We start from the raw sequence: 143,277 nt of genomic DNA, 5'->3' as shown, positions 1-143,277 counted from the left end.
ACTCTCTGCCAGGCACTGTGCTAAGTAGTTTACATAGGTGACCTCATTTGACCCTCACAACCCAAGGAAGGGAATATTTTGTCACCATTTTATAGGTCATTAAGAGATTAAGAAACTTGCCCAATATTACACAGATAGTTAAGTTTCAAAGCCAGATCTGAAACATCCTGGTCTGACTCTAGAGACCATTTAACCACTAAAACGTCTGCCTCTGCTGTGTTAGTGATCTCTCTGTGCCCCATGGTGTCTGACACATTATAGATGCTCCGTGTTTCTGAAATATGTCTATTTATTAAAGGCTGAGCATAGTGCCTGGCCCAGGAGCCTAAGAAACTTGACCAAGTCATGCAACTATTAAGTTTTTTTTGTTTTTATTTTTGTTTTTTCGAGACAGAGTCTTGCTCTGTCGCCCAGGCTGGAGTGCAGTAGCGCGATCTCAGCTCACTGCAAGCTCCGCCTCTCGGGCTCACGCCATTCTCCTGCCTCAGCCTCCCGAGTAGCTGGGACTACAGGCGCCCGCCACCAGGCCCGGCTAATTTTTTGTATTTTTTTTTAGCAGAGATGGGGTTTCACCGTGTTAGCCAGGATGGTCTCGATCTCCTGACCTCGTGATCTGCCCACCTCGGCCTCCCAAAGTGCTGGGATTACAGGCGTGAGACACCGCGCCCGGCGCCACTATTAAGTTTTAGGACCAGGATTTGAACACAAACACTCTGGCTCTAGAGTCTACGCTTTTTAACCATAATTCTGGGCTGAATGAATAATTGCAATCCTTCTTTATCTTCCTCTTTGAATAAAATGATTTGTCATTTTATTCATTTATCCTCTTTGTCACTTAATATTCCATGTTTCAAGAGTCACCAGGACATTCTGGTGTAGCATGAAGGTATGATAACACAGGAGAAGGAACAAGGAGAGGTCAAGGCTAGGAAAGGACATTGGGGCCATACCATGAGCTGCTGCTGGGATGTTTTATTAGGATTGTGACAAATGTATAGATAAGTACAGAAGAAATTAACAATCGTCTCTACTTAGATTTTCTTTTATGTTCCTCAATAGTACTGTATAGTTTGTATCCCATAGGTCCTATTCGGAATGTTGTTACATTTTTCTGGACATTTGATGGGTTGTTTGCTATAATGAATGAAACTTTTCCTTCTACCATATTTTCTTACTAATAATTATATCCAGGAAAATTTTTAATCTTATGTAATAATAAGTACCTTATTAAATTGTATGTATATACACTAATTTAGTTTATTATTTTATACAAACTATAATTACATAACATTCTATTCTGTGGATCTGCAATAATTTATTCAACCATTCTCACCAGTGGGTCTTCACCTGTTTCCTTTTATTATGGGGGCAGGAAGGCGACAAAGTTTTGCTCTGTTGCCCAGGCTGGAGTGCAGTGGCGTGATCTTGGCTCACTGCAATCTCTGCCTCCCAGGTTCAAGCAATTATCCTGCCTCAGCCTCCTGAGTAGGTGGGATCACAGGCACCTGCTACAACACCCAGCTAATTTTTGCATTTTTAGTACAGCCAGGGTTTCACCATGTGGGCCAGGCTGGTCTCGAACTCCTGACCTCAGGTGATCCGCACGCCTCCCAAAGTGCTGGGATTACAGGTGTGAGCCACCACACCTGGCCTTCACCTGTTTCTATTTTTTTGGTATTATAAAAAATGCTGCAGTGAATATCCTTGTACATATATACTAGCACACTCATGCTTTTATTTCTGTAAGCTATAGCCAAAGGGACAGGGTATGTGCATTTGAAATGTTAATATATAATGAGTATTCCCCCAAAGCTCCGTAACAATGTATAGTTCTACCTAGAGTGAATGATTGCACATATTTCTTCTTACCCTTACCAAAATTTGATTTATCTTTTAAATTCTTGTTCACTTAACAGGTGGTAATTCTGAAATTCTGAACTCTGAATTTTTAATTTGTACTTCCCTGAATACTTGTAAAACTGAAAAACTTTTTATTGCATTTCGTCTTTTGTGAACTGCCTATTCAGATACTCTATCTTTTATTGTTTCTAATAATTCTTAATTAAGTTTCTTGGGTTTTCTAGATGTAAGTTATATCGCATATAAATAGTAATAAATTTGCCTTAAGATTTCCAATATTTATACCCTTTGCTTTATTTTCTTGTCTAAATATAATGGCAAACACTTTCAGAACAATGTGAAATAACAGAAATAATAGGAAGCATCTCTGCCTTGCTCCTAATATTAATAGAAATTATCCCATATTTTACCATTAAATATGATGCTGCAATTTTATCTGAGATATACATTTCTCCATTATATTGAATAGTATTCATCCATTACCATTTTACTTAGGATTTTAGTGGGAATTAATGTAAGATGTTATCAGAAGGTAATAGTGACTTTCTTTTTTATCCAGTAGTATGTTAATTAATAGATTTCCTAATATTAAATCATCCAAGAATTTCTAAAAATGAAACCTTATTCCATTTGTCATGGTGTATTATATTTTTAATATCTTGTACGATTGGTTAATTTGTGTGTGTGTGTAATTTTTGATTTTGGTTTTCTTGAGACAGGGTCTCACTGTCAACCAGGCCAGAGTGCAGTGAAGATCATACCTCACTACATCCGTGAACTCCCGGGCTCCTCCCACCTAAGTCTCTTGAGTAGCTGGGACTTCAGGTACGCACCACCACACGTGGCTAATTTTTGTATTTTTTGTAAAGACATGGTCTCACTTTGCTGCCCAGGCTGGTCTCAAACTCCTGGGCTCAAGTGATCCTCCCACCTCGGCCTCCCAAAGGCTTGGGATTACAGGCGTGAGCCACCGCAACTGGGCCTTTCAATTTTTAAAAATTTAAATAAAATATTATAAAACAGAATACAGCAGCACATTAAAAGAATAACATACTAGGCCGGGCGTGGTGGTTCACGCCTGTAATCCCAGCACTTTGGGAGGCCAAGGTGGGTGGATCACAAGGTTAGGAGTTCAAGATCACCCTGGCCAAGATGGTGAAACCCGGTCTCTACTAAAAATACAAAAATTAGCCGAGCACAGTGGCAGGCACCTGTAATCCCAGATACTCGGCAGGCTGAGGCAGGAGAATCGCTTGAACCCAGGAGGTGGAAGTTGCAGTAAGCCAAGATCGTGCCACTGCACTCTAGCCTGGGCGACAGAGTGAGACTCTGTCGCAAAAGAAAATAACAACATACTATGACCAAATGGCTTCAGTTTTTGTTTGTTTGTCTGGGACTGCAAAGATGTATCAATTTTAGGAAATCTATTAATGTAGATCGCCATCTTAATATATCTTAAAGAAAAATAATATCATTTTAGTTGATATTTAAAGGCAATTAATAAAACATTCACATCCATCCTTGACATTTTAAAACTCTTAATAAAATAGAAATAAATGTATATTCCTTAACATAATAAAATACATCTCATTCTCAAAGCTACTATAATACTTAATAAGGAAACATTTAAGCATCCCCCATTAAAATTAGAAAAAAGACAGAGATTCATTATTACCATTATTATTTAATATTTTTCTGGAGATATTAACCAACACAATTAGAAGAAAGAAATCAGAGATATAAAATAGAAAAGGAAGTAATTATCATTATGTACACATAATATGATTGCATAACTGGAAAATCCAAGAGAATCAACTGAAAAATGATAGAATTAAGGGAGGGGAGCTGGGTATGAAATTAATATCTAGTAAAACAAATAGCCTTTCATATATGAACAATAATGAAAAATTAAAAGATATAATGAATGATATAAAGAGACTGAAAAAATAAGTTAAAAGATACAACGAATGGAAACAACAGATGCTGGAGAAGATGTGGAGAAATAGGAATGCTTTTACACTGTTGATGGGAGTGTAAATTAGTTCAACCACTGTGGAAGACAGTGTGGGGATTCCTCAAGGATCTAGAACTAGAAATACCATTTGACCCAGCAATCTCATTACTGGGCATATACCCAAAGGATTATAAATCATTCTACGATAAAGATGCACAAGTATGTTTATTGTGGTACTATTCACAATAGCAAAGACTGGGAACCAACCCAAATGTCCATCAATGATAGACTGGATTAAGAAAATGTGGCACATATACACCATGGAATACTATGCAGTCATAAAAAAGGATGAGTTCATGTCCTTTGCAGGGACATAGATGAAGCTGGAAACCATCATTCTAAGCAAACTGTCACAAGGACAGGAAACCAAACACTGCATGTTCTCGCTCATAAGTAGGAGTTGAACAATGAGAACACATGAACCCAAGGTGGGGAACATCACACACCGATGACGTTCCGCGGGTGGGGGCCCGGGGGAGGGATAGCATTAGGAGAAATACCTAATGTAAATGACAAGTTGATGGGTGCAGCAAACCAACATGAAACATGTACAACTATGTAACAAACCTGCACATTGTGCACATGTACCCTAGAACTTAAAGTATATTAAAAAAAAGATATAATGGGTAAAAGACGACATTTTCAATAGTGAAAAAATATGAATTACTCAAGAAACAAACTTAGCTAAGAAATGGACGAGGACTTTATGAAGAAAACTTCTATACATACCTGAGACACACATATTTGAAAAATGAATATCACATTCTCGGATCAAAAGAATCAATGTCACAACAAATTCAGTTCTCCCTAAGTTAAAATATAAATTGAACATATCCCAATTTTAAAATACCAATAGGACTTTTTCTTGATGGTACACACAGTAGGAAGGGCAAGACTAGACAAGCTGATTATAAAAATCAGAAAAATAAATTTATAGAAAAATTCTTGTTTTCCCCTTTTGAATTTTAAATGCTGTGAATGTAATTACCTCTTCAAAAGTTATAAACTACAAAACCTTAAATATATTTTTAAAACATATACACACATAGGATTTTTTAAAATAAAAATGTATTTATTTTATATACGTAATTGCAATTGGCCCTTTTTGACCTAATGCTATATCATGAACATCCCTCCAGGCCCATATTTATAGAAGTATCTCATTCTTTTAATAATACATAATATTTTGTCACATAGATTAATTGAAACTTATTAAACCATTTCCCTATTGATGAAATTCAAGTGTTTGTTTTTCTTCGGTTTGTTTATTTTGAAACAGGAGTAATTTTTCTTAGCCAGGATTAGAAGATGTAACTATAAAAAGTAAAACAATAAAAATATTGAAAGAAAATTATAGCCTCAATTGGAGGGAAACTTTCCTAAACAATGCAGGAAACCCAGACAACTTAAAGGAAAAGATAGATATGTTGTATTTAATTACATACAATGTAAACTTTCCTTGAGAAAAAAAAGCCTCATAAAAAAAGTGAAGAGACAAACAACAAATTGAGAGAAAGTATTGGCCTAAAAAAATGGCAGATGGGTTAATATCTCTAATACGGAGAAAGTGCCTAAAAGTTAAGAAATGTGAAGAATATGAACACACAATTCACAGACAAGGGAATACTAATGACCAATAAGCATATGAAAAGATCCTCAACCTCACTAATCATGGAAATGCAACATAAAGCAGATCTAATTTTTCATCCATCAGATTGGCAAAAATGTTAAAGTACAGATAATACCCAGAGCTAGCAAGGGCACGAGGAAAAATGTACACTATCAAGCATTCTTGGTGAACATCTGATTATCAACAGCCTTTTTGGAGAGCAATCTGATTATAGTAGAAAAAAAGTTTTAATCATCATATTCTTTGACCCAGCAATCCAATTTAACTTAAAAAATATATATATGAGAAAATAGCCTTTAGTGTCTCCCTATGCCCCTCCCTCCCCGGCTCCCAGTGTATCTCACTTGGTTTACCGCCTCACTTCCCAGCCAGCTGGACTCTCATGCCCAAGCCCTCCTCTACCTCCATCATACTCTAGCCAATCAAAGCTAGAGCCTGGGATGGGGAAATGGTCTTGGAACCCTGGAAGGCTTGTCTAGTGGGTCCCCCTGTGCTTTTAGGAGACTGAAGCCAAGGATACCAGTAGAGCCAATATTTGCTTCAAGTTCCTGGGCCTGCTGACAGCGTGCAGGATGCTGTTGGAACCCGGCAGAGGCTGCTGTGCCCTGGCCATCCTGCTGGCAATTGTGGACATCCAGTCTGGTGGTGAGGATAGACCCTAGAGCAGAGACGGCCATGGGGAGGATCCTGGGCTTGTGGGAAGGGCTGGATCCCGTGATTTTCTCTAGTGGGGAAACAAAGGACTCTTTTGTTTTGTTTTGTTTTGAGAGAGTCTCGCTCTGTCACCCAGGTTGGAGTGCAGTGGCGTGATCTCGGCTCACTGCAACCTCCGCCTCCCATGTTCAAGCAATTCTGCTGGCTCAGCTTCCCGAGTAGCTGGGACTACAGGCTTATGCCGCCACCGCCGGCTAATTTTTGTATTTTTAGTAGAGACGGGGTTTCACCATATTGGTCAGGCTGGTCTCGAACTCTGCCTGACCTCAGGTGATCCTCAGGCGCCCGGCTGACTCACTCTCCTTGACATTAAGGAAAGGGTAAAGAATATATTGTCTTTTTCTTTTTCATTAGAACTGATACTATTGCCTCTCTATCAGACACTCTGTCTCTGCTATATGTTTCAAAGAGCCTGGCAATCTGCGCCTCAACCTAAGATTCCTTTAGGCTCTTATATACTATAAATTTATGAAATCCAGGTTTGAGATCCAGATACTGCAATCTTCATTAACTTCAGCAGCTAGTTTAACCACTCTGTGCCTCAATTTGTGTATTTATAAAATGGGAAGAGTAATACCTGCCCTCTATGGCTATACTGAGGATTTGATATACAGAAAAGCACTCTAACAGAGACCCTATAGAAGTTCCAGCTGGAAAGTAGAAATAAAATATAAACCATTTTGGAGTTAATCAATGGCTGGGATTGCAGGTCTCCCTCAGATATGGGTCTTGGAAGACCCATATCTCTTACTCTTGTAGGAGAATGGCATTCAATATGTAGGGGGCAGCCTCCATCTCTGCCTCTTCACCGTTTTCATGAGAGTGAATTTAGTTTACTATGTATACCAAGGGGAGTCTTAAAAGGAAAAGCAAGTCATAGCGGATCAAGCTGCCAAGGGAGTGGGGGAGGGGGCTGGCAGCCTCAGCATCTGCCGGATGAGTTTTCAGCAGAGAGCTGGATTTAACCGAGGTTGGGGTTTTGCGAGGATCCATCACAGTAGGAGTAAAGCTAAGGGAGCTGAGGGTGGATATAAGGGAGAGATTATAATAATGGACTACAAAATATAAACTACAGAAGGAAGTGAAGTTTGAGGAGAGTGAGGGGCAGTACAAAGTTGGCAGGGCCAATGCATTGCAAAATTAGGTCAGAGACACCCATCGAGCCAAAACATCCTGGGTTAACCCAACTATTTTCTCCACTTCTGTATCCAGGTTACAGATTACTTACAGGGAAAACCAAGTGGGCAGATTGGCACCATCAGAGTCATGGTCTTTGGACATCAATGGTCCCTCAATAATTAGTCTGTTTCTCCAGTCCATTCTCACTCCATTTCCACACAGTGGCTGTTTTTAATCATCTCTGGTATTTCTGTGGTCTCTCTCATCCTATATTTCTTAGAAAAACTTTTACTCATCCTTCAAGTCAGCTCCAGCACTAACTTCACTGTGAAGTTTCCCTGATGCTTCAGACTCAGGAATCTCTAAGATTCCTCAATTATAATAACTGTGGAATTCAATTGTAATTTTTTGCTAATTTGTTTTTACATTAGGCTTTAAACTCTGAGAGTGGCCAGGCACAGTGGTTCATGCCTGTAATCCCAGCAGTTTGGGAGGCAGAGGCAGGAGGGTTGCTTGATGCCTAGAGTTCAAGACTAGCCTGGACAACATAGTGAGAATCTGTCTCTACAAAATAAAAAATTAGCCAGGCATAGTGGTGCATACCTGTAGTGTTAGCTATTCGGAAGGCGGAAGCAGGAGGATTGCTTGAGCCCAGGAGTTCAAAGGTACAGTGAGTTACGATTGTGCCACTGCCCTCCAGCCTGGGTGACACAGCAAGACCTTGTTTTAAAAAAATTTTTTTTAAATTAAAAATCCCTGGTCATCTAATGGTTAGGGGAAAAAAAAGGTCTGACAGTGGGGCTCACGTCCTAGTCCTCATAGCCCCAGCAGGGCTTGGCAGAGTGAATACCTAAACGTATTTGTTAAGTGGAGGAACAAATAAACCTATGAATTAATGGATGCTTTGAGCATATTATTTAGTCCCTTAATTTTCATTTTCCAGATGAATAAACTACTGCCCAAGGAGTTAGGTAACTTGCTTACAGTCACACAGCCATCGATAGAGCTGGAATTTGTATTTCCTGTCTGCCAGCACTACTGCCAGGTTCTGCTTCAGTCCTTCCTTGAAGACTTCTAGTGATAAGGAGCAGTTACGGTGAAATTCACAGAATGCTACCTGACCTCTGGGTAATTCTTCCCTTTCCATTCCAGGATGCATTAACATCACCAGCTCAGCTTCCCAGGAAGGAACGCGACTAAACTTAATCTGTACTGTGTGGCATAAGAAAGAAGAGGCTGAGGGGTTTGTAGTGTTTTTGTGCAAGGACAGGTCTGGAGACTGTTCTCCTGAGACCAGTTTAAAACAGCTCAGACTTAAAAGGGATCCTGGGATAGATGGTGTTGGTGAAATATCATCTCAGTTGATGTTCACCATAAGCCAAGTCACACCGTTGCACAGTGGGACCTACCAGTGTTGTGCCAGAAGCCAGAAGTCAGGTATCCGCCTTCAGGGCCATTTTTTCTCCATTCTATTCACAGGTGAGTCTCAAATACTCCTAATGCTACCAGGTGGGACAGTGAGCAGGGTTGACAGTGGAGATGTAACCAGATGGTTCAGGTCCTGGAAAGGCAGTTTCCTTCTTCCTCAATCCTTTTCCAACATCCCCATTGGCAGATGCTGCCTTTCTTCAAAGCGCACACACAAACATAATCTCATTTTGTCTTTAATTTTAAAACTCTTACTTGGGGTGGCCATTGCGTTTTTACTGACAGGGAGATGGTGACACAGGGGTTGAAGAGACTTGTCCAGTGCTACTCACTGACTGGTGAAAGTAAAAACAGATAGAAATTAGGCTTCCTGGCCAGGCATGGTGGCTCATGCCTGTAATCCCAGCATTTTGGGAGGCTGAGGTAGGCAGATCACCCGAGGTCAGGAGTTAAAGACCAGCCTAGCCAACATGGAGAAACCCTGTCTCTACTAAAAATACAAAATTAGCCGGGTGTGGTGGTGCATGCCTGTAATCCCAGCTACTCAGGAGGCTAAGGCAAGAGAATCGCTTGAACCTGGGAGGCGGAGGTTGCAGTGAGCCGAGATTGCACCATTGCACTCTATCTTGGGCAACTAGAGCGAAACTGTGTCTCAAAAAAATAAAAAACAAGAAAAGAAAAGAAAGAAATTAGGCCTCCTGATTCCCAATTCAGAACTCTCCCAGAAATGTGGCTATATTTCTAAATTCAGGCAGACAATGAGATTAGGTTTGAGATAATATGGGTGTCTGTCTTAAGGAGCATTTAGTTGGAAGAAACAGAAACCAATTCAAAGTACCATAGATTAAAGGAGGAAAAAATAAAAAAGTACAGCTGGCCCTCATGAGTTCTAGCTCCTGGAATCAGAAACTAGAAAGGGGACAGGACGCAAAACAGTTACCATTTCAAACTGTGAGGCAGCAAGGCCTCTGGCTTCTGCATCTGTCTTTCACTCTATGCATGCTCCCCCTGCTCCATTACTACTTTGGCATATCCTAAATATGGCCACTCCAGCCCCAGCTTTAAGTGGCTTCCTTAAGTCAAATTGTGCCCAACAGAAAGTGTCTCTCTGTGTAACTATATTCCTAGACAATAGAGCAAGCCTTCAAAATTCTGTGGGAAAAAAAAAATTTACCTAGAATTATATATTCAGCCAAACTATAAACCAAATGTAAGGAAAGAAAAAAGACACTATCATGAGATGCAATGACTTAAAAAAATTTGCCTTCCATGTGATCTTTTCAAAGAAGCTACCAGAGGATGTGCTTCAGTAAAACAAGAAAGTGAATCCATAAAGGGGATAAAATGAGATCCAGGAAACAAGGAGTCTAACAAGGAAGTTCAAGGCTGGACACAGTGGCTCACGCCAGCACTTTTGGAGGCCAAGGTGGGAGGATCACTTGAGCCCAGGAGTTAGAGATAAGCCTGGGCAACACAGGGAGACACCATCTCTAGTGGAAAAGAAAAAAAAAAAAGGAAAATCTAGAATTAAAAAAGGGCAGTTAGTCCAGAAGAGAGCAAGAGAAAGAAGACTCTGGAAGGGAGATCTCTAGGAGGTAAAAATGGAATCGACAGATCATCTTTCTAAAGGCCCATTAAAGACCCGATAAAAAGATTAAAGAAATGGATATGGAAAACTCTGCCAGTAAAAAAATAAAATCAGGCTCTAGAAAAAACTAAATTTTACAAAAGAAACATAGCACACAACTTGATTTTGCAAAAAATAACACAGAATCCAAATTATGTAAACATGACTAATTTAAATAAAATTTGTGGTACAATTATTTTTAGAAGAATGCAGAGAAGGAAAATGGGTGAAAGTATAATCCTCATCTACTATATTCTAGCACATCTTCATCTACTGTAGCAGAAAGCCAATAGAAAATGTCTAAATTTTATCACTAGGAAGCAGCAATATGAGCATATTATTTAGGAATATAATAAGACATCTCGAAGAGTTGACAGTGGTTGTCTCAGACAATAAGCCTAGGAGGACAAAAGGGCACTGCTATTATTCTCTATGAACTTTTACAACTATCTTACTTCTCCATGAACTTACAACTATCTTACTTTTTTTTTTTCTTTTTCTTTGATTTTTTGAGACAGACTCTCACTCTGTGGTCCGGGCTGGAGAGCAGTGGCGTGATCTCTGCTCACTGCAACCTCCACCTCCAAGGTTCAAGTGATTCTCCTGCCTCAGCTGCCCAAATAGCTGGGACTACAGGCACACGCCACCACCCATCCAACTAATTTTTTTGTATTTTTAGTTGAGACGGGGTTTTGCCATGACGGCCAGACTGGTCTCAAACTCCTGACCTCAGGTGATCTATCCGCCTCAGCCTCCCAAAGTGCTGGGATTACAGGTGTGAGCCACCGTGCCTGGCCTATCTTACTTTTTAAGAAAAATAAGTATAAATTACCCACTCACCACCCTCCCCCCATGAAAAACTGGCCCAGAGCCTTGGAACAAATGTTTCTAATCACCTCCTATGGTTCCTAGTTAATTCAAATTTTCAACTTGTTTAGTTTGACTTTGTTCCTTGCTTCCTGGTGTCTTCCTGTCTGACCTAGCTATAGCATTCAGCACTTCTGACTATTCCCTCCTTCATCAAACTGTCATCTCCAGTGGCTTCTGTGACTGTACTCCCCTGGCTGTTCTACCCGCCTGGCTGTTCGTCTTCTCTATTTCCTCCTCCCACCTCTCAAACATGAGTATTCCCCAAGACTCACTTCTCACCCCTTCAACCTTTTCTCTTTACTCCCTCTCCCTAGTTCTCATCTACCCACGATTTAAACCAGCATCTCCCTGCAACTGACCAGCAAATCAACTTCTCCAGCTTGAACACCTTTCCTAAGTTTTAATTAAACGTTTAAACTAAAAACTGTACTCCTAGCTCCTGGATGTCCCACCATTTCCTCAAACTCAGTATCAAAGCTATCCTCCTGAGACCCTATTTCTGTTCATGACTGAGTCAACTTTGGTTCCTCCTTTTTTCTTAACCCCCAATTCAGAGAGTTACTAAGTACTGCTGTTCTTCCGCACAGCAGTACTTAGTGGGGAAGAATAGCAGTACTTTGTTATTCCTTTCCTTCCAAAGGTGTTTTTCAGGTCTTCATCACCTCACACTTAACATATTCCTATAGTCTCCTAACTAGTGAGTCCCTTGAGTTCAGCAACTGTGCCCTAGTCACCTTTGTATCTCCCACACCTACCACAGGGCCTAGCACTGAGCTGTTGCCTAATAAATGGTCCAGCAACTCTAAATACTGTTTCTGCCTCCAATCCATTCTACATACTACCACCAGCTTGTCTTTCCAAAATGCTAATTTGTACATGCCACATCACTCAAAGTTTTAATGGCTTCTCACTGTCTATGGAATAAAGTCTAAATTACATTAGCCTGGCACTAGAGACTCTATAGCATTTCATTCTATTTATGTGAATACATTGCTTCAGTTAAACTGCACTAGTGCATACTCCTCTTTCATTCATCTAACAAATATGTATTGTGCATCCCAGGCCCAGCGCTATGCCTTGGAGAACAGAATGAGGTATAACACAGTCCTTGCTCCTTATAACCTAAATCCTGTTCTCCTAATATATTGTTTTAGTTGTGAAGATTCTCCCTAAGGAAGAATGCTTTTCTCATCTTCTCGGCATATTTAAGTATTAGAGTCAGCACATCTAGATGGTTCCCCAAGTGTGGAAATTAGGTGCATTTTGGAAGGTAAAACTAGTTAAGAAGAGACAGGTAACAGATAATAAACAATGTCAGGGTGGGTGGTGGCTCACGCCTGTAATCCCAGCACTTCAGGAGGCTGAGGCTGGCAGATCATTTGAGATCAGGAGTTCGAGACAAGCCTGGCCAACATGGTGAAACCCTGTCTCTACTAAAAATATAAAAAATAGCCGAGTGTGGTAGCACGCACCTGTAATCCCAGCTACTTGGGAGGCTGAGGCAGGAGAATCACTTGAACCCGGGAAGCAGAGGTTGCAGTGAGCCGAGATTGCGCCACTGCACTCGAGCCTGGGCGACAGAGCCAGACTCTGTCTCAAAAAAAGAAATAATAAAATAAAATAAAAAGCAATGTCTGCCATTTACTGAGTGCTTAGTGTGGGCCAGGCATTGTGCTAAGTGATATTATATTATTTAATCTCCATGGTCTTTTGAGCTATTGTCCTGTGATAACTCAAGCTTGAAGATAATTTATGTTCATCCAACAGTAAATGATGGATAAAAATCCAGATCTAGTCCAGGTGCAGTGTCTCATGCCTGTAACCCCAGCACTTAGGGAGGCCAAGGCAGGTGCATCACTTGAACCCAGGAGTTCGAGACCAGCCTGGGCAACATAGTGAAAACCTGTCTCTACAAAAAATACAAAAATTGGCTGGGCGTGGTGGCACATGCCTGTAGTCCCAGCTACTAGGGAAGCTGAGGTGGGAGGATCGATTGGGCTCGGGGCATGAGGCTGCAGTGACCCATGATCACGCCACTGCACTCTAGCCTGGATGACAGAGCAAGACCCTGTCTCAAAAAAACAAAAACAAAACAAACAAACAAACAAACAAAACCCAGATCTATTCCAAAAGGGCAAGATTTTAACTTATGCTAGATTGCTTCAACCACTCTAGAAAATGGGGCTATTTGGGGATACCCAAGTCCAAGGCGACTAAGCTGTTTCAGCTATCTCTGTGGCAAAACTTTAGAATTACTTTAAGATCTATCTGCATCCCTAGTGTCTGACACACAGGAGATTCTATACTTATTTATGGCTGCCTAAGTACATCATCATTACCCACAATGTTAAAAATACTTATTTGGGCAACGAATTACAGAGGGAGGAATCCTTGGAGATCATAAAAGAGATGTTATGAGATGATGCAAAAGGAGATACTGATGATTTCTGAAACCCTCCCCTGATCCATGATTCTCTTTTGAACCAGAGACAGGGAACTACACAGTGACGGGATTGAAACAAAGACAACACCTTGAGTTCAGCCATAATGAAGGCACTCTCAGTTCAGGCTTCCTACAAGAAAAGGTCTGGGTAATGCTGGTCACCAGCCTTGTGGCCCTTCAAGGTATGTCCAAAAGAGCCGTAAGCACCCCAAGCAATGAGGGTGCTATTATATTTCTGCCACCTTGGTTATTCTCCAGGAGGAGAAGGTTGGAAAGGATGTCCAGGGGGAGAGAAAAATGTTACTCAAGCCCTGGCTATCCACAGGAAAGTTCAAACCAGTTTCACTGATCCAAAGGCACTAAGGAGGAAGACAGATAAATCAGACTTTTCAATGGGTAGGAGGTAAGACTCATTAGGAAAGAAGGCCTGTGAGAGAGGCAAGTTAGTACAACTACCTCTACTCACTTCATGAACAGAGGGCTACAAGTTGAAGCAACAGATTTTCGGCTATTAGAGGAAGAAAAGGCAAGAGACAGACTTGGTTTGGAGATGGGTTTTGAACAATGCGGCTCCTCAGCAAAGGCTGATGGCCAGATTGAGTATATTAAACACATATAGCTGAGTCCTCTGAAAACCATTTACCAATATAGATTAGCGTTTTCCCTATTAGATAACAAAAAGTGAAACTTCCAATAATTTGTCATAACGTTTTTGCATAACAAGCAACTGATTCAGGTTTTTGCCTGGCCTTGGCATTCTTAACTCCATTTTATTTAGGCATTCCTCAAATCAATAACTACCACTGTTTTGAATGGCATCAGAATGTAAGCTCTATATATGTAAGGACTTTGTCTTCTTTACCCCAACGAAAAGTCCCACACGTATGGCAGGCTCTTAATAAATTTGTTAAAGAACCTGTATGATGAATCAGATGCTTTACACATGATGATTCTAACCTTATACAACACTTGCAAGCAAACATCCCCTGGTTACTCATCAGAAAACAGACACAAGGAAGTTAAATAGGGCCTGGTGCGGTGGCTCACGCCTGTAATCCCAGCACTTTGGGAGGCCAAGGCAGGCAGATCCCTTGAGCCTAGGAGTTTGAGGCCAGTCTGGGCAACATGGCAAAACCCCAACTATACAAAAAAATACAAAAATTAGTCAGGCATGGTGGCACACAACTGTAGTCCCAAGCTAAGGCATGAGGATCACCTGAGCCCAGGCTGGTTGAGGTTGCAGTGAGCCATGATCATGGCACTGTACTCCAGCCTGGGTGACAGGCTGAGACACTTTCTCAAAGGAAAAAAAAAAAAAAAAAAGTGTTAATTGTTGCCCGTCACAGCAATTAATACAGATCCTTCTCACTCTAAAACCTTACACTCAGTAATGATGTACTATATGCAAAGCACCTCTTACATCCTTCACCACCCCATTCATTCTGAGATTGACTCCTCCCCTTTCCAGAAACAGGACCACCTAGATATTCCCTATTCCAGTCCCTTATTTGCAAGTCATCAAAAGAAAACAGAGATTTCAAAAAGAAAACAGAGACCTTATCTGTAATCCTTGGTAAGGATCTTCCAAATTTAAGCCTATGCCAGTTTTCAGGAGGAAACATGAATATGAAACAGTCTAACCTTTAGACATAATTTTTTGTTGACTTTAAATTCCCTTGGTTAGGCCACTGTAACCAGTAAAATTTTATTTTAGAATAAAAATTCTAAAGGGGAAATTGAGTCTAGCCATACAACCTACTACCAGTTACTATCTTTGATTCCCAAGTCATCCTAGAGCAAAAAAAAAAAAGAAAAAAAAAAATCATCTCTGGGCTTTTTTTCCTTTTCCACTCAGGTGAAGAGAATGAGCTTTTGAATCCAATTTTTTGTTTTCTCCTATATTCAATTCAAGTAGCTTTAAAGTTAACCAAAGGAAAAAACCAAAGCTCAATATTTGATTAAACGAGAAAATATACACTACTTAGAAGCTTTCTTTTCTTTATCCTTCTTCCCCAACTCAAGGCTTAGTAGAATTATTGAAAGAGGTAGTATTCAGTAGAACAGTACACATGCTTTTTCAGGTCCAGAAACACCACATAGATCAAGTTATCATGCTTACATGTGGGGAAAAGGAGGAGGGAGTTTCCTGGACCTCTGTGCCTCTCTCAGCTCATGAACTAGTTTCAGTGAATATCCTTGTCTTACCACTGTGCCAACAATTCAGAGCTATACGTGGAAAACCTACCTTCAACTTTTTGAGTGGCATCTATTGCTTCTTTGATTGTTCCTTCCAGCAAGGAGCGACCAAAGGCTAGCCCCCTTCCCACTCCCACCAGAATCAGATTTGCTCAAGATTACAACCCTAATTTAGTAATAAGATGCAATACAGAAAATAGTTCCCACTTTCCTTTTCCAATCCCTTTACAGTCATGAGGGCCTATCACGCACGCATCTCAGGACAGGTCAGACTTCATTATATCAGGTATTTTGTTGCTATTCTAAGTTATAAGGCAGTAATACAAACTTTTTCTTTCCACAGCTTTGTAAGCCTTGTGCCAAAAGAAACTTTTAAAACAGCTACAGCAAGATGAGTCTGACTCTGGCTTAGTATCTTTCTCATTACAATAAGCACAGAGAAGAATGCAACAGGGCACAGGGGAAGAGATGCTAAATATACCAAGAATCTGTGGAAATATAAGCTGGGGCAAATCAGTGTAATCCTTGACTTTGCTCCTCACCATCAGGGCAAACTTGCCTTCTTCCCTCCTAAGCTCCAGTAAATAAACAGAACAGCTTTCACCAAAGTGGGTAGTATAGTCCTCAAATATTGGATAAATATATGCGTTTTTGTACCCGAGAAAAACTTTTCCTCCCTCTTCATCAACATAGTAAAATAAGTCAAGTCAAACAAAATGAGAACACCAAATTTTGGGGGAATAAATTTTTATTTAACACTGTAAAGGAAAGAGAGAGAAAACAAGCAAAGATAGGTAGGACAGAAAGGAAGACAGCCAGATCCAGTGATTGACTTGGCATGAAAATGAGGAAATGCAGACAGACCTCAACATTCAACAACATCCATACAGCACTGCTGGAGGAAGAGGAAGATTTGTGCAGACCAAGAGCACCACAGACTACAACTGCCCAGCTTCATCTAAATACTTGTTAACCTCTTTGGTCATTTCTCTTTTTAAATAAATGCCCATAGCAGTATTTGGAGTCTTTTCTTTTCTCCTAAATCCACAAACTCTCTTCTTTCTCTTTGGACAGATGACCTCTTGTCATAGTTAAGCAGAGAGTGGGCAGGATATTCCTGATAGGAGGAACTACATGAATAAAGGGGTAAGAGCACAGAAATTTAGCTACAGCTCCATGGTGAGCCATTAAAAGGAAAGAGACACTTTACCTGTGCTCCTTGGCAAGGACCTGCCAAATGTGGGAGCTAAGGTTTGTGGGAACGGAAAGAGATATGGCTGAAGTAGATGAGTAAGACTCTTATTAGTGATAGTCTTGAACCTCAAACTAAGGATTTTAGACTGTATCCTATGGAGATAAAAGGACTAGCCATGGAGTCAAAAAGACCTGGATTCAAATTCTGGCTCTGCAACATACCAGCTATTTGTCATTGGGCAAATGAATTTTTTTTTTTTTTTTTTTGAGACGGAGTCTCACTCTGTTGCCCAGGCTGGAGTGCAGTGGCATGATCTCAGCTCACTGCAACCTCCACCTCCTGGGTTCAAGCAATTCTCCTGCCTCAGTCTCCCAAGTAGCTGGGATTACAGGCATGCACCACCATGCCTGGCTAATTTTTGTGTTTTTGGTAGAGACGGGGTTTCACCATGTTGGCCAGGCTGGTCTCAAACTCCTGACCTCAAGTGATCCACCCGCCTCAGCCTCCCAAAGTGCTGGGATTACAGGCGTGAGCCACCTCACCCAGTGCAAATGAGGTTTTGAGATGCTATTTCTGTTAACCTATCTGTAAAAAGGGATATTGCCTATTGTATCTTCTCTTTCCACAGAATTGTTCTGAGAATCAAAATGAGAGTCTGGATTTGGGACCTAGAGCCATTTGAATTCTGACTCCAAAGTCTCCAAAGCTTTCTCCACTACATCACATTCATCTTAATCTTTCTCTGTTTTAAATAGTTAGTTCTGTGTTTCTAACTAAATAATAAACTCACATAGGTAGAGATGTCTTTTGTTTTTACTATTCAAATAATCTTCTGGAGCTACTCAACATTATACAATCACTGGAAGTCTCAGAAGATATATCCAACTATAGGAAAGGTTTCAGCCATTGTACTAATTATAGTCCACATATAAAAATCTGTGACACATAATCACAGAAAGGAAACATCACTGCCCAAGTTTATGAAGACATTTAAGAGCATCAGATTACTAACTCTGACTCAAACTAAGAGGAATATATACAAAGCAATCCCACTTTGTACATACCAACTGAGTCTTGCTTCTAAAGAGTTTATTTACTCTGCTTATCTCGAGACTTGGTTAAACAGAAACTTAAAATACTTGTGTCTTGGCTTTCAAAATGTGTTGATACAATTGCCTTCAAATAAGCCTACAAATTTTCATGCATAATAGGTAGTTTTCTGGACATGCATCTTAGCCCCAATCTGTATGAGTGATTCACAAACATGGGTTTTGAACCTGTGAGGCCATGAGGTTATCAGAAGGAATCTATATACCATAATCTTCAGCCTGAATAAATATCTTTCAAATATTTGTATATACTATATTTCAATTGGATGTAGATTCTGGTGTGACTAATAAATTAACTTAAAAGCATTACTGAAATCATAGCGGCTTTTTGTTATGTATTCTTTAATCAGAAATACTAATAATATGGCTATCAAGTTGTTGGAAGGGAATCTAATAATTTGGGGGTTTTTGTTTTGAGACAGGGTCTCTCTCTGTTGCCCTGGAGTACAGTGGCACAATCTTGGCTCACTACAACCTCTGCCTCCTTGGTTCAAACGATTCTCCCTCCTCAGCCTCCCAAGTAGCTGGGACTACAGGTGCATGCCACCACACCTGGCTAATTTTTGTATTTTTAGTAGACATGGCGTTTTATTGTACTGCCCAGGCTGGTCTCAAACTCCTGACCTCAAGTGATCTGCCTGCCTCAGCCTTCCAAAATGCTGAGATTACAGGCATGAGCCACAATGCCCAGCCAAGAATCTAATAATTTTTGGATCTTGAAAATTGTATTTCTTATTAGAAAAAGTAAAGAATCACAGGCTTACATCCTATGATCACAGATCTAAGTGTTCTGGTTGAAAGAGGAAGAAGAGGCAACATACAAACTACACTTCTGTGGACACCAAGTGTAGTGTGGCAGGAAAACATAAAGTTTGCATGTATAAAACCTTAAAAGTTGAATGCCTACAATGTACTTGTCTGTGGCAGGTATGAGAGATCGAAACCTTACAATGTCAATGGGATCAGACAAGGGCTCTATTTTGATCCTGGAAAGCATCACCAGCTGTACACATTGTATTCTATGCATTCTATTTTAAACCCCTGGAGCAGCTCAGTGGCTCGCCGGCTGAATACTGAGACACTGACATTACTGCAGGCTAGGATTTCCCCCTATAGGACAGCCACTTGTGATACTTACCCCATCAAAGTTTTCCTCCATCTTACTGTGACAGAACCTACATGAGATTCATTCGGGAAATTCTCAACAAGAGCACTCTATCCTATAAGTCGTCCCCAATCCCCAGATCTCCAATGGATTATTCTTGTAAACAGCACTTTTACCTTCCGATCGCTCTACCACAGAGGCCAAAAAGGGTTTTCCCCTAACATCCAAATACCTATTCAGATACCAGCCCTGCTCCTTCTCTTAAAATCTGTCTTCTCACCTGGGCGTGGTGGCTAATGCCTGTAATCCCAGCACTTTGGGATGCCGAGGTCGGTGATCACTTGACGTCAGGAGTTCGAGACCAGCCTGGGCAACATGGCAAAACCCCATCTCTACTAAAAATACAAAAATTAGCTGGGCATGGTGGCACATGCCTGTAATCCCAGCTACTTGGGAGGCTGAGGCAAGAGAATCGCTTGAACCCAGGAGGGGGAGGTTGCAGTGACCTGAGATCACGCCACTGCACTCCAGCCTGGGCGAAAGAGTGAGATTGTGTCTCAAAAAAATAAAAATGTGTCTTCCACTTCTTAAACCCCAAAGCTGTTTTGTTGTTGTTGTCATTTAAAACAGACACAGACTATGCTTCCCTCCTGATTTATTAAGACCGACATATTTAATTTGCATTTCTTGAGGGAATAGCACCTGGAAACCAGGGAGAAAGAAGCTGAAGCATGCAGGTCATGAATTATTCAATTTAGTGTCAATAATTTGTCAGAAAAATTTAAAAAAATCAATAGATAACCGTATTGTAGTTCAACTGATTATAATATAGAAGCAACGGATAATGAACACCCTTTCCTCAAAGTCATTTATTCTCAACCTTTGGAAATGATTAGGTTTTTACCTCCAGTGAATCCCTTCATCACAGAGAATAACAGGGTACCAGCCCAAGCCAACAGTGCCCCATACCAGAGAACTCAGGGAAACAAAGACCCTAAAGGTTATGTACAATGAGAGAATCAGACTGTGAGGCTCCAGCTCTCTTCTGTATCCCTGCTCACTTTACCTCAGTGCACACCATATCCCTTCTTCCTCCATTGTGAAATGTGCATACACGTGTTTGTCTGTGAATATATAAATATCTCTATTTACACATATATACATATATAAAAATGTGCAATACAAAGACATAAGCAAGGAGTTTTTCCTAATAACTATTTAATCAGAGACTGATTGGAGAAAAAACAAGTTCTTCCCCTCAAATTTTCCTTCTAACTTGAGAACCAATTCCTGCTCAAAGAAAACATTTAAGAAGCACCTGTCGGCTGGGAGTGCTAGCTCACATCTGTAATCCCAGCACTTTGGGAGGCCGAGGCGGGTGGTCACCTGAGGTCAGGAGTTTGAAACCAGCCTGACCAACATGGTGAACCACTTCTCATAGAGACACATTATTAACTTGGTGAAACTTAATTGGGATGAGGAGCACTCTGTATACATGTATCATTTCTGTTTTTCCTCGTTGTGATGGTTAATCTTATGTGTCAACTTGACTAGGCCACATGATGCCCAGATATTTGGTCATACAGTATTCTGGGTGTGTCTGTGAGGGTGTTTTTGGAAGAGACTAACATTTCAGTCAGTAGACTGAATACAGCACATGGCCCTCCCTAATGTAAGTGGCCCTCATCCAATCAGTTGAAGGTCTGAATAGAACAAGTAAGGGAGAAGTCCTGCCTGACTGCTTGAACTAAGACCTCAGTCTTTTCCTGCCTCTGAACTGGAACAGAAACATCAGCTCTTCTAGGGTATCCAAGCTGGCCTTCAGACTGGAACTACACCATCAGCTCTCCTGGATCTCTAGCTGGCCCACTGCAGATCTTGGGATTTCTCAAACTCCATTATTGTGTGAACCAATTCCTTATAATAAATCTCAGGCTGGGCATGGTGGCTCCCGTCTGTAATCCCAGCACTTTGGGAGGCCACGACTGGCAGATCACCTGAGGTCTAGAGTTCAAGACCAGCCTGGCCAACAAGGTAAAACCTTGTCTCTACTAAACATATAAAAAATTAGCTGGGCATGGTGGCAGGTGCCTGTAATCCCAGCTGCTTGGGAGGCTAAGGCAGAAGAATCGCTGGAACCCAGGAGGTGGAGGTTGCAGTGAGCTGAGATTGCGCCACTGCACTCCAGCCTAGGCGACAGAGCAAGCCTCCATCTCAAAAAAAAAATAAATAAAATAAATAAATAAATAATAATAATAAATCCCTGAAGAATCCTAACTCCTCAACATAAATTAACCTGAACATCTGAGGTGCCTGCCATTTTAAGAAGAAACACAACAGATCCATTAAGTGGGACAGGTCTGGGAAACAGTAAAATGAGTCTCACATCCTCTATCCATCAGAGCAAAAAAAGTGAAGAAAACTTCATGTAACTTTGTCTGATGCTGTTTGCTATACTGTGTATAAAAAGGCAGACCCCTATCCAGTACTTTGTTTCCACCCTTTTTAAAGCTACTCAGATCCTTTCTAGTTCTCTAGGGCATTGGTTCTCTATCTGTACGTAAAACTACAACTGCCTGTCCTGGCATCTCCAGACACTGACAAGCAAATATGTCCAGGCTGTCATGATTTTTCTGAGACAACTGATATTGTGTACTTGAAAACTGCAATGTGTCCCAAGTTCAACATAGCCTTCCTCCATCTAAGTAGTGGCCAAATATTCATAATACACCTCTAATTTCCTTCCATCCTCCTCCCCAATTCAAAACCAGTGTGTATTCTCAAGCTACATTTCAGGGGCAACGCACAGTAAGTAGATCTCATTCCCCAAATAAACAATCACTACAGAGGTGTAATATGGGAGGTATATGAAAAAACATATTTTATTCCCTCTGGGCCCAAATGAATCATACTTTCTGGTCACAACTTTTAGAGGCAGGCTATTATTTCAGCAGGCCACTCTCTCACTTTTTCTGTTCCCTCTCTGACTCCTTCATCCTCTACCAAAGTACAGAGAAACATTATCTCTAGCCCCCTTCTGTCACCCACAAATCAGCGTATGATAGTCAACAAAAACTGAGGAAAGACTTCTAGCCAAGAAAAAGACCCATTAAAGAGTGGTGTTTTTGTTCTGATCATTCTAAACTGATCATTCTGATCATTGTTGTGTGACAATACAAACGGTGCCCCTCTGTACCTTTTTTTGGTACACCAACAGTTGTTCTATGTCCCCATCATTTCCTTTTGAGACCTTGAAGTTTCAACAACATTCTTGACCTTCTTAATTTATCCAATGTTAAACACTTGAATGCTACAAAGAGCATGTGCATGGGACACTACTAGGCTGAAAAAATAAGGCCTACCTCTTCCAGGCCAAGCTGTTTTGGACATGATCACACTGATCAGTTTGAGTCCAAGTATAGCCAGAACCAAGCAGAAAAGGAAAGTTTCAGAGATGAAAAATAGGCTTAAAAATTAAAATGTGACAATGTAAAATCTTAACTCCTGAAGACCAATGAATTACCAAAAACAGTGAACTGGCTGCAGACACTTACTGTCTCTATTTCTGTGAGGCAAATTATTTTAAGATTACTAGGAAAAAAGACAGTAAACAATGAGTTGAGCACTTTGAGAGGTTGAGGCAGGCAGATCACTTGAGCCCAGGAGTTTGAGACCAGCCTGGGCAACACAGCAAAACCCTATCTCTACAAAAATACAAAAATTACCCAGGCATGGTGGCACACGCCTGTAGTCCCAGCCACTTGGTAGGCTGAGGTGGGAGGATCACTTGAGCCTGGGAGGTCGAGGCTGTGGTGAGCTGAGATCGTGCCACTGCACTCCAGCCTAGGCGACAGAAACAAACAAAAAAAGCAGTGAGTTGGGGATTTTTTTTTTTTTTTGAGATGGAGTTTCGCTCTTGTTGCCCAGACTGGAGTGCATTGGTATGATCCGGCTCACCGCAACCTCCACCTCCTGGGTTCAAGCGATTCTCCCACCTCAGCCTCATGAGTAGCTGGGATTACAGGGATGCACCACCACGCCCAGCTAATTTTATATTTTTAGTAGAGACAAGGTTTCTCCATGTTGGTCAGGCTGGTCTTGATCTCTTGACCTTGTGATCCGCCTGCCTCGGCCTCCCAAAGTGCTGGGATTACAGGCGTGAGCCACCGCGCCCAGCGGTAATCATTTTTTAAAATCTCAGAAGCAAAGGTCTCAAACATCTGTCTTTCTGTGCCTGTATGCTGCCCAACTCATTCCCAAAAAGGAATGGGAATCAGATTCCTATCAACATAAGGCTCCCAATATATGTTATGTAGGTTTCTGGGGAAACTGCATCAACTGAAGTAGTCTTTAAAAATTAAAATAAGAGGCCAGGCGCAATGGCTCACGCCTGTAATCCCAGCACTTTGGGAGGCTGAGGCAGGCGGAGCACAAGGTCAGGAGATTGAGACCATCCTGGCTAACACGGTGAAACCCCATCTCTACTAAATATACAAAAAATTAGCTGGGCATGGTAACAAATGCCTGTGGTCCCAGCTACTCCGGAGGCTGAGGCAGGAGAATCGCTTGAACTCGGGAGGCAGAGTTTGCAATGAGCCAAGATCATGCCACTGCACTCCAGCCTAGGCGACAGAGCGAGACTCCATCTCAAAAAAAAAAAACAAAAAAAATTAAAATAAGAAAACCAAAGCACACAATGATAAACCACTTTTCTCTTCTTGCTGTAATTTTTCTTTGATTTGCTCTCTGGGGATCAAGACAAAACAAAATCATTAGTCTTAGATACCTGAATTTGACCTCGCCTCATAGCTAATGTGATCAAGAGTAGTTTTTTTTTTTTTTTAAATACAATTAAGACAAAAGGACTTTATATCAGCAGGACTTTAGGGCTGTGGTTCCACTGTTTTTATAGTAAAATACACTAATGGTGGGGTAGAGGTTGGAGAAGGAGGTGGAAACATCCGTTACAAGGCAACATGACAGACAGCAGGACCCTAACTAGACTTTAAGGAATTAATTCTATTCAGATGGGGGGAGCCCTACATAATTAAGTTTCACACTTATAAAATTATCACTCTGAATTCAGGGATAAGAGGCATTTGGTTGTAGATACAACTCCATCTGTAGATACTAACTTTAAATTTAAAGAAGAAAAACATTCATTGCATTTATATTATGTGTTGAGTTTCTTACATGATTCCTAAATCCATCTACTAATTTTTTGTTTTCATACAATTTACAGCTATGGTAAGATGATTACCACAGCCCTGATTCAGGTGTGGTCTTTAGCTTCAGAAAGTCCATCGGTCATGTAGCTGACTGTCATTGCTAAATCTGTTGCTTGCAGAGGCCTCATTGCTCTGGCTTTGCCGAGTAGAGTCCTCACCATTTAAGCTCTTCCTACATACAGGACATGTGTCATGCTGAAACAGAAAAATATTAGTCTATGTGAAGATCCTGGCCTGAGAAGCTGGGAGTATTGTACACTTAAATAACCCTGAGAATTGTCACATCAAAAATTATGACATGGAACAGAAAAACAATAGGGAATGCATCCTCATAGAGCATGCACTGGCTCTAAGGTGTGATACCAGGATATCTCCCAAACAGAACTTTAAGCAGAACTGACAGGAATAATTCTAGGCCAGCAAGTTAATAGCAGCTAATACATACCACCAAACAGAACGAACCAGAAACAGTGAGTGATCTATGACAAGAGGGTAACTGCCCATTACTTCCCATATGATCTAGAGCAGAGGTCAGCAAACTTTTTGTTTAAAGGGACAGGAAAATTGGCCGAGTGCACTGGCTCACACCTGTGATCCCAATACTTTGAGAGGCCGAGGCAGGTGGATCACTTGAGGTCAGGAGTTTGAGATCAGCATGGCGAAACCCTGTCTCTACTAAAAACACAAAAATTGGCTGGGCATGGTGGTGCACGCCTGTAATCCTAGCTACTCTGGAGACTGAGACACAAGAATCACTTGAAACCAGGAGGTAGAGGTTTCAGTGAGCTGAGATCATGCCACTGCACTCCAGTCTGGGTGACAGAGTGAGACTCTGTCTCAAAACAAATACATAAGGGACAGAAAATAAATATTTTAGGCTTTGCAGGCCACACCACAGCTGTTACAACTAATCAACTCTGCTGACGTAGCACAAAAGTAGCCACAATCTATAAACAAATGAACATAGCTGTGTTCCAATAAAATTTTATTTACAATAACAGGTGGCAGGACACAATGACCTGTAGAACATAGTTTGCAACGCTTGGTCAGAAAAGTTCCAAACAAATAACAGTATCAGAGTAAGCCAGGGATTTATGGGATAAAATCTGATCTACTTGGATCTCGAGGAACTGTTAACTATACCTTTACTCTAAATCATCCCCCAAAGAAGCCATGACTTGCTGTACTCACCAGTTCTAGCCACGGCACAATACAACTGCTGTGAAAGAAGTGATTGCAAGGTAACTGCCGGACTTCCTCTTCAACTGTGTAATCTTCTTTGCATACTGGACACTCTAAACCCATATCTGTTGAAGAAGGAAATGCCTTTTAAAGTAAACAGGCAAAAGGAAAGAAGAAAAAACTAACCCAATGTCTCTACCAACCCTACGAATGCATAAAGAAAAGACACAAGAGACAAAAGAAAATGTACACCCAAGTAGCAGGCAGCTAAGAGGCATGACTTGTATTTCAAAATGAGGGTAAAGGTGGTAGTAGACAGAGACATGAAAAGAAGGAATGATGAATGGGGCCTACTCCAAAAAGGCCTATATAGGAACTATATAAGGCCTATTTTTTGATGTAAAGAGTTGGAAGAAATAAACTGGGGCTTAGATGATCTGCTCAGTAAAACAGGAAAAACATCTTCCCAATGTGTGACAGCCCTCTGGCAGTCAGTTGCCACTATGAATCTGTCCACCATAGCCAAGGGATTCATCTCAGCAATCTTATCAGTGCAGCGTCTCAAGCCACTTGCCACTTTCACCATGCTCTTTTCAGCATGGGATGAAGCATCCTATTTCAGTGTGGCTGTCCTAAAGTCCTCTGTAAAAACTGTTAATGAGGGTGAAGGCGGGTGGATCACGAGGTCAGGAGTTCAAGACCAGCCTGGCCAAGATGGTAAAAACCCTGTCTCTACTAAAAATACAAAGATTAGCTGGGTGTGATGGTGAGCACCTGTAAACCCACCTACTCAGGAGGCTGAGGCAGAGAATTGCTTGAACCCGGGAGGCGGAGGTTGCAGCGAGCCAAGATTGCGCCACTGCACTCCAGCCTGGATGACAGAGCAAGACTCTGTCTCAAAAAAAAAAAAATTGTTAATAAAAGCTATACCAGAAAAGAAAATACCAGAAGCTATACCAGAAAAGCTATACCAGAAGTGGTGCTGCAGAACTGCAAAGTCGAAGTCTAGCTCAGGTCACCAAATCAAGAGACAGAAAGCCCTCTTCTCTGAGAAGAAACAGTCATGAACTATACTGGGAGCTCCAAGCAGCAAGTTCTGAGTTTCCCAAATTTGGCTAATACTGTCAGCTAGTCTATACGCCTAGTGGCTGGGATATGCTCCATGAACCAACAGCAGATAAGGCATTTGGAGCAGTACTACTACTTAATAGATTTACTCCTTACTCTCCATTCCTATCACCTTAGCCCTAATTCTTTTACTTCTCATGCCTAGTCTGCTGCAACAGCCTCCCAGCTAGTATCCCAAATTCCACGGTCTTAACCCTCCAAATACATCCTATACTTTGCTACAACTTAGTTTTCCCTCAAACCAGCTCCACAGCAATCCCCAGCTCCTCTTCACTTGGATTCTCAGGTGGCACCTCAAAAATCAACAAATTAAAAAATGTAAAACATCACCTCATCTCCTTACCCAAACCAGGGTCCATTCACTATTTCTCTGTCCCTTAAGATGGCAGCACCATGTTTATAGTTACAAAGCTGTGAAATCTCAGAATTCTCTTTGACTCTTTCCCCTCCTTCATCCCATTATGCAATGAGTGAGGAAAGCCTTTCTCCAAAATGATCTTCTGAATCCTTTCCTTTCTGTTAGTATTGTCACCATCAACTGAACCTCATCTGGACTGCTGCAACAGACTCTAAAATCCCTGTTTCTGCTCTCTCTCACTTCCAATGTTTCACACACTGCCCCTAGACTAATCTTCCCTAAAGACCACTTTACCTGACTCACACACCACGTATATTAGTTCATACTTTTCCTTAAATAGAATGACCTAAGATGGCCCACCTTGTCTTTAAAATCTCTAACTCTAAACCCGAACTGATGGGAACAGAAACTCCCAGACCAAAATGCTGTCCCTTGTCACTAAATTCCTCCAGTGCTTACAAATAAAATAGTATCTATGACTAAGATACCTAACTGTACCTGACACAAAGTAGATTTGAAACAAACTCCCAGCCTATTTTTTTCTTCTCCTTTCCCCAATGTCAGTATCACGTGTCCAACACAGTTTTTAATCATTTGATCAGTTTTTCTTCAACTTGTTACAATCAAGTCTTATCTATCTTTGTACCTCTTTATTCCCAATGGCACCTAAAAGAGACATAATTGCTCAGGAAATACCAACTGACTAACCTAATAAAGGGGTAGGAACTTTCCAGATTTGGCACCCAGATAGGAATTTTAGAGGGCTATAGCTTCACTTAAAGGTCCTTAATATAGTAAGGTATTGGGATTTTTTTTCTTATTTTTTTGTCTTTTTATTTTGTTCACTTTTTAAACTTTTCACCTGTCACAAGATACCAGGATTTTGAACCGAGATCAGAAGATGACAGAATAAGTATAAAAATGAACCTACCAACTTGTTCCTGAGTTACTGTCACTGTTGGAAGAGATGTGATCTTTTCCTTGTCAGCTGGGGGAGGGCCTGTGTTTTCCAGTTGTCCTAAAAGCTACAAAAAAAGAGAAAGAAAAAGACGAAGTGGCAGACATCTCAATATCCCTGGAGAGGGAACTGCTCCAGCTGAGAACAAACAGTGCAGACATTAGGTATGTTAGTTACTCTTACTTCTGCAAGGCTCTGAGAGGCTTGGGTTTCCCCTTTCCTGCTGCCAGAACACTCATAATTGCTTTACAATTTCAGAGTGAAATTCGTATAAGCCTACAGACAAACCCATGATTGCAAGGCCCACCTCTAGGCATAAAGCAACTTCAGAGGCAGCAAAAGGGTTGTGATGTCACGAGTAAAACTATAGCTTAATAAAAAGTAAAATGTAACTGGTCCAAAAGCTTCATCTCCTGGAAGAAGAAAAAAGCGAGAGTATGAAAAGTAGCATAACATGAGCCAAGAAATAGGTAAATTACTGCCTATAAGACGACTGAATATAAAGGACATGCTTTCTAGTCTCAGAAATCCACAACGGAAATGAAAAACCAATCAAATTAAAATGAACATAAACAAGTGGAAGCAATTATACATGGCATGGGAATACCTTTTTCTCTGCTTCCTTCCCCTACTTTGCTCCATCTAGCAGAAATCCCTGCTTCAACATGTGAGGAAACCCTCCTTTTTTGTGGAATATTTGTTAATAGAATCCTTATAGAACTGAGCAAGAGAGACAAAAATACAAAATACTATTTGTTATAGAAGTCTTTTCTTCCTATGGAGGTGAAACCATCTTCTAGAAATTCCCTCAGACCTAGGAAGTGCATGGATGCTGAGCTAACCCCATAAATCATTCATCCCTTTAGTAAAATGGAAACCCCAAAGCTCAAAATATTAAGAGAAAGCAGAGTAACTGCCATTTCAGAAAGTAGCAGAAGGAAAGCAGGAAGCCTGTGGAACCATGAGACACACTGAACAGACACCCTCAAAAGGCAGCTCCTCACCTGGGTTACAATGGCATCAAGCCCTGTCTGACCCCAGGCATAGTCCCCAGGGTTGGAGTGCAGCATCCCGCTCCTATACGTGAGATGAGATAGACAGCATTAGATGGAGTGACCAGGCTCTGCCTTACACCACAGAAAAAAATTGGCAGAGGGATCCTGTTCTCTCTCAGAGCTGGAAAGTCACTAGTCCTCCAGGATCAAGAGGCAAAGAATTCTGTACATTTTCAAGATCAAACAGACTATCCAGAGATAGTACCTCATTCTCTAGGAATTTTACTTAACTAGAACATAAAATGTGAAGCTACCTGAAGTACCACATGACACGCCAGAACAAAAAGAGTGACTCATTGCCTGTTGGTTTCAAAACTTTGTGTTTTCTGTGCCCACTGATATTAAACACAGATGGAGCTGCTTTTTAAGGAGAGTTTTCCCTTCATGACTGGTCAAAATCTACAGCAAACATCCCTCATTATAAGAGGCCGCCCACAGTTCTGGACAATGAGGAGCTTTCAAGTAGAGAAGCAGCCATAGCAGTCTCTCTGAATCACAACTTAGAGCAATTATAAAAGGGACTTGGCAACACCGTTTTTTTTTATTTTCCCTCAGAGCTGCTGGTACACTACCAGCAGAGGTCCAGACTACTGGATGACAGAGGTCCTAAAAGGACTGAGGTTCCTTTGAGCAAAGAAACCTTCTAGGCCACAGTTAGAAGCAGCAAATAATTTCTCAGACAAGAAGAAATTCCATCTTTAATCCCATCATACATAAGTGTCACTCTGATACTGAATTACAGCCTATTGTTTCTTCTGACAAATCCTCTTACTTTGAAAAAAATAAAGTTCAGCATAATGTTTTCAATTTCAGAAATTCTTAAGGAGTAAAATATTCCTGTGTAGTCTACTGGGGAAACCCACAAATCAGATACCAAGCCTGGCAGGGACCATCTCATTCTCTACCTCAATACAATTCTCAGACCTGAATATAAAAGGAATCAAGACATTTCTAGTACCCAAACATCCTGGGGGACCAGGACGGCCTTCCTGAGCCTGAATAATAATAAAAAAAAAAGTTCTGATTAAGTTTGGGCTTAGCAGATAATGGCAGTGTAGCAGCTTCCAGTTACATCTACATACTCACCTATGCAGCTCTTTTTTTTTTTTTTTTTTTTTTTTGAGACAGGGTCTCTTTCTGTCGCCCAAGCTGGAGTACAGTGGCGCGATCTCGGCTCACTGCAACCTCCACCTCCCGGGTTCAAGTGATTCTCCTGCCTCAGCCTCCAAGTAGCTGGGACTACAGAAGCATGCCACCACGCCTGGCTAATTTTTTATATTTTTAGTAGAGACGGGGTTTCACCATGTTAGCCAGGATGGCCTCGATCTCCTGACCTCGTGATCCGCCAGCCTCGGCCTCCCAAAGTGCTGGGATTAGAGGCATGAGCCACCGCACCCGGCCTATGCAGCTCTTTTTCTCTACTGCACAGAAATGACAGCACCTAAAATGATGTCACTCCAATAGAGTAAGATAGAAAACAATTAGTTACTTACCAGGAAAAAGGGTGTGGAGATCCAGGAATGGCAGAATTTGCAAAGAATCCTGCAAAGATGTGTTGTAGTATTCTGTTAGAGAAGAAAAAATTAGATAAGACAACAGACTAATGAAAAGTACTCTACAGATATCCATGGCTGCCTAATCACCAACTAATTCCCTAAACCAAAATGGCTTTTCATTGGCTAGTACACAAGAGACAGCATCAGAAATCAGCCTGCCACACAGCGGTGTGCTATTTTGCTATTATGGCTATCTTCCTGAGCTCTGCTATCTTACAGATTAATAGATTTTTGTGAATTAAGCTGGAAAGGGATCTGATGGTATGGTATAGTTTTTCAAACTATGTTCCTTGAATATCTGACATCAACATAAGGAAGGGTTAAAAGGGATGCCGAGCCAGTGGAACTCTGGACCCACCTCCCTTTAACAAGGGTAGTTCCATTTTTGTATGTTGTACACATTGGGTTTCTGAATAAGATATCATTTAAAGAGTCCTTTAAAAAAAAGTTTAAGCAATAATTCTATGTTAAGGTTGTTTCAGATGATTATAACACAAACACATATAAACACACACATGCTTAGCATTTGTCACTCTGAATACTTAAGATGGCACAGGTACACAGTTCTTTACACGAATGAGTCTTTGTTACCCAAAGAGATACTGGAGTGATGCCTCAGCAAAAGAAAAACCTGAAGAAATTGTTTCACTGGATCTTCTGTGTTCTGGATGATATGCAATTTTTTTTCTTTTTTGAGACAGAGTCTCGCTCTGCCGCCCAGGCTGGAGTGCAGTGGAGCGATCTCCGCTCACTGCAACCTCTGCCTCTCAGGTTCAGGCAATTCTCCTGCCTTAGGCTCCCGAGTAGCTGGGATTATAGGCACCTGCCACCACACCCGGCTAATTTTTTGTATACTTAGTAGATTTAGTAGAGATGGGGTTTCACCATGTTGACAAAGCTGATCTTGACCTCCTGACCTCAGCCTCCCAAAGTGCTGGGATTACAGGTGTGAGCCACCACGCCCAGCAATGATATGCAATTTTAAGTCCCTGGTTCCCACTTTACTTATTAGGCCAATTAATATAACAATGGCAATAGCCAACATTAGACTTTCCCTGCTACTAAAGTTCAACAGCAGCTAACTACACTATTCCGTTTGTTTGCTTGCTTTTTTGTATTATTTTTCATTATTTATTTTTAACTGACAAAAATTGCATATATTATGGTATATAACATATTTTGAAATATGTATGCATTGTGGAATGACTACATCAAACTATCAACATATGCATTACCTCACAAACTTATTTGCAACAATAACCCTTAAAATCTACTCTCTCAGCAATTTTCAGATGTACAAAACACTGGTTGTTGTTTTTTTTTTCTTTTTTTGAGATGAAGTCTTGCTCTGTCACCTAGGCTGGAGTGCAGAGGCACCATCTCAGCTCACTGCAACCTCCATACCCCAGGTTCAAGCAATTCTTGTGCTTCAGCCTCCCAAGCAGCTGGGATTACAGATGCACACCACCACGCCTGGCTAATTTTTGTATTTTTAGTAGAGATGGGGTTTCACCATGTTGGCCGGGCTGTCAAGTAATCCGCCCGCCTTGGCCTCCCAAAGTGCTGGGATTATAGGCATGAGCCACCCCACCTGGCTGAAAACATTGTTATTAACTACTGTCACCCACGTTGTACAACAGATCTCTTGAACTTTTAACTGAAATTTTGTATCCTTCAACATCTCTCTAATCCACCCCCTCTGCCCCACAGCTCCTGGTAACTACCATTCTATTCTCTGCTTCTATGAATTGTGTTTTCTTTTTTTAGAATGCTTCGTGTTGTTTTAAAAATATGTCCAAAAATTATTTGATAATCTTCCCTTCAGTGTGGGCTGGACTTAGTGACTCACTTAACAATAGAATATGGCAGAATTGATAATCAGTGACTTCCAAGACAAGGTAAAAAAAAGTGGGGGAAATGGCCGGGTGTGGTGGCTCTTGCCTATAATCCCAGAACTTTGGGAGGCTGAGGTGGGTGATCACTTGAGGTCAGGAGTTCGAGACCAGTCTGGCCAACATGACCCCATCTCTACTAAAAATACAAAAATTAACCAGGCATTAGTGGCACGTGCCTATAGTCTCAGCTACTCAGGAGGATAAGGCAGGAGAATCACTTGAACCCGGGAGGAGGAGGTTGCAGTGAGCCAAGATTGTGCCATTACACTCCAGCCTGGGTGACAGAGACTTTGCCTCAAAAAAAAAAAGGTGGGGGGCGGGGGGCAGTGCTTTCTCCTTGTACTTCTGTCGGATCAATCACTTGCTCTGGGAGAGTGCCATATCAAGCAGTCCTATAGAAAGGTCCATGTGATGAGGAACTGAGTACTGCCAACAGCCAGAACAAACCTGCCAGAATATGTGTAAAGCCTAGTCAATCCTATACTGCAGCAATGGCCAACATCTCGACTATAAGCTCATGAAATCCCGGGCCAGAACCACTCAGCCATGCTACTCCCAACTGAACCTGTTCCTGACCCAGTGAATCTGTGAGATAATAAATATTTGTTGTTTTAAGCCACTAAGCTCTGAGATAATTTGTTATATGGCGATAGATAATATACAGATTTCGATATCTGGATACTGGTGCCGCCATAATAAAGACCCAAAACTTGAGAGTATCTTTGGAACCCAGCAGTGGGGCAGAAGTTAAAAGGACTTTGAGGAGAGCATCAGTGAAGTTTGAAGAGACTTAAAAAAAAAACAGAAGCGCTATGGCCTTTGAGGAGGTTAAAGGTGAGAGATTAAGAAAAGGCAGAAAAAATCTGATTAGAAACTGGAGGGAAAAGGATCCTTGTTATATAATGGCAAAGCTGTGGCCTTACCATAACATGGAAAGTAGATGTTGTGGTCCAAAAACTGGTTGATAATCTAGCTAAAGTGATTTCACTTTTGAAAGTACCTCCGGCTTCTTGCTGCTTACTTTAAAATGCAAAAGAGGGATGAATTAAAGGAAGAACAGTTAAACAAAAAGGACAGAATTATATAATTCTGAGAATTCCCAGCATCTCCAGTTTAGTAAATGACACTAAAATTAAGAGATTTCAAGCAAAGATCGAATCCAAGGCACTGCCAAAAGACTGATTTCAGATGAAGCCAAGGATCAGACTATAACAATTCTTTGTTAAGACCTCAGAAAGGGCCAGGCACGGTGGCTCACGCCTATAATCCCAGCACTTTGGGAGGTCAAGGCAGGAGGATCACTTGAGGCCAGGAATTTGAGACCAGCCTGGCCAACATGGAGAAACCTGTCTCTACTAAAAATACAAAAATTAGCCGGGCATGGTGGCACACACCTGTAATGCCAGCTGCTCGGGAGGCTGAAACATGAGAATCACTTGAACCCAGGACACGGAGGTTGCACTGAGCCGAGATTGCACCACTGCACTCCAGCCTGGGTGACAGAGTGAGACTGTCTCAAAAAAAAAAAACAAAAACACAACCTCACAAAGATCTAAAATGGTACCTAAAGAATCATTCAATTAGAAAATCGGACTAAGAAGCTTAAGGGTGTTATGTTAGTTTCCTAGGGCTGCTATAACAAACTACCACAAACTGGGTAGCTTAAAACAAAAGGAATTTATTCGTTCACTGATGTGGGTGTCAGTAGGGTTAGTTCCTTCAGGAAGTTCTGAGGGAGATCAGTTCCATGATTCTCTCTGGCTTCTGGTGATGTTTGACAGCAATCTTTGCCATTCCTTGATTTGTAGATGTATGCCCCCCCCAACCTCTGCCTCTGTCATCACATGGCTTCCTTCTCTCTGTCTTCTGTGTTCATGTCCAAATTTCTAGCTTTTTTTTTTTTTTTTTTTTTTTTTTGAGGCAGAGTCTCACTCTTGCCCAGGCCAGAGTGCAGTGGTGCGATCTCAGCTCACTGCAACCTCTGCCTCCAGGTTTAAGCAATTCTCACGCCTCGGCCTCCTGAGTAGCTGGGATTACAGGCATGGGCCACCACGCCTGGCTAATTTTTGTATTTTTAGTAGACATGGGGTTTTACCACATTGGCCAGGCTGGTCTCGAACTCCTGACCTCAGGTGATCCTCCCACCTCGGCCTCCCAAAGTGCTGAGATTACAGGAGTAAGCCACCGCACCCAGCCAAATTTCTCTCCTTATAAGACTATCAACCGTTGGATTAGGGCCCTTCCTGATCCAGTGTGATCTTACTATAACTTGACTACATCTGTAATGACCCTATTTCCAAATAAGGTCATATTCACGGTGACCTTATCAGGGTTAGGACTTGAACACAGCTTTTTGGGGGACACAATTCTACCCACTACAAGTGGTATCTCTCAGCAATCCCAGCAGAAACCCAAGGTGGAAAAAGCCTATTTAGAAGAGATTGGTGGATGTGGCTTTTGCCTAATGGCATGAATCCCAGTGAGATTCACAGGATACTCGAAGTTTTAAAAAGAAACACTGCCAGCTTAAACTGAAAGGTGGAAAAATAGTACAAAATGAAAACAGGTCTCTGGGCCCTGAAATTTCTACTGGCAAGAAGCAAGCTAAGAAAGCTATGCAGCTACAAATATGAACTACTTTTAATGGAAAAGAAAGGATGACTAACAGGGTGGATTCCAGAGTCACAGAGAAGAACTCCTGGGCAGAAGTAGAAGTCCTAGTCAAGGAACTTCTGACATTTGTCTAGACAACTATCAGAATTGCTGTGAACCAGCAACTTCTTTGTGCCATCATTTTCCCTTTTGGAACAGGAAATCTCTATACCTGTTCAGAATCACTGCCTGTCCATATCACTGTATGTTGGGTGTGTGATAGGTAGTTAACCTGTCTCTTTAGTTTACAGGTCTTCACATCAAAAGGAACTATACCTGAGGAACTATACCCAAGGAGCCACACCCACACTTGGACCTAGTTAAAAGGACAGCTACCTATATTTCAAGCTGATGCTATAGAAGAAGGAGACTTTTTTGATAGATTTTGGGAGGAAGTGAGTGCATTTTGCACATAGAAGAAGTGTAAATAATTTGTGGCTAGAGGGCAAACTGTGGTGATTTTAAAATACATCCATAAATTCTCTAGAGGTGGAGCTAATTCTCTTCTCCTTGAATGTAGGCTAGATTTAGTGATTCACCTCTTACAGACAAAATGTAGCAGGAATGACAGTGTGTGACTTCCAAAATTAGGATATAAAAAGATATTATGGGTTTTTTTCCTTCTTCCTCTATCATTCTCTTGGATCACTAACTCCAAGAGAAGCTAGCTGCCAAGTAATATGGACATTCAAGGAGCCCTATGGAGAGGCCCAGATGGCGAGGAACTAAGGCCTCCTGCCAAGTCATGTGAGTGAGCCATCTTGGAAGTGGATGTTCCAGGTCCAGTTAAGTGTTCGGTTGACTGTAGCCACAGCTGACATGTTGATTATACCCTCATGAAGCCCTTCACCAGAACCATCTAGCTAAATTGCTCCCAAATTCCTGACCCTCAAAAATATTGAGATAATAAATATTGTCATAAGCTGTTAAATTCTGGGGTAAAGTGTTACACAGCAATAGGTAACTAATATATACCCACCTATTTGTCAGTGACAAGAAGGGCAAATTATCATATGCTTACACTGACCAATAAGTAAATGGTAATAATCAAGTTTGAGAGATAGCCTAGTTCTTGAAGCTGTAAAAGTCAATCCTATATGAATGCTTGGAATTACGAGGGACAACTCACCAGCAGCTGATCAGCTGATGATTTCTCTTTCTTGGCTACTTACTCTCTGGAAGTCAGATGTTAGTCCCATGTTTTTGTAGCAGTAACAGAGACTGCTGAGGGTGGCCCCAATGCATAAGAGCTGTTGCTCGGAGAACAATAGTTGACAGAGTATTTACAATGAATTTTGTTTATTAAAAAAAAAAATCTTTTCTTGTTAAAGCTAAATGTCTGGGGAAGATGTGGAGGGAAGGAAGATAGTGTATACATTTAATTTTAGAAACTCACAGAAGAGAAAAATCAACCCACTGGGTCTGGAAGGGAAGTCACATGCTAAAACCAGGTAAGAGTCTTCACATAGTTTCCAGAGCTGTAGCCTCTCTAGGTTTTCCTTGTACTTCCCTGGCTGTTTCTTCTCAGTCTCCTTTGCTTATTCTTCCTTATCTTCCAAACTTCTAACCATCGAGGGCCCAGGCCTCAATTCTCTGAGCTCTGCTATTTCCTATCTTGACTTCTTTGACCACTTTATCCAGCTTTATAATTTTAAATATCATATATAGGCCACAACTTCCAAATTTCATCTCCAGCCAAGACCTCTGCCTATTCAACATTTCCACTTGTATAATAAGCACCTCAAACTTATTATGTCCCAAACTGAATGAACTCTTAAATATTTTCCTCCAAACTTACTCCTCCTAATGTTCCCCATGTCAGTGGATGGTGGCTCCATTCTTCTTGTTTTCAGGCCAAAAACCTTGGTGTCATAACTCTTCTTTCTGTTACACCCCACATCCAATCTGTCAGTAACTCCTATCATGAATATTGCCAAACTGCATCTGAAACCAAACCATTTTTCACTGCTCTCACCCAAACCACTGGCATCTCTAGCTTATATTAATGGAATAGCCTCTTAAATGGTTTCTCTGCTGCGTCTTTGCCTCGCACACCTTGCAGCCCCCCATTCTATTTTCAGCACAGCAGTTAGAGCAATCATTTCAAGATATAAATGACACCTAACTCTCCATTGGAACAGAAGCTCTTATAATTGCCAACTAGGCTTCATATAATCTAATACCCACCTCCCCATTCCCACTCCCATCAACTTCTCCTACCATTCCCCTCACCTCCTCTGCCCTACATTGGTCTCTCCTTGTTTGTCCATCCCTACACTTCCTTGGTGTCTATTCAGATACTTTCTCAATAAGACATCTGCTGACTATGCTCTTTTTGAAACTTCACTTCAACCATATTCCCTATCTCCCATCCCTGCTTTTCTTCCACCATAGCACTTACTACTGCTTAAAATTCTATTTATTTTGATCATCTATCTTTCTCCATTAGTACTTAAGCTCCACGAGGGCAGTCATTCTTGACTATTTATTGACTACTGTATGCCCAACATCTGGCACACAGTAATACACAATGTCTGCTGAATAAATTAAGAGACCTCTTATGGGGCCAGGCAGAGTGGCTCACACTTGTAATCCCAGCACATTGGGAGGCCAAGACGGGAATACAAGACTAGCCTGGACAACATAAGGAGACCCCATCTCTACAAAAAAAATTTAAAAATTAGCTGGGCCTAGTGCTGCACACCTGTGGTCCTAGATGCTTAGGAAGCTGAGATGGGAAGATCACTTGAGCCCAGGAAAAAATTAATTAAGAAACCTCCCCTAGATGGGCTCTGATATGGTTTGGCTGTGTCTCCACCCAAATCTCAACTTGAATTGTATCTCCCAGAATTCCCACATGCTGTGAGAGGGACCCCGGGGGAGGTAATTGAATCGTGGAGGCCGATCTTTCCCATGCTATTCTCATGACAGTAAGTCTCATGAGATCTGATGGGTTTATCAGGGGTTTCTGCTTTTGCTTCTTCCTCATTTCTCTTGCCACCACCATGTAAGAAGTGCCTTTCACCTCCCACCATGATTAAGAGGCCTCCCCAGCCATGTGGAACTGTAAGTCCAATTAAAGCTCTTTTTCTTCCCAGTCTTGGGTATGTCTTTATCAGCAGTGTGAAAATGGACTAATATAGTAAATTGGTGCCGGGAGTGGGGCATTGCTGAAGAGATACCAAAAATGTGGAATTGACTTTGGAACTAAGGAACAGGCAGAAGTTGGAACAGTTTGAAGGGCTCAGAAGAAGACAAGAAAATGTGGGAAAATTTGGAACTTCCTAGAGACTTGTTCAATGGCTTTGCCCAAAATGCTAATAGTGATATGGACAATAAGGTCCAGGCTGAGGTGGTCTCAGATAGAGATAAGAAACTTGTTGGGAACTGGAGCAAAGAAGACTCTTGTTATGTTTTAGCAAAGAGACTGGCAGCATTTTGCCCCTGCCCTACAGATTTGTGGAACTTTGAACTTGAGAGAGATGATTCAGAATATCGGGTGGAAGAAATTTCTAAGCAGCAAAGCATTCAAGAGGTAACTTGGGTGCTGTTAACCAGTTTTATAAGGGAAGCAGAGCATAAAAATTTGCAGCCTATGTGACAGAAAAGAAAAACCCATTTTTTGAGGGGAAATTCAAGCCAGCTGCAGAAATTTGCATAAGTAGCAAGGAGCCTAATGTTAATCCCCAAGACCACAGGCAAAATGTCTCCAGGCCCTGTTAGAGACCTTCACAGCAGCCCCTCCCATCACAGGCCCAGAGACCCAGGAGGAAAAAGTCGTTTCGTGGGCTGGGCCCAGGGTCCCCGTGCTGTGTGCAGCCTAGGGACTTGGTGCCCTGTGTCCCAGTTGCTCCAGCCATGGCTGAAAGGGGCCAACATAGAGCTTGGGTTGTGGCTTCAGAGAGTGCAAGCCCAAAGCCTTGGCAGCGTCCATGTGGTGCTGAGCCTGCGAGTGCACTGAAGACAAGAACTGAGGTTTGGGAACCTCCGCCTAGATTTCAGAAGATGTATGGAAACACCCGGATGCCCAGGCAAAAGTTTGCTGCAGGGGCGGAGCCCTCATGGAGAACCTCTGCTAGGGTGGTGCGGAAGGAAAATGTGGGGTGGGAGCCCCCACACAGAGTCCCTACTGGGGAACTGCCTAGCGGATCTGTGAGAAGTGGGCTACCATCTTCCAGATCCCAGAACGGTAGATCCACTGACAGCTTGCACCAATGCACCTGGAAAAGCCACAGACACTCAACACCAGCCAGTGAAAGCAGCCGGGAGGGAGGCTGGACCCCGCAAAGCTACAGGGGTGGAGCTGCCCAAGACCACGGGAACCCACCTTTTGCATCAGCATGACCTGGATGTGAGACTTGGACTCAAAGGAGATGATTTTGGAGCTTCAAAATTTGACTGTCCCGCTGGATTTCGGACATGCATGGGACCTGTAACCCCTTTGTTCTGGCCAATTTCTCCCATTTGGAATGGCCGTATTTATGAAATACCTGTACCTCCATTGTATCTAGGAAGTAACTAGCTTGCTTTTGATTTTACAGGCTCACAGGCAGAAGGGACTTGCCTTATCTCAGATGAGACTTTGGACTTTGGACTTTTGGGTTAATGCCTAAATGAATTAAGACTTTGGGGGACTGCTGGGAATGCATGACTGGTTTTGAAATGTGAAGACATGAGATTTGGAGGGGCCAGGGGCAGAATGACATGGTTTGGCTGCTGCCATGTTAGAAGTGCCTTAGCCTCCCACCATGATTCTGAGGCCTTCTCAGCCATGTGGAACTATTAAATCCAATTAAACCTCTTTTTCTTCCCAGTCTCAGGTATGTCTTTATCAGTAGTGTGAAAACAGACTAATACAGGCCCCAATAAAATGTATCTTGAAAGATATATACAATCTATTAAGATAAAAAAGATTATAAAATATGTGTAGTATAATCAATTCAATTTCAATTATATAGATGTAATTATCATATATATGTATTTAAAAAGGTCTACAAGATTATACATCAAGGTGTAACTATGGCTATTTCTGGATAAGGCTGTCTTTTTATTCCATACCAAAACAAATTTTTTTTAATAAGAAAAAAAAAAGTTAACCAAAAAAAGTCAGTTCTCAAAATCTGAGATGTGATCAGTGGTCAGAAATCTATGGTCCAAGAACCTAGGGTTAATTTCAGAAGAACACATTCTCTAGGTGGGAAATCTTAAAACATATTCTTTACATAGCCATAAAAAAGAACAAAATCATGTCCTTTGCAGCAACATGAATATAGCTGGAGGTCATTAGCCTAAGCAACTTAATGCAGAAAACAGAAATACCACATGTTCTCACTTATACATGGGAACTAAACATTGGGTACACAAGGACACAAAGTAAGGAATAATAAACACTGGAGATCACAACAGGGAGAGGGAGGGAGAAGGGCAAAGGTTGAGAAACTACCTATAGCTACTATGTTCACTGCTTAGGCCATGGGATCATTAGAAGCCCAAACCCCAGCATCACACAATATACCCGTGTAATAAACCTGCTGTTCTGTGAGTTACCAGGAAAGCAAATTTTTAAAAATTAAAAAATAAAAACCAAACCTGTACATGTACCCCCGAATCTAAAATAAAAATAATAAATTTTTAAAAGAACGTATTATTTAGGTGGGACACCTTCTTAGAAGTCATGTACCCTACAAAGCGAATCAGAAACAGCTTACTGCTAAAATCAAAGAGGCTTCCTTTATACAACCAGGAAGGAGACTAAACTACCAAGCTAAAGTGTAACAAAAAAACAAAAGAGTAAAGCACAATAAAATTAAAATGGGGCTGGGCGCAGTGGCTCACGCCTGTAATCCCAACACCTTGGGAGGCCAAAGCAGGCAGATCACTTGAGATCAGGAGTTCGAGACCAGCCTGGCCAACATGGCAAAACCCCATCTCTACTAAAAATACAAAAAATTTTCCAGGCATGGTGGCTCATGCCTGTAGTCCCAGCTACTTGGGAGGCTGAGGCAGGAGAATTGCTTGAACCTGGGAAGCAGAGGTTGCAGTGAGCCGAGATCACACCACTGCACTGCAGCCTGGGTGACAGAGTGAGACTCCCTCTCAAAAAAACAAAACAAAAACAACAAAATAAAATAAAGATGGGTTTTAATGTAGTAAGTGCAGACTAATGGGTGGTAATCTCTATTACTTGTCTGGAAAACATGAATGTGCTGGTGTTGACCTAACACAAAGGAAAAAACCTAACAAGCATTAATATTTTACCGTCTTAAAAAATTATTTGGCCCTCTCCCTCCCCCTCCCCCTCTCCCTCTCCCTCTCCCCATGGTCTCCCTCTCCCTCTCTTTCCATGGTCTCCCTCTGATGCCGAGCCGAAGCTGGACTGTACTGCTGCCATCTCGGCTCACTGCAACCTCCCTGCCTGATTCTCCTGCCTCAGCCTGCCAAGTGCCTGCTATTGCAGGCGCGCGCCACCACGCCTGACTGGTTTTCGTATTTTTTTGGTGGAGACGGGGTTTTGCTGCGTTGGCCGGGCTGGTCTCCAGCTCCTAACCACGAGTGATCCGCCAGCCTCGGCCTCCCGAGGTGCCGGGATTGCAGACAGAGTCTTGTTCACTCAGTGCTCAATGTTGCCCAGGCTGGAGTGCAGTGGCTTGATCTCGGCTCGCTACAACCTCCACCTCCCAGCCGCCTGCCTTGGCCTCCCAGTGTGGAGATTGCAGCCTCTGCCCGGCCGACACCCCGTCTGGGAAGTGAGGAGCGTCTCTGCCTGGCCGCCCATCGTCTGGGATGTGAGGAGCCCCTCTGCCCGGCTGCCCAGTCTGGGAAGTGAGGAGCGCCTCTGCCCGGCGGCCATCCCATCTAGGAAGTGAGGAGCGTCTCTGCCCGGCTGCCCATCGTCTGAGATGTGGGGAGCGCCTCGGCCCCACCGCCCTGTCTGGGATGTGAGGAGCGCCTCTGCCCGGCTGCGACCCCGTCTGGGAGGTGAGGAGCCCCTCCGCCCGGCAGCCGCCCCGTCTGAGAAGTGAGGAGCCCCTCCGCCCGGCAGCCGCCCCGTCTGAGAAGTGAGGAGCCCCTCCGCCCGGCAGCCGCCCCGTCTGAGAAGTGAGGAGCCCCTCCGCCCGGCAGCCGCCCCGTCTGGGAAGCGAGGAGCCCCTCCCCCCGGCAGCCGCCCCGTCTGGGAAGCGAGGAGCCCCTCCGCCTGGCAGCCGCCCCGTCTGGGAAGCGAGGAGCCCCTCCGCCCGGCAGCCGCCCCGTCTGGGAAGTGAGGAGCGTCTCCGCCCGGCAGCCACTCAGTCCGGGAGGGAGGTGGGGGGCAGCCCCCGCCCGGCCAGCCGCCCCATCCGGGAGGGAGATAGATGGGGGGCGAGTCCGCCCGGCCAGCCGCCCTGTCCGGGAGGTGGGGGGTGCCTCTGCCCGGCCGCCCCTTCTGGGAAGTGATGAGCCCCTCTGCCCGGCCACCACCCCGTCTGGGAGGTGTACCCAACAGCTCATTGAGAACGGGCCATGATGACGATGGCGGTTTTGTGGAACAGAGAAGGGGGAAAGGTGGGGAAGGGATAGAGAAATCGGATTGTTGCTGTGTCTGTGTAGAAAGAAGTAGACATGGGAGACTTCATTTTGTTCTGTACTAAGAAAAATTCTTCTGCCTTGGGATGCTGTTGATCTATGACCTTACCCCCATGGGCCCTGGGCTCTCTGAAACATGTGCTGTGTCCACTCAGGGTTAAATGGATTAAGGGCGGTGCAAGATGTGCTTTGTTAAACAGATGCTTGAAGGCAGCATGCTTGTTAAGAGTCATCACCACTCCCTAATCTCAATTACCCAGGGGCACAAACACTGTGGAAGGCCGCAGGGTCCTCTGCCTAGGAAAACCAGAGACCTTTGTTCACTTGCTTATCTGCTGACCTTCCCTCCACTATTGTCCTATGACCCTGCCAAATCCCCCTCTGCGAGAAACACCCAAGAATGATCAATAAAAAAAAAAAAAATTAAAAAAAATTATTTGAAGTGAAATATGAGTAATTCCTTAGCATTTATCACAATCTGGATGGAATTTCTCTTAAAGATCATGCAATTTCCTTGCTGATTCTATATGTACCAAACAACCATCTGATTGCTTTTGATTTCTTGATACCTGAGAAATTCAAAGACAAGAGTATGCTAACAAACGAGTTTTGTAGTCACTGAAACAGAATACCCTCAGTTATAAATTTATAAATTAATCTGCTGGCACAGGTCAGATGCACTTAAAGTCAGATAAGATGAGCTAGTCTATTCAAGACCTAATTAACTATCATTCAAAAGCTGCAGATTAGAGGATAAAGCACATACTTTAGGGACACTGAATAAATATTTGCAGAATGAATGAACAATGTGAGAGTTCCTTGTCTCTGTGTTAGTAAAAAAGTTTTACTCATGCCAATGAAAAAGTCAAAGAAAATGGACCTCATTTCAGGGAAACTTATTAAGTTGGTGTGAGGAGCACACTAATAATCCCACAAAGGCTAATCTCTGACATCTGATTTCTTAAATACAAAGTACTCTTTTTCTTGAAATGAAGTCTTGCTCTGTCGCCCAGGCTGGAGTACAGTGGCGCAATCTCGGCTCACTGCAACCTCCACCTCCCAGGTTCAAGTGATTCTCCTGCCTCAGCTTCCTGAGTAGCTGCGATAACAGGCAACCGCCACCATGCCTGGTTAATTTTTGGATTTTTAGTAGAGATGGGATTTCATCATGTTGGCCAGGCTGATCTGGAACTCCTGACCTCAAGTGATCCACCTGCCTCGGCCTCCCAAAGTGCTGATTACAGGTGTGAGCCACCGCACCCGGCCATTAAATACAAAGTACTCTGTCTACAGTGAAACCCGTAGAATGAACAGGAATCTGAGATGCAGCCCATGGAAACCATAAGTGGAATGCCCATATGCTCCTTCTCAAAGCAAGAGGACAAAACTGTTATCAGGAAGAAGCCATGCTAAAGTTCAATCAATTTTTTAAAATGTATAAAACATGAAATTGTACTTTCAAAACATACAGTGACATCATAATGACAATTACTGTAAAGTAACAACCATATGGAACAATCTAGGCAGGCCTGCTAGGTGGGTATAGTAATAGGCCCCAAAGATATACTGTGTTTATTTATACTTCTATGAAAGAAAAGAGAAAAGAAACTGAATTAAAAACTTTCAAGTTCTATTTACTGATATACTGGTGCCTTGGAAGGAAAGTTTCTGAGAAAATTAGGGAAATGCTTAAATCTTTGGTTAAAAAATAAGTGAGAAGGCTACTTAATTTTAAATTTTTGACTTAATACTAAATAGTTATACTAAAATTTTTTAGTATAAGTAAACAGTTAAAAATCTCACCAAATACAAATACTTTGATTTTTGCACTATCCTGGCTCCAATATTTAACTGCCTTTATACTCTTAGACAATTTACCTAAACTCTCTGTGCCTCAGTTTCTCCAGTAAAATGGAGATATTCACAATACCTTCTTCACATGGTTATAGTGAGGATTAAACAAATGAATACCTGTAAAGCATTTAGACTAGTTTCTGGCACATACTCTTAGCTATTATTACTATTAATTCATATGTTTTTTATACTTTTTAGAGACATTATTACAATTATCCACTTATTCAAAACAAACATGTTTAGTAGCCACTATAAAACCGATACTGCACTAGAAGATGAGAATACAGAGATAAATAAAACACTACCCTATACTATCAACCCCAGAGGTAACTGAAAAGACTGTAATAGATCTAGTTCCCAAAAAGATACCAGGTCCAGATGGAATTACAGGTAACTTGCATTAAACCTTTAAATAATAGGTAATTCCTGTGTTATGTAAACTATTTCCAAGCATAAGAATACAGCAAGTTTTCCCAGTTCCTTTTATGAAACTAATATAATCCTGACACCAAAACTTGATAAAGAGACTCATCCTCTTTTGAATAAATGTAAAAATCCTTAAAAAAAAAAAAAAAAAAAAGATAAGGAACAAATCAACTCCAATAATGTGTTAAGAGACTCCAGCTTGGGCAACCTAGTCTCTACCAAAAATTGAAAAATTAGCCAGGCGTGGTGGCACATGCTTGTAGTCCTACCTAGTTCATAGGCTGAAGTGGGAGGATTGCTTGAGCCCACCGAGTTTGAGGTTGTAGTGAAACATGATCTTGCTACTGCATTCTAGCCTGGGAAACAAAGTGAGACCCTGTTTCCCCAACCCCCGACCCCTAAAAAAGAGGTTTTAGTGCTCCTTGACAAAGCAGCTTGAATAAAAACACTAGAAAACATTAGAAAACCTACTTGTTAATAAAATGCATTAACTGTTTAAGGGAGAAAAACTCTAAGGTCATTTTGATAGGACTGCAAAGGGCATGTGACAAAATCATTAGTCATTCTTAATTAAAAGCCCCTAATAAATTATGAATAAAATTAAACTTTCTTAGTATGATAGTGCATATATTAGGAACCAAAAGCAAACAAGTTTAACAAAGAAACACTAATTCATTCTCACTGAAGTCAGGAAAAAGACAAGGATGCCTATATTAAACAACGTTGTTTTGGTAGTATAGTCAATATAACAGATAAGAAAAATAAGAGGCATAAACATTGGAAAGAGAAACACAATATTTGAGGATGATATGAGTGCTAACTAGAAAACTAAAGAGAATAAAATGAAAAACTATTACAGTTAATAAGAGAATTCAATTAAGTAACAAGATGAAGGGTAACAAAAAGCTTGCCAGCAATAATCAGTTAAAAAGTTAAATCAAACTATGAAACTTGACTGAATGATGAAAAAGTGTCCTGTATCTTCTACTCAATTGGCTGTGAACCTAAAACTGCTCTAAAAAATAAAGTGTATTTTAAAAAAGAAGAAGAAAGGGAGGAGACAAAGGAAGAAGGAAAAAGAAGGAAGAGGAAGAAAAGAGGAGGAGGAAGATGATGGAAGAGAGAAGGAGAAATAAAGAAAAGGGAGAAAGAAGAAGGAGGAAAAAGAAAGGAAGGAGGAGGAAGAATGAGGAAGAAAGATTGAAAGAGGAAGGAGGAAGAAGAATGCAGGAGGAAGAAGGAGGAAGAAGGAAGAGGAAGACAGAGGAAGAAGAAAAAAGAACCAAATAAACTGAGACCATGAGCCATGGGCCTGGGAAGTTTCAATATTACTAGAAAGTACCGGCTGGGCGCAGTGGCTCACACCTGTAATCCCAGCACTTTGGAAGGCCGAGGCAGGCAGATCACCTGAGGTCAAGAGTTCGAGACCAGCCTGGCCAACATAGCAAAACACTGTCTCTATTAAAAATACAAAAATTATCCAGGTGTGGTGGCGGATGCCTGTAATCCCAGCTACTCGGGAGGATAAGGCAGGAAGAATTGCTTGAATCGGGAGGCAGAGGTTGCTCTGAGCCGAGACTGCACCACTGCACTCCAGCCTGGGCGACAGAACGAGACTTTGTCTAAAACAAAACAAAACAAAACAAAACAAAGTACCACCTGTCCCCAAATTAATATATAAATTCAATGCACTTCCAATCAAAATCCTAATGGGATGGGAAAAGGGGCAGAGATTGAAAAACTGCATCTAAAATCCATTTGGAAAACACAAGCGAAGCATTAATAAACTTTTGGTTCCTCAGCAAGCAAACTAAGAATTTTTTTTTTTAAAGAAAAGAACAATAATGAGGGGCACCTTCCCTAACAGTTTTCAAATCATAGTATAAAATCATAGTGAGTACACCAGAATGGTACATGAATAGAAAACAAAAATAAAGACCTACAGCACATAATAGAGAATCCAGAAAGAGAAAGGTTAAGTATGAAAATGTATACAAAATAAAGGTGACATTTCAAATCAGATATGCTATATATTACGCTGTAAATAATTGGATATGCATATGGGGGGGATTAGATCTTTAACTCAAAAATACACAAAAATACTCCCCACCCACCAGAGATTTGGGCATAATGCCCAATCAGGGCCAGAAACCTTCCACAAAAGTCGATGGATGGGCAAGCCTGTAATCTCAGCACTTTGGGAGGCCACAGGTGGATTACTTGAGGTCAGGAGTTCAAGACTGGCCTAGCCAACATGGTGAAACCCCATCTCTATTAAAAATACAAACAAAATTAGCTAGGCATGGTGGCATGTGCCTGTAATTCCAGCTACTCAGGAGGCTGAGGCACAAGAATTGCTTGGACCTGGGAGGCAGAGGTTGCAGTGAGCTGAGACCACACCACTGTACTCCAGCCTGGGCAACAGAGCAAGGCTCTGTCTCAAAAAAAAAAAAAAAGGTTGACAGATGGACATATCCTCTGGGATGAATCCTCCATAATTCTTGTAAACTTGGAGCCACCACTGGCTATCTTTCATTTTACAAAGGGAGAGCCATCATGATAACAGAGGAAAGCAGATTTAAGAGAGAAAGAATGACAGACAGATGATTGACTGACCATCTAGATCCACCTATAGACTTCTAATTTACATCAGTGCTTCTCAGTATCACTCCTAGGGAGTGATTTAGAAATCCGAGGGGGCAGTTTTGCTAGTCACAATAAATGGTAGGTACCATTCACATTTACTAAGCAGAAAAAATGAGTGCTAGCTACCCTGCAATAAACAGGAGGACAGCCAGGCCCAACGAAGAACTGTCCTCCAACATGCATATTCTGAACATTCTGCCTGGACATTCATTTGGTGAAAAACTACCTATAATTAACTGAGACTAAATCCAGCTCCATTCCACACATAAACACGAATTATTTTCCATTTGGTTTTAATATATACTGAATTTTCCAGGAATATAACTATTGTGAAAACTGAGGGAAGTTTATGCTTCCCCACAAACCCCAGAAATTTCCTAAGAGTTCTTCACCATTTTGAAAAATCATAACATTGTACCAACAAAGCTTGTGGCAGATGAACTGTAAATATAATCCTCTTGTACTGTCTGCATTTGTAGCTGTCATCTTAATGATTCTATATACAGAAGCAAGCACCTAATTTTTCATTTTGTCTCCCAGAATAGTTATGGCTAGGCATTTACACATTAAAATACATATATTCATATATTATTTTTGTTTCTCCTTTATATTAATTGAAGAACAGTATATATATGCATATGTGTTTTTATTATGTTTTATAGCTTATATTATCAATGAATTTCTAATCAGGATAGTAGAGGGCATTACAAGATAATTGTTACAAAAGGGAAATGTTGGGTCTGATATAGCTAACAACCATTTGAGTTATGTGAACCAACACATTCTAGTTTTTTGGGTTTTTTTGAGACAGAGTTGTGCTCTGTCACCCAGGTTGGAGTGCAGTGGTGCAATCTTGGCTCACTACAACCTCCGCCTCCCAAGTTCAAGCAATTCTCCTGCCTTAGCCTCCCAAGTAGCTGGGATTGCAGGCACGTGCCACCATGCCCAGCTAATTTTTTTTATTTTTTGTAGCGATGGAGTTTTGCCATGTTGGCCAGGCTGGTCTCGAACTGGCCTCAAGTGATCCACCCACCTCGGCCTCCCAAAGTGCTGGGATTACAGGCATGAGCCACCACGCCTGGCTGGTTAGTTTTTTCTTAAGTTATATTAAATTGAATTTCTATCACCTGTAACCAAAAAGAGTTCTAACATAACCATAAAAAGCATTAAAGAAAATATAGAAATTAATTTTTTAATCTTGGAGTAAGAAGAGCCTTTTTTTTTTTTGAGACAAGACAAGGACTCACTTTCTGTTGCCCAGGCTGGAGTGCAGTGGCACAATCACTGCTCAGTGCAGCCACAACCTCCCAGGCTTAAGCGATCCTCCCACTCATCCTCCAGAGTAGTTGGGACAACAGGCACATTGCCACCATGCTCAGCTGATTTTTCATTTTTTGTAAAGATGTGGTCTTGCCATGTTGCCCAGGGTGATCTTAAATTTCTGGGCTCAAGCGATCCTCCCAGAAGTTTGAGACCAGCCTGGGCAACATAGTGAGACCCCATCTCTACAAAAAAAATTTAAAAATTGGCCAAGCATTACAGGCATGGTGGTACATGCCTGTAATCCCAGCTACTTGGGAGGCTAAGGCAGGAGGATTGTGTGAGCCCAGAAGTTCGAGGCTCAGTGAACTATGTTCATGCCACTCTACTCCAGCCTGGGCAACAGAGCAAGACTCTATTGCAAAATAAATAAATAAAGAAGAAGAAGAAAAAAAGGTAAATTTAAGGTGGAAGAAAAAAAATTAAAAGGGTTGAATTCAGTGAACTAGATCTATTCAATAAGGATTTTAAAGTATCCACTGGGTCTGCAATTATTAATAGAAGGTCACCAGGGATTTTAGTGAAAGGAGGGCCAGACTACAGTAGGTAGAAGACTAATGAAAGATAACAAAGTAAACACAAACAACTCTTAAGAAATTTTTTTGAAAAGAAAAGAAAAAAGATTACTAGGCAGTAACTGGAACAGTAATTCTCAATTCTGGCTACAGTAAGAATAACTTTAGGAGCTTTTAAAAATGACCAATGCCTGGTTTTACCCAGACTAATAAAATCACAGTCCCTGGGGATGGAGTCCAGGTACCAGTTTAAAAGATATCCTCAGTGACAATAATGTACAGCCAGGATTGAAAAACACAGAGCTAAAGAGTAAAATGGTGGCCAAGGGGCATTAACTGGGAAAGAAAGCAGGAAAAGGAAGACGGATGATACAAAATCCCAGATGAAACAGCTAGAGAATGGGTCAGAACATGGGCTGATAGGCTTGCCTTGAAAAAAACAAAGGACACCTCATCTCAGGAGGCTGGAGGGAGAAATGAATGTTGATATAGAGAAGCTGGGCACAGGGATTTGGGGAGTTCATGCCCAAGGCCCCAATTTTCATAAAGGAGAATATAAATCAGCTTCTGAGGATCAGCTATTGGATAGAAAATTTGAAGAATGAAATTTAGTGAAAATTCAAAATATCTGTTGAGGGAATGCAAACAAAAGCCTAATCAAAAGCATGAAATCTAGTGGAGATTAAATGCACCTTACTATCTGCAGGGGCATGACTGGACACATTTATGTGACTTTTCTAAAGCAGTACTGAACCATCCCCTAGTAAAGGAGCAAGGAAAAGTGAATCACAGCACTGCTCCAAAATTGGCCATTTAGTGGGTGTAATGGAGGAAAAAAAAAAAAAAAAAGATGCATAGGAGGTAAAAGTTTAGATGAACTGTAATTGAGAAACTCAATAATGGGATCTCAAATCTCAAACAGGTACAGAAGGGAAAGTAATCTACACACAGTTTAACTGGCACAGATTATAGCAGCTTTAACTCTGGGTGCCATAAGCTGTTAAAACAATGTAAGATTTTACTGATTTTTGTCCTAGACAATCTCATTAAATCAGATTTCCCATATCCTGTATTTGTTCTATGAAGCGATGTCTGCAACTAACTTTGAAATGCACAAAACATAAGATTAACTAATGGAGAGACAGATGGATAGATATGTAATAACGCAAGTATAGTAAAATGTTAATAAAGCCTAGAAGGTGTGTGTTGGGGGAGAGGGGGAGTGTAGGCTCTAGAACAGCACTGTTCAATAGAACTAAGATAATGGAAATTTTCTATAATATGTTCTGTCAAATATGATAAGTATTAGCTACATGTGGCCAATGAGCATTCAAAATATAGCTATTTGGGATTGAGGTACTTTGAATTTTGAGTTTTATTAACTTTTGGTTAACTTAAATGTAAACATATAGCTACATGTGGCTAGCAGCTACCATATAAGACAATGTCGCACTAGATTCATATAGCCCTAGATTCAAGTCTTAGATCCACCAATAGCTGTTACTTTATTTCTCTGAGACTCAGTTAATTATTTTATAAAATGAAAACAGCAATAGCACCTATTACTTCACACAAATTAAACAACATAAAGCAGATAAAGCATGAAGCACAGTCCTCTGCATATGGTAAACACTTAAAATTAACGTTTATTATTCCAACTAAATGAGATCCATGAGCAAAACCATCTATTTGACTCATCATTGTGTTCCTAGTGTCTAGTACAGTGCCCCATACAAAAGACACTCAACAAACATTTATTACATGAATGTTTTTACAGTCACAAGACTTCATATTTATCCTATTAAATTTTTTTCCTTTCTTCACAAAAAGCAGATACTTGATTAAATTTCATGTTAAGTCCACTGTTCCAATCTGTTGAAATATTTAATCCTAATGCCTAATATATTTGATACCCCTTTGAAATTTTGATAAATATACTGCTATAGTTTGAATGTGCCCTCCTCAAAAATTCATGTGTTGGAAACTTAATCCCCAGTGAAGCAGTGTTGAAAGGTGGAGACTTTAAGAGATGAATCTTCTGTGAGTGGATTAAATGCCTTTATCCTGGAAGTGGATTAGTTATTGTTGAGTGAGTTCCTAATAAAAGGATGAGTTTGGCACCTTTCTTTCTTGCTCATGCATGCTCTCTTGCCCTTCTACCTTCCAACATGGAATGACACAGCAAGAAGGCCCTCGCCAGATGTGGATCCCTCAACCTTGGACTTCCCAGCCTCCAGAAATATAAGAAATGAATCTCTGTTCTTTATAAATCACCCAGTCTCAGGTATTCTGCTATAGCTGCACAAAATGGACTGAGACACATATCATCTATAAATTAATCTGAGACATTAATAAAAATGTTAATCAGAGACATAACATTTCTCACTCTCTGGTTTATCATCGGGTGAGTACTAACATTCAATTTAGCTTCACTTTCATCCTTTCTACATATGTCCACCTTGTCCACAAAGGTAATAAGTATGAGACCCTTATAAAGATTAGATTATACCAATTTGTCCTTCATTGAAACTACCTTAAAAAGAACTTAAAATACAACAACTCACCCTTCAATAGCTGGAGATCTGTCAGGACGAGAACTTCCTCGAGATCTGTATCTCCGACCCAATGGCAACCGTGGAGGTCTTGCTCCCCAGAAGTCAGTGTGAGTCTGGTGACCCCTTTCATTGGCTCTATTATCTTGGTCCAGTGGACTGCTACTTAGAAATGGTCTAAAATCTTGAAAAAACATCGTGTGATCCAAATGGCCCCAAAGCTAGTAAAGACCAGAAATAAGTCACATGTTAGAAAAATCAATCAATAAACACCTGGATTGTTTACAGTTTTTTATATTACAAATGGCCACTGTGAATATTACTGTATGTCTTCTTCTGCAGAGGTACCAGAGTTTCTATATTTTTGGTCTGTAAAACTATTACATGATCTATACATCTTCAACTTTACTGGGTAATGACAAATTGTTTTCCAAACTGGTTGTAGCAATTTAAACACCCACCAAGTGTTTAAGAGTTTCTACTGTGCCACATCCTGGCAAGCACTTGATGTCACAGGACTTTTTTTTTTTAAAGTTTTTAACAATCAGTGAACAGAAAATGATTTTCCATTGTGGGGCTTTTGGTTTTGCTGTGTAAGAAAAATTACGAATGTTTAATTAAAATGCATGTTTCGGTCCTATGCCAAAAAGAAAATTTAATAGATCTGTGGTGAGCCTGAAGACTCCTTTTAGCATTTCTTACAGGGCAGGTCTATTAACAATGAAGCCCCCTCAGCTATTGTTTATCTGGGTATGTCATGATTTCTTCTTAATTCCTGAAGGATAGTTTTGCCAGATTTAGAATTCTTGGTTGGCAGGTCTGTCTTTCATCACTTTAAATATGTTATCCCACTGCCTTCTAGCCTCCATGGTTTCCGCTAAGAAATCAACAGAAATTCATCTTATTTAAGATCCCTTATATTTTACAAGTTGCTTCTCTCTTGCTGCTTCCAAGATTCTCTCTTTATCTCTGGCTTCGGAAATTTTAATTATAATGTGTCTTGTATGGATGTCTTTGAGTTTATCCTTCTTGGGTGTTAGCTAAGCTTCTTGGATGTGTATATTCATGTCTTGTCAAATTTGAAATGGTTTTGGCAATTACTTCTTAAACATGTTTTCTGCACCTTTCTCCCTCTCCTTACCATGATATATATGTTGGTATCCCACACATCTCCTGGACTCTGTTCATTTTTCTTCAGTCTTTTAAATGTGTGCTCTTCAAACTATATAATTTCAGTGGACCTATCTCCAAGTTTGCTGATTCTTCTGTCTGCTCATATCTTTTGTTGAGCTCCCCTAGTGAATTTTCATTTCAATTATTGTAACCTTCAGCTCCAAAATTTCTCTTTGCCTACTTTTAAAAATTTCTCTTTATTGATATTCTCTATTTGTTGAGACATTATTATCTTGAATTCCTTTAGTTCTTTGTCCATGGTGTCCTTTAGCTCTTTGAGTATACTTAAGACAGCTGATTTAAAGTTTTTGTCTAGTAATTCTAGTATTAGTGCTTCCTCGGGGTAGTTTCTGTTCATTTCTTTTTTCTTGTGAATGAAGCATATTTTCTAGATTCTTCACATGCTTCATAATTTTTTTTTAAAAAACTGAACATTTATAATGTGTAAAAAATAAAAACAAAAAGAGATGGGTGCAGTGGTGTGTACCTGTAATTCCAGCTACTCAGGAAGCTGAAGTGGAAGGATCACTTGAACCAACGAGTTCAAGATTAGCCTGAGCAAGGCAAGACCACATTTCAAAACAAATAAACCAAAAAGAAAAAAAAAAAGAAAGAAAAAGAAAAGTAAAATGCTCGCCAGGTCTCTACTGATTAGCTGTTGAGGCACTCCTTCAAAACTTACCCAGGGCCTTTATAAATCTACCTTAATATTCACTTCCTGTTTGTGTTGAACCTAAAGACAAGCCAGAGGTGAAAGCTAATGGCCTTCTCAGGTCTTTTCTGAGCACACATACTGCCCTGAGCTATGCACTTGGCTTTCTAGTTTCTCATCCACAATAGCTTTTCAAAGCTCCTATTCCTCTACAAAAACTCACTCTACAGCTTTTCCTCTCAGGCTTTCAATATCTTATTGTTTGCCCTGGTTTTTTTTTTTTTTTCTTTTTTTGGTTTTTTTGTTTGTTTTTTGCCCCTGGTGGCAGTCCTTTGGAGAAAGGACAAAACAGAACACAGAATTCCTTAGGAGGAAGAGTGTCCACTCTCTGGAATCAGGCACCAGCATGGGGAACACAGGCTGTCATCTTCAAGACTGCAGCCATACCAGGAAGGGAGGTGAGGCTAGGGTAAGCTAAAATGCCACAAAGATCTCTTACCTTGTTTCAGTGCCCTTTCTTCTGGCGAAGTATTTGCTTGGCTGCTGTAAACCTTTGATTACCTTTCCAGAGTTTTGATAAGCTAAATTCTGACTTTTCTGTCAAGGTGTTTGGTGTTTCTGCAGAGGGATGACCCCCAGAAGTCCTACTCTACCATTTTCGCTGACATCACCCTGTCATTGTGGTTTTAGTTTGCTTTCCCTGATACGAATATACCAATAAGGCTAAACATCTTGTCATGTAATATTTACCAGCCATTCATATGTCTTCTCTTTCCCCCAACATTTTTTTTTTTTTTTGGTGTTTTAGAAATCCAGACATTTCTTTCTTTTTTTTTTCCTTTTTTCCTTTTTGAGATGGAGTCTTGCTCTGTTGCCCAGGCTGGGGTGCAGTGGCACGATCTCGGCTCACTGCAACCTCCACCTCCTGGGTTCAAGCCATTCTCCTGCCTCAGCCTCCCGAGAAGCTGGGATTACAGGCATGTGACACCACGCCCCACTAATTTTTTATATTTTCAGTAGAGATGGGGTTTCACCATGTTGGCCAGGCTGGTCTCAAACTCCTGACCTCAAGTTATCCGCCCACCTCGGCCTCCCAAAGTGCTGGGATTACAGGCGTGAGCCATGGCGCCCAGCCACATTTATTTCTTAAATTTAAACTCAGTGTTAAATCACACTGAGTTTACTTTTTCAGTACTCATCAGTTGTTTCAATTAAATCAGTTTTAAATCTCTATTCTTTCTCTTTTATGTCTTATCTTGTTTCATGTCTTTTGTCCATTTTCCTATTGAACTGACTTTCTAATTGCCTTAGTATCTTTTTTTAAAATTCTATATTTTAATAGTTAATTCCTGCTAACAGAAACTTAACTGATTTTTGTATATTGACCTTAGTATACAGAAAATTTGCTGAACTCTTAATAATTTGTGTACCTAGAAAACCCCAAAACAGGCTGGGCACAGTGGCTTATGCCTGTAATCCCAGCACTTTGGGAGGCCAAGGCAGGAGGATCGCTTGAGCCCAGGAGTTCAAGACCAGTCTGGGCAACAGAGTGAGATCCTGTCTCTACAAAAAATTTAAACATTAGCTAAGTGTGGTAGCAAGCACCTGATGTTCCAGCTACTCAGGAGGCTGAGTGGGGAGGATCACTTGAACCCAGGATCTTGAGCTCAAGCTCATGACGTCAAGGTTACAGTGAGCTATACAGAACCCTAATTATATGCTATGTTTTTTCCTATACACACATACCTACAGTAAAGTTTAATTTATAACTTATAACTTAATTTATAACTTAGACATAGTAAGAAATTAACAATAACTAATAATAAAATAGAACAGTTATAACAATATATAATAATAAAAGTTTTGTGAATGTGGCCTTTTTTTTTTTTTTGAGACAAGGTCTCAACTCGGTCGCTCAGGCTAGAGTGCAACGCCGTGATCATGGTTCACTGCAGCCTCAATCTCCTAGGCTCAAGTGATCCTCCCACCTCAATCTCCCAAGTAGCTAGGACTACAGGGATGTACCATCACACTCAGCTAATTAAAAAAAAAAATTCTTTTTAGAGATAAGGTCTAATTTTGTGGCTGGTCTCAAACATCTGGCTTAAAGTAATCTTCCTGCCTCGGCCTCCCAAAGTACTGGGATTGAACCATGAGCCTCTGTGCCCCACTTTAAAATATCTTATTGTAGCCGGGCGCAGTAGCTCAAGCCTATAATCCCAGCCCTTTGAGAGGCTAAGGCGGTGGGGGGATCACTGAGGCCAGAAGTTCGAGATCAGCCTGGCCAACATGGTGAAACCTTGTCTCTACTAAAAAAATTAAAAAATTAGCCGGGCATGGTGGCATACGCCTGTAGTCCCAGCTACTCAGGAGGCTGAGGCATGAGAATCACTCAAACCCAGGAGGCAGAGGTTGCAGTGAGCCGAGATCACTCCATGGCACTTCAGCCTGGGCAACAGAGCAAGACCCTGTCTCAAAAAAATAAAAATAAAAATAAAAATAAATAAAATAAAATATCTTATTGTACTATACTCACCTGTTTTCAGGCCATGGTTGACCACAGGGTAAGGGGGGGGCTACTGTACCAATTTAGACTCCTACCAGAGTATAAATGCTTACATTTACCCCTACTCTGACCAACTTTTTTTTTTTTTTTTTGAGAAGGAGTCTCGCTCTGTCACCCAGGCTGGAGTGCAGTGGCACCATCCTGGCTCACTGCATACTCCGCCTCCCAGGTTCAAGCCATTCTGCTGCCTCAGCCTCCAGAGTAGCTGGGATTACAGGTGTCTGCCACCATGCCCGACTAATTTTTGTATTTTCAGTAGAGATGGGGTTTCACCATGTTGGCCAGACTGGTCTTGAACTCCTGACCTCAGGAGATCCACCTGCCTCGGCCTCCCAGAATGCTGCAATTACAGGCATGAGCCACTGCACCCAGCCTGACCAACATTTTTTAAAAGTTTTAAAAATTCTAATATATAAGCTGAAGAACAAAAAGTAATATGCAGAGTAAAAACATCAATTAGATTTCTCAGCCAGGCACAGTGGCTCACATCTGTAATCCCAGCACTTTGGGAGGCTGAGGCGGGTGGATCACCTGAGGTGAGGAGTTCAAGACCAGCCTAGCATGGTGAAACCCCGTCTCTACTAAAAATACAAAAAGTTAGCTGGGCGTGGTGGAGCATGCCTGTAATCCCAGCTACTCAGGAAGCTGAGGCAGGAGAATTGCTTGAACCCGGGAGGCAGAGGTTGCAGTGATCTAAGATCGCGCCATTGCACTCCAGCCTAGGCAACAAGAGTGAAACTCTGTCTCCAAACAAAAAGATTTCTCTAAATACTGGTGACATAAAACACCTTTTCATTTTAACTGCCATTTGCGCTTCTTATCAAATCTGCCTTATTTCCCTTTACTTTCTAGTTATAGTCTTCATCTATTAGAGATCACTGGTTTCTAGTCTGAAAAATGGTCTAGAACACAAGAATTCTCTTGACCCAAAATTCCAAAGTAAACGTGACATTTAAAAACCTAAAACTATACTTGTCTTCAATAAGTGAAAAAGTACAAGCAGACTCCTCCATGTTCTCAATCATCTATCTCACTAAGGTGAATTATAAGAAATCTATGATTCCCTTACTATATACAATTCCACAACATTTGCTCACAGAAGACAACTCTCAAAGTAACCATTAGTTTCATTATAATATAAAAATGAAATATTTAAAATCTTGACTGGCAGAAAAGTCAAGCACCAAGTTCATAATAATCTGCTTTGATACTAACATACTTTAGATGACTATAAATTGTTACCACACCTAATAATATACAAAATTTCTAAAGGATCCATGCTTAAAAACAGCTTCAACATCAGCATGAGGCATTTTCCTACTAGTATACAAAGTGCAAATTAGTGCAAATTAATAGTAACAGTCAATGTATTTGTGGCCTATTTTAATCTCAAAATAATAGTGTACCCTGACCAAAGAACACAGGATGGAAAAGCACACCTCACAAATTTATACCAAATCAGCACTAAGGATAAAAATAGCTTCAGGTCATTTGTCTCTGAGTAGACTTAGATAAGCATAAAAGAAAAAAAAAATAGCTCATACAACAAAACTGGGTATTCAGGACACAGCTTACATAAGTAAAAACTAATAGGGAACACTATCATAGAGTTTTGCTAAAACAGTCTAAAGAATCACAGAGACAGTTTGACAAGTTTTGCCTTGAAAAACTGAAAACATTACTCTGGATGTAAGTATAATGACAATATTTCTGAAAATATTTGGGGTGAACTATTTACACATTCAAAATAAAAAACAGGATGGACAATATCTTCCATTTAGCAGAACTTGCTCTACACTAACCATGATCACATCAGCACTTCTTAAAATATTATGGTCTGTTCCTCAATGAGTTGAACAGTTACCATATGACCCAGCAATTTCACTCCTAGTTATATAACCAAGAAAATTAAAAACATATGATCACACAAAAACTTGTACAATAATATTTACAGCAGCATTATTATTCATAACAGGCAAAAAGTGTAAACAACCTAAATGTCCATCAACTGATGAATAAATAAAATGTGGAATATCCATACCATGTAGTATTATCCAGCCATAAAAATGAAGTACTGATACATGCTACAGCATGGATGAACCTTGAAAACAGTATTCTAAGTAGAAAAGAGTCAGTCACAAAGGTTCACATATTCCATGATTTCATTTATAACAAATATCCTATATAGGCAAATCCATAGAGACAGAAAATAGATTGGTGGTTGCCTAGGGCTGAGAGAACTGTGGAGAAATATGTAGTGACTACTAATGTGTACGGGGATTCTTTTGGGGATGATGAAAAAGTTCTAAATCAGTGGTAATAGTTGTACAACTCTGTGAATATACTAAAACCACTTAGCTGTACACTTTAACAGGGTGAATTACGTAGTATATGAATTATATCTCAAAAAATAATATTAGAGTGTATAAAGAGTCAATTAAGGGTAAATAATTTTATAATTATTAACCTTAGAAATGTAATCTTGAAAAAGTTCACAGGCGATTTTGTGAAAACATTAAAGCAACGTAAGGAAGATACTCATCACCCCGAAATGTTTCCTCGTGTGCCTTTGTAATCCTTCCCTCCTGCCCCTTCCCATCCCCAAGCAACCCCTGATCTTTCTGTGGTTTGCATTTTCTAGAATTTTATGTAAAGGGCATCATATTGTATGTACTTTTCAACAGAGGAATGATGTAGCTGATTAGTGAATAGCAAAGTCTAATCTCTAGTGATTTCGCATTTCTCCAGCAAGTGGAGTTCGTGTATTAGGAAGTTGCACAAATGCAAAGTAAATTGTTCTGATTATGTGTGCCTGCTTTGCAGCCGCTAATTCTCAGGTAGGTCATCCTGTATAAACTTAGGATGTCCATTTGGCCACAGTTCAACTTTGTGTTCCAATTCAGCTGAATAAAAATTAAATTTTTATATCCATCTGTCTGGTGTTCTATGTTTTCTCAGTATGTTCTAGACTCAGGTAAAGGAAGTATGATCAATGATCAACCATCATATATAACTAGATATGCCTAACACAGGATAATAGTTTAATAAATATAATGTAGCCATTAAAGAATATGAAGTCCTAGTTTTTTTTTTTTTTTTTTTTTTTGGAGACAGAGTCTCACTCTGACACCCAGGCTGGGGTGCAGTGGCACGAGCTCAGCTCACTGCAACCTCTGCCTCCCACGCTCAAGAGATTCTCCCACCTCCGCTTCTCGAGTAGCTGGGACTACACGCATATGCCACTACACCTGGCTAACTTTTTATTTTTATTTTTGTAGACACACGGTTTTACCATGTTGCCCAGGCTGGTCTTGAACTCCTGGGCTCAAACAATCCGCCTGCCTCCGCCCTCCCAAAGTGCTAGGATTACAGGCGTGAGCCACCACGTCCAGCTATAATTCTAATAACTACAGAGAGACAAGTAAAAGGTTTATGACATAATACCAAGTAAATTTTTAGAGGCAGAAATACAATATACTCTTATGACAGCAACTCTAAACAGTTATGAGGTATGCACATGAGAAATGAGAAGTATTTTGCTAAAAAATGCATAAAGCTATAATCAAGTAATGACAATATGGGATATTTCTTTATTTTTTGAAACGGAGTCTCGCTCTGTTGCTCAGGCTAGAGTGCAGTGGCACGATCTCAGCCCACTGCAACCTCCGCCTCCTGGGTTCAAGCGATTCTCCTGCCTCAGCCTCCCGAATAGCTGGGATTACAGGCGCCCGCCACCACACCCGGCTAATTTTTGTATTTTTAGTAAAGACAGGGTTTCATCACATTGGACAGGCTGGTCTGGAACTCCTGACCTCAAGTGATCTGCATGCCCGGCCAATATTTCTCATTTTTAAAAAAGCTTAGGCCCAGGCACGGTGGCTCAAGCCCATAATCCCAGCACTCTGGGAGGCCAAGACGAGAGGATGACCTGAGGTCAGGAGTTCCAGACCAGCCTGGCCAACGTGGTAAAACCCCATCTCTACCAAAAATACAAAAATTAGCCAGGTTTGGTGGCGGGGGCCTGTAATCCAAGCTACTCGGGAGGCTGAGGTGAGAGAATCACTAGAACCCAGGAGGCAGAGGTTGCGGTAAGCCGAGATCGTGCCACTGCACTCCAGCCTGGGCAACAGAGCGAGACCCCGTCTCAAAAAAACAAACAAAAAAGAGTTTAAGGTTGTTATTTTTCAGTAACTATGCCTTAGGACAAAATCTGAAAGGAAATGTATGGAAAAGGGAGCTCTTAGAATAGTGAAACTCAGCCGGGCGCAGTGGCTCACACCTGTAATCCCAGCACTTTGGGAGACCAAGGCGGGCAGATCACGAGGTCAGGAGATCGAGACCATCCTGGCTAACACGGTGAAACCCCATCTCTACTAAAAATATAAAAAATTAGCCAGGTGTGGTGGCACGCGCCTGTGGTCCCAGCTACTCAGGAGGCTGAGGCAGGATAATCGCTTGAACCCAGAAGGAGTAGGTTGCAGTGAGCCGAGATTGCGCCACTGCACCCCAGCCTGGGCAACAGAGTGAGACTCCGTCTAAAAAAAAAAAAAAAAAAAAGTGAAACTCAAGATACATATTTTTAAATTTTTTACTGCCACTATAATGCTGCTTATGTAACAAAAACAAATAACAAATTTTATTTAAATACATATAAATCAGCTCAGAGCACCCTGCCCTCTTGTGCATACCTGAGAGCTCTTTTTTCCAGAAAGCCATGTATCTTATTTTCTCCCAATCTGAGGCAGCAGCCAGAGCCACTCTTGCACTGAAGCAATCCATTCAGGTAAGCTGAGACTCTAAGATCAGATGACCCACTGACACCAGGTCGTGGTCAGAAGTTTGCAAGTAATCAATGAAACCTTCAGGTAGCTATGGGGCTCACTTTCTAGATTACCACCAGGAAGCTTAGTATAGCAATGTCTTCTCTCTACAAACTACTAGCAATATTTTCAGATTCACTCTCCACCGGCCCTCACACATTATTCAAACACTGCTCCCATGTAACTGGCAACCCTCCCCTACCTTCTCTCTATCCCATTAGTCTCTTATCTCCTACCCCAGTCTCATTTTTTAAAAAAAAAGTCAATACTGATTTTGTCAGAAATTTTCTTGGAATAAGCCTCTTCTAATATAGACAGTATTTTAAGAATTCAGCTATCAGTAAATGTTACTTATAGAAAATAACCACTTCATTGTACAAGCAGCTCCAGCTAAAGAAAAATAGAGCAAAACTGAGCATAAGTCTTTGCCGAAATTACCAACTAAAGCAGGGAAAAGAAAAACAACTTTAGTTTCTATATATAATTTTATTTCTAAGTTTTTTCTTCAGGGACATGAGCATAAAACCTTATAGCTTATGAATACTATTTTGAGATAATTTTCACATCTTTGCTTATCTAAATTCCACCTACTCTTCAAGGCTCCAGTGCAAGTTCTACCTTCACTATGAAGTCTTAATAATGGCTAAAATGTATCAAGCACTCACTAGATGGTAGGCACATTGCGGTCTACACACCTAGCATGTATTAACTCATTTAATCCTCGTAACATCCCTATGAGGGAAGGATGATTATTTCCCAATTTACAGACAAGGACAAGAGAGGCACTGAGAGATTCTAAGTAACTTTGCCCAGATTACACAGCCAATAAGTGGCAGACACAGGATTTGAGCTCAGGCAATCTGGTTCCAGAGGCTGTGTTCTTAATCACTGTTATATGACCTCTCCTCAAGACCCTGGCCCACCTTATCTCTTCCTTCTACTATACTTGTTACATATACCCCAGAATAAATTTATTATACTCTGTACACTTTTCCTTTTTTTTTTTTTTTTTTTTTTGGAGATAAGAGTTTCGCTCTTATTGCCCAGGCTGGAGTCCAGTGGTGCAATCTCCGCTCACTGCAACCTCCGCCTTCTAGGTTCAAGCAATTCTCCTGCCTCAGCCTCCCAAGTAGCTGGAATTACAGGCGCCCACCACCATGCCTGGCTAATTTTTTGTATTTTTTAGTAGAGATGGGGTTTCACCATGTTGGCCAGGCTGGTCTTGAACTCCCAACCTCCCGTGATCCACCTGCCTCGGCCTCCCAAAGTGCTGGGATTACAAGCGTAAGCCACCACGCCCAGCCTTCCTTGTTTTCTTAAGTGTTTGCACTTGCTCCACAACAAAATTAAGTTCCTTTCAGGCAAGGCAACCATGACATTTACTTCCTGCCCCTATTTCTAGGAGAGTGCTATGTATGAAACATTCAGTATATACTTTCAGCCAGGCACAGTGACACCTGCCTGTAATCCCAGCTACTAGGGAACCTGAGGTGGGAGGATCACTTAAGCTCAGAAGTTCGAGTCCAGCCTGGGCAATAAGGCCCCATCTCTTAAAAACACACACACACACACACACACACTTCTTAGCTAATTTATTAAAAATCCCTGGCAACATCTAAAGAACACGAAGTTACAAGCTATGAATCAGCAAAAATACTTTAACACCTGAAGGATAACTCATGCCATCAGTGTCGGATTTAGCATTACTAAAGTTAGGAAACTGACTACATATATTTGTTTTTCTTCTTACTCAATGCATCTTTTTCTGGTGAGTCATACCTACAAAATTGGCAGACCGATCTATTTCCATTACCTAAAAGAGAACACTAAAGAAAAATCAAATGAAATTTCTTCTTCTGCATATGCATAATCAGTAAGTGACAATCTGTGTTATCACAAATAGCACACACAAGAGGAAAGAATACTGAAATCATAAAGGCTTCCAGGACTGGCAAACAGAATACATTTTATTTTATTTTACTTTTTTGAGATGGAGTCTCACTCTGTCACCCAGGCTGGAGTGCAGTGGTGCGATCTCAACTCACTTCAACCTCTGCCTCCCGGGTTCAAGCGATTCTCGTGTCTCAGCCTACCATGTAGCTAGGATTACAGGCTCATGCCACCACGCCCAGCTAATTTATTGTATTTTTAGTAGAGATGGGGTTTCACCATGTTGGCTAGGCTGGTCTCGAACTCCAGACCTCAGGTGATCTGCTCACCTCGGCCTCCCAAAGTGTTGGGATTACAGGCGGAGCCACTGTGCCTGGCCCAGAATACATATTAAATAATGTTTTTCAATCCATTAAAATGGGAAAATAAAAATGCAAGTTCAAAACACGATCTGTCTGGAATCACTCTAATCAACCCGGGCAGTTCAGAGTTAACCAAAACCCTTAATACTGTATATTAAGAAGTAGCACAGACCATAAGCAGAAAAACCACCCTAAATAGAACAGGACCATTACCCAGACAATGTTGATAAATCTAACAACATCAAAATGTGGGGGCTACAGGTCTTAAAATAATTTTCAAATAATAAGGGAGAGAAGCTTAGGGTTTTACAGGCTTATTAAATATCACTTTTCAAATATACTACTAGTACAATTTCAATTTACATACAAAGTGAAATATTTTGCTATCTCTCTAGGCACTTCGGCTATCTCTGGAAAAGGCTAATGTGATCCTAAAACATAAAGAAATCCTGATTATGGGATTTAACATATTTCTTCCTTTTAGCATCTGTCAGCTTTCTAGAGCTGAACAAGTTGTATGGCAATATAGGGTACACATACAAACAAGCAAAAGAAAAACGTCAGTGTTTTTTATAGGCTGACTGGTACCTTCTGGGTTGTAGTCTCTAAATGATTAAAAACAAAGAGTATTAATGCCACTGAATTATACACTTAAGAACAGTTACAATGGTTTCTTTTTTTTTAAAAAAAAAACACAACTAAAGAGACTTTAGGTCAATGGACGAAGTAAAAAAAGAAAATTACTCTGGATTCAATATAAAATGGTATTCAAGAATGAAGACTAATGCCCTGTTTTCAAATCACAGTTAAGATTTGTTTTTCCCAAAAAATATGGACGCCACATTATAAGAAGATATAGAAATTATTTACAGACCCATCTTGGGATCTGAAAGGCAAGTAAACATCCTTAATCTACACCAAACTACTGTGTTGACTAGAGGTAAGCCCTGGAAATCAGTACCTCTGTACAAGGTTGAAGACTATTTCATTGTGACTTCGACAACTTATCCTGGCCTGCACTTTACCTGGTTGTCACACCACTAAAGCAGAGTCTGCAACACTGTTATTTCAAAAACAGCAAAAGCTTCTTATTCTCACACTGTATATACAATAACAAAGTAGAAAACAAGAATTAAAAACACTACCAGTTTAAAAGAATACAGTTTGAGGCTATTACTTTCTCCTAATCAAGGGTTTATCAAAGGTAACACGCCCAAGCCCCAGCTACTGAAAACACAAATCTTCCCAAGGGTTACTACGGCCCACATTTTTTCTTATACATTCAGTTAAACTCTGATGTTGTGCCACACTGGAAAGTTAGTATCTGCCATGATTTTAACACCTAACCACTTCTTAAAGAATTCCTACAGCTAAAGGAAAACTTACCTCTGCAAAATGTGTTGTTGTGCTATTGTCTATCCGACTGCCGCCACCACCTAAAAAACTAAAGAGAAAAGGAATGAGTGGTGATTCTATTCCCAGGAACAAGCTCCCCTCCCAGAAGCTAAATATAGAATGGCATAATGAGAACAAAGCCCAATAAGGAAAAATAACTCATCCCAACACAACACCTATTAAAGGAAATTATGAATAACTGGCATGTGAATTAATCTATGAAAAGTATCATAAACCACAAAATCAAGTGGTTTTCAAGGCTAAATCCAGTGAAAAATTGGAGAAGCCACCATAGAGAAGGAAGGAGGACCCACAGGCAGCAATGCAATTCAGATTTGACCTATCAAAAGACAAATATTTATCCTCAAGAACGCTAACAAAACAAAATGTTTCACTAAAAAACCATTCAACCACCAGATGAACACAACATTTGAGGCTACAATAGTTAATATTTCTTAGGAATGATTAAATGTAGTAACGTAAGGGGCCTGGTACTGTATTTAAAACATTATAAAAGGATTCAATAAATATTTCTCCCCCTACCCACCTTTCAGGACCCATCTCAAATGCTACCTCCTCCATCAAGCCCTTCTGAACTCACCAACCAAATAAGACTCTTCCACACCCTTCTGCACTCTCACTTTGATTCTAAAACCTACCTTGTATTATAAATATCTAGGATTTGCCACATCCATTTCAACCCATTTCCCTCCTTCATTAATATAAATTCAGAAGGCAAAGACTGCAATTTATTAATGCCTCAAATACATGTAGAGTGTTTAAGTGTCAGACATTACACAGTACTATCACCTTTTAAAATCCTGCAATGTCAATATCCTATATTGATACTCAAAAGTTGTTGAATTAATCACATGTGAAAATGATAAAATAACTATCTATTCCCAAAAACCCTGAAGAGTGGAGAGAAATATTAAATCCCATTGTCCCCATGAAATTTGCAAAGAACAAAGAAAACAAGCTAACACATCCGGGAAGAGGGGATGGAAAGAATCACAGGAACTACTGGATACCACTTTTACTTCAAGAGACACACTTAAGCACACAAACATACAAACACTCACCCCAATGATAAGTTCACAAACTACTACAAATAGTTTTCATTTGTAGGATTACAATACCAATCCAGGCATTGTGCTGAGCTCACTGAGGAAACAAACACACCCTAGTTAGTCTGAAACCAAAAGTGAAAAAGCAAAGCTAATGCCACTCTTTATGCAACCATTCTCAAGCCTTATTCCCTGATAAGAAACCATTTAATACCTGTATTAATTTCAGAAAAACGCTTTTGTAAAAATCACTCCAAATGTATAAAAGCCCAAAAGTACTTGTACATCTATGCTAAATAAACAGCTAATTGAACTACCACATACCATAAAAAACTACATTGAGTGGCTATGTATCCATTTGATTGCTCAAGCCCAGACAGGCTTCCAAGACTCTTCCTTCCTGCCTTTACTACACAGTTTCAGGGATTCAAACATCCTTGGTAATTGAAACCGCAACTCTTATTTTCTGGGGTTCTGCTCTCCCTGAAGCTACCTCACCGTTCCCTTTCCTTAAAATTCCTTTAAAGAATAATAGAGCTAATCATAGAGAAGGAATAATAAAAACCACCACATTGTTCTGAGAAATGTTACAAAGCTTAAGAAAACTTACAAGGTGCTCCTCTACATGGAAGTTTAAGAGCAGATGGAGCCCATTATCTAATATTTACATGCAAGGCCCTCCTCTTACTGGTTTTTACCCTTCCACTACTTACCACTGCAATTGCTAAGTATTTAAATCAGCAAATGTTTATGAACTTTATAGAAGGAAATATCATACTGCCTCTAAGACAAGGATTCTAAGAAAAAGATTTCTTCTTTCATTTAAAACACTAATCTCTTTCAAACCACAGTCTTTGTATTTGAGTAAATTGCTACCAATAGCACCTATATAAGACAACCTTTGATCTACAAAGACACATAAAAGAATTAAGAACAAAAACCACAGAATCCACAGTTCCCTGCTAGACAAAGATTCGTCCTACAGTTAATCATTCTCATTTATAACTGTATTTGCATAAAAGTACTATCTGCCTAAAGAAATCAGGGTTACTACTTGAAAAGTTGGCAAAAGATAAGCCCATTAATTGTTCCCCCACAACCAATATATCTTTTATTTAGCACATGCAGAGCATAAGTGCCTGAAATAAGTTACTTGATGCAATTATAATGGCACAAACAAAAAGCTATCCCAAGTTAGCATGCCATCCACACAAAATTGCTAATTTTGCAGTCATGCTAATCTTACACGTTTAGTGTTGGTATTGTACTATTTAAAACCAAGATGACATTTAACTGTATCAAAATAGATCCCATGCCACATATTGCCCCAGAAGCTCCAGCTTATTTACACATATAATCACCAATCATTAGTAAAGTAAAACTAATGGTACATACTGTAAAATGTGTAGTTTTTCCTGGTTGTGGAAGGGACCTTCAACTTTAGATTCTGCCAACAGTAACAGTAAAGGAATTACCTACTGCCATTAAAATCTCCAAAGTCACTCCAAGATTAAGAGGCTTCAGATTACAGATTCTTTTTGACCAGTCGGTACTTCTTCAATTTTCAGACGAATGTTTAACCAAATAGCCCCAAAAGAACAAATGTGCCATTTTGTTTAGCCAAAAGAGGCCATCCTATCAATGCTATTCTAAAATTTATTAAAATTTTAAGTTAGGCCAGGTGCAGTGGCTCACACCTGTAATCCCAACACTTTGGGAGGCCAAGATGGGCAGATCACGAGGTCAGGACTTCAAGACCAACCTGGCAAACACGGTGAAACCCCATCTCTACTAAGAATACAAAAATTAGCCAAGCGTGGTGGTGCATGCCTGTAATCTCAGCTACTTGGGAGGCTGAGGCAGGAGAATCACTTGAACCTGGGAGGCAGAGATTGCAGTGAGCCAAGATCGTGCCCTTGCACTCCAGCCTGGGCAAAAGAGTGAGACTCCGTCACAAAAAAAAAAAAAAAAAAAAAAAAAAAGATTTTAGGTTGGGCACGGTGGCTCATGTCTGTAATCCCAGCACTTTGGGAGGCCAAGGCAGGCGGATCACTTGAGGTCAGGAGTTCAAGACCAGCCTGGCCAACACGGCAAAACCCCGTCTCTACTAAAAATACACAAAAATTAGCAGGGCATAGTGTCAGACACCTGTAGTCCCAGCTACTGGGCAAGCTGAGGCCCAAGAATCATTTGAACCTGGGAGGCAGAGGTTGCAGTGAGCCGAGATCGAACCACTGCACTCCAATCTGGCAACAGAGCAAGACTCTGTCTCAAAAAAAAAGAAAAAAGAAAAAAGATTTTATAGTTTTGTTCACATAAACAAAAAAGGAATATGTAATAGTCACTTTCAGAAATATTTCCCCTTTTTATCAGCTGTATACCTTTATGAAGGCCAATAAGAACAAATTCCAAGCATTACAAACCCATATATTAATATCACCCTTGAAAGATGGCCTAAGTTTGACAGCAATAATCTTTTCTTTTTTCTTTTTTTTGAGACACAGTTTCACTCTTGTTGCCCAGGCTGGAGTCTTGGCTCACTGCAACCTCCGCCTCCCAGTTTCAAGTGATTCTCCTGCCTCAGCCTCCCAAGTAACTGGGATTACAGGCGCCCGCCACTATACCCAGCTAATTTCTGTGTTTTTAATGGAGACGGGGTTTCACCATGTTGACCACGCTGGTCTTGAGCTCCTGACCTCAGGTGATCCACCCACCTCAGCCTCCCAAAGTGTTGGGATTACAGGCATGAGCCACCACACTGGCCAAATAATCTTAATAAGAACAAGAGACTCAAGGCCTCCTCAAAGCAGAGTAACAATCGGTTTTCCTGGCTAGAACAGCCTGTTTACCTGATTAGGTATCTTTGTCAGAAGTCACTCCCTAACCCGCCAAAGAGGTATAACAGCAGTTTACCTTCAGACAGCAGAGTGGTCACTAAAAACCAACTAATAATCTAAGAGAAGCCCCAAGTCTCAGATAATAAATGAAAACTTACCAGATTTACTCTGACATGCGTACAGATGTACATGGAATGCCACATACAATCAGGAGCAGTGCGTATCACCACATCTGCTATGATATCACTTTCCAAATTTTCCCATTTTTCTTTCTTTTTCCTCTCCCATTCTTCTGCCCTCTCTTGTGCAAGCTCATGCACTCACTGACTCTCTCTCTCTCACTCTCGCTCTCTCTGTAGAGTGTAAGTTGTAAAACAAATTCAACTTACTCAGTCCATGCTGAGAGAAAATAGTTTTGATAATAGAATGTCTGATTTATTCATGAGCTTGTACAATACCTGGAATCATCTGTCACTTCTTCAATAAAGCCTGATTCACATCTGGGACATATATATTCCTATAAAAGAAAGGAAGAAACAAATAAAACTTTTTCATTAGAAAGCTACGTGGTATCTGTAGTTTCAGAATAACATGCAGTATACAAGCTGAGGCTCTGAAATGTTCTATGTACTTGCTGACTCAAGTAGTTTTTGTTTTTTTTTTCTTTTGTGAGACAGGGTCTCACTCTGTCACCCAGGCTGGAGTGCAGTGGTATGATCATGGCTCACTGCAGCCTCCATCTCCCAGGCTCAAGAGATCCTCCTGCCTCAGCCTTCAGAGTAGCTAGGACCACAGGCACATGCCAACATACCTAATTTTTTTTTTTGTAGAGGATGAGGTCTTGCTATGTTGCCCAAGCTGATCTCAAACTCCTGAACTGAAGTGATCTTCCTGCCTCAGCCTCCCAAAGTGCTGGAATTACAGGCATAAGCCACTGAGCCCAGCCTAGTTTTTTCTTTTTCTTTTTTTTTTTGTTTTTCTTTTTGTTGCCCAGGCTGGAGTGCAATGGCATGATCTCGGCTCACGGCAACCTCCACCTCCTGGGTTCAAATGATTCTCCTGCCTCAGCCTCCCGAGTAGCTAGGATTACAGGCATGCGACAACACGCCTGGCTAATTTTGTATTTTTAGGATAGACGAGGTTTTTCCATGTTGGTCAGGCTAGTCTCGAACTCCCGACCTCAGCTGATCTACCTGCCTCAGCCTCCCAAGTAGCTGGGATTACAAGCCCCTGGCTAATTTTTGTATTTTTAGTAGAGACGGGGTTTCACCATGTTGGTCAGGCTGGTCTCAAACTCCTGACCTCAGGCGATCCACCCGCCTCGGCCTCCGAAAGTGCTGGGATTACAGGCACAAGCCACCACGCCCAGTCCCGGCCTAGTTTTTTCTATTATACTCTGGCAAATATAGAATTCCATAAAATATTTGCAGAATTGCTTCATAGCTACCTAAGTGGTTTCCACTGACAGCTGAAAGGTAGAGTGTCAAAGATTTTTTTATTTTAAAATTTAGGTTATTTATTTGTTTATTTAGAGATGGAGTTTCACTCTTGTTGCCCAGGCTGGAGTGCAATGGTGCGATCTTGGCTCACCACAACCTCTGCCTCCCAGGTTCAAGAGATTCTCCTGCCTCAGTCTCCCGAGTAGCTGGGATTACAGGCATGCAACACCACGCCTGGCTAATTTTGTATTTTTATTAGAGACAGGGTTTCTCCATGTTGGTCAGGCTGGTCTCGAACTCCCGACCTCAGGTGATCCCCCTGCCTCAGCCTCCCAAAGTACTGGGATTATAGGCATGAGCCACTGCGCCCGGCCTTTTTTTTTTTTAGACAGAGTTTCGCTCTTGCTGCCCAAGCTGGAGTGCAATGGCACAGTCTTGGCTCACTGCAATCTCTGCTTCCCACACTCAAGCCATTTTCCTGCCTCAGCCCCCCAAGTAGCTGGGATTATAGGCACCTGCCACCATGCCCAGCTAATTTTGTATTTTTAGTAGAGACGGGGTTTTACCATGTTGGTCAGGCTGGTCTCGAACTCCTGACCTCAGGTGATCTGCCTGCCTTGGCCTCCTAAAGTGGTGGGATTACAGGCGTGAGCCACCGCGCCTGGCCTATTTTTTAAATTAGAATGAATTCATCGTCCAATTTTTTCTTCAAATCTAACAAAAAAGCTCCACTATATACATATCAACGCAGTAAAACATTATAATAATGATGGGTATAGAAACTGCTACTTTTTAGTCTGGGCGCGGTGGCTCACGCCTGCAATCCTAACACTTTGGGAGGCCAAGGTGGGCAGATCACTTGAGGTCAGGAGTTCAAGACCACCCTTGCCAACATGGTGAAACTCCATCTCTACTAAAAATGTAAAATTAGCTGGGGTGTGGTGGCGTGTGCCTGTAGTCCCAGTTACTTGGGAGGCTGAGGCAGGAGAACTGCTTGAACCCAGGAGGCAGAGGTCGCAGTGAGCCCAGATAGTGCCATTGCACTTCAGCCTGGGCGACAGATCGAGACTCTGTCTCAAAAAAAAAAAGTAAGAAACTGCTACTTTTTACTACGTAAAGAAAGAGACTACTACTTTTTACTGTGTACATACAGAAGACATAAACTGGGCCAGGTGTGGTGGCTCATGCCTGTAATCCCAGCACTTTCGGAGGCCAGGCGGGCAGATGACCTGAGGTCGGGAATTTGAGATCAGCCTGACCAACATGGAGAAACCCCATCTCTACTTAAAAAAAAAAAAAAATTAGCCATGGTGGTACACGCCTGTAATCCCAGCTACTCGGGAGGCTAAGGCAGGAGAATCGCTTGAACCCAGGAGGTCGAGGTTGGAGTGAGCCAAGATCGCGCCATTGCACTCCATCCTGGGCAACAAGAGCGAAACTCCATCTCAAAAAAAAAAAAAAGAGAGAGACATAAACTGAATAACAGCATAAATCAATTTGTAGACTAGGAACAATGAGGCAGTACAATAGTTCTATTCTATCTTCTGTTTATCAATGGTTCCAAACAAGACCTAACAATTCTCAAATACCCTACAGAAATGACAATTCAAATAACCAAAACAATTCCATTAATTCAATTTCTATTTCCTTCAGTAATACATCTTTCTTTTAAGTAATATCAAGCTTTGGGGATAAGAATACACTTTAGAGACTGCCTTATAATAATTTTTTAAAGTATATTTTAACTACCTATTAAAATAGACCTGAGAAACACATTTTTTTTAAACCTCATCCTAGACTCCAAAGGCATGGGAAAGACATTTTCAACCATTTTGTGTCTTTTTTATTTTTTATTTTATTTTATTTTTTTTTTTTTTGAGACAGGATCTCACTCTGTTGCCCAGGCTGGAGTGCAGTGGCACAGTTTTGGCTCACCGTAGCCTTGACCTCCAGGGCTCAGGCAATCCTGCCGGCCTCAGCTGGGACCACAGGCACATACCATGACCAGCTATTTGTATTTTTGGTAGAGATAAGGTCTTGCCACGTTGCCCTGGCTGGTCTGAAAGAACTCCTGAGCTCAAGCAATCTGCCCACCTTGGCCTCCCAAAGTGCTGGAATTACAGGGATGAAACACTGTGCCCAGTTCAACTATTTTCTTATGCCATATAGTTTCTGAACCCTAAATTTTGTTTTACCTGAAGATGATGTAAGCTGTATTTGGCTCTTCAAAGAAAGACAGGATGGTAACTCAAACACTGAAACACTTTTTTTCTAAAGAGATGGGGTCTCATTCTGTCACCTAGACTGGAGTGCAGTGGCACAATCACAGCTCAAGGCAGCCTCGAACTCCTGTGCTCCAGTGATCCTCCCAAAGTGCTGGGATTACAGGCATAACCCACCATGCCTGGCCCTCAAGTGCTTTTTTAAAAGAAAAAAAAAAATCCCTCATGTCAAAAAGATTAGTTTCTTGAGGAGACAGTCAAACCAAGAAACAGCAAATTTAATACAATAATTGCTATAACCAATGAACACTAGAAACAGAAACAAATACAGAGTTTGCCTGGGGGAACTAGGGAAAGCTCTGACTGAAACAGAGACCTAAAATATTTGTCCAATGAAAAAGGAAATTCTAGGTCTAGGACCATGATGATAGAAAACAGCATGCATGGAGGTTTGGAAGGGAGTGGTATGAATGTGGATATGCAGACAGGCAGATAGGGGCCAGAATGTAGAAAACTTTAGACAACTATTAATATTGACTTTACCTTGAGGATCAGAAACTCAACCTTTTTTCTCCACTACACACATAAAGGATGAGACACATTCATAATGGGCATACTGTAAACTACTCCAGAAATGAAGTAATCTGGAGACCACATAAATCCCTGAGTCCTCCTCTACTCCTTCATCCCCTACCCTCCCAGAAAGCTGCAACTCCATCCCTTTCTCTCCCATTCTGAAAATTTATCTGGTCAGGCGTGGTGGCTCACGCCTATAATTTTAACACTTTGGGAAGCTGAGGCAGGAAGATTGCTAGAGCTCAGTAGTTTGAGATCAGCCTGGGCAACATAGTGAGACCTTGTCTCTACAAAAATTTAAAAATTAGCCAGGCATCGTGGCGCATGCCTGTAGTCCCAGCTACTTGGAGGCTGAGGCCAAAGGATTGCTTGAGCCCAGGAAGTTGAGGCTGCAGTAAGCTGTGATGGTGCAACTGCACTGCAGTCTGGGTAACAAAGCAAGACCCTGTATCAAAAAATAATAACAATAATATATGCAAATATATGAGTTTATCTGAATGCCGAATACAAATGAGACTGATTTTGGAAAGCTAACCTTATCTATTCTAATGTCTAAAATTAAATTCAAAAAACAGAGTCAATAGAAAAATGAAATCACAGTGCTAGGCCCTCTTTCTTCTCTCTCCCTCTCTCACTCATTCCTATTGCTTTAAATCTCTCTACATGCCAACTCCCCCCAAATGTGTATCTCTATCCCAGGCCAGTCTTCTGAATTCCAGACTCACTTACTCTTATATGTATGCTCTCTCACATGCTTTTTCTCACACACACACACACACCCTCGAGAGGTGGCATACCAGTTTGCTCATACTAGAAACCCAGGGGTCATTCATAACGCCTCTCTTTCACCTCCCACCACTAAGTCCTGGTACTCCAAACACAAACACATTTCCCACATCTACATACTCCTTGTGCCGCTGCTGCTACCTTAACCCAAGCCAGCACTGGTTCTGAGCACTAAATATCTTACCCTCTTTCTTTTTTTTTTCTTTTTTTTTTTTTTTTGAGACGAAGTCTCGCTCTGTCACTCAGGCTGGAGTGCAATGGCACAATCTTGGCTCACTGCAACCTCTGCCTCCTGGGTTCAAGCAATTCTCCCACCTCAGCCTCCAGAGTGGCTGGGATTACAGGCATGTGCCACCACACCCGGCTAATTTTTGTATTTCTAGTAGAGACGGTGTTTCGCCACGATGGCCAGGCTGGTCTCGAACTCCTGACCTCGAGTGATCCGCCTGCCTCAGCCTCCCAAAGTGCTGGAATTACAGGCGTGAGCCACCACGCCCAGCCCGAATATCTTCCCTCTTAAGTCGTGTCCTGCTTCTCTTTTAGTCCTTTCCAATCTGAAATCAAAAAAGAACCATCTTTTTTAAAGCATAAAACAGACCATGTCATTACCCAGCTTAAAATATTTCAATTATTTACAAAAACACTTAAAATTAAATTCTTTAACATGATTTACAAGGCTGGTCTGTGCTCAACTTGACAATCTCATTGTCACCCCTCCCCTCCTTCAGTGTGTTCCAGCCACACACTGGACTTCTTTTGATTCTTTGAACTCATCAAGCTCAGCACTGCCTAAAAGCTTCCTGCAACTAGAACACTATTTCCCTAACTTTCTGCATGGCAAGGGGCATCTAATCTCTTTCTTTTTTTTTTTTTTTGAGACAGAGTCTCACTCTGACGCACAGGCTGGAGTGCAGTGGTGCGATCTCCTATTGGTATCATGTGAAGTCCCCACTTCACATGGTCCCAGTCACGGTTCTGTGTCCGGAATTTATTCCTTCCCGTGGGTTCTTGGTCTCACTGACTTCAAAAATGAAGCGCGGACCCTCCCGGTGAGTGTTACACTTCTTAAAGATGGTGTGTCCTGACCAGGCGCAGTGGCTCACGCCTGTAATTCTAGCACTTTGGGAGGCCGAGGAGGGTGGATCACAAAGTCAGGAGATTGAGACTATCCTGGCTAACACGGTGAAACCCTGTCTCTACTAAAAATACAAAAAATTAGCCGTGCGTGGTGGCGGGCGCCTGTAGTCCCAGCTACTGGGAAGGCTGAGGCAGGAGAATGGTGTGAACCCGGGAGGCGGAGCTTGCAGTGAGCCGAGATCGCGCCACTGCACTCCAGCCTGGGTGACAGAGCGAGACTCCATTTCAAAAAAAAAAAAAAAAAGATAGTGTGTCTGGAGTTTGTTCCTTCAGATGTTCAGATGTGTCTGGGGTTTCTTCATTCTGGTTGGTTCGTGGTCTCGCTGACTTCAGGAGTGAAGCCGCAGACCTTCGCAGGGAGTGTTACAGCTCTTAAAGTTGGCACGTCCGGAATTGTTTGATCCTCCCCGTGGGTTCACGGTCTCGCTGACTTCAGGAATGAAGCCACAGACCCTCCAGGTGAGTGTTACAGCTCATAAAAGTAGTGCAGACCCAAAGAGTGAGCAGCAGCAAGATTTATTGAGAAGAGCCAAGAACAAAGCTTCCACAGCGCGGAAGGGGCCCAAGCTGCTTGCTGCTGCTGGCTGGTGCGGCCAGCTTTTATTCCCTTATTTGTCCCCGCCCACGTCCTGCTTGATTGGTCCATTTTACAGAGCGCTGATTGGTCCATTTTACAGAGTGCTGATTGGTACATTTTTACAGAGTGCTGATTAGTGTGTTTACAATCCTTTAGCTAGACACAGAGCACTGATTGGCGCATTTACAATGCTTTAGCTAGACACAAAAGTTCTCCAAGTCCCCACCCAATCCAGAAGCTCAGCCAGCTTCACCTCTCAGTTCTAGGAACCAGGCTGTCAACCACTACAGCTCCCGCACAGGAACATGACACTTAAGAGATATAAATCAAACTGTAGAAGTGCTCTATGGTTCTTCCTGTCATTTGGAAGTGACAAGTACTCCTTCCATTTATAAGCGACAATAAAAGCTTTCTAAATAGTTATATTTTGATTTCAGGGAAGAAAAGCCAAAACTCTTCCCAAATGCTCTGCTAATTATTCTTGATAAAAGTAGCTACTTATAAAACAAACCACACAGCCCTGGACTATCCTCCTGCAATCAACATTACAGGAAAAACAGAGAATTTTTTAGAATACACAAGATCTTCATTCTCTAATTATCAAAGTAAAAAATGCACATTTGTATCTTAAGTCTGATTTCAGAACAAAGTCTGGTCTCAAAAAACTATCTCACTTCCATTTCTTTAATCTGCCTCTTAGATACTTGGAAACCCCAAAATGATACTCTAAAGTTATTATATTTCCTGTTTCTATATTTTCCTTATAAAGACTTCGTATCACTCCACTTACTAGTACCACTTTTCTTCTGGATTCACACAAGTCACTAGCTTTCCCATGATTTCCAGCTATGTTAAGGGTCCACCCCTTCACTCTAAGAGCTCAAAAACTCTATCAATTGCTTCCAACTAATCAAGAGACAAGGTGTTAGATGAGGACAGAAATAAAATAAGATTGGTTATAAGTTGATAATTGTTGAAGCTGTATACATGTAGATTTGTTGTATTATTCTGTCTACACATTTTGTGGTAGAAAATACATAAAAATTTCCCATCTTAACTTTTTCTTTTTTTTTTTTTTTCTGAGACAGGGTCTCCCTCTGTCACCCAAGCTGGAGCGCAGTGGCATGATCTCAACTCATTGTAACTTCCGCCTCCTGAGACTACAGGTGCATGCCACTGCACCCAGCTAATTTTTGTATTTTTTGTAGACATGAGGCTTCACCACGTTGCCCAGGCTGGTCTTGAACTCCTAAGCTCAAGCAATCTGCCTGCCTCAGCCTCCCAAAATACTAGGATTACAAGCATGAGCCACCACACTCGGCCCATATTAACCATTTTTAAGTGTACAGTTCAGAAGTGTTAGGTATATTCACACTGCTGTGAAACATCTCCAGAACCTTCTCATCTTGCAAAACTGAAACTCTATACCCATTAAACAACAACAACCCATTTCTCCCCTTCATTCCCTGGTAACCACCATTCTACCTCTGTTTCTATGAATTTATAATTTTTGATACTGATACCAACAACCCAACTGTCCCATAGAACTGACCATTACAGTTTCTTTTGAATAAAGATAGAAATTGACCCTCCCAGTCTTAAAACTTGAAAAAGTTACATTTGTCTTATCTGAGTTCCTTTCTCAGGAAACCAACCATCAGGTCTCCCAGATGATATCAAGGAACTGAAACGTACCAGATCACTGCATCTAAACAATGAAACCTCAAACCCCTCAACCCATCGTGATTGCCTAAGTGACCTCCTGCTTCCTGTTGACCAACTTCTCTTCCTTATCTCTCCCTAATTCCTATTTTCCTGCATGTAGTTACAGTTCTTCCCTGCTATATAAGCCCTTAATTGTAGTCAGCCAGGGAGATGGATTTGAGACTGAGTTACCCTCTCCTCAGCTACAGCACCCAATTAAAACCTCCTTCTCTGGCAAAACTCATCGTCTCAGCAACTGGCTTTCTGTGCAGCAAGCAGCATAACCTAGAACACATCCCTGGTGTTTCAGTAATAATATCTAATATAAGTGAAAGCATACAGTATTCGTCTTTGACTGGCTTATTTCACTTAACACAATATCCTCAAGGTTCACCCACACTGTCGCATATGACAGGATTTATTTCCTTTTTAAAGCTAAATAATATTCCATTGTGTGTATATACCATATTTTATTTATTCATCAAGGACATCTGGGTTGTTTTCACCTCTTAGCTATCCTGAATGTGCTATGAGCATAGGTGTGCAAATATCTCTCTGAGGTCCTGCATTGAATACTTCTGGATACATATCCAGAAGTGAGTTTGATGGATTACATAGTAATTCTATTTTTAATTTTTTGAGGAACTGCCATGCTGTTTTCCATCACAGTTGCACCATTTTACAGTCCCACTAACAGTGCACAAGAATAGTTCCAATTTCTCATAATCTTCACTAACACTCGTAATTCCCTGTTTGTTTTTTAATAGTAGCCATCCTAATGGATGTGAGGTGATATCTCATTGTGGTTTTGATTTGGATCTCTCTGATGATTAGTGATGTTGAACATCTTTTCAAATGTGTCTTGACCATTGGTTTATCATCTTTGGAGAAATGACTATTCAAGTCATTTGCCTATTTTTTTATCTGTTTATTTGATCTTTTGTTGTTGAGTTGTTGTTCTTTCTACATTCTGGATATTAATACTTTAACAGATACACAATTTACAAACATTTTCTCCCATTCCACAGGTTGCCTTTTCAAGTTGATTGTGTTCATTGATGCACCAAAGTTTTTAAGTTTGATGCAGTCCCATTTGCCTATTTTTGCTTTTGTTGCCTGTGCTTATGGTGTCATATGCCAGAAATCACTGCCAAATCCAAAGTTATAAAGCCTTTCCTCTAAGTTTTAAGTTATAAGCCTTTCCTCTAAGTTTTCTTTTAGGAGTTTTACAGTTTTAGGTCTTATATTTAGGTCTTTAATCCACTTTGAGTTTATTTTTATATATAGTCTAAAATATGAGTCCAAATTTTTGTTTTGTATGTGAAAGTCCAGTTTTCCCAACACTGTTTGCTGAAGAGACTGTCCTTGCTCCACAGAGGGGTCCTGGCACCTCTGTCCAAGATCATCTGACCACATATGCAAGGGTTTATTTCTGGAGTCTCTATTCCATTGTCTATATGTCTGTTGTTATGCCAGTACCACACTAGTTTTATTACCATAGCTTAGTAATATATTTTGAAATCAGAAAGTTTGAGTCCTCCAGCTTTGTTTTTCTTTTTGAAAACTGTTCTGGCTATTAGGGGTAACGTGAGATTCCAAATTAATTTTGGGATGAAACTTCTATTTGCAAAAAAAATGCTGTTGGGATTTTGATAGGTATTCTGTTGAATCTGTAGATCGCTTTGGGCAGAATTCATATCTTAACAATATTAAGTCTTCCAATCCATGAACACAGGATGTCTTTCTATTTATTTGTATGCTCTTTAATTCTTTTCAGCAGTATTTTATGGTTTTTAATATTCAAATTTTTCACTTCTTTGGTTAGGGTCATTCCTAACTTTCATTCTTTCTGATGCTACTGTTAATGGAATTGTTTTCTTAATTTTTCAAGTTGTTCACTGTGTATGTAAACATAACTAATTTTTGTGTGTTGATTTTGTATCCTGCAACTTTGCTGAATTCATTTATTAGTTATAACAGGGTTTTTTGTAGAATGTTTAGGGTTTTCTTTTTTTTTTTTTTTTTTTAGATGGAGTGTCGCTCTGTCACCAGGCTGGGGTGCAGTGGTGCAATCTCGGCTCACTGCAACCTCTGCCTCCTGGGTTCAAGCAATTCTCCTGCCTCAGCCTCCCGAGTAGCTGGGACTACAAATGCCTGCCATCATGCCCAGCTAATTTTTGTATTTTTAGTAAAGACGGGGTTTCACCATGTTGGCCAGGATGGTCTCGATCTCTTGACCTCGTGATCCGCCTGCCTCGGCCTCCCAAAGTGCTGGGATTATAGGCATGAGCCACTGCAGCCAGCTTCCGGGTTTTCAACAAATAAGATCATATCATCTGTGAACAGAGATAATTTTACTTCTTCCTTTCTAATTTGGGTGCTTTTCTTTTTCTTGCCTAAATTGGCTCTGGCCAGGACTCTTAATACTATGTTGAAATAGCGGTGGCAAGAATGGGCATCTTTGCCATGTTCCTGATGTTAGGGGGAAAGCTTTCGGTCTTTCACCACTGAATGAGATGTTCACTGTGGGCTTTTTTTTGTTGGGGGGAGGGGGTGGGTGAGGGTGGGAAGGGTCTTGCTCTGTTGCCCATTCTGAAGTGATATGGTACGATCTTTGCTCACTGCAGACTCAACCAATCCTCCCACCAAAGTGTCCCAAGTAGCTAGGACTATAGGCGTACATCACCATGCCTGGCTAATTGTGTTTATTTTTTGCAGAGATTAGGTCTCACTTTGTTGCCCAGGCTGGTCTCAAACTCCTGGACTCAAGTGATCCTCCCACCTTGGCCTCCCAGAGTGCTGGAATTACAGGCATGAGCCAACAGGCCCAGCCACTGTGGGCTTTTCATAAATACACTTTGATATGCTGACTTTCCTTCTATTCCTAGTTGAGTGTTTTTATCATGAAAGCGTGCTGGATCTATCAAATGCTTTTTCTGCATGAATTGAGATGATGATGCAGTTTTTGTCCCTTATTCTGTTAATGTGGTATTCTCTTTACTTTGATGTGTTTGAAATTTACCATGATAAAGTTTGTTTTAAGTTACAACAGTCTGAGAAACATAGTCGGGTGAAGAAACAGTTAACCAAACCATATACTGAGCAAACTTGCGGCCATTTAAAATAAAAGTAGATCAGAAGTAATTTGTTATGTTAGAGAATTAAGGGGGGAAGTCTACTTATATTTACTAAACACATGATGTGCTTGACACTGTGCTATTCCACTTAACCACTCTGTGAGGTAAATATTGTTATTGCTATTTTACAAACAAGAAAATGAAAAAAAAATTGTGCCCAGATGGCCTTCCAGAGACAGCCCCAATAAGACCTCTCAGCCCATATATTCTTCTGCAATGTGACCTTCCCACTCCCTTTAAAGACATGCAGTTTATTTCTCAAGCCCCTTGAATCTGGGAGGCCCTGTGACTTCTTTAATAGATACAATACTATGCCAGTTCCAAAGCCCTTAACTGCCTGGCAACTTCTACTTCCTAACTCTTGGAACCCTGAGCAGCCACATAAGTTTAGGCTATTCTGCTGGATAGAGAGGCCATCTCAAAGAGCACTGAGACATCAGACAAGTAAAAGGAAAACACCATCTTGGATCCAGCCTAGGGCAGAGTCTTCAGATGGCCCCATCTCCAGGTACTATCTGACCACAACCACATGAAAGACCTTAAGGGGAGAAGTGTCCAGCTGAACCCTGTCAATCCACAGAAACATGAGAGATAATAATAAGTTATTGTATTAAGCCACTACATTTTGGATAGACTTGTTAGGCAATAATAGAAAATCAGAACATTGCCCAAGGGATGAAAAGGAGCTTTAGGCCGGGCGCAGTGGCTCATGCCTGTAATCCCAGCACTTTGGGAGGGCCAAGGCGGGCAGATCACAAAGTCAGGAGATCGAGACCATCCTGGCTAACACGGTGAAACCCCATCTCTAATAAAAATACATAAAAATTAGCTGGGCATGGTGTTGGGAGCCTGTAGTCCCAGCTACTCAAGAGGCTGAGGCAGGAGAATGGCATGAACCCAAGAGGCAGGGCTTGCAGTGAGCCAAGATTACGACACCGCACTCCAGCCTGGGCACAGCGCAGAGCGCACAGCAAGACTCCGTCTCAAAAAAAAAGAAAAAGAAAAGGAGCTTTAAACCTTGGTCTTTCTTGAATCCAAAATTACATCTTCTTTTCATTATACCATGTTGATTGAAAATAACTATGCTTTTAGGCCAGGCACAGTGGCTCAGCCTATAATCTCAGCACTTTGGAAGGCCACGGAGGGAGGATCACTTGAGGCCAGGAGTTCGAGCCTGGCCCAACATGGCAAAACCCCGTCTCTACTAAAAATACAAAAATTAGCCAGGCGTGGTGGCACATGCCTGTAATCCCAGCTACTCTGCAGGCTGAGGCAGGAGAATTGCTTGAACCCAGGAGGCAGAGGTTGCAGTGAGTGAAAGAGTGAGACTCCATGTCAAAAAGAAAGAAAGAAAGAAAGAAAATAACTATGCTTTTAAAGGGAGGAACACTAAATCAAGAATAATAATCAAATGCCAATTATATGTCAGGCACTACGGAAATCTATCCTACGCTTACCTATTAATACGTCAAGTCTTCACAACAAACCTCTCCCCAAAATATTTCCAATGTATGCAGTCACAAAATCTTACCCCTCAGTAACTCATTTCTCTCTTTTTCAGTAACTCATTTCTAATTCAGTAACTCACTTCTCTCTTCTTTTTTAAACTGAGACAGGGTCTCGCTCTGTTGCCCAGGCTGGAGTGCAGTGGCACCATCTCGGCTCACTGCAACCTCTGCCTCCCAGGCTCCAGAGATTCTCCCACCTCAGCCTCCTGAGTAGCTGGGACTACAGGTGAATACCATTACGCCCAGCTAATTTTTATATTTTTTGTAGAGACGGAGTTTTGCCATGTTGCCCAAGCTAGTCTCGAACTCCTGAGCTCAAGCAATCCTCTCATGTTAGCCTCCCAAAGTGCTGGGATTACAGGCGTGAGCCACCACGCCCAGCCGAGTCATTTCTATCATCCCATCTGTAAAAGAAAAGCATAACAAAAAACCTAAGTTACTTACCTAGAATCATTGGAAACAGGAACCCAACTGTTTCCACCAAACTAAGCTGCTTTCCCCCTAGGCTCTAAAAGATTACTGTAAACAACTCTAGTGAAGATACTCAGTAGCAGGTTCTGAATCAAGAACAACTCCCTAAGCATAGCTTAGCCCTGATGCTTACCCACTTAAAAGAACAGCCCAAGAGGACACAAAGCACTAGAAATATAGGAAGGAAAGGAAAAGGGTGGTTTTAATGCATTATTTCTTTTGCCTCCGGTATTTCAAAGGATTAGTTATCACAATACGTGACACCTTAGAGGACAAGGAGCTACAAATTCAGACCTATTTATATCAGGTCACATAATGTGAAATTTAAATACTCTTGAAACCTATACAAGTTTGTATCCAATACTTATTCAGTACATCAAATGTAATATAAAGACTTACTACTTTTTTCCTAATTTCACAGCTATGTTTTTCTACCTCTTCGTTATCAACTTAAAGTGTTTATTTTATCTAAAACAGAAGTTCCAATGGTGATTAAAGTGTCAAAAAAAAGAAGCCCATTTTCTGTCTAGTCTGACAGCCACAATTTTAAGTTAGTCACATTCTATTGTTTATACTCTCTTTGAGTATCACATGGCAAGACAGTCAGAAATTTCTAATTAGAAGGATTAAGAACACAAAATGTTTGCCACACATCACAGCTCCTAGGCCAGTACCCACTATACTTTTACTCTGATGCTAAGTCTCGTCACTAGGTCACAGAGACTGGTTCCCTTTTCAAGCCAGGTTATACATCCTCCTTCCTTTTCAAAAGCATCAAGTGAACCCCAAAACAAAGACAACAGAACTTCTGAGTTCTGTTCCCAGTTCCACCATTATCCTCAAGGTCTCTGTGAAAATCTCTTTCTAGAGTACAAATACTGTCCTCACTGACTTCTTTCTCTCAACTCTCCTTCAAGAAATTAAGGAAGACATACCTCTCATTCATTACAAGAAAAAGTTTCCAGTCTAAACATTTTGAAATTAGTTCTCTGAGCTCAAGGAGTTGTAAGCAATTGTTCACTTGGCTATTAATAAAGAAAATCAGTTTACTAAAAAGGAAAACAATAGGCCACAGTTTCAGTGTTACACAAGGATACCTATACAATTTAAATACTGTTTGAAGGGCTGTGATTCAGTTCCAGGCCAATAAAACTACCTTGATTTATAGTTTCATCCCCCTAAGAATAGTAACATTCACATTCACAACCTTTATTTATTTATTTATTTTGAGACTGAGTCTCACTCTGTTGCCCAGGCTGGAATGCAGTGGCATGATCTTGGCTCACTGCAAACTCTGCCTCCCAGGCTGAAGCAATTCTCCCACCTCAGCTTCCCAGTAGGTGGGAATACAGGTGCCCGCCATTATGCCCAGCTAATTTTTGTATTTTTAGTAGAGATGGGTTTCACCACATTGGCCAGGCTGGTGTTGAACTCCTGACCTCAAGTGCTCCACCTGCCTCAGCCTCCCAAAGTGCTGGGATTAGAGGCGTGAGCCGCCGCACCCAGCCACCTTTACCATTTTGTTCCTTAATTCAGGCCATGATTGAACACTGACATTACAGATTCCAAACAGGAGTGCATAATCAACCAAGCTTCTTTAGCTCATTGTGTACCAAGGCAGAAAATCAGGTCACAAGACAAAGTGTTACTTGATACAAGCTTGATCAGATGGTCAAGAAGCCAAATTTTCTAAGGAAGAAACACACAGGACTACAAGAATTACCAGAGAAAATGTTAACCTCAGACAACATAATATAGCAGAAAAGATTTATAGTGTTTTTGGCTTGCTCACACTAAAGGCAGCAAGAAAGGGAACAACCCAGTGGCATAAATATAAAATGATAAATGAGCCAAAAAGTATAGATGTTTAGCTCTGATGTGTACCACAATAGTTTATAAGTAAAATGTACTTTCTTGCTTTTAGCTTAGGCTGACAGAATCTTCTTTGACAAAGTGACAACATTCATTCACTCAGCAAAAATTCTAAGCTCTACATTCCAAGCATTGTGTAGAAAGAAAAATAACCTGGGATTAAAAGTCACTAAAATCACCTACAAAGTATATGCTCTGATAAAATCATACTTCCCTTAACCATATTCTAGTAGTTAGGGAAGTCAAAAGGCATATAAAATGAACTTCTGAATATCCTAGTCTTAGGTACTTAGCCTCGAAATGAGAACTAAGCAATGTTTCAGAACAGCCTAAGTGGTTAGAGTAATGAATGTGAAGCAAAACAAAGCTGGACTGGTAATCATTTCAACTATGTATGTGCACTTCAAAACATCACGTTGTCCACCTTAAATGCATGCATGCATGCACACACACACACACACACAATCGGACTGGAAACACAGAATAACCAACCAGTTGTGTGACACTGGGTAGCTCACTTCATCTAAACGAGATAGTACCGGGAATATACTAAATTCTCAACAAACTGTAGGTTCTAATAAATTATTCTGAGTGATTTGGATATGGAATATTTCTCAAACCATGTTTCACAGGATATTAACCAGTGGTTAAGGTGGGGAGAAAAACTAGATTTAGAAAAGCCTGAACTAAATATCAAACATGCTGCTTTAATGAATGATTTTTCAGAACCATTAATATGCCATTCCATGTCATAAAAGTGGAAGTGGAGGGATGGAGATAGGGAAACAATGTGGTATGCAATATTTTACCATAATTCTGAACTCCTATTAAATCTCCTGGCACACAGTTTGAGAATCACTGATCTAGACTACTGATTTCTATACTTTTGGTTCCCATAAAGCAGTTCGATTTTCAAATTAAAAAATTGGAAACTTGCAAGGATTGCCAGCTTTTTTATTTTGCCAAGTATAAATATTAAAAAAAAACCCATCTACCATCACCATTTCATTTTAAAAAGTACTATTTTACCATGTACCCACAGAGCAATCAGAGCTTCTGACTGAGAACTCTTCATCGAAATAAAAGTAATACTTGGAATTCTAACATTGACTTGCCATCAGTGACATGGGAGAATTTCACAAGTATGATCTAATTCACCTCACAGCAGGAACATTCAAGTCAGGAAAGATCACATACAAACTGGTTGTTAACAGTAGCCACTGACCATTGGATTAAGAAAACAATTAGTTAACTGAATACAACTTTAAAAACAAAAGCAATGTAAATGCAACCTCAAAGCAAACAAAGAATATTTATAAAATAGTTCTAAAAAAAAAATTATCCCAGGCCAAGTTTACCTGTTACTGAATCCCAAGTCTTCAAAAAAAAAAAAAAAAAAATGAAGTTTTAATTTATTCAGTCAACATTACCAGCATTATTGCTTTGTTTGATTTATAAAAGGAAAATTTTGACATTGCTTTGCATTATGTCCTCCATCCTAACATTTTCAAGACTGTTCATCATTATAAGATAAAATATGCACTAATAGTTTGTAACTCATAAAGGAGATTATTTCAGGGGTAAAATTTAAATCCTAGTATGTCAGTGGCTACCACATGATCTATGTGGAAAAACTACAGAAGAAAATTCCCTTACACAAAATCCAAAAATACCCCAAAGCTCAAATCACTAAACCGTAGCTAGCAGGAATAAACACAACTATCTCATTTTACAGACAAGGAAAACGAAGACCCTGAAAGGTTCAATAATTTAACAGCTAAAATAAAACATTTTTTCCCACAGTACTAGAATACAATTTATATATAATTAATTAAAATAAATAAAATCAGCTATAAAAAGGGCTGACAACAGTTGCAAAATGAGGGCTAGTCGTTAGTTCTTACAACAACAATATCTCAGACCTGAAATGGGCAAAAAGGCATTTGCTCTAATCCAGAGATAGCTACATTAATTTAATGTTTAAATGAAATATTAAATTTAAGTCCAGGCACAGTGGCTCACGACTATAATCCCAGCACTTTGGGAAGCTGAGGGGGGTGGATCACTTGAGGTCAGGTGTTCAAGACCAGCCTGGCCAACAGGGTGAAACCCCGTCTCTACTAAAAATACAAAAATTAGCTGGGCATTGTGGCCCACACCTGTAATCCCAGCTGCTCAGGAAGCTGAAGCAGGAGAATCGCTTGAATCCAGGAGGCAGAGGTTTCAGTGAGCTGAGATCGTGCCACTGCACTCCAGCCTGGGCAACAGAGGAAGACTCCATCTCAAAAAAAAAAAATAGATAAATAAATAAATATTAAATTTAAAGAAAGCCAAAAGGAGAAGAAAATATTTAAATCCTGATTTTACTACCCATTTTTCTCAACATTTTATTAATCTCCGTACTTCTTCCTGAATATAGCTGATATAGTTTGTATATGTGTCCCCTCTAAATCTCATGTTGAAATTTGATCCCCAATGTTGGAGGTAGGGCCTAGTGGGAGGTATTTAGGTCATGGACGCAGATCCCTCATGAATGTCTTGGTGCAGTCCTTATAGGAATGAGTGATGTGGTTGTTTAAAAGAGTGTGGTACCCCTCCCCTTTCTCTCTTGCCTTGCGGAACACCTGCTTCCCCTTGGCCTTCCACTATGACTGCAAGCTTCCTGAGGTCCCACCAGAAGCAGATGCTGGTGCGAAGCTTCTTGTACTGTCTGCAGAGTAATGAGCTAAGTAAACTTCTTTTGTTTATTTTTTGTTGAGACAGAGTCTTTTTTCTGTCGCCCAGGCTGGAGTGCAGTGGCAGGATCTCGGCTCACTGCAACCTCCACCTCCTGGGTTCAAGAATTCTCCTGCCTCAGCCTCCTGAGCAGCTGGGATTACAGGTACGCGCCACTGCGCCCAGCCGTAAACCTCTTTTAAGTTACCCAGCTTCAGTTATTCCTTTATAAGCAACACAAAATGGACTAAGACAACAGCCCAAGTACCTAGAACAGCTCCTGGAATATAGAAGGTACCAATACAGTTACTGAATAAATAAAAATGGACTGCTGTTACTGTTGCATAATCTAGTGCCTGTTATTTTAATGTTATTATCAAATACAAACTAAATTCGAAGTGCTGTACTTCACAAATAGAGTATATGTGTGTGTCCTCAAAGAAAATATCCAGAATCAATCACACTCAGGAATAGAAATAGATATACTTCTGGAAACCTTTTACAGTACTAGTGTTACAGGACGAGATAGACCTATATTATACTGCTAATCTTATTAAAAACCTTAGGAACTCTGAATCTGTCCATCTAATACTGATTGCATATTAAAATAGGATGCTAATATAATATTAAAACAACTTCTCCCTATCCATTCAATCAGCACCTGCACTTGATAGAGAATAATAAACCAACAATTTTAAAGATTAGTAAACTAAGGTTGAAAAATTCAGCAAATTAAACATTTTTATGATTCTCACTTATTAATATTACTTTCAACCACTTTTTTATTGCTACAGATATCTGTAAATATTCATGGGGTACATGTGATATTTTGGTACATGCATATCAAGTCAGGGCATTTAGGGCATCTATCACCTTAAATATTTATCATTTCTATGTGCTGGGAATATCTGAAATCCTCTCATCTAGCTATTTTGAAATATACATTGTTGTTAACTTTAGTCACTCTACTCTGCTATCAAACATCAGAACTTATTCCTTCTAATTTTATGTTTATACCCATTAATCAACCTCTCTTTATCCACATACCTCACCCCCTCTGCCTTCACACACCCTTCCCAGCCTCAGATATCATTCCATTCTCTACCTGCATGAAATCAACTTTTTTAGCTCCCACATGAGTGGGAATATGCAATATTTGTCTTTCTGTGCCTGGCTTATTTCACTTAACATAATAACCTCCAGTTCCATCCATGTTGCTACAAATGGCATGACTTCATTCTTTCTTATGGCCAAACACTATTCTCTTGCATATATATATATACCACATTTTCTTTATCCATTCATCCATTGATGGATACTCTGATTCCGTCTTTGCTGCTGTGAATAGTACTACAATGAACATGGAAGTGCAAGTATCCCTTTGATATACTGATTTCTTTTCCTCTGGATAACTACCCAGTAGCGGGATTGCTGGATTGTATGGTAGTTTTCAGTTTTTTTTTGAAATATATCCATTCTGTTTTCCATAGTGACCATACTAATTTACATTCTCATCAACAGTGTTTAAGAGTTCCCTTTCTTCCACATTCTCGTCAGCATCTGTTATTTTTGTCTTTTTAATAATGGCCATTCTAACTGGGGTATAATGGTATCTCATTCTGGTTTTGGTTTGCATTTCTCTGATGATTAGTGATGTTAAGCACTGTTTCATATACCTGTTGGCCATTTATATGCCTTCTTTTGAGAAATGTCTAATCATGTCCTCCTTTGCCCAACCATTATTTGGTTTTTTATTATAGTTTCAACAACCCTTTAATCTAAAACATACAAATCAAGACTAGCAGTGAAAATTAATTTGCTGTTTGCCTTTTACATGTTATTAAACAGAAAGTAAATGTACCATTATAAATAGTTTTTGCACTATATCAGCAATCCAAATAACTAATTTTTTTTCAAACCAACGAGGCTAACATATAAAAATTTCTATTCCCCAACCTAACTTGTCTTAACTAGGTAGGCTAATACCTGTAAACATTTAGCAGTGACCATATTAAGAGATCAGGATCTAATAACTGGCACCATAAATTCAAAATCAGGGAACCAACAGTTTAATAAGTTTGAGAGCAAAAATACTTCACATTAGTACCTAAATTAGAAAAGATCCTCTAGAAGAAGCTTTCATTCAACAAATTCAGCTATTAATGACTTCATTAAAGTAACTCTGCCTACAAAGCCCATCAGCTGTTTATCTGAAAGGCATGTAATTATGGGATGACTCCTCTTCTTATAAGCTCTCATATGCAGAAATAAAGCCGTATTCCACAAGAGGCTCCACTCTACTGGCCACTAACTAATGGCAAGTGGTCCATCAAACTGCTGCTTTGAGCCAACCCTTTAGTCATTAGTCTACAGGTCTGTGCTTTGTTTTCAAGGATTTTTTTTTTTTTTTTTTGAGACAGAGTCTCACTCTGTTGCCCAGGCTGGAGTGCAGTGGTGCAGTCTCAGCTCACTGCAACCTCCACCTCCTGGGTTCAAGTGGTTATCCTCCTTCAGCCTCCCAAGTAGCTGGGATTACAGGCGTGTGCCACCACACCCAGCTAATTTTTGTACTTTTAGTAGATGCAGATTTCACTATGCTGGCTGGTCTCAAACTCCCGACCTCAGGTGATCTGCCCGCTTCAGCCTCCCAAAGTGCTGAGATTATAGGCGTGCGCCACTGCACCCAGACCCAGCTAATTTTTTTTTTTTTTTTTTGGAGACAAGACTTTCACTCTTGTTGCCCAGGCTGGAGTGCAGTAGTGCGATCTTGGCTCACTGCAATCTCCACCTTCCAGGTTCAAGCAATTCTTCTGCGTCAGCCTCCCGAGTAGCTGGGATTACAGGCATGCGCCACCATGCCTGGCTAATTTTGTATTTTTAGGACAGACGGGGTTTCACCATGTTGATCAGGTTGGTCTTGAACTCCTGACCTCGAGTGATCTGCCTGCCTCGGCCTCCCAAAGTGCTGGGATTACAGGCATGAGCCACTGCACCCAGCCTGTTTTCAAGGTTTTTATGAACACTGGTACCTCCATCATTTTCAACAGGTACAAAAAGCAGAAAGTGGCAAGAAGAAAAAGCCTACAGTTAAGTTTCCTTCATTCAACAAATACTAATTGAGTATCTACTATGTACCAAGGCACTGTCCTAACACTTATGAAAAAGAAAACATCAATAATAAGAGTGGTGAGGAAATAAGAAATTTAAACACATATAGGAATTGTCTAAAGGCCAAGTAAATCTTTGTCTTTTAGACTAAAAGGCTGTGCTAAAGTAGTGAATAATAAGCAAGAAAAAAAAAAGAAGAGTGAATGATAAAACAGAAAAATGTTTTCCTGTATGACTAGAGGTCATTCTTAATGAGGACAATACAATCATCTAGGGGATAGTTGGGACATCTATGGAAGTGCTTTGGTTGTCACAGCAGTTAAGAAGTGCTTCTCACTATTCACAATAGCAAAGACATGGAATAAACCCAAATGCCCATCAGTGAGAGACTAGATAAAGAAAATGTGGTACATATACACCATGGAATACCATTCAGCCATAAAAAGGACGAGTGATTACTTTGCAGGGATGTGGATGGAGCTGGAAGCCGTTATCCTCAGCAAACTAACATAGGAACAGAAAACCACACACCACACGTTTCATTTGTAAGTAGGGGCTAAATGAGGAGGACACATGGTGGGGAACAACACACACTGGGGCCTGTTGAGGGAGCCTCAGGAAGAATATCTAATGGATGCTGGGCTTAAGAGCTAGGTGATGAGTTGATCTGTGCAGCCAACCACCATGGCACAGGTTTGCCTACATAACAAAACCTGCACATCCTGCACATGTGCCCCGGCACTTAAAATAAAAGTTGCAGAAAAAAAAAAAAGTGTTACTGACATTCAATTGGCAGAGGCCAGGAAAGCATAGGCAAGTCCAGCACAAAGAAAAAATGTCTTTATTCTCAAACTTCCTTATGAATAGTTAACTGGATTTTTAAAATCTGTAAAATTACCAAAGCCTAGAACCTAATTACATTCTACGTATAAGCACCAAGTCCTTCTGCATAATTTTATTTATTTATTTATTTATTTTTTTTGACACAGGGTCTCACTCTGTCACCCAGGCTGGAGTGCAGCGGTGTGATCACGGTTCACTACAGCCTTGACCTCTTGGGCTCAGGTAATCCTCCCACCTCAGCCTCCCAGGTAGCTGGGACTTCAGGCACGTGCCACCAAGCCCGGCTAATTTTTTAAAAAATTTTTTGTAGAGACAGGGTTTTACCATGTTGCCCAGGCTGGTCTCCAACTCCTGGGCTCAAGTGATCCAACCGCCTTGGTATCCCAAAATGCTGGGATTACAGGCGTAAGCCACCGTGCCCAGTCCATAATTTTAATATGTACTAAATGTCCAGAAAAGCAACTGCTGAATAAAGTAAGAGAAAACTGTACTTTGGGGCAGATGCAGTGGCTCACGTTTGTAATCTCAGCACTTTGGGAGGCCGAGGAGGAGGACAGCTTGAGCCTAATTCAAAACCAGCCTGGGCAACTAAGTGAGACCCCATCACTACCGAAAAAAAAAAAAAAAAGAAAAAGAAGAAGAAAGAAGTTGTACTTGAGTTTTATTTGTACATTTGCAAAGAACTGTTCACTGTACTGGTTTGCTTCTCCTGGTATTTAAGTTGCAAATACCCTTATAGCAGTCTACTCAGGTAGCTGTCATGTCAAGCTAATCTGTCAGAAATATTTTCTATTTATCCTTTATCTTACTACAAGATAATTTTTTTAATTATATATGTAGGGCCGGGTGTGGTGGCTCACGCCTATAACCCCAGCACTTTGGGAGGCCGAGGTGGGCGCACTTGAGGCCAGGAGTTCGAGACCAGCCTGGCCAACATGGTGAAACCCTGTCTCTACAAAGAATAAATAATAATACAAAAAAATTAGCCAGGTGTGGTGATGCACGCTTGTAATCTCAGCTACTTGGAAGGCTGAGGCACGAGCATCGCTTGAAGCACCCAGGAGGCAGAGGATACAGTGAGCCAAGATCACGCCACTGCACTGCAGCCTGGTTGACACTCTGTCTCACAAAAAAAAAAAAAAAATATATATATATATATATACACACACACACACACACACACATATATGTAGAAAAGCTGTATTACCTGTGGATTTCATTTCACTAAAGAGAGTATTTCAAAATACTTATAAGAAGAGGGCACTGAATCTGAGAGGTCTGAGAATTAACGGGCTAGAAGATCAGCATCATTGTAGGATACCTGCAGGTCTCAGTTAATCCAGCAAAAGGTAAGAAAGAGCATATAACTATAACTGTTTTTTCTTTGGAGAATGTAAATTCTAAGCATGGTGAAAGGTAAGCAAAATGAAACTTCTGGAAGATGGTACTATGGGTTAAAAGTCTATTCAAATCTGTACAACATCAAAGTGAGTGGCAAGGAGGTAAACATTACCTTGTCTACTAAGAAGTTTCCTGTGACACTTGTTCAAATTATCAAGGAGAGAGATTAATCTGTCTTAACAGATTTTCAAGGAAGACAAAACTAACTGGTCTGGCCAGGCGTGGTGGCTAACACCTATAATCCCAGCACTTTGGAAGGCCGAGGCAGGCGCATCACTTGCAAGGTCAGGAGTTTGAGACCAGCCTGGCCAACATGGTGAAACCCCGCCTCTACTAAAAATACAAAAATTAGCCAGGTGTGGTGGCGCACACCCATAATCTCAGTTACTCGGGAGGCTGAGGCACAAGAATTGCTTGAACGTGGGAGGCGGAGGTTGCAGTGAGCCAAGATTGCACCACTGCACTCCAGCCTGGGCGACAGAGTGAGGCTTCAGGTCTCAAAAAAAAAACAAAAAACAAAATCTAACTGGTCTGTTTTGGGAAAAGAGTCACCAACAGTCTACTTATCATACAAGAAAAGTATGCCTGGTTTAAAAATCACTGGCGCCAACTCACTTCTATCTTTTTTTAATTTTTTTTTAAGAGATGGGGTTTCGCCATATCACCCAGGCTGGTCTCAAACTCCTGAGCTCAAGTTATCCACCCACCTCAGCCTCCCAAAGTGCTGGGATTACAGGTGTTAGCCACCATACCTGTCCTACTTCTAACTGATATACATGCATCTGGGGACCTCTGAGAAACTCTGAACAGCAAACAATTGAAAAAAGAAATTTCTAAAAAAGAAAAATTTTTCAGCACCTAAACTTCTGTATGTGAAACTATAACAACAACCTAAAATGCTTCTAATACGGTAATGGCCCTATTTCTCTGCAAATAAGGATTGCTCATGATTCTTACACTGCCTTTCAATTAGGATTATACAGCTCCATTCCTCATTCAAGCTTCCAATACGTGCACCTAAGTATCATTTTACAATGGGATATACTTAGGTAAACTGAGACGGTCAGATGACTCAGCGAGAAGTCACCCGAAGAATTTTAGAACAAAGATTAATAACTCCAATATACCCTCTCAACCAAGAATTTGAAGAAACTAAAAGGTTAAACACAAAATTTCTGGAGCTTATGAAACTTCTGAGAGGTATAAGAGAAACACAGAAAGTAAAACTAAAAGTTAGGCTTGTTGTCTGCTTTTCATTTTGTTTTCAAACTGGGATTTCCAGCTGTCTTACTAAATTACATGCAGTGTTTCTATCTCAATTAATTCCCAACTGACAAAAAAATGTGGATAGTTTTCTTTTATAAGTTGCCCTTACAGTATGTAACTTGAGAGGGGTAATCCAATTCCTCTGGTCTCAGTAACTCCAAAGACAGAAAGTAACTCCAATAGATACTGCTATAATGGAATTGCAGCCACTAACTGAGCCCTAGTTCCTGTTCTAAACACTCTCTCCCATCAGAGGTTTGCCTAAAATTATACGGTCTCAATTTTCTTACTGAAAATTCACTGGGATCCCAAAATTAAAAATCAAACCTACACCAAAACAAAACCTTAAACACAATTAGCATAAGATGACACTGACTATCCCTCTATCTATCCCAGGGTTTCTCAACCTCAGCCCTCTTACCTTTTTGGGCCCAATATAATTCTTTGTTTTGAGGGGTCTATCCTGTGCACTGCAGCATGTTCAGCAGCATCTCTGGCCTCCACCCACTGCATGACAGTAGCAACCCTCCTCCAGCCCCTAGTTACAAAAATCAAAAATGTCTACAGGCTGGGTGTGGTGGCTCACACCTACCATCCAATACTTTGGGAGGCCGAAGCAGGACTGCTTGAGGCCAGGAGTTTGACACCAGCCTAGGCAACACAGTGAGACTCTGTCTCTACAAAAAATTAAAAAATTAGCCGGGTGTGGTGGTACAGCTAGTTGGGAGGCTGAGGTGGGAGGACTGCTTGAGCCCAGGAGGTGGAAGCCGCAGTGAGCCGTGATCACGCCACTGCACTCCAACCTGGGCAACAAAGTCAGACTCTGTCTCCAAAAAAAAGATAAAAAATTGTCTACAGACTTTGCCAAATGTTCCCTGGGAAACAAAACTACCTGAAATTGAAAACCACTGCTCTAGGCTATCTCATTTATTGCTCAGTAGGCTGTGAAGAGATCCAACCTGGCCAACATGGTGAAACCCTCGTCTCTACTAAAAATACAAAACTTAGCCAGGCGTGGTGGCAGGCGCCTGTAATCCCAGCTACTCGGGAGGCTGAGGCAGGAGAATCACTTGAAACTGTAAGGCAGAGGATGCAGTGAGCCGAGATCGTGCCACTGCACTCCAGCCTGGGTGAAAGAGGGAAACTCCGTTTAAAAAAAAAAAAAAAGAGGCAACTAAACATAAAGAAATACAAAGTGTTAGCACATCTAGTTGGTACTTCCCCCGAAAATACAAAAAATTTCTTCTGCAGTGAGTTCAATTTTCAGATTTTTTTCTTCCTTATACTGAAAAAGTCCCACAAATTTCCCCAATATATACATTTATATTTATCAGTAGAATTACAAGGATAAACTAGCCTCTACCTATAAGAATACATATTTATTTCTAGATATTGCAGTGAATATATGTACTTCACTGTACGTTCAAATTTCACATGGTAGCACCTACATTTTGTACCACTGTAGCCTTTTAAAGACATCAAAACACTGAAGTCATCACTTTTTAAATATAATTACTGGGTGTTCAACTCATATCAATCATTCAATTAAAAAATATTTAATTAGCAACTGCTATATAGCACCAGATAGACATCTCTCTGGGACCTTTCTAAGAATCATGCAACTTAGAAAGGTCAGTTGAGCTTAAACGGTCACAAAGTCTTTAAGAAATCTGCTTTTTAGCTACTTTTATTATGGGTGGTTTGAACATTTTCCTGTATTAGAGTTATTGCAAGTACAATACAATGATGAATGCCTTCTCTAGCACCTGGTAGAGCCAAACTAGATAACATTACTTATTGATAAGGAAAACATTTTATTAGATCAAAGAAGATGATAAAATAAGAAGATAGAGGGAGAGAAGCCTACTACATAGTTTCTTCAGGTGGAGCCTGAAAGCAAGCAGTCCTTAACCTGATCTCTTCATCTGGATTTAGGAAGATACCCTGATCTCCATAAAATACTTAAGAACCACCCTAGTCTCATCAATACCAAAAGTAGGTTACTCTGCATATGATTTATCTCACCTGTTTAATGATGACTCTACCAGATTTAATCACAAAAGGTAACATTCCCTGACCTTGATTTAATGGGGAAAGACAGATGGTAGGGTGTAGGAATGGAATAACACCTTTACACTCCATGACACAGCCCTCTGTGGTGTACTACCCAGTCATTCATCATCAATGTAGCATACTAACTCCATCAGTCTTGGCTTCACATTGTCTCTCAATAAGATAGGTAAGGTAGGAGTTCTGCTATGGTTTTGAAAATAATAATCTGAAGTTACTTTAAGTATTTATTCTATAATCTGATGACCAAAAAATCTACAATGGCATTTTACCCAATCCTACAGAAACTTAAAATCCTGAGGCTCCAGACTATATAATCGAAATCTCTGATTTTAAAATCCAAGTTTAGTACTCACAAAATTTTACTAAAGTTATTTCCACTGTAAATAGGAAAACACTTTTAATAAGGAGAAAGAAATTCCTAAACCAATACTCACTTGGAATGGAGACTTTTTTGAAACCTAACAGAAAACAATGCCACTAAATATGTTTTCATTTTAAAATTCCCTTCATGATTTCTCCTTATTTCTTAATATCCTCTTTCCAAATGAACCTTTTGTCCTCTTTTTGAATGGTTTTTTTTTTTTTTTTGAGATGGAGTCTCGCTCTTTTTGCGAGTGCAATGGCATGATCTCAGCTCACTGCAAGCTCCGCCTCCTGGGTTTTCAAGCGATTCTCCTGCCTCAGCCTCCCGAGCCCAGCTCAAATCACTAAATTGCTTAGATTAGAGGTGCCCACCACCACGCCAGGCTAATTTTTGTATTTTTAGTAGAGACAGGGGTTTCACCATGTTGGCCAGGCTGGTTTTGAAGTCCTGACCTCAGGTGATCCGCCCACCTTGGCCTCCCAAAGTGCTAGGATTACAGGCACTAGTCACCATGCCCGGCCCTCTTTTGTCCTCTTATCTGAGTGGATCCAACCCAAAGACACACAAAGCTAAAATTGATCAGGATTAGCAGTAAGGAGTGTTATTCTGTCAAATTAAATGAATTCAGCCTACATGTGGCTTTAAAAAAAAAGGTGAAATAATAAAGTAATTAAATTTAAAAAAGAAGAGAAGAGTTATTAAACCTTGCAACCTAGTCCCGTTGAACACAATTATGGCTCTGAAGCAGACCTTCCCATTGAATGGGTGAAGAAACCTAGTGAGAGCTCATTAAAAGCTGATGTAAACTCAATACCCAGCCTCTGGTGTTCAGTGAGGACAGCACTCATAGATGATGGGTTCTTTCTTTCTTTTTCTTTTCTTTTTTCTCTCCTCTCTCCCCTCTCTCTTCTCTCTCATCCAGACTGGGTCTCTGTTGCCCAGGCTGGAGTACAGTGGCACAACCATAGCTCACTGTAACCTCAAATATCCTGGGCTCAAGTAATTCTTCCACCTCAGCCTCCCAAGTAGCTAGGACTACAAGCACATGCCACCATACCCAGCTAATTTTTATTTTTTTTGTTGAGACAGGGTCTTGCTATGTTATCCAGGCTGGGACAACATTTTAAACAAAGGGAGACAGAGGTCTAAAAATAGATAATGCATAGGAGAATGGTGAGGTAAATGCTATGGCCAAGGCACAGGGCGTGTGGAGGAATGAGTTGGGTTTTTGAAGTTGATTAGATTAAATCATGGAGTCTTTTTCTTTTTTGAGATAAGCTCTTGCTCTGTCACCCAGACTGGAGTGTAATGGCACAATCACAGCTCACTGCAGCCTCGACCTCCCGGGCTTGAGCAATCTTCCCCAACTCAGCCTCCTGAGTAGCTAGGACCACAGACACACACCACCACCCCTGGCTAATTTTTTTAATTTTTGTAGAGATAGGGTCTCACTTTGTTGCCCAGGCTAGTGCCAAACTCCTGGGCTCAAGCAATCCCCTCCTGCCTTGGGTTCCCAAAGGGTTGGTATAACAGGTGTGAGCCACAGCATGCCCCAGTGAGGGATGGTTCTTGGTATCCAACTATCACAAGAGTCAGTACCCTCTTTGTTTACTTTGTTTTTATAAAATTTATCCATATCTGATTTTGACTGGGGTATTAAGCCTTTTTATATATTGACTATAAAAGGTTTTTAGGTTTTAGGTCCTTCATTTTGCTCTTTGTTTTCTATACATATTTTTTTGATTTTAGGTTTGGGGGCACATATGTACATTTGTTACATGGATAAACTGTGTCACTGGAATTTGGTGTACTGATTATTTCGTCACCCAGCAACTGACCATAGTACAAGATAGGTAGTTTTTTGACCCTCATCCTCCTCTTACCCTCACCACCTCAAGTAAGCCCTCGTGTCCATGTTTATGCCCATGTGTACTCAATGTTTAGCTCCCACTTTTAAGTGAGAACACGTGGTACTTGGCTTTCTGTTCCTGCTTTAATTCACTTAGGATAATGACCTCCAGCTGCATCCATGTTGCTGCAAAGGACATGATTTCGGTTTTGTTTTTTTTAAATAGCTGTATAGTATCCCATGATGTATATGTACCACATTTTCTTTATTAAGTCCACCACTGATGGGCATCTAGGTTGATTCCATGTCTTTGCTCTTGTGTATAGTGCCACAATAAACATACAAGTGCATGTGTCTTTTTGGTAAAACGATTTATATTCCTCTGGGTATATACCCAGTAATGGATTGCTGGGCAGAATGGTAGCTCCGTTTTAAGTTCTTTGGGAAATCAAACTGCCTTCCACAGTGGCTGAACTAATTTACATTCTCACCGGCAGTGTATAGGCATTCCCTTTTCTCCACAACCTTGCCAACAACTGTTATTCTTTGACTTTCTAATAATAGCTATTCTGACTGGTGTGAGATGGTATCTCGCTGTGGTTTTGGTTTGCATTTCTCTGACGATTAGTAATCCTGAGCATTTTTTCATATGCTTATTGGGCTGCATATATGTCTTCTTTTGAGAAGCACGTAGGCAAAAAAACCAAAATCATACCAACCACACTCTCAGATTATAGTGCAATTAAAATAGAAATCAATACTAAAAAGGTCTCTCAAAACTATACAATTACATGGAAATGAGATAACTTGTTCCTGAATGACTTTTCAGTAAAAAATGAAATTAAGGGAGAAATCAGAAAGTTCTTTGAAACTAATGAAAACAAAGATACAGCATACCAGAATCACTAGGATACAGTTAAAGCAGTATTAAGAGGAAAGTTTATAGCACTAAACACTTCCATCAAAAAGCTAGAAAGATCTCAAATTAACAACCTAACATCACACCTAGAGAAACTAGAAAAACAAGAACAAACCAACCCCAAAGCCAGCAGAAGAAATAACCAAAATCAGTGCTGAACTGAATGAAATTGAGATGCGAAAATCCATACAAATAAATGATAAACGAAACCAAAAGTTGGTTCTTTCAAAAAATAAAATTGATAGACCACTAGCTAGATTAATAAAGAAAAAAAGAGAGACGATCTAAATAAACACCATCAGAAATGACAAAACTGACATTACCACCAATCCCACAGAAATACAAAGAACCCTCAGAGACTATTACAAACACCTTTATGCACACAAACTAGAAAACCTAAAATTCCAGATAAATTCCTGGAAACATACAACCTCACAAGACTGAACCAGGAAGAAATTGAAATTCTGAACAGACCAATGACGAGTTCCAAAATTGAATCAGTAATAAAAAACCTGGCCAGGCCATGGCTCATGCCTACAATCCCAGCACTTTGGGAGGCAAAGGCAGGCGGATCGCTTGAGCCTAGGAGTTCAAGACCAGCCTGGGCAACATGACGAAACCTTATCTCTCAAAAAAAAAAAAAAAAAAAAAAACAGCCAGGTGTGGTAGCACATACCCGTAGGTCCAGCTACTCAGGAGGCTAAGGTGGGAGGATCACCTGAGTCTGGGAAGTCGAGGCTGCAGTGAGCCATGATCATGCCACTGAACTCCAGTATGGGCGACACAGTGAGACCCTGTCTCAAAAAATAATGAAAAATAAAAAACTTACCAATCAGAAAAGGCCCTGGACCAGACACGAAGAAGAGCTAGTACCAATCCTACTGAAATTATTCCAAAAAATCGAGGAGGGACTCTTCCCTAACCAATTCCATGAGGCCAGCAGCATTCTGATACCAAAACCTGGCAAAGACACAATGAAAAAAGAAAACTCCGGGCCAATATCCCTAATGAACACAGACACAAAAATTCTAAATAAAATACTAACAAACTGAACCAGCAGCACATTAAAAAGCTAATGCAGGCCAGTGTGGTGGCTCACACCTGTAATCTCAGCACTTTGGGGGGCCAAGGCAGGCAGATCACTTGAGGTCAGGATTTCAAAGCCAACCCGGCCAACACGGGGAAACCCCATCTCTACCAAAAATACAAAAATTAGCCAGGTCTAGTGGTGCAAACCTGTAATCCCAGGTATCTGGGAGGCTGAGGCACGAGAATCGCTTGAACCCAGGAGGCAGAGGTTGCAGTGAGCTGAGCTCGTTCCACTGCACTCCAGCCTGGGCTAAAGAGCAAGACTCTGCCTCAAAAAAATAAATAAATAAAAATTAAAAGCTAATCTACCACAATCAAGTAGTCTTTACGCCTGGGATGCAAGGTTAGTTCAACATAGGCAAATCAATAAATGTGATTCATCACATAAACAGAATTAAAAACAAATACCACATATCAGGCCAGCCGCAATAGCTCATGCCTGTAACCCCAGCACTTTGGGAGACTGAGGCAGGCAGATTGCTTAAGCCCAGAAATTTGAGACCAGCCGGGGCAACATGGCAAAATCCCATCTCTACAAAAAAGAAAAAAAAATTAGCCAGGCATGGTGGAACGCACCTATCTACTACTACTCAGGAGGATATAGTGGGAGGACACATTGAGCCCACAAATTCAAGAACAGCCTGGGCAACAAGACAGAATAAATTCTGTCTCTATTTAAAAAGAAAAAAAGAGGCCGGATGCGGTGGCTCACACCTGTAATCCCACCACTTTGGGAGGCCAAGGTGGGCATATCACAAGGTCGAGATGGAGACCATCCTGGCCAACATGGTGAAACCCCGTCTCTACTAAAAATACAAAAATTAGCTGGGCATGGTGGCACGTGCCTGTAGTCCCCACTACTTGGGAGGCCGAGGCAGGAGAATTGCTTGAACCCAGGAGGTGGAGGTTGTAGTGAACCGAGATCGCACCACTGCACTCCAGCCTGGTGACAGAGCGAGACTCAGTCTCAAAAAAAGAAAAAGGGAATATACTGTATATTTGAAAATTGCTAAGACAGATTTTAAGTGTTCTCACCACGCAAAAATAAGTATGTGAGGTAATGCATGTTAAACAGCTTGATTTAACCATTCAGTGTATACATATATCAAATCATGCTGTACACTATAAAAAATATAGTATACAACTTTTAGTTGTGAAAAAAACATGATTTATTAAATATTTCTCCCTTCTTCATCAACTCCCTCTTCCTTTTGCTACCTCACAGTCTTTGGAATTCTCAATCTGAAATGTACCCATCCCTCAAAACTCAATTTAAATCCCACTGGCCACACCAATGCTATGAAATTCCCCTCTCTGAATCCTAAAGCACATATCCTCATTCCCTTTATGCTGTTACTTTTTCTATGTTTGCCTTGTCTTTCCCCAAAAGCTGTAAGATCCTTAAGGGCAGGAGCCACATATCACTCCCTATCACCTCCAGGACACTCAGCAGAGAACTCTGGATATATTTAGGAAGAATCCGGTTATACTCAATTATGTTAGGCCTCAATTTACAAATCAGACATGACAAATAAATATCACACCAAAAAGATCAAGAAACTTCTCCAGGCATTAACTAAGGCTTAGAAAAACACCTATTCAGCTTTTCAAATTATCCCTTTGAAGTAAGGACTTAAAGGTGAGAAGAAAAGATATAATCAATTGGGGAAGTTTAGACTGTCTTCTCACTCTTTTTTTTTTTTTTTTGAGACAGGGTCTGGCTCTATTGCCCAGGCTGGAGTGCAATGGTGCGATCTCAGCTCACTGCAACCTCTGCTTCCTGGGGTCAGGCAATCCTCCTACCTCAGCCTCCTGAATAGCTGGGACTACAGGTGCATGCCACCACACACACAGCAAATTTTTTAATTTTTTGGTAGAGACGGGGTTTCTCCATGTTGCCCAGGCTAGTCTCGAACTCCTGAGCTCAAGCGATCTGCCTGCCTTGGACTCCCAAAGTATTGGGATTACAGGCCTGAGCCACCACGCCTGGCCAACTTCTCACTCTTAAAGGCAAAACAGTGAACAGCAACTTAAAAATCAAAAAAGCTAAGGATGGAATATTCAACAAGGCATCACATTCAACAACACACCACTGGTCACACACATACTGGCTGAATTCCAGACTCCCTCTCTATGTTAAAAGAGTTCTGCAGGCTCTGATGTTGGCTGGAAAAAAACTAGACACCTGCTCTTCCCAGCACTGAAATATGGCCAAAAAAAAAAAAAAAAACATAAACACACAGCAAAATCAGCAAACAAAACTAAGTAGCATTTAGGCGGGGAGCAGTGGCTCACGCCTGTAATCCCAGCACTCTGGGAGCCCGAGTCGGGTGGATCACTTGAGGTCAAGAGTTCGAGACCAGCCTGGCCAACATGGTGAAACTGCATCTCTACTAAAAACACAAAAATTAGCCAGGGTGTGGTGGTCGTGCACCTATAGTCCCAGCTACCCGGAGGCCGAGGCAGGAGACTCTCTTGAACCCGGCAGGTGGAGGTTGCAGTCAGCCGAAATCATGCTCCTGGGTGATAGACAGAGGCTGTCTCAAAAAAAAAAAAAAAAAGAAAAAAGAAAAACAGCTAAGTAGCATTTAGATGAAACTATGACTCTGAAGTAGGGGGTGCGGCAAGTAGAGAGGAAAGAATGTATCATAATGCCTTAAACAAAACTTTTGAGTGAGAGAAGACTATAAAACACCCTTTAAGCACTTACTCACTGGACTCCATTTGTGTTTCTAAGAAATAAGATATACAGACTCACTTCAGAAGGTTTTCTCCTACACTGTATCTGAGACACCATAAATATAAACATACATTATGTTGCCACTCTATCACAAGACTGAACCTGGACACTTGTAAGGAAAGGAACAACCATAAAGACAGTTGGCCAAGGACAGGATTGACATTCACCCTGGGGGAGCTCCTCGTAGTAGCTACAACCCAACCCAAAACAGCTTCTGGGTTTGTGATGCTGGTGCTGGCTAGTATGCTGCATAAATGTTGTTTGTTTTTGTAGAGAGGGGTCTCACTGTGTTGCCCAGGCTGGTCTCAAACTCCTGGCCTCAAGCAATCCTCCTGCCTCGTCCTCCCAAAGCACTGGGATTACAGACCTAAGCCACCGCGCCTGATCTACAAAAGTGTTTTCTTCCCAACCACAGCACTGCCTCTCAAGGGGCTAACACTCTGGCAGAAACTCGTGAAAACCAATTTCACGTCAGAGGAAGCATCCCCAACATTCTGTCCCGGCTCTTTTTCTTAGGTGAAGAAAGGGACAGGGCGGGGGGCGGAACAATGATATTAAAGACACTGGCAGCATGACAACCAAAATAAACGAAGTTGCAACAGTACGTCCTGCCTTCTTCCTAAAGCCATTTCCTTCAATAGTGATAGGAGTGCAGACCGTCTGCAAGTCATGAGTACGCTACTGTTTTCACTTTCACAAGGACCCTGGAAACCACTGAAGAGCAAAATCCCCCTTTTCGCCCCACAGATACCTTCCAACCCCCTTTCTGTGCTTCCTTCCCTAGAAAAAACCGAAGAGTGACAATCCTCAGCAATCCGCTATTTCGCTTCACTGACAAGGGAGGTGGCGGGGGCGGTGGGGGGTGAAAAGTGGAAAAGAACACAGAGGAAGGTGAGAAGACACAGTGGAAGAAGTGTGGGGGGAGGTCATCGTAGGAAAAAGACCAGGTATAAAAGAATGCAAGAAAATTGAGGGGAGAGTTATCAGAGGGAAACTTGCTAAGAAAAAAAAAAAAATTAAGGACACGGGAGGTAAAGAGGTGAGGTCAGGTGGAGCAGCCCAGGATGAATTAAGAGGTGGGCAGGAGGTACGGGGCCGAGGCCGTGATGCCCAGGGTTTAGGGCCGGCGGCTTAGAAGTGGGCAGCAGGTATTCGGCAGACCGATGTCCGGGGAGTCAATGATGTGCAGAAAGCTCCAGACCCAGTTCCGGGAAATCGGGGCCAGGAATCTATGAGGTTCCCAAGTATAGAGAACACGGGGCTCTTACCGGTAGTTTGGGGCTGACCTCGCCCTTGCAAAAGTGGCAGAAAAACCGGTGGGCGGCTACAGCGGCGCCCGAGTCCGCCCCGGCCGCCGAAGCCTCCGCCATTTTTGTCCTCCGCCGCGGCCGTCCGAGAGGGCAGCCGGCCCGTCCCTCGCCAGGCCGCTACCTCCCGAGCTGCAGTCGCCGCCGCCGCCGCCGCCGCCTCGGTGCGGCTCAGCGCTTCAGAGCCCGCGTCGGTCACGTGAGTCGGCCAGGCCCAGAAAGGCGGCGGCGCCGACAGCTACCCTGCGGCCCGCCTCCCAGCACCAAAGAGGCGCAGGAAGGAGAGACAAACGGCCCGCCCGCCGGCTCCACAAACAGCCCCTCGCTGGTCCTCCAGTCTTCCAGCGAGAAGAAAGAAAGAGCGTCCCCGGAAGCCGCCGAAACTCTGGGGTAGAGTGGCACGCGCTTTTTGCTTTTCCGCGTCTTCTTCGGTGGCGATCCTCGTCCTAGAAAGGGCGGTGGGCTCCACCTCGGCCTAGAAGGCCAGCGGGAGCCGTAGGAAGCCGTCGCGGGAAGCTCAGCAGAATTGGAGTTGGAGCCCCCGGATTGCGCTGACCCTGAGGTTAGTGGAAAATGCTGTCTGAACGTGGCGGCACTGACTGGACCAAGAGACCACGTCCGAAACGGGAACCTGTGTAAAGGAAGTGTAGAGCTAGGAGCCAAGCGCCTTGGAAGCCCTTTCCGAGGATGGCAAAGGATCTGGGAATGCTTCTCCAAAGATACGTGGATGGACGAAATAGGTCTCTGGTGATACTGAGGCGGGGTGGGGACGGGGAGGCAAAGACTTGGCTTCTTAGGAATTGGAAGAAATAAGTAAACAATGTTTGGTAGCAATTTGTAATAAGGAAGTAATCATAAAATTAACTACGTCCGTTTCTGATTGTGTCAACTTTGTCAAGGAGTAGAAGTTTAAGAATTGAATACTGTCCTGCAAACAGCGTAACCTCATCTCCTGTTTGACACACCCTGTTGAGAAGCAGTCATTTACCTCCTAAATTTCTTTTTCGAAATTATCATTTCCTTTATGGACTGAGAATAACACTGCCTGTTCACTCCCACCGAGCTGTGAACAGTGACCTTAATTCTTCCAAGCAATGAAGTGTAGAAACTAAGGTCTGTGACAGACTGCAAAATCATCTCCCAATCTTTAAAGAAAATCAGAATCACGCATAATCCCATAGAGATAAATTTGATGCATAGTTTTTTCCTATGCATACATTTTTCCTTTTTTTTTTACAATAATTGAATTTTTATATTTTTTCAGCTTGCTTCTGTCACTTAATATATTATGAGTAATTTTCTTTTTTTTGTTTTTTTTTTTTGTTTTGGAGACAGAATCTCGCACTGTCGCCCGGGTTGGAGTGCAGTGGCGCGATCTCGGCTCACTGCAACCTCTGCCTCCCGGCTTCAAGCGATTCTCCTGCCTCAGCCTCCCTAGTAGCTGGGATTACAGGCATCCGCCACCACACCCAGCTAATTTTTTTGTGTGTTTTTAGTAGAGAAGGGGTTTCACTATATTGGCCAGGCTGGTCTCAAACTCCTGACCTCATGATACGCCCACCTCGGTCTCCCAAAGTGCTAGGATTACAGGCCTGAGCCACCGCGCCAGCCTATTATGAATAATTTTCTACATGAATACGCATCGTACTAAATAACTTTAAATGTTGGTGTAGTATGCCATTGTATGGGTATGGCATCATTTATTGTTAGACGTTAGATTGTTTCCAGTAAGTCGGTATTATAAAGAGAACTAATGACTTCATTATTATTAGCTTTTTCTTTCCTTGGACACAATATCCAAAAAGAAATTGTTGTTTCAAAGATATGCAAGATTTTTAAGGCTTTTTGATATGTATTGTCAAATTGCCCTCCAGAAAGAATACATGAATTTACACTCAGCAGCTCTGCTTCCAGCGTGAAAGACTTTCCATTGTACCATTTTGGTGTTTTTTCCCTAGCTCTCAGACTCCCCAGTACAATGACTCAAGCAGAAATTAAGCTCTGTTCTTTGTTGCTGCAAGAGCATTTTGGAGAGATTGTAGAAAAAATTGGAGTCCATCTGATAAGAACCGGCAGCCAGCCACTAAGAGTAATTGCCCATGACACAGGAACATCACTGGATCAGGTATGTCTAAATGACATTAATTTTCTCTCATTTCTTTCACTAATTTATTTCACCCACCTTTGAATATTGTTCTTCTCACCCCAGAAAAGGAAAAATGAAGAAAGCCTGCCCTTGGAGCAGAACAATGTTATTTCGGGGAGAAAAGGATGAGACTTAGACATCAACATTTTGTTTCTCAAAGTGTTCCTAGTTCATCACAGCTTTTAGGCAAATCTTTGCTCTTCCCATGCCGTACCTCATTTATTCACAATAAGTCTATTAATCTCAGTACTGCCTTTAAGGAATGAGAATGATGAAAGTAAATTGTGTTTTGAGAGATAAGGATCAGAGGAAATATAGCAAGGAATCTTCCTGATTTATTGTATTGATGTGTGATTCTTATTAGCTCCTCCAATGGAGAGAGGAAATAAGTGCAGAAATTATCTAGCCATTTTCTGATGCTTACTAAGCTGTTGGACAAAAAATTGCCAGCAGTAATGAGCTATATCTTCAGGTCTTCCCTCTCTTTCTTCTCTTTATGTCCCATTTAGGTGAAGAAAGCCTTGTGTGTCCTCGTCCAACATAACCTGGTGAGTTATCAAGTGCACAAACGTGGTGTGGTGGAGTATGAAGCCCAGTGCAGCCGGGTATTGCGAATGCTTAGATATCCCCGGTACATCTATACTACCAAAACTCTGTACAGTGACACTGGAGAGCTGATTGTTGAGGAGCTTCTGTTGAACGGCAAACTGACAATGTCAGCTGTTGTGAAGAAAGTGGCAGACCGGCTCACAGAGACCATGGAGGGTCAGTATGGTATCCATAGCTGTTAACAAAAGCATAGATCAGCTGGCTATGGGAGTGAACCCTGAGCTATCTTAGGCCATCTCATCTGCCTTTTTCCTCCTATTATACAGATGGCAAGACCATGGACTATGCTGAAGTATCAAACACATTTGTGCGACTGGCAGACACACACTTTGTACAACGCTGCCCTTCGGTACCTACCACTGAGAATTCAGACCCTGGGCCACCACCACCTGCCCCCACACTTGTCATTAATGAAAAGGACATGTACCTGGTTCCTAAACTCAGCTTGATAGGTAAGGAATTTTAACCCCTGGAACTGTGACTTGCCTTAATTGTGGATTCTTCTTGATTGTCAAGTGTATGAAATGTGATTGTATTTACCAAGTATTTGCTATGTGCCAGACATCGTGGTGTATAACAATGAAAAAATCATGGTCTCTGCCATGGGGCTTTAGTATAGGAGACATACATTAATCGGAAAATCACATCGATATATCATTAAACGGTGATAAGTACTATGAAGGAAATATTCCTATGAAGGAACTGTCATAGTATTATGAGACATGCATTAATCAGAAAATCACATCAGTATATAATTAAACTGTAATAAGTGCCATGAAGGAAAAGTATGAGGTGTTATGAAAATATATAATGGAGACTTTGGGAGACTGAGGCAGGCGAATTGCATGAGGCCAGGAGTTCGAGACCAGCCTGGGCAACATGTTGAAACCCCATCTCTACTAAAATTATAAAAATTGGCCAGGTAGCCGGGCATGGTGGTTCACGCCTGTAATCCCAGCACTTTGGGAGGCCAAGGTGGGCGGATCACGAGGTCAGGAGATCGAGACCATCCTGGCTAATACAGGGAAACCCCGTCTATACTAAAAATACAAAAAATTAGCTGGGTGTGGTGGCGGGCATCTGTAGTCCCAGCTACTTGGGAGGCTGAGGCAGGAAAATGGCATGAACCCGGGAAGCGGAGGTTGCAGTGAGCCGAGATCGTGCCACTGCACTCCAGCCTGGGCAACAGAGCCAGACTCCGTCTCAAAAAAAAAAAAAAAAAAATTAGCCAGGTATGGTGGCGTACGCCTGTAATCCCAGCTACTCGGGAGGCTGGGGCAGGAGAATTGCTTGAACCCAGGAGACAGCGATTGCAGTGAGCCAAGATTGCACCACTCTACTCCAGCCTGGGCGACAGAGTGAGACTCTGTCTCGGAAAAAAAAAAGAAAAGAAAATATATAATGAGGGACGGGATTCATCTGGGAGTTTAGGCCTCATGTTTCTTTGAGAAGGTGGCATTTGAGCTAAGATTTGAAGTAGAAGCTAACAGTGAGGTAACAGGAAAAGCATTTTTGGCAGAGGGAATAGTATGTAGTAAAAAAAATAGCATTTGAGGAAATGAAAGAATGTCAGTATAGCTAAAGCATTGTAAGCAAAGCAAGAGAGGCATGAGGTAAGGTTAGAGACATAGCTAGGCAGGGGTCTGATCTCAGAAGCTAATCAGGATCAACCTGCTTAGTACTTGGATGGGAGACAGGCAGGGGCTGAATCAAGTAAGACCTTATAGAGCATCTGTTCTTTATGCTAAGAGCAAAGGAAGACCACTGAAGGATTTTTAAGGAAATGACATGATCTAATTTGCACTTTCAAAAGATTTTTTGTCTACAGAAAGGATGGGAGAATGGGGCAAAGGTAAATGTTGAGAGACTGGTGGAAAATGAAAGAGAGAGGGTGAAGGAAACAAGTACTAAGAATGACATCTGTGTGTCTGACTTGCACATGTGGGAAGATGATATCACTGGCCATGAAAGAGAGCATTGGAGGAGAAAGACTATAAGACTCTTTTTGAACATGTTGAGTTTCAGATTATTTCATCAGTTACTTGAGTTTCTTATAGCTCTTCAGCCCCCTAAGCAACTCTGATCTAGAGGCAGCTACAGATGTCTTTGGAATGAAAGACACCTGCTCTCATGTTTGGTCATTTCCTGTCATCATATGAGATATAGTCTAAGTGTTTAATTGTTTGTTTGGCAGGGAAAGGTAAAAGGAGGAGATCATCTGATGAAGATGCTGCTGGGGAGCCCAAGGCCAAGAGACCAAAATATACTACAGATAACAAGGAGGTAATGGGGCTTCTTGATTAGAAGTCCTCACCCTGAAGCAGGCCAGAAAGAGCACTCAGATAACAAGCCCCAAGAGAGCTTAAAGCTTCCTGAGCTAAGAAGCAGTAGGATTATGAACCTCATTAAATATTAGGAATAGACTAACAAAGAATGAACCATTACTGTCTCCCTTCTGAGCCTTAACTTAATTCTTTCATTGAACAGAGGTAACAGCTTATGTAAAAAGGGGCCTAGAAAAAGTTTAGGTTGCTCAATATGGCGAGAACCTAAAGACCTACAGGGGCCAGTGATGAAAAATGGGTCTAAAAACTATACATAGGCCTGAACTCATATTCAAATGCCTTCTTAGCGTACCTATAAAGATGTCAGTAAGCATCTCAAATTTAGTGTGGCCAAAACAGAATAATTGATTCCTCCTCCCAAATATCTTGCTCCCTCATAAACTTCCTCATCTTAGTAAAAGACACTACCACATAGGCCAGCCGCCTAGGACACCACCATTTCTGCTTAAGCCAAAATCCTTGGAACCCTCTAATCTCACAGTAAAACATATCAGCCCAGTTTCCAAAATTACCTCAAATCCAACCATTTCTCATCTTTTCACTGCCATCTCTCAACTCTTTGCAAACGCTTTCGTTAATGGTCTCCCTAGCTGCATTCTTACCTACTTAGTAGCCAAAATGACTTTCTAAGTTGTTCAAAACAAAACAACACATCCACTGATTAGACTCCTTTAATAGCTTTCCTTTACTTTTAGAAGAAATCCAAGGTACGGGCTAGGAAGCCTTACGTGATCTAGGTCTTCGTATGATCTGCTGGAGACAGGGCTCTTCAACCTCACCTCTGCCCCGTCTCCATCTTACTCACTGTGTTCCCTCTACTGACTTTATCTCTTAAACATGTCAAACTCTTTCTGGTCTTTAGACTTTGGCTCCGGCTTCAAATGTTTGTCCCCAGATCTTCATGTAGTGGTCTCTGTTTTTATCATTTCTATCTTAAATGCTCTTTTCATAGACTTCAAGCACCATTGCCCACTCCTACACTAGTTCCTACCACATTTCTCATTTCATATACTTCACAGCATTTATATTTATAACTGGAATTATTTATTATTTGTGTACATGTTTGTCTAAGAGGTTTGGGCTTTATCCTGAAGGCAAAGGAGAGCCATTGATGGATTTTAAGCAGGGAAATGAAGTGACTGGATTTATATTTTAGAAAGATTATTATAGCACAGCAGTTCCTAACTTGTACTACTCCATGGATGGATTTCAGAGAGTCCACTTATACTTATGTGCATTTTTCAGTGAAGCTCTCCGTACCTTTAATTACATTCTTCAAAGGAACTGTGACCCAAAACAGTTTAAAAAAAAAAAAAAGCACTACTCTAAGAAATGGGAAGAATGATGCAAAACAAAATTAGAAGGAGAAAACCCAGTTACTCCTTTTATAGTGTCTGCTATGTTTTAAAGGGAAAAAAAAAAAAAAAAACCCAGTTAGGAGGCTATTGTAGTAATCCAGATGGGCCAAAATTTAGAGTCTGAAATAAGGTAATGATAGGAGAAAGAAAAGTAGACATCTGATAAATATAAAGAATAGATAGAACTTGGTAATGGGGTGGTAGATTATGGAGAGCAAGGGACTAGGGGTGATACCCAAGTTTGTAGCTTAAGAAATCGGGTTGGCTGGCCAAGCACAGTGGCTCACACCTGTAATCCCAGCACTTTGGGAGGCCGAGGTAGGTGGATCACCTGAGGTCAGAGTTCGAGACGAGCCTGGTCAACATGGTGAAACCCCGTCTCTACTAAAAATACAAAAATTAGCCGGCCATGGTGGTAGGTGCCTGTAATTACAGCTACTTGGGAGGCTGCGGCAGGATAATGGCCTGAACCTGGGAGGCAGGGGTTGCAGTGAGCCGAGATCACGCCACTGCACTCCATCCTTGGTGACAGAGCAAGACTCCATCTCAAAAAAAAAAAAAGAAATTGGGTTGTCTAGGCACAGTGGCTCGTGCCTGTAATCCCAGCATTTTGGGAGGCTGACGTAGAAGAATCACTTGAGCCCAGGAGTTTGAGACCAGCCTGGACAACATAGTGAGACCCCATCTGTACCAAAAAAAAAAACACCAGACCTGGTGGCACATGTTTGTAGTCCCAGCTACTCAGGGGCTGAGGTGGGAGGATCACTTGAGCGCAGGAAGTCAAGGCTTCAGTGAGCCATGATGGTGCCACTGCACTACAGCCTGGGCAACACAGCAAGACCCTGTCTCAAAAAAAAAAAAAAATTGGGTTGGTTATAGTGTAGTTACCTGAAAACTTACAAAACAGAACAGTTTGGGGAACAAATGGAAGTGTCAAATAGGCAGCTGAGTCTGTGCATCTGGAGCATAATAGAGAGTTCCAGGATAGGCCGGGTGCGGTAATGCCTGTAATCCTAGCACTTTGGGAGGCCGAGGCAGGTGGATCACCTGAGGTCAGGAGTTCGAGACCAGCCTGGCCAAGATGGCGAAACCCCGTCTCTACTAAAAATACAAAAATTAGCCATGCATGGTGGCGCAGGCCTGTAATCCCAGCTACTTGGGAAGCTGAGGCAGGAGAATCGCTTGAACCTGGGGGGCAGAGGTTGCAGTGAGCGGAGATTGTGCCACTTCACTCCAGCCTGGGCGAAAGAGCAAAACTCCGTCTCAAAAAAAAAGAGAGTTCTAGGATAGAGTAACAGATTTGGAAATGCATCAATAGTTGAAGCCTGGAGAGCAGATAAAATTACCCAAGTAGAGGATGTAGAGTAAAAAGAAAGAAAGGTATGGACAGAACCCTGACAAAACACCAGGATTACAGTTGGGATCTGAAAGAGGAATCTGTGGATACTGAGGAAAGGTAGCCAGAAAGGTTCAAAGTAACGCCAAGAAAAAATGGTGTCGGCCAGGCCCAGTGGCTCACACTTGTAATCCTAACACTTTGGAAGGCCAAGGCGGGCAGATCGCTTGAGCCTAGGAATTTGAGACCATCCTGAGCAACATGGTGAGACCGTCTCTACAGAAAAATACAAAAATTACCCAAGTGTGGTGGCACGCACCTGTGGTCCCAGCTGCTTGGGAGGCTGAGATGAGAGAATCACCTGAGCCCAGGGAGGTCAAGGCTGCAGTGAGCTACGATCACACCACTGCACTCCAGCCTGGGTGGCAAAGACCCTGTCTTTAAAAGGAAAAAAAAAATGGTGTCATAAAACCAAGGAGCCACATAAAGTTTTAAGAAGGAAAAAATGTCCAACCATGTCATATGCTTCCAAAAGGTTAAATAAGATCAGAAGTGGAAATTATTATTTGAACTTAACAACATAGAATCCTCAAGGACAGTTGTGGAATTTCACTGGAATGCAAGTGACAATTGACATTTCAGTACAATAGTGGAAATGGGTTGCGTAAATCTAGATAGAGATACAACTGAGATGGCCAACTGTTTGAGAAGCTTGGCTGTGACAGTAAGGAAAAGAAGAGAAGGCATAGGGTTGAAAGAGAATTCTAGAGTAGAAAGAGACTTGGACAGGGTAAAGGCTGATAAGAAGGCGGTAGAGAAGGAAAGCCTGAAGATGTTAGAGGACAGGGTAAAATAGAGCTGGATCCCCAAGAATGAATGAGAGAGTAAGATTTGGAATACCAATATGGGCATTAACCTTAGGTAAAAGGAGCATTTTTCAGCTGTGATAAAAGTGAGTGAAAATATGAATCAAGAACAAAAAAGAAATGTGGTGAGGATGTGCACAGAGCTGAGTGAGTTCTGGCCTAGTGTCTTCTATTTTCTCTGTGAAATGAGAGGCAAAGTCATCTGCCGAGAGTGAGAAGGAAGAAGGGTCAAGTTGGAGACTTGAAAGTAATGGAGAAGAGTTAAAATAGAGAGAGAAAGGCCGGATGTGGTGGCTCACACCTATAATCCCAGCACTTGGAGTCCGAGGCAGGCAGATCACCTGAGGTCAGGAGTTCGAGACCAGCCTGGCCAACATTGTAAAACCCCAACTCTACTAAAAATACAAAAATTAGCCTAGCGCAGTGGTGGTTGCCTGTAATCCCAGCTACTCAGTAGGCTGAGACAGGAGAATCACTTGAACCCGAGAGGCAGAGGTTGCAGTGAGCCGAGATCATGCCACTGCACTCCAGCCTGGGTGACGAGCAAAACTCCGTCTCAGAAAAAAATTAAAATAAATGTTAAATAATAAAATAGGGAGAGAAAGATTGGAGATGAGCTTAGAAAACCTGTTTGAAGTCGGAATTTGTCTAGACACCAGTCTACATGACTGAATGATTTTTTCCCAACCAATGTAATTGTTACTGTGTAGGAAAAGAAATGGTGAACCATTAAATCCAAGCTCCTCACCAGAAAACTTTACACTATAGCTAAATGTTTCTCTAAATCTTTTCCTCAGCCCATTCCAGATGATGGGATTTATTGGCAGGCCAACCTTGACAGATTCCACCAACACTTCCGTGACCAAGCCATTGTGAGCGCAGTTGCTAACAGGATGGACCAGGTAATACCTAAGTGGGTCTGTCATTGGTCATCAGGGACATTTACTTATTTGTCAGATATGGCCATTGGCACATAGAGCCGGGGGCAGCACTGCGATTTCTGAATTCTAGTTTACTTTTCAAACAGACAAGCAGCGAGATTGTGCGAACCATGCTCCGAATGAGTGAGATTACCACTTCCTCTAGTGCTCCCTTCACCCAGCCATTGTCTTCCAATGAGGTGAGTTTCATGTTCTTGCACTAACTTTCTGACAGATTCTTGGGTGTTAACAACGTTTATTATACACAGATCCTGAGTTTGGGTTGAGGTCTGAGCCTTGAAAGAGAAGGGCGTTTGATGTGGAGCAGGGATTATCTTCAAGTGATGAGCACTGAAATGTTTGGTCTCTTAGGATCCAGCTTTTAAAAATCTACACTATTCACTTAGTCAAAGTATCTATTCGTCAAGTACAGCCTATTCCTAATTATTTTAAGAATCCACAATTTGGACTCTGAGAGCCTTGGCATTCAGGACATTATTTGACCCCCTGTATTTAAAATATCGATATTTAATATATCCAATATGTGTTATTTATATTACTTTCATAGTAATACAGTCATGCATCACTTAACAGCAGGGATACATTCTGAGAAATGTGTCGTTAGGTGATTTCATCATTGTGTGAACATCATAGGGTGTACTTAACACAAACCTAGATGGTGTAGCCCTACAGCACACCTAGACTGAACAGGATAGCCTATGGCTTCTAGGCTGTAAACCTGTACAGCATGTTACTGTACTGAATACTGTAGGCAGTTGTAACGCAGTAGCATCTGTGTATCTAAACATCTAATCACAGAAAAGGTACAGTAAAAATATGGTATGAAAAATTAAAAACCACACCTGTTTAGTGCACTTAACATGAATGGAGCTTTCAGGACTAAAAGTTGCCCTGTGGGAGTTAGTGAATGAATGGCAGATTAATGTGAATGTGATGGTCTACACGCTCAGGCTACACTGTATTTATTAAAAACCAGTAACAGGCTGAGCGGGGTGGCTCACGCCTGTAATCCTAGCACTTTGGGAGGCCGAGGCTGGTGGGTTGCCTGAGCTCAGGCGTTTGAGACCAGCCTGGGCAACATGGTGAAACCCGTCTACTAAAATACAAAAAAAAAAAAAAAAATTAGCCGGGCATGGCAGCATGCACCTGTGGTCCCAGCTACTCGGGAGGCTGAGGCAGGAGAATCGCTTGAACCCAGGAGGCAGAGGTTGCAGTGAGCCAAGATCATACCACTGCACTCCAGCCTCACCACACATGTGAGTAATGTGTTTCACAACGGCATTGTGCTATGATGTTACAACAGCTATGACATCACAAAACAGTAGGAATTTTTCAGCTCCAGTATAATATGGGACCACAGCTGCACACGGTCCGTTGTTGACTAAAATGTTATATGGTGCATGACTATGTTTAAATATTCCTATATTTTTATATTGTTTATTTTAAAGTTCTATGGCCAGGTGCAGTGACTCACACTTGTAATCCTAGAACTTTGGGAGGTTGAGGCAGAAGGATCCCTTGAGGCCAGGAGTTCAAGACCAACCTGGGCAACATGACAAGACCCCCGTCTCTACAAAAAATTTTTTTTAAAAATTAGTTGGGTGTGGTGCCACATGCCTGTAGTCACAGCTATTCGAGAGGCTGAGGCAGGAGGATTGCTTGAGCCCAAGAGTTGAGGTTGCAGTCAACTATGATCATGCCACTGCACTCCAGCTTAAACAACAGAGCAAAACCCTATTTCAAAAAAAAAAAAAAAAAAGGCCAGACGCAGCAGCTCACACCCGTAATCCCAGTACTTTGGGTGGCCGAGGCAGGCAGATCACCTGAGGAGTTCAAGACCAGCATAGTCCAACATGGTGAAACCTCATCTCTACTAAAATTACAGAAATTAGCCAGGCATGGTGATGGGCGCCTGTAATCCCAGCTACTTGGGAGGCTGAGGCAGGAGAATCGCTTGAACCCGGGAATGGGAGGTTGCAGTGAGCTGAGATCGCACCACTGCACTCTAGCCTGGAAAACAGAGTGAGACTCTGTCTCAAAAAAAAAAAAAAAGTTTGGTATATATCTTTATTCAGACCTTGCATACTCTAACATATATGTGGGTATATGTATTTTTTAACCCCAAAATGGGACTATTCATATGGCTTTTTGGTTGGGTTTTGTTTGTTTGTTTTTGTTTTTTTGTGACAGAGTCTTGTACTCTTTCACCCAGGCTGGAGTGCAGTAGCGCAATCTCAGCTCACTGCAACCTCCGCCTCCTGGGTTCAAGGCATTCTCCTGCTTATCCTTCCGAGTAGCTGAGATCACAGGCACATGCCACCACGCCAGGCTAATTTTTGTATTTTTAGTAGAGACAGGGTTTCACTGTGTTGGCCAGGCTGGTCTCGAACTCCTCACCTCAAGTGATCCTCCCACCTCAGCCTCTCAAAGTGCTGGCATTACAAAGTCGTGATCCACCACACCCAACCTAGTCATACTGTTCTATAACTTGATTTTTTATATGACAGTGTATGTAAAACTTCCTTTCATGTTAGTTTCTGTAGATTTGTCTCACTCTTCATAATGACTGTATCATATTCCACTTAATGGCCGTGCTATATTTTATTTTAGTGTACTCGGTACTGGTCATTTGGGTGTTTCTAGTTTTTTACTCTTACAAACAATCCTGCTGTGAATATTTTTGGACAGTTTTGTGGTAACTAAAATTAAAACTTTTTTTTTTTTTTTTTTTGAGACGGAGTTTCGCCCTTGTAGCCCAGGCTGGAGTCCAATGGCGCAATCTCGGCTCACTGCAACCTCTGCCTCCCAGGTTCAAGCAGTTCTCCTGCCTCAGCCTCCCAAATAGCTGGGATTACAGGCATGCACCACCACGTCCAGCTAATTCTGTATTTTTACTAGAGACGGGGTTTCACCATATTGTTCAGGCTGGTCTCCAACTCTTGACCCAAAGTGATCCACCTGCCTCAGCCTCCCAAAGTGTTCGGATTACAGGCCTTAGCCACTGTGCCCGGCCTAAAACATCTTTATTTCAGTAAGGTCAGGAGTTCTAAGTTCCCAAACCCATTTTAAGTGTCCTTTGCTCCATAGATCTTCAGATCCCTACCTGTTGGCTATAACATCTCTAAGCAAGTTCTTGATCAGTATCTCACTCTGCTGGCAGATGATCCAGTAAGTCTGTTTTTGCTTTTTTTCTTTTTTCTTTAGCCTGTACTGTTGATAATTTATTTCTGCACTGATACCTAGTGTCATCCTCCTGCAGAGTTATTCTCTACCTAGCCAGCCCAGACAATTTCTCCACATCATTTGATAGGAGGGCTACCTGCTGCAGACTTTTGGTCAGATTTGTTCCATTGGAAACAGAATCACTGGACTTTCCGTTCAGTTAACACTCTCTCTTTTTCTTAATAGCTAGAGTTTGTTGGAAAGTCTGGCGACAGTGGTGGAGGAATGTATGTCATCAGTATCCTTACCAGTTATTTCCTTAGAGTCAGGCAGCCTGACCTATAAATCAGAATGGTGCCTTAGGAAAGAAAGATTTGGTAATGTTTATTATACTAAATAAGTTAGAAAATTGAAGTAATTGTTAAATAAATTTTTCTATGAATTTTCAGTGAAGTGCATTGATGATGAAGTAAAAAGAGGCCAGGCATGGTGGACTTTGGGAGGCTGAGGCAGGTGAATTGCGTGAACCCAGGAGTTCAAGATCAGCTAAGCAACATGGCAAAACCCCATCTCTACCAAAAATACAAAAACTAGCCAGATGTAACGATGCATGCTTGTAGTCCAGCTCCTCAGGAGGCTGAGGTGGGAGGATCGCTTGAGCCCAGGAGACAGACATTGCAGTAAGCTGGGATCATGCCACTGTACTCCAACCTGGGTGACCCTGTCTCAAAAAAGAAAAGGAAAAAGGACTTTTAATCAACCAAATTTTAGTTAAGCAAAACCCTTACTTAAACACTTGTATTAAAGTTTTGGAATATTTATGTACCATGACTGAAACCATAAATTATAACATGAAAAACAAAATAGCATTTAAAATTTAATTATAAATTAAAAACTTAGGAATAAAACTCAGATCACAATAACTAGGCCAAAACATTACTGAGTGACCTTAATTCTCTACATAAAGACCTCCATAAGGCATTAGCATCCCTAGCCACAGCCACTCTGGAGTCCGTCGTACAGGAGAGGTAAGGGGGACACTGGTTGGGTTTGGGATCACATACTTCCTATCCCCAGTGAAGTAATTTGATCATTATGTAAGCCACCAATATAACCACACCTTGGCATACTTTGCCCCATTTTTTCACTGGACTCCTATGGATCTCATGTAATACTGCTCTTTATCTTAAAATAACCTACTGTTTAATTCCTACCGATGCAAATTAACCAGCCTCCCTAAAGCCTTTGCTTACAAATGTAGGAACTGTGGCACTCAAATGAGTCAGCAGTTGGTGACTGCCTTATGATTAACAGCAGTTGGTGATGCCTTACCATCACCAACCTATGGAGCTGTAGAATAATTTTCTGATCACTGTTCCTGTCTGGTCCTGGCTTCACACATGGAATAGAACAACCACCCCATCTATGACTGGGAACTAAAGCTGATCTATGTTAGCATGCCATTTGCTTTCTTCATTCCTTTGCAGATTTGGGTCTCGCTGTGCTAGAATATTCCGTCTAGTTTTGCAGAAGAAACACATAGAGCAGAAGCAAGTGGAAGACTTTGCAATGATTCCTGCAAAGGAGGCAAAGGATATGCTATATAAGATGCTCTCAGAAAATTTCATGTCACTCCAGGTAACCAACCAAGGGCGTCATAATTGCCAACCAGCAAAGCTGGCCTAGGGTGAGAGAAGCTTCTTAGGCAAACATACTGAACCCCCAAGCAAACTCTATATCCAGCTCTGAGACAGAAAAACATGATTCACAGAGACATAGCGAGCACTTGGAGGATAAATTGGGGCCTTAACTGCCCTAGTGAGAAAGAGGTGGCCGGGCACGGTGGCTCGCGCCTGTAGTCCCAGCACTTTGGGAGGCCAAGGTGGGCAAATCACTTGAGGTCAGGAGTTCGAGACCAGCCTGGCCAACATGGTGAAACTCCGTCTCTACTAAAATACAAAACAATTAGCTGGGCCTGGTGGCACACGCCTATAGTCCCAGCTGCTCGGGAGGCTGAGGCAGGAAGGAGACTCTCTTGAACCCGGGAGGGGGAGGTTGCAGTGAGCCGAGATCAAGCCACTGCACTCTAGCCTGAGCAACAGAGTGAGACTCTGTCTCAAAAAACAAAAAACAAAAAAGAGGCAGAGCCAGGACATCACCCCAAACCCACCCTGCCTTTTTTTCTCTTCTCATTTCTGTCCTTCCTTAAGCCTTAATTCTGTTACAGTTTAAATTTATCAACACATCTAACTGAGTCTTTGCAGGGCTATTTAGTAGAGCATATGAGTAAATAGATAGAATGGATTTTTGGAGTCAGATTACAGCTCTGCCTTACCCAGTTACATTAAGCAAGTTACCACATTTCCCATCTATAAAACAGTGATGGATGGTGATAATAAAAATAATATGGTTGCCAGGTGCGGTGGCTCATGCCTGTAATCCCAGCACTTTGGGAGGCCTAGGCGGACGGATCACTTGAGGTCAGGAATTCGAGAACAGCCTGGCCAACCTGGTGAAACCCTGTCTCTACTAAAAATACAAAAATTAGCTGGGCGTGGTGCCGTGTGTCTGTAATCCCACCTACTCAGGAGGCTGAGGAAGGAGAATTGCTTGAACCTGGGAGGCAGAGGTTGCAGTGAGCCAACATTGTGCCACTGCACTCCAGCCTGGGCAACAGAGCAAGACTCTGTCTCAAAAATAATAATAATACGATTTTTTGTAAAGATCAAATAGAATTTACCTGGCACATAGAGTTGTTCAGTAAATGTTAGTTGCCTTCCCTTTCTTCCCCAGCTCAGGATGCTGACAGTCAAATGGAAAAAACAGGGAAGCCCAGCTCTCCATTTGACTGATTATGACATAAACCACAAAGACTGGGCCGGGCACACCTGTATTCTCAGCACTTTGGGAAACCAAGGCGGGATGATCACTTGAGCCCAGGAATTCAAGACCAGCCTGGAAAATATAGTGAGACCATGTCTCCACCACCCCCAAAAGATTAAAAAATTAGCGGAGCATGGTGGTGCATGCCTGTAGTTCCGGCTACTTGGGGGGCTGAGGTGGGAGGATGGCTTGAGCCGGAGGTGGAAGTTGCAGTGAGCTGATATCACGCCACCACACTCCATCCTAGGTAACAGAGCAAGACCCAGTCTCAAAATAAATAAATAAAATAAACACAGGTACTGAATGACTAGGAAACAGGAAAGTGTAAGTAAAAAGGAGGGCTAAGTAACTCTAGGTAGAATGAGTGTGTGCTTTGCCAGTTCTAAAACAGTATAATTTCTGCTATTTTTCTTTCTATTGGACAAATAGGAAATTCCCAAAACACCAGACCATGCCCCATCCAGGACCTTCTATTTATATACTGTGAACATCCTGTCAGCTGCCCGAATGTTGTTGCACAGGTGCTACAAGGTAACTCAATCTGGACCTTCTCCCCATTTCCTCCATACGGTCAAGTCCCCCTCATGTGCCCACTTCACCCTGAGCTGCTGAAATAGAACTATGTGCATTCCTTGTCTGTCTTCTCTTTCCTCAGAGCATAGCCAACTTGATAGAAAGGAGGCAATTTGAAACCAAAGAGAATAAGTAAGTAACATTTTCAGTTGAGTTATTTACATTTTTCAAGATCAAGGGCCTCAGGGGAAATTTCCTCTAGAAATAGGAATCAATAGAGGCTGGGCCTGGCAGGGTGGCTCATGCCTGTAATCCCAGCACTTCGGGAGGCTGAGGCGGGTGGATCACTTGAGGTCAGGAGTTTGAGACCAACCTGGCCAACATGGTGAAACCCTGTCTTCACTAAAAATACAAAAATTAGCTGGGCATGGTGGCGGGCACCTATAGTCCCAGCTACTTGGGAGGCTAAGGCAGGAGAATCACTTAAACCCAGTGAGTGGAGGTTGCAGTGAACCAAGATCACGCCACTGCACTCCAGCCTGGGCGACAGAGTGAGACTCCATCTCAAAAAAAAAAATTTTTTTTTTTTGAGAAGTAGGAACCAGTAGAGATAGCAACCAGTCTACTTGCATTGAATCATTGGCTTAGATTAGTGTAAATCATGCATTAGTCTACACTTTTCTAACATGCTCCCAGTGAAATAATTTTTCAGATTAAATTTGTGAGAAACGTACAAAAGCAAACTTTTAAGTGCAAATGAGAGGCAATAAGAATTTCAGGAGTGAAGTTATATTTCCAAATAAGTTTGTAGAAAATGTCCTTAGAAGGTGACATTATCTACTTTGATCAGGAAAATGGTAAAGGGTGGTGGGTAGTGCCTCAGACACACGTGGTAAGAGAATCTCCCAGGTTAGGGAAGATGTCTCAGAGTTGTGTTTGTTTGACAGGCGTCTACTAGAAAAATCTCAGAGGGTAGAAGCCATCATTGCATCTATGCAGGCTACTGGTGCAGAGGAAGCACAGTTACAAGAAATAGAGGAGATGATCACAGCTCCTGAACGTCAGCAGCTAGAGACCCTGAAACGTAATGTCAACAAGTAAGCATCATAAACTTCAGACCTGCATTTCAGAATACCATCCAGAAAATCCATTTTGACATCCTGTAACCCTCCAACTTAGCACGAGCAAACCTAAACTCACTGTCTCCTCCAGCTCACTTAACAGAATTTAATCCACCTATTTTTGTAAACTAGCAATTCTGAAGATGTTCTGAGCTTCTTCTCCATCACCATATACACTCTCTTGTTCATCAAGTACTGATAAATTTTTTTTAAGAGACGGGGTTTTGGCTGTGTTGCCCAGACTGGCCTTGAACTCGTAGGTTCAAACAGTCTTCCTGCCTCAGCCTCCCAAGTAGCTGGGACTACAGGCAAGTGCCACTGCGCTGGCTTAATTTTACTTGAGTCATGTGTCTCAAATCTGGCCTTTCATCTTGGTCCACACGCAGGCCTTCATCACCTCTTTCCTAGACCTTCACATTTCAGTGCACAATTTGTGCACCTCTTTCATTAAATTTATTTCTTAAGTATTTTTTTGGATACTAGTTTAGTGGTCGCTTATTTCAGTTTTGGATTGTTCATTGCTAGTGTTATACAAAAACAACCAACTTTTGTGTTGTGATTTTGTATCCCACAACTTTACTAAATTCATTTATTAATTCTAGTAGTTTTTTTTGCAGATTCTTTGAGATTTTTTATAATAGGATTATGTCATCCATGAATAGAGATAGTTTTACTTCTGTCTTTTCAATCTAGATGCCTTTACTTTTTTTTTCCTGCCCCATTACCCTGGCTAGAACCTCCACTAAAAGGTTGAATAGAAGTACAAGAGCAGACATCTTTGTTTTGTTTCTGATCTTAGGAGAAAAGCTTTTAGTCTTTCACCATTAAGTATGATGTTAGCTGTGGGTTTTTCCTAGATGGCTTTTGTCAGGCTGAAGAAGCTTCCATTTCTTCCTAATCACCACTCACTTTAAGCTTCAGACACTCTTAGTTTCTTGCTATTTTAAAACACACTAGGTCCTTTTATACCTGTGCCTTTACATTCGTTTTCCTGATTGCAAATTAAGACTACCTTCCTCCAGGACAGAGGCTCTGTATTTTGTATTCTTAGCAGTTTCTTAGCAGTTTGCATGGTGTCTGGCACATAAAGATGCTCGGTAAATAGCAAAATGATCTACTGGTTCTCCTGCTTTCTTTCCATCCACTCTCAAGGGTAACCAAGCAGTTATCCATGGCCACACCCACCCTAACCTCTAATCTTAAATATGCTAATGAACATTCAGTCTAGGCAAATGCCTTTACTTTTCACTCAGGTTGGATGCCAGTGAGATCCAGGTGGACGAAACCATCTTCCTGCTGGAGTCTTACATTGAGTGCACCATGAAGAGACAGTGATCCAGAAGAAGCATCTTCCTCAGAAGATCTGGGGGGATGGAAAGCAAAATAAAGGAGGTGCCTGGATGCATTATTTGCAGTGGGATAAGTCGCAGAGTCTTCAACTAAACCCCCCTCTCTATCCCCTGCAGCCCAGGATACACCTGAAAGAATTTGGCATATTTAGATCCATTGCTGTAGTCTCCCCTCATCAAATCTTGGCAGTGGGAAGAACCTTAAATCAACAAGGTTAATCATCTTATCAGAAGCATCTGTTCCCATAAAGAAGTTACCCACACCTATGGTTACCTATATCCCTGGCAATAGGAAACTTCCTAAGAAGTTAATTTTATTTTCAGATGTCTACGCCTGTTCTTTATTTTGTTGAGATAGGTGATAGATAGATAGATAGATAGATAGATAGATAATTTGTTGTTGTTGAGACAGGATCTCACTCTGTCACTCAGGCTGGGGTGTAATAGCGCAATCACAGCTTCCTACAGCCTTGACCTCCTGAGCTCAAGCAGTCCTTCCACCTCAGCCTCTGGAGTAGCTGGGACTACAGGCATGCACCACACATACCCAGGTATTTTTTATTTATTTATTTATTTTTGTAGAGACAGGGCCTCCCTGTGTTGCCCAGGCTGATGAACTGTAATTTTTAACACACACAGTGTAGGGAATGTGAAAGACTATCACAGAGTAGAAGAAAAAATTATTTTCAGGGTTAGCAGGTGGATTGTCCCAAGCAGTCACACTAGAATCTGTGGACTGAAGCCACATTTGCCAGCTCCAGGCTTCTAACACATCTGAAACTGTGTACGTAGAACAGCTAGCTCAATGCCTGGCATATGGTAAGCACACAGTAAATTAGTGCCTTCCTCTTCTCCGTGGTTCCTTAAAACTGGCAACGCTAAATTCTCTCTTTCAGTATCATGGATATAATTTGTCCCAGCAACTTTAATTCATTTAAAGCAGTTAGATGTTGTTTTATAATATCTTCAGTTTTCTCTCACCAATGTGTTTTCTAATTGTTTAAACACTTGAGTGTCAAACAATTGCCAGCCACCATACTAAACACAACATACAAAGATAGATAAATAAGACACCATCTCTGCCCTCAAACCAGTCACCATCATTTACTAAGCACCTGTTTTGTGCTAAGTACTGGGGTAAGCCTTGGGGATATAAAGATTAATAAATTTTGAGCATACAGTCTAGTAGGAGGAGACAAATAAGTACATAAGTACCAGGAAGTATTAGGGGTGCTACAGTAGAAGAGTAAACACTATGTACAGAGAGGCCAGAAAGGGAAAAGGGTCAGGCAGGGAAGGGAACACAGAGAGTGACAATGTATAGTTTGAAAGATGAGGATGCTTTATTTGCAAACTATCTTAACAAGGGATTCATAACCAGAATATATAAGGAGCTCAAACAATAGCAAAAAGAACAATCCAACTTAAAAATGGCCAAAAGATCTTAATAGGTAGTTTTTGAAAGAAGATACACAAATGGCCAACAGATAAATCAAAAAATGTTCAACATCACTAATCAGAGAAATGGAAATCAAAATCAATGAGATAACATCTCACCCCAATTAATTACTTTTATCAAGAAAGAATGAATGCTAGTGAGGATGTGGAAAAAGGAGAGCCCTGCCTGGTACACTGTTGGGAATGTAAATTGGTACAGCCACTGTGGAAGACTACAGAGGTTCCTCAAAAAACTAAAAATAGAACTATGCTCCAGCAGTTCCACTACTGGGTATATATATATCTCCAAAAGGAAAGAAATCAATGTATCAAAAAGATACCTGCACTCCCATGTTTATTGCAGCAGTATTCACGATAGCCAAAACGTGGAATCAACGTAAGTGCCCATCAATAGATGAAAGGCTAAAGAAAATGTATTATTCAGCCATAAGAATGAATGAAATCCTGTCATTGGCAGCAACATGGATGGAATTGGAGGTCATTATGTTAAGTAAAATAAACCAAGCACAGAAACAAATATTGCATGTTCTGTCTCACATAGGAGTTAAAAAAGTGGATCTCAAGAAAATAAAGAATAGATTGGTAGTTACCAGAGGCTAGGAAGGATGGGGAGGATGAAGAGAGGTTGACTAGTGGGCACAGATAATACAGTTTGAAGAACTAAGACTGGTGTTGGATAGATCAGGGTGGCATAGTTATTAATTTACTGTACATTTCAAAACAGCTAGAAGATAATTTTGATGGTGCCTAAATCCTGTAATCCCAACACACTGGGAGGATCAGTTGAAGCCAGGAGTTCAAGAACAGCCTGGGCAACAGTGAGATTTCATCGTTACAAAAAAATTTAAAAATTAGCCAGGTGTGGTAGTGCACATCTGTAATCACAGCTACTCAAGAGGCTGAGACGGGAGAAGCGCTTGAACCAGGGAGGTGGAGGTTGCAGTGAGCTGAGATGGCGCCACTGCACTCCAGCCTGGGTGACAGAGCGAGACTCCGTCTCAAAAAAAAAAAAAAAAAGGCCGCGCGTGGTGGTGGGCGTCCTGTAATCCCAGCTACTACTTCGGAAGCTAAAGCACGAGAATCGCTTCAACCTGGGAGATGGAGGTTGCAGTGAGCTGGGATCACGCCAGTGCACTCCAGTCTGGGCTGTAGAGTGAGACTCTCAAAACAAAACATCACTCTGGCAGCACTGTAGAGAATGAACTGGTAGGGGCAAGACTATTTGGAGACTTGCAGTAATATTTCAGGCAAAATACGAGGAAGGCTTAAACTAGGGCAATGAATGAAGGCTGGAGAGAACATGGGTTTGAGGAAGTTTAAGGAGATAGCAACTGCATACTTGGTTGCCATTTGAGTGAAGTGAAAGGAGAAGTGGTATCGAAAATGTTATTTGGTGTGTTTCGCTTGGAGATAATTAATTCGAAGTGATGCCTGCTGTAACAGGTGTGCATAGTGCTGTAGAGGATGCTTACAGTTCAGCTTAGGGCTGTTTGGAAGTAGGGTCCTGAAGTCATTCGGTCTGGGGGTCATTGTCCTAAACAGAGAAGATAGGAAGGAATAGGAGCTGAGCATTTAGAGGTATTCTTTGTGGTTTAATATTATACCCGTGGGTCATCCTCAAAAGATGTGCCCTTATTTCCCCGGGGACTTTCGGAAACCCCGCTACGACCCCGCGGAACGTTCCGAGGGGAAGCGTCTCTAGGCCACCAGAGGGCGCCAGGCGGGCCGCAGCGACTCCAGAGTCGCGTTATGGCCGCGGTGCGGGTGCAGCTGCTCCTGTCCGGGCGTCCGGAGTCGGTGAGCTTCGCATGGAGTGTGTGTGGCCTCCTGGGAGCCGGACCAGGGCTCGGGACGTGGCCCATTCACTGCAGCTTGAAGCGAGGACGGCTTGTCCTCTCGAGCAGGCCCTTCCCAGGCGCCTCCGCTAGGCTTCCGCTCCAGGTCGGCAGAAGGGGGCCCCAGAGCGGGGGCAGTGAAGGGCCGAAGATGGGGACTGAAATCGGGTGGGAACTTGCGGCGAGGACCCCGCCCCCAACGCGCGGTGTAGCCCCATTTTTGGAAGTCACGCCCACCCAGTGCCGCCCTTCTGAAGCCTTAACCCAGCTGGCTTCCTTCTGCCAGCGACCCCCTTTCTGCCCTTTTGCGGCCCTGGAGGAGCGGCCCAGGGTCCCTGGGGCTGAGCTGCCCACAGATCGAGGTGTGGACCTGGGTGTGGCCGTCATTCTGCAGTCCAGCGACAAGACTGTCTTGCTAACCCGAAGGGCACGCACCCTCAGCGTTTCCCCCAACCTCTGGGTACCCCCGGGTGAGTATTCTGGGGACAAGGCCCCAAGTACAGAGAAGAAATTTGCCCTTTCCCCGCAACAATGTTTTTCCCAGTCTCAGAAGGATAAAGTGGGCCCCAAAATGTGGCATGTTCATAGTCACAAGGGACTGCAGCTCCCTCTGTGTCCACTGGAGGGGAGAGGAGTGTCAACAGTGAGTGGGGGCTCCCTGGCCAAGACCACCACCATTCACCTACTGGCCCCACTGTTGTTGCAGGTGGGCACGTGGAACTTGACGAGGAGGTAACCAGTCAGCTGATCCAACCTGAGCCAAGAGACCCATGCCTGGGACCACCTTGGGTGTGGGCTGAGGGAGGGGCAAGCAAAAGGACTTGGAAGAGTCGGGCACTGGCCCCTCTGATGTGTCTTCTCTGACTCCCAGCTGCTGGACGGAGGGCTTCGAGAACTTTGGGAGGAGAGTGGACTACACCTGCCCCAGGGCCAGTTCTCTTGGGTCCCTCTGGGTTTATGGGAGGTGAGACAAGGAGCTGGGAGAAGCTCCTCCATATTTAACCAAGAGACCTCAACAACTACCCACCAAAGTCCATAGATCAGCCCCTACCTGCCTTGGCTACAAGGGAAACAATAGCACATAAGTGGGCTGGAGTCCCCAAATCCATAACCCTCACCCATGTCCCTGCTGTGTCATCTGTACCATCCACGCCCTCAGCTTTTGGCCACCATTTTGTTTCACCCTAAAGCTGTATTAACAAAGTCTCAAAAAGTGACAGAAAGGGCCGGGTGCGGTGGCTCACGCCTGTAATCCCAACACTTTGGGAGGCTGAGGTGGGCGGATCACCTGAGGTCAGAAGTTTGAGACCAGCCTGGACAACATGGCGAAACCCCGTCTCTACTAAAAATACAAAAATTAGCTGGGCGTGGTGGCAGGCGCCTGTAATCCCAGCTACTCTGGAGGCTGAGGCTGGAGAATTGCTTGAACCCAGGAGGCAGAGGTTGCAGTGAGCCAAGATCACGCCATTGCATGCCAGCCTGGGCGACAAGAGCGAAACTCCATCTTAAAAAAAAAAAAAAAGTGACAGAAAGGTCTCACTTTTGCTGTTTTCTTTTCCTAGTCTGCCTACCCTCCTAGGCTGAGCTGGGGTTTACCCAAATACCATCACATTGTTCTGTATCTACTCGTGATCTCCCAGGAATCACAGCAGCAGTTGCAGGTAGGGCTGGCAGTGAGGGAAGGAAACAGGGCTCAGGGGAGCCCAAGCAACCTGGTTCTGACTGTGATTAGGAGCTGGGCGGGGGTGGCGGGGGTAGTCAGAGATAACGAAGAATATGCAATACCCTTTCCCCTTGCTCCTGCCTTTCTCCATGAAACCTGTGGGTAGGTTTTGATCACGAACAGGCAGCCCAGGGAGAGGCAATGACTGAGGGGTCACCATGTCTGAACCCAGGCCCGGATCCAACCAAACCCAAGTGAGGTGAGCGCCCTTCCGTGGCTGACACCAGATGTAGCTGCTGCAGTGGCTGCCACAGAGGATGGGACAGAGACACCCGGACTTCTCCCCCAGGACCTACCACCCTCTGTCCTGTAAGTAAGAGCTTCTCCCTCAGCCTCTAATACACCAACATATTCATGTTGAGAAGTTCAGCGTCTATCCTGTCCTCAGGATGGAATTTTGTGTTGTGGGGGATATTTAAGGATAGTGGGTCAGCTGATAATTAAGAAGGTACATGAAATCTAAGACACTGACCATCAAACCCCAAAGATTCTTGCTCTAACTGGCTAGCATTGAAGGTCTAAGTGTCAGTTCTAACACAGGGGCAAGTCATTTAACCCTCCTTGAACCTGTTTCCTTTCTGCAAATGAGGTCAACACCCACCCACCTCCTGTGGTAGTTGGGAGGATTCGGGGACCTAACATATATGTAAGTTCTTTGTAAGCTACAAGGCACAGCCCCAACAGGAGTTGTCACCATGCAGTGCAGTGGAACTAGAGGAGGATGGAAGAGCCTGACCTCTGGTCCTGCACATGTCCACCCTCCTGCGGATGATCCCAACCATGGCAGAGGACAAAGAGAGAGTCAGCACTGGAACCAAGTTTGCCCTCAAGCTCTGGCTGCAACATCTGGGCAGGTAAAAGTGAAAAAGGACTGGAGAGCTCCACAGTACTGGGCTGGAATGGTCTAGTTTTTACAGGCACGGGGGAAAGCAGGGAAGGACAACCTCTCTTGGAATTCCTCCATAGAACACCCCCACCGTGTAAAAGTGCAGCTTACCTGGACCCAGGGCCAGCAAAGGAAGAATGGAACATGGACCCTCTTCCCCCAAACCAGGGGTCTGGAAAGTGAAGTGTAAAATCCCCTCCCTAGCCCATCTCCATGACACTCACAGAACATTCACAACCTTTATTGTGGGTGAGAGCTTCACTACAACTTTAGAAATAAGAACTAAAATTACAACATAGGTCCTAGGCCTTGGCGAGCCTGAAAAAGAAGATTGGGAAGGAGGGCACAGGGTCTTTCCACCTCCCTGGAAAGGTGCAGAATGAGCCAGGCCTAACTACAGGGCCATGAGCCTCTAGAAGCTTAGGGTGGAATAAGAAACACTGTGAACTTAAATATATAAATAGAGAGAGACCCAAGCAATAGGCCGGGCCTGACTCCCAAACCCCTGGGGATCATGGCTAAGGCCTTACATCCTCCTCTGTCATACTGGAGTAGGAGGCAGGGGAAGTCATCTTTGGAGTATTTTGGTTTTTCTTATTTATGTACAAAAAAGTCCACATCCACAATCCAAAATAAAGTTCTCTGTCCATCTCTGAAACTGCCTGTCTCAGTTTTTCCACCTGTCTGTTTGGCCGAAGGGAATGGAATGGACATGAGACAATGGATGTGAAGAAGAAATAGAGCCATGGGTTTGGGTAATAAGAAGAGAGAGCATTTGGGGTTCAAGAGAGGTGCCCCTTCCCCAAGAGGCTCTAGACGTAGTCAAGGCTGAGGGTTCAGCCCTTCTCCTAGCTCACATACCATCCCATTTGCCTCCCACTGCCTAGGTTAACATACCCAAAGGAATGTGCCACCATCTAAAGAACATTTCCAGAAACAGACCCCAGTGTCCTTAAAAAGAGGTTAAATATTAACCCTTTGGGTGCTGGCCTTGTCAGGCAGAGATGAGGCCAAAAGTAGGCATCTGTGAAGGTCTGTCTGGCCATTGGCCAGAGCCCCCAGAGGGATCAGAGTAGCTGGGGTTGGGACTCCACAGCATACTTGCTCAGTGTTGGGGGACAGCGAAGTTTCCATAATCCAGGGAACTCAGTCCAGGGAAATGATGTCTGACCGACAGCCAGTCAAAGAGGGACCTGAGGGCAGGGGTCCTCCATGCCCCTCCCTCAAGGCCCCCCCAGGGGCCACAATGCTGCTGACACGGCCAGGAGGGGGCGCCGGAGTGGCGCTGCAGTGGGAGCTCCCCAGCGTGGGGGCCAGTGGGCCCAGAAAGTGAGAAGGGGTCCCTCGGTACTGGAAGAAGTGGCCAAGGGCATCCTGTTCATCTAGTGAGGTGATGACAGAGGGGCCATAGTGCTAGGAAGAATCAAGGGCATAGTTTAAGATCTCAATCCTGACTTCCCCACCTCCCAATCACTCATCTCAGAAATGCCGTATGAGAGCAATCAACCCCTGTGGATCCGAAGGTATTCTCTTGAGAAGCAGGAGAGCCTCTCCCTCTTTCCCCTACTTCCCTACACCCTTCCCCTTTCCCTGCCTTGAGAGAGCTCCTCCAACTTGTTAGGTTCTTGGCTTTGTGGGCGTCTGAAATGTGTGGAATGTCCGGTTAGAGCAGGCATGGTGCTCTAAGTGCACACGGGGGTAGGGGTGAGTAGGCCAGGGCAGAAAACTAACAGGGGATCTAGGAAGGAGGCCTAAGTAGGAATCTCAGGAACTACCAGTGGGGCTGAGGAGATAATAAGATACCTACACCCCACTGCCCTCACGGGAAAGCAGATTTACATCCCCAGAGATCATAAGAGAGGGAGGGGCCCCATCAGTGTCTAGAAAGGAAGCTTCAGAGATCTGAGACCTTCTGAAGAAAGAACCACTTACCTGACTCTCTGTCTGAAGAAATGAAAATAAATCTAAACCTGGCAGGAAAAGAAAAATCAAAATTAACCTCCTATCTGACCCCTTTACCACCAAAAGACAAAGCACTTTGGACTGTGGCCCCTTGCAGGAGAAGCAGGAGGCTTTGAGAAGGAACAGGGGTTCTGATGTAGCTCTGGGGAGGGTGTGGCAGTGCAGGGTCCATCTTATGATCCATGTCATACCTTGGATGTCGGCTCCCAGTGGGAAGGCAGGTGGGTACTCATGTAGTGGGAGACTGGACAGGAAATCCCCACCCAACGTGCCCATAGCAGGGCTCCTTAGCACCGAGGATGGCTGGTGGCCAGATGTCAGGACTCTGTGGGTAGAGAGGAGCTGAGGCAGCCAGCAAACCACAGATGCCCTCACCCAGCTCAGGTCCCCAGGTTCCCTCTCTGTCCCCTCCACATTTCTCTTGCCCCAGGCTTTGTCCAATGATCAGAAAGCAATCCTGACTTCTTCCCCTGTCCGTTTTGCTGTAGACTCAGCCTATTTTCTCATACCCTTTGCTTCCAGGTAGGGCCGGGATGGCAGCTGAGGTGACAGAACAGTGCTTCTTGGTAGGAGGCAGATCCTCCTCATCTGATGAGCTTTCTATTGTCAAGTCAATAACTTCGACCTTCTTCTTATTCTCTGATGGATTTCCCCCCTGGACTGGGCTGTACTGGAGGCCTGCGGGTATTAAGAAGACTACGTCTCAGAGAAGAGGCCATCCAAGATTTAGCTTAGCTGGGGAACAGGGGGTCACTCACCATCCAGCCCATACCCTGGCGGGGGGCAAACCTCAGATGCCTCCTTCTTGGGTTTCATTGGGCACCAGGATCCATCTTCCATGAATTGGATCTCATCACAATCTGAACAGGAACTAAGAATCTCCATAAATAAACTGGGGGAAGAGAGAGATGAAAATTCATGAGGCTGGGAGATGAGCAGAACAGTAGCCAGAGTTCTGTAACTCACCTTCCTGTATCTCAGTCTCCTCATCTGTAAAATAAGGACATTATCCATCCTACTGGACCGCTCTGAGTTGTTGGAATCAAATAACACAAGGTATGTAAAAGAGCTTTGCAAAGTAAGTAATAGGTTTTAAAATAAATACAATCTGAGGCTGGGTGCAGTGGCTCACGCCTTTAATCCCAGCACTTTGGGAGGTACCAGCAGGTGAATCGCTTGAGGCTGGGAGTTCAAGACCAGCCTGGCCAACATGGTGAAACCTCATCTCTACTAAAAATACAAAAATTAGCCAGGTGTGGTGGCACATGCCTATAATCCCAGCTACTTAGGAGGCTGAGGCACGAGAATCGCTTGAACCCAGGAGGCAGAGGTTGCAGTGAGCCTAGACCACACCACTGTTCTCCACCCTGGGCAACAGAGCAAGGCTCTGCCTCAAAAAAAAAAAAAAAAAAAAAAAAGCCAGCGTGGTGGCTCACGCCTATAATCACACTTTCAGAGACTGAGGTGGGTGGATCACCTGAGGTCAGGAGTTCGAGACCAGCCTGGCCAACATGGTGAAACCCCATCTCTACCAAAAATACAAAATTAGCTGGATGTGGCGGCACATGCCTGTAATCCCAGCTACTCAGGAGGCTGAGGCAGGAGAATTGCTTGAACCCAGGAGGCAGAGGTTGCATGAGCCGAGATCACGAGACTGTGCCATACCACTCCAGCCTGGGTGACAGAGTGAAACACCGTCTCAAAAAAAAAAAAAAAAAATCTGAGCACTTACGTGTAGTATAAGGAACAAAAGGAGCAGAGACACAGAAGTCCATAAACCATCTCCAAAAGGCACTGGGTCTTTGGCTTTCTAAACACTTGTGTAAAAATAAATAAATAAAGGCACTAGGGGCCAGGCATGGTAGCTCATGCCTGCAATCCTAGCACTTTGGGAGGCCAAGGTGGGAGGATCACTTGAGGCCAGGAGGTCGAGGCTGCAGTGAGCTATGATTGTGCTACTATACTCCAGTCTGGGCAACAGAACGAGACCCTGTCTCAAAAACAAACAAACAAACAAACAAAAAGTCGGGGAGCACTGGGAACAGGAACCATAATGTAGATTCCAAAAAGAGGTTAAGACTAGCAAGATCAAAAGATTAGAACATCCAGGCCCTCAAAAGAACGTTATTGCAATGCTCAGTGGGAAGTCAGGTAGTTGTTATAGGTGATATATTATGACAGTTCAGTACACTGGCTCTGCCACTTAACAATATAACCTTGAGCAAGGCTCAATCTCTCTCGGCCTCAGTTTCCTCATGTGTAATGATACTACCTATCTCATAGGGTTTTTTTTTTCTTTTTTTTTTTTTCTGGGTGAGTGTCACTAGCCAATCATAGGATTATTTCTTTTTTTGAGACAGGGTCTCAATCTGTTGCCCAGGCTGGGGTGCAGTAATGCAATCATAGCTCACTGCAGCCTCAAACTCCTGGGTTCAAGCCATCCTCCTGCCTCAGCCTCCTGAGCAGCTAAGACTACAGTCATGAGCTATTATAACATGCCTGGCTAATTTTTTTAATTTTTTATAGAGAGAGGGTCTACTATGTTGCCCAGGCTGGTCTCAAACTCCTAGCCTCAAATGATCTTCCCATCTCAGCCTTCCAGTGTTGGAATTACAGGTAGGAGCTGAGTCCATAGGGTTATTGTGAGGATTCAATGAGATAACTCATGCAAAGTGCTCAGCAAGATGCCTTGTATATACTAAGTCCTTAATGTTGCCCTCCCCCCCCACACACATGCACATACACACACACACACACAGACTGGTAAAAGGGATAGATAAGGTGAGAATTGCAGTTCATGTGAGGGGAAGTAAGCCATATGAATTAAAAACCCTGAAGGAGGTGGTGGCTAAAAGAAAAAAGAAATATTATAGGCTGGGCATGTTGTCTCATGCCTGTAATCCCAGCACTTTAGGAGGCTGAAGTGGGCAGATCACCTGAGGTCAGGAGTTCAAGACCAGCCTGGCCAACATGGTGAAACCCAGTCTTTACTAAAAATACAAAAATTAGCCAGGCATGGTGGTGGGTGCCTGTAATCCCAGCTACTCAGGAGGCTGAGGCAGGAGTATCGCCTGAACCCGGGAGGTGGAGGTTGCAGTGAGCCAAGATTGTGCCACTGCACTCCAGCCTGGGGAACAGAGTAAGATTCCATCTCAAAAAAAAAAAAAGAAAAAGAAATAACCAAGAAAAGAGGTTCTAGTGGATGTCCTAGGTAAGAGGAAGCAAAATGGCCCTACCCATCAATGATAAGAGATTCATAGGGAGCCTTCTTGTCACACACAGGACATGTCCATGTAGGCTTCTTCTCATTCATCTGTAGATAAAGGGCAGCATCGAAGCTCTGCAGGTGGGCGCAGGTGAGGGCACGACAAGGGACAGTCAGGCGCATCTTCCCTAGCTGAGGAGAAGCAAGTTCTCTTGTCAGAGGCCCTACTCTGGTTTCATCCCAGAAAACTTCACGCCAGTATCCCTAGGAACCCTCATCAAAGTCCACAAGCTAAACCCAACTCCCTTCCCACCCTGTTCCCTTCTCCCCTTTTACCCACCGGGCACATGAGTGACACCCGGAGACTTGTAGTGGCCACCTCACTGTCAGGGTCAGCAGTCAATTTCTCCTTGACTGAAACAAAAGTGAGGCCAGAGCCATGGGGTCAGCAAGGCTGGAGGAAGCCCAGGAGTTGGTAAGGCCAGGAACAGATGGCTCTGGCTGAGAGGCTGCTGGGTGGAGCGTCTTTGGGGGCCAGTGGGACGTCACATGGAAGTGGTCTGGGATATGGATGATGAAGGCTGGGTGTGGGGGATTTTCCCATCCCTGAAGATGCTTAAACATAGCGTGACACTCTGGCTATGTTAGAGATGATCTGGAGGAGTTGAAGCATCATGTGAGGGTTAGATTAGAGGACCCCTAAGATTCTTTCCAGTCCGGAGAGCCCATATTCTAGCAGGGCTGGAGTTAGGGACTGTGAGGTGCAAAGCAGATACATGATTGGAAATTCAAGGGTGCCTGGGAGTGGTCCAATTTCAACTATAAAGACTGGAAGACTGGTCAGGGGTAGAGGGGGAGGGTTGGGGTTCATGTGAGAAGGGGAGTAAGTTGTCAAAAAAGAGGTATGGGTTTAATTATGAAGGCTGGAGGGCCAGGAAGACTTGAATCCAGATCAGGTGGGGAAGAGAGGAAAGATGTTACTCACTCAGTGCCCGCGAGTGGTCTGGGTTCCGGATACCCTTTGCTCTGAGTTTTTGTAGAAGGGTTCCTGCAGTCAACTGCCTCACCAGGTACACAGACAAGGAGTAATTCTACTTGGAGGCAGGGGGTAGACAATTAGCCTCTGCTTCTCATACCACCACTGCCCACTTTTGTTCCATGAGGACCAGAGACAGACTCATAAAGAGGAAAATGCTTCCCCAACCCAGGACACTGGATGGTTCCCCTTCACCCTCAGCAGGCTTTTCCAGGCACCTGCTTTAGCTGTGCTCACCCGTCCGAACTCAGATGACCAATTGACCACAATGGTGTTGGGAACAGTGGCTGAGAGTCGAGCCAGGGGTGTGATGTTGATGGGGCGGCTGGGCCTCTTGGGCTCGGCACCATTCTTGGTTGGGGGAAGGTAACCCTGGAGAAGGGAGGGATTGGTCAGTGGAGAAGTGGCTCTGGGAAGGGGCTCTGCTCTTTCAACAAAAGATATCTTGTCTCGGGTTATTCAATCCCTGGAGGGAAGGCCAACTCGCTCACTCACTGACCAAGGGGATGGAGGCCCATTCAGTGGCTCACAAAACTGGAGCACTGTCTAGGGTTATGTGTGGGGTTCACTCCTGGGGAGAAAGGAGAGCTTATTTATTGACTGAGAAAAAAGGAACTCACTCACTGAGTCCCTGAGGAGGAGGAATAAGGATGCCTCACCTTTTCTAACTCTCAGCTCTGGGGTCAAGTCTTTCTGGCCGGGTGTACTGGCTCATGTCTGTAATCCCAGCACTTTAGGAAGCCGAGGTGGGTGGATCACCTGAGGTCAGGAGTTCGAGACCAGCCTAGCTAACATGGTAAAACTCCGTCTCTACTAAAAATACAAAAATTAGCCGGGCAGGGTGGTGGGCACCTGTAATCCCAGCTACTTGGGAGGCTGAGGCAAGAGAATTGCTTGAACTAGGGAGGCAGAGGTTGCAGTGAGCAGAGATTGCGCCATTGCACTCCAGCCTGAGTGACAGAGCGAGTGACTCTGTCTCAAAAAAAAAAAACAAAAAAGAAGTCTTTCTTACATCTTGGGTTGAACTAATGTCCTCCTCCGAGTTCTCACAAAACCTTTGTTCAGCCCTATCTTAATACTCTCGAGATTATATTGATTCAGTCAGTAAACTGAGCACCTACTATGTGCCACGCACTGTGCTAGGCATGTCTCTTTCAGAATAGGTTTGTAGTTAATATACTGACAGAAGAAGGGGAGAGCATTTACCGGCAGGGGGCACAGTTTCCCATTGACCTTGACAAAGAGGTTGGGGGGAAAATAATCTTCCTGGGGGCAGCTGGTCTCACAGAGACAGAACCTGGTAAAAGATGAGAAAGGAAGAAAGAGTGGGAAGAAATTTCTTAACTTGATGGCAGAGAGACAGGGAACCCCAGAAAATCAGTCATAGATGCCTGAAGCCCTCAGCATCCAACAAGAGTCGCAGGGCTGCTGTAGGCAGTGGCAGAGCAGGGACATCTCGTAAGGGTATCTGTCATACCCCTACTTCACTCCTACCCCCAGTGGGTACCCAGGATAGGCAGGGAGGATGAACTCACCTTAGCTGCACCTGTATGGTATAATCACATTTGGCTCCTGGCAGAACCTCTCTGTAACAGGGAGGGAGATGAAGAGATGTCAGCATGTAGCCCCCAGAGGGCAAGGGTGAATGCACAGAAAGGCTGAAAGTTAGATGTCCAGGAGATAGAGAAGAGACACACAGAAGAACAAGAGACAAGTAGGTATAGGAGGAGGGATAGGGAAGAGCGCAGGGCAGAAGAGAATAAAGTCAGAAAGCAGAGACCAGGGATGAGGCAGGAAGGCTGGAAGAGATGTACCTGGATGTAAGAATCTGCTGCACTTGCTGGGGTGTGAGGGCAAAGGTAAAGTGCGCTTCCTCAAACCGCTGGCTAGAAGTGGATGCTGAGGATACAAAGGGGCAGTTATTCCAAGCCCATGCACAGGCAGCCACAGAAATCGCCCCCATCCCAGGTCGCTGATCCCATAGGACTAAAGCCTAAGAAATGTTTGGGGAACAGGTAGGGAGTCCAGAAGACTAAGGGACCACAAAGAGCCATACCAAGGGTGGTGGGCCGGATGAGCTCCCCATAGACTTCATAGAAGGGCAATGGTTTCATGGTGACATCAGGGTGCACAGGCTGGGGCAGAGGGGGGTGCATGTCCACCTCACGCTTGGGGCCCAGCAGGGTGCCAGGGGCCAACAGGGTTGGGGGAATGGGAGCTAGAGGACCAGGGGAGCCTACAGGAGAGGTGCCAGGGGGCAAAGAGAGAAGGGAGAGATCAGAGGGCCCCAGGGTCTTCCGGGGAAAGCGTCGTCGGTAAAGCTCTTTGATCTTCATCTGGACACTAGGGGCACAGCTGGACTTCAAGAGGTGCAGAGCCTTGGCCAGGAGCTCGTGCTTCCGTCCACTCTTGTTCCGGCCAGCAAAGCCAAGAAGCACCTGGAGCTCAGACACCCGGAAACTCATCACCATGTGCTGTGGAGAAAAACAGAGAAGCTTGAGCATCCTCCCTTGCACAGGCCTGCCCTGCCAAGACATGGGCTGAGCTACCAGGTGGGCAGTGCCTTTCTCTCCAGCACTGATGGGAAAGATGATGCTTCGCAGCTGGTGGATTACTGCCAGGTAGTCAACCTATCCAAAGGGACATCTCAGTCCCACTTTAGCAACCATCAGGTCAGCATCATCACCACCCCCGAGCTTGAGCAACACTATTTCCCCAAGCCTGGAAGCAGCCAGAGTGGGGCAGGGAATGGCAGACAGCAAGCCACCCTCAGACACACCTCCGAGTCCATACAGCCTCCCGCCTCCATCCCTGGACTCTCCTTTAAGCTGCTTATCTCCTCTCTTGCCCTTTCTCAGACTCTCAAACCCATCCCAGCCTCCTGGGAACAGGATAGGAGACAGGGAGAAGGAGGGAGAGACAAGAGGATTCAAGCCAGACAGCCCCATGGGGAAGAAAGGGGCTAGGTGGCTGGAGGATTGTGCCCTTCAGCCCACCCCTCCCAACCACCTTAATTCACCTCGGCTATTTCCCCCAAGCCTCTGAAGCTTCTGTGGCCAGGGTTTTCAGGTCAGGGTTCAATGCTCATAACTTCCCCAGATCCTTTCTTGGAATCGTTTATATAACCACCCCCTCCCCACAACTTAGTCCTATTTTTCTGGAAGGGAAACAGGACCAAAACTTGGGTCAGGGAGATTAACAGTGAATCACTGAGTCCAAGTATCCTGCCTGTTTACTCTCTCTGCCAGGAACCATAATCTGGCATCTCTCCTACACAGAGAAATTAATACTCCTCTACAACTTACAGCGCCCCCCTATAGGGGTGGAAGAGGAGAGGGCAGAGCTCTAAACAGAGACCCTGGGTGGATGAAGGAAAAGCCTCTGAGTCAGGGCACAGAATCGCAAATCCCCTGAAGGTAGCTGGGCCCAGTGGCTAGACCTCCAGCCTGCCCAGGACCATAGCTCCCATTTCAAAGGGCAGAAGAAAACCAGGAGGCAGGCGGATGAACTCGGTAGTTTGAGGTTCTATGAGATGTCCTCAGATGTGGTCACCCTCCAAACTCTATGTAGCAGGAGGGGAGCGCTCTCCTTAGAAGACTCCCTTCTGTGAATCTCTAGGAGATCCTGTCATGTGCAGGGCTTGCTAGCCCTACACAATTCTTCTCATAGGAGGCTTTGTCTTGGACCCCTTTTATGGAATGTGATGAGAAACTTGCTCCTCTTTCTCCCCATCCTTATCTCCTCTGTCCTGTCTTTTTTTCTCCATTAGCTTCCCCTATAACTTCCCACCTTTCTATCCCATAGTTTCACATGCCTCTGCCTCTTCCCAAACACCGCGATTCACTAAGGCAGGACCTTCCTCTGAGCCTCCAGGATGCTTCTGGCCCACCCCTCGAGGTATCGGCCCGCACAGCCCCGCCCCCTGCATCTCAGCAGCCTACTGGTATTTCCCAAAGCTCGGATCCCGAGAGTAGCCCCAAAGACCCTATCCTCTCAGCTGCCTTTCCCCCGGAGCCTCCCCTACGTCTGCCCCGCGGTCCCATCCCTGCATGTGCCCCCTACTGTTGCATCTCTTGGCCTTGATCGACTCGCCCCCAGTGCCTCTACAGCAGCTTTTCCCCCTGGCCCTACCCCAACAACTGCCCCTACTACTAAATCCGACTTCTACCCCTCGTCCCCGCCCCCTGCGCCTCAGCCCCCAACAGCTGCAATTCCCCTCGGCCCCACCCCTACATCTGCCCCGCAGCCCCGCCCCCGGAGCCCCGCCGCAGCCCCTTCCTCGCTCTCAGCTACTTCTCTCCCATCCTCAGCAGCTCGTGCCTGCCACGTCGTCGGCGCCCACCCGAGCCCCGGCACCCAGTCTCGGTCGCTTCCCGGACACGGCGTACCGCCGGGCTGAGTCCAGATGGGGATGGGGGGAGGGGGCCGGTACCTTTAATTCGCCGAGCTCCGCCATCTTGAGACATCGCAGGCGCCCCAGCCGGAGCCGGAGCTCAGGCCCAGGGACCGGCGCACAACTCTCCACCCTGGCGCCGGCCGCAAATGCCGCCTGCTCCGCCCCGTCCGGCCCCCTATACCTCCCCTTCCCGGCCCCGCCCGCCTGGCTTCGGACAAGCCCCAGCCTGAGCCCCTCCCTCCACAGCCGACCCAGCAGCTACACGTCTGCGGCCGGTTGGCAGGACGCGTAGCCCCGGAGGGAGTGTATGGCCCCCAAGATCGCGGGGTCCCTAGGGCAACGGGGAGGAGGCGGGCCCGAAGTGCCTGGTGGAGGGGGGCTTTGCCACGGCAGAGTTGGGAGGGGACAAGCTTTTAGGGAGCCAAAGATACTTGAAAGATGGAGGGAAAGTATCGGGAACTGCTAGAGCTCAGAGAAATGGGGGAGGGGGTAGCGAAGTTGGAGCGCAAACCCTCATCTCCATCTCTACATAAGTTTAATCAACTAAAATCGAGAGGTCTTCCAACTCGGGAAATGGGCGAGCGCTGATCCGTCTTAGGGAAGCCGTGGAGTCGGCATTCAGTAATTCACCCACTCCTCCTCCCCCATACACCAACTACAGTGCAGCTCGTGGTCCGATCGTAGGACTCAAACTCGGCAGCAAAAAAAAGTTTGGTGCGGGGAGCGGGACTTACCAGCACAATTGTGGGAAATGGAGAGAGGGCTCGGGAGGCTCAGAGGGCGGGCTGGAGAGGTGGGGGAATGGGGCTCGGCGCTGCTCCTGCTGTCCGCACGGCAGAAGTTCGGTCCAGCAGCCGGACGCGGCGGCCGCGGCTCCGCCCGGGCCGGAGCTCCGCCCGGCCTAGCGCCCGGGCTGGGGCCGCCCCCTCCAGGGGAAGCCCGCCAGGACCGCCGAGAGGGAAGGGGGGCGGAGCTCGGGCGAGAGAGGGAAGGACTCAGAGCCCGACATTGGAGAGATTAACTCCTGGTGTGAGTGGATCTGGAGAGACGAGATCCTTGGATCCCATCATTCTCACTACCTCTGTGACCCCTCACGCTTATGTATGGGATTGGGGTGGTGGCACACTGCTGCTAAGCCGGTGTGAACCAGGTATCTGACACTATAAAGCAGTCTTCCTTGAAATGACAACTGTCCCTCCCTAGGGCAAAGCCTGGGGTACTGAATCCAAAGTGTACCTAACAGTAACTACCCTAGATACACGTGCAGAATACCTCCACCAGAGCCCCCATACCTTTGGTGTAGCTGAAGATGAACAGAGGGATTTTCTTACCCACAAAAGGGATCTTTCTGTCCCTCTCTGAACTGCCTACCCACTCTCCTTCCTCCAAAGCCTTGGACCCTCCAGAGGCCCCATCCCAACCAAGCTGATCACTCACATGCAGGCCCCAAATTAAATCTGTTTCTGTATCCATGGAAATACCTATTTTTTTATTTTTTTGGGGGGGGGACCAAGTCTCACTCTGACACCCAGGCTGGAGTGCAGTGGCGCGACTTGGCTCACTGCAACCTCTGCCTCCCGGGTTCAAGCAATTCTCCTACCTCAGCCTCCCGAATAGCTGAGATTACAGGCCTGCGTCACCACGCCCGGCTAATTTTGTATTTTTAGTGGAGACAGGGTTTCACCATATTGGCCAGGCTGGTCTCAAACTCCTGACCTCGTGATGCGCCCGCCTCACCTTGGCCTCCCAAAGTGCTGGGATTACAGGCGTGAGCCGCCGCGCCTGACCCAGAAAATACCAACTTAAGGGAAATGTACCCCTACTACATACTGAGAAACTCACAGCATTTTATAGTTGGCTGCATATTTGTTCAATAAATATTTGAGTGCTTATCAGGGATCATTAGGTGCTGAGGACATAAAAGCCTTGCAGGAGTTCACAGTCTAGCAGCAGAGACAAGACATGTTAAACCTATAATCAGCACACCAAAAAAAGAGCTTTAATAAATAGGAAGAATCCTTTTATTTAGCCTAAGCCTTCAGTATAATCCTCCTCATAAGACCCTACCCAGGCCAAAGATTGAAGGTGCCAGGCTACCAATATTCCCAGGCACCTGTTGAACTGGAACTAGGCCCAGTTACTTTGTGGTTTTTGTCCCTAGGGAAGATGCCACCCTCTCCTAACACTCAGGTTCTTTCCTTGCTGCTTTGCTACCCAAATTGGTGAGCGCTTCAAGCTAAACTCAGACTCAACTAGTTCTAAATTCCAGCTGCTCCCTTCCAACACCTGAGTCTTCATCAGGTCCTGAGATCTTTTTTGCTGTTGTTCTGTTCAGTCCTCTAGATCAAAAGTTACTATAGTTTGTATTTCTAAGAATTTTCAGTAGTTGCAGGATGAGGAAGGTAGGGAGGATTATTAAAAAGAGACAAAGCGGGGATCTTTCGGAAGTGATGGATATGTTCGTTATCTCGATTGTGTATGGGTTTTATGGGTGTATATGCATATGAAAACACATCAAATTGTATACTTCAAATACATGCATTTTACATGGAGAGACATATTGACGTATATCAGTTGTACGTCAATAAAGCTGTAAATGGCCGGGCGCGGTGGCTCACGCTTGTAATCCCAGCACGTTGGGAGGCTGAGGCGGGCGGATCACGAGGTCAGGAGATCGAGACCACGGTAAAACCCTGTCTCTACTAAAAATACAAAAAATTAGCCGGGCGTGGTGGCGGGCGCCTGTAGTCCCAGCTACTCGGAGAGGCTGAGGCAGGAGAATGGCGTGAACCCGGGAGGCGGAGCTTGCAGTGAGCCTAGATCGCGCCACTGCACTCCAGCCTGGGCGACAGAGACTCTGTCTCAAAAAAATAAAATAAAATAAAATAAAAAATAAGTAAAGCTGTAAATGCTGGGCACGGTGGCTCACGCCTGTAATCCCAGCACTTTGGGAGGCTGAAGTGGGCGGATCACCTGAGGTGGGGAGTTCGAGACTAGCCTGGTCAACATGGAGAAACGCTGTCTCTACTAAAAATACAAAAAAGTTAGCCAGGCGTGGCAGCGCACGCCTGTAATTTCAGGTACTCAGGAGGATGAGGCAGGAGAACTGCTTGAACCCAGGAGGCAGAGGTTGCAGTGAGCCGAGACTGCACCACTGCACTCCAGCCTGGCACAGACCAAGACTCCATCTCTAAATAAATAAATAAATAAAGCTGTAAACATTTAAGAGAAAACCTCACCTTGAGTTCTAGTGATTTCATGAAGGAAGAATCTCCTTTAAAAGTTAATTTGGGCCAGGTACGGTGGCTCACGCCTGTAATCCCAGCACTTTGGGAGGCCGAGGTGGGCGGATCATGAGGTTGGGAGATCGAGACCATTTTGGCCAACACAGTGAAACCCCGTCTCTACTAAAATACAAAAAATTCGCCGGGCGTGGTGGCGTGTGCCTGTAATCCCAGCTACTTGGGAGGCTGAGGCAGGGGAATTGCTTGAACCCGGGAGGCTGAGGTTGCAGTGAGCTGAGATCGTGCCACTGCACTCCAGCCTGGCGACAGAGCAAGACTCCGTCTCAAAAAACAAACAAACGAAAAAAGTTAATTTGAAGGCCAGGCATGGTGGCTCACGCCTGTAATCCCAACATTTTGGGAGGCTGAGGCAGGCAGATCACTTGAGGTCAGGAGTTCAAGACCAGCCTGGCCAACATAGTGAAACCCCATCTCTACTAAAAATACAAAACTTAGCCAGGTGTGGTGGTGCATGCCTGTAGTCCCAGCTACTTGGGAGGCTGAGGTGGGAGAATCACTTGAACCAGGGAGGCAGAGGTTACAGTGAGCTGAGATCACACCACTGCACTCCAGCCTGGGTGACAGAGCAATAATACATCTAAAAAAAATTAATTTGAGGTTACTAAAGTTATTGAAAGAGAGAAAAAATAAATTGGAAAAAAGTTAATTTGAGGTTATAAGTTCTAGCATCCCTACAGGATGACGGAACCGGGGAACCTGAATCTTATCCTGCATGCAAGCTCCAAAAGGATAAGAAGGTTTTCTGTGCTGCCTCTACTCTATTCCCAGTGCCTGACAAA

The 143,277-nt window shown here is 42.7% G+C and overlaps 5 protein-coding genes across 16 annotated transcripts in view; 3 read left to right on the top strand and 2 right to left on the bottom strand.

The window, feature by feature from the left end:
* The window catches only part of CD160 (CD160 molecule), a 19,545-nt gene extending 1,918 nt beyond the window's left edge, over window positions 1-17,627 (top strand). The window contains exons 2-6 of one of the 3 annotated variants that reach the window (XM_009427790.5): window positions 2,580-2,685; window positions 6,005-6,149; window positions 8,490-8,816; window positions 13,750-13,887; window positions 16,245-17,627. In XM_009427790.5, the coding sequence (XP_009426065.1) occupies window positions 6,077-6,149; window positions 8,490-8,816; window positions 13,750-13,887; window positions 16,245-16,252 (546 nt within the window). In that variant the 5' untranslated portion in view covers window positions 2,580-2,685; window positions 6,005-6,076 and the 3' untranslated portion in view covers window positions 16,253-17,627. Of the gene's footprint in view, window positions 2,686-6,004; window positions 6,150-8,489; window positions 8,817-13,749; window positions 15,510-16,244 lie in introns of those variants that run through there. The other 2 variants (XM_054670060.2, XM_063815507.1) reach the window with 2 other exon arrangements.
* Window positions 17,628-22,165: 4,538 nt separating this feature from the next.
* On the bottom strand, window positions 22,166-104,398 carry RNF115 (ring finger protein 115). Of its 4 annotated transcripts, XR_010158869.1 has the most exons (11): window positions 104,025-104,161; window positions 69,419-69,477; window positions 67,519-67,570; window positions 65,048-65,105; window positions 52,211-52,419; window positions 30,713-30,784; window positions 29,169-29,241; window positions 28,138-28,231; window positions 25,730-25,845; window positions 23,762-24,733; window positions 22,166-23,413 (listed from the first exon to the last, which is right to left on the bottom strand). XR_010158869.1 is itself a non-coding variant. In XM_016942602.4 (10 exons), exons 2-10 carry the CDS (start codon window positions 69,426-69,428, stop codon window positions 24,602-24,604), a joined length of 816 nt encoding a protein of 271 aa, XP_016798091.1. In that variant the 5' UTR covers window positions 69,429-69,477; window positions 104,025-104,161; the 3' UTR covers window positions 22,166-24,601. The 4 variants fall into 4 exon arrangements, 2 of the variants coding, with proteins under 2 accessions (XP_016798091.1, XP_514416.3); XR_010158862.1 differs by lacking the exon at window positions 67,519-67,570 and having other exon boundaries at window positions 104,025-104,398; XM_016942602.4 differs by having other exon boundaries at window positions 22,166-24,733.
* Window positions 104,270-123,015, top strand: POLR3C (RNA polymerase III subunit C). Of its 2 annotated transcripts, none has more exons than XM_063815149.1 (15): window positions 104,270-104,625; window positions 106,022-106,188; window positions 106,719-106,974; window positions 107,085-107,270; window positions 109,013-109,101; window positions 113,521-113,625; window positions 113,751-113,843; window positions 116,752-116,832; window positions 117,073-117,124; window positions 117,794-117,854; window positions 118,314-118,464; window positions 120,139-120,240; window positions 120,365-120,414; window positions 121,170-121,319; window positions 122,597-123,015. In XM_063815149.1, exons 2-15 carry the CDS (start codon window positions 106,042-106,044, stop codon window positions 122,676-122,678), a joined length of 1,605 nt encoding a protein of 534 aa, XP_063671219.1. In that variant the 5' UTR covers window positions 104,270-104,625; window positions 106,022-106,041; the 3' UTR covers window positions 122,679-123,015. The 2 variants fall into 2 exon arrangements, with proteins under 2 accessions (XP_063671219.1, XP_513732.3); XM_513732.9 differs by having other exon boundaries at window positions 104,427-104,803.
* A 113-nt stretch (window positions 123,016-123,128) lies between these two features.
* Window positions 123,129-138,534, top strand: NUDT17 (nudix hydrolase 17). 5 transcript variants are annotated; one of them, XR_010158853.1, is made up of 8 exons: window positions 123,129-126,091; window positions 126,272-126,455; window positions 126,692-126,717; window positions 126,857-126,949; window positions 127,548-127,646; window positions 127,881-128,017; window positions 128,410-128,562; window positions 128,675-138,534. XR_010158853.1 is itself a non-coding variant. In XM_063815402.1 (7 exons), exons 1-7 carry the CDS (start codon window positions 125,900-125,902, stop codon window positions 128,441-128,443), a joined length of 765 nt encoding a protein of 254 aa, XP_063671472.1. In that variant the 5' UTR covers window positions 123,129-125,899; the 3' UTR covers window positions 128,444-138,534. The 5 variants fall into 5 exon arrangements, 2 of the variants coding, with proteins under 2 accessions (XP_063671472.1, XP_063671466.1); XR_010158851.1 differs by having other exon boundaries at window positions 123,129-126,455; XM_063815402.1 differs by having other exon boundaries at window positions 128,410-138,534.
* On the bottom strand, window positions 128,820-140,122 carry PIAS3 (protein inhibitor of activated STAT 3). Of its 2 annotated transcripts, none has more exons than XM_063815114.1 (14): window positions 139,928-140,122; window positions 136,854-137,271; window positions 136,612-136,696; window positions 136,333-136,383; window positions 136,004-136,094; window positions 135,035-135,169; window positions 134,747-134,852; window positions 134,102-134,175; window positions 133,793-133,953; window positions 131,315-131,448; window positions 131,066-131,234; window positions 130,748-130,881; window positions 130,527-130,564; window positions 128,820-130,007 (listed from the first exon to the last, which is right to left on the bottom strand). In XM_063815114.1, the coding sequence occupies exons 2-14, from the start codon at window positions 137,266-137,268 to the stop codon at window positions 129,741-129,743; spliced, it is 1,860 nt and encodes a 619-aa protein (XP_063671184.1). In that variant the 5' UTR covers window positions 137,269-137,271; window positions 139,928-140,122; the 3' UTR covers window positions 128,820-129,740. The 2 variants fall into 2 exon arrangements, with proteins under 2 accessions (XP_063671184.1, XP_016796825.1); XM_016941336.4 differs by lacking the exon at window positions 139,928-140,122 and adding an exon at window positions 139,230-139,366.
* Between the last annotated feature and the right edge of the window lie 3,155 nt (window positions 140,123-143,277).

This window comes from Pan troglodytes, chromosome 1 (assembly GCF_028858775.2).
Source record: "Pan troglodytes isolate AG18354 chromosome 1, NHGRI_mPanTro3-v2.0_pri, whole genome shotgun sequence".
Taxonomy (NCBI): domain Eukaryota; kingdom Metazoa; phylum Chordata; class Mammalia; order Primates; family Hominidae; genus Pan; species Pan troglodytes.
The sequence above is the reverse complement of the archived record's forward strand: the minus strand, read 5'-3'. Positions and strand labels throughout refer to the sequence as shown.

Bases quoted from the DNA above. Each gene is read 5' to 3' on its own strand.
- RNF115 (XM_514416.8), bottom strand. From the start codon at position 104,126: ATGGCGGAGGCTTCGGCGGCCGGGGCGGACTCGGGCGCCGCTGTAGCC. The intron at 65,106-69,418 runs GTATTGTACAAG...TTTTCTCTTTAG, and splicing joins GAAGTGACAGATGATTCCAG to TTTTTTAGGTGGTGGCGGCA. The intron at 29,242-30,712 runs GTAAGTAACTAA...TCTCACGTATAG, and splicing joins TCTCCACACCCTTTTTCCTG to GAGCGGGATGCTGCACTCCA.
- POLR3C (XM_513732.9), top strand. The intron at 109,102-113,520 runs GTAATGGGGCTT...TCTTTTCCTCAG, and splicing joins ATACTACAGATAACAAGGAG to CCCATTCCAGATGATGGGAT. The intron at 113,844-116,751 runs GTGAGTTTCATG...TTTGCTCCATAG, and splicing joins AGCCATTGTCTTCCAATGAG to ATCTTCAGATCCCTACCTGT.
- NUDT17 (XM_063815396.1), top strand. From the start codon at position 125,900: ATGGCCGCGGTGCGGGTGCAGCTGCTCCTGTCCGGGCGTCCGGAGTCG. The intron at 126,456-126,691 runs GTGAGTATTCTG...CTGTTGTTGCAG, and splicing joins CAACCTCTGGGTACCCCCGG to GTGGGCACGTGGAACTTGAC. The intron at 128,018-128,409 runs GTAAGTAAGAGC...GTCACCATGCAG, and splicing joins GACCTACCACCCTCTGTCCT to TGCAGTGGAACTAGAGGAGG.
- PIAS3 (XM_016941336.4), bottom strand. From the start codon at position 139,253: ATGGCGGAGCTCGGCGAATTAAAG. The intron at 136,697-136,853 runs GTATGGCTCTTT...TTGTATCCTCAG, and splicing joins CATCCGGCCCACCACCCTTG to CATCCACTTCTAGCCAGCGG. The intron at 133,954-134,101 runs GTGGGTAAAAGG...GCTTCTCCTCAG, and splicing joins GGGTGTCACTCATGTGCCCG to CTAGGGAAGATGCGCCTGAC.